This window comes from Pongo abelii, chromosome 2 (assembly GCF_028885655.2).
Source record: "Pongo abelii isolate AG06213 chromosome 2, NHGRI_mPonAbe1-v2.0_pri, whole genome shotgun sequence".
Lineage (NCBI taxonomy): Eukaryota > Metazoa > Chordata > Mammalia > Primates > Hominidae > Pongo > Pongo abelii.
The window spans coordinates 71,957,462-72,101,640 of NC_085928.1; the positions used below are offsets into that span (position 1 = coordinate 71,957,462).

General features: G+C 36.5%; 1 long non-coding RNA gene and 1 pseudogene across 2 annotated transcripts; both read left to right on the plus strand.

Annotated features, from left to right (window-relative positions):
• Window positions 1-32,454: 32,454 nt before the first annotated feature.
• LOC100938262 (uncharacterized) lies at window positions 32,455-119,496 on the plus strand. 2 transcript variants are annotated; one of them, XR_008523704.2, is made up of 4 exons: window positions 32,455-32,563; window positions 46,788-46,876; window positions 66,925-67,000; window positions 118,854-119,496. It is a non-coding gene; the product is annotated as an uncharacterized LOC100938262 (long non-coding RNA). The 2 variants fall into 2 exon arrangements; XR_008523703.2 differs by lacking the exon at window positions 118,854-119,496 and adding an exon at window positions 91,684-91,945.
• Window positions 64,561-64,965, plus strand: LOC100938207 (alpha-ketoglutarate dehydrogenase component 4-like; annotated as a pseudogene).
• Window positions 119,497-144,179: the final 24,683 nt, after the last annotated feature.

Sequence of the window (144,179 nt, forward strand, 5' to 3'; positions counted from 1 at the left end):
CTAAATGAACAAGCCTTGATAAGTCAACCCCAGTTTACTACTCTTATCTCATACTCCCTAATCCTACCATATTTTTTCATAACTTTGTACTCTTCATCAAACCTAGTATAAAAATAGTCAGGTTTAACCATTTTTTCTTTGGGATCTTCATTTCATTATGGAGTATCCCATGTCACATTAGACTTACAGTAAGCAAATGCACCAGGTGTGGTGGTGCATGCCTGTAATTCCAGCACTTCGGGAGACCAAGGTGGGTGGATCACTTGATCCCAGGAGTTCAAGACCAGCCTGGGCAACATGGTGAAACCCCATCTCTACAAAAAATACAAAAATTAGTTGGGTGTGGTGGTGCATATCTGTTGTCTCAGATACTTGGGAGGCTGAGGTAAGAGGATTGCTTGAGCCTGGGAGGCAGAGGTTGCAATAAGCTGAGATTGTACCTCTGCACTCCAGCCTGGGAGACAGAAGGAGACTCCTTTCCAAAACTAAAAAAAAAAGAAAAAAAAATGCTTTTTTTTCTTAGTTAATCTGTCTTTTCTTATAGGCCTCAACTGAGATCTTAGAAGTATACAAAGAAAATACTCGTTTTCCTCCCCTACAAAACTATTGAAATGTTAATACTTCAAATCTGGTTAAACCTATTCAGTGCTAGAAAGAATTCACGCCTCAACTCATACAAAGTTTTTCTTCAAGCTATCAAATTCTTTCTTTCTTTCTTTTCTTTCTTTCTTTCTTTCTTTCTTTCTTTCTTTCTTTCTTTCTTTCTTTCTTTCTTTCTTTCTTTCTTTCTCCTTCTTTCTTTCTTTCTTTCTTTCTTCTTCTTTCTTTCTTTCTTTCTTTCTTTAGTTTGTTTTGAGACAGAGTCTTGCTCTGTCACCTAGGCTGAAGTGCAGTGGTGCAATCTCAGCTCACTGCAACCTCTGCTGCCTCCTATGTTCAAGCAATTCTTGTGCCTCGGCCTCCTGAGTAGCTGGGATTACAGGCATGTGCCACCATACCTGGCTAATTTTTGTATTTTTAGCAGAGATGGGGTTTCACCATGTTGGCCAGGCTAGTCTCAAACTCCTGACATCAAGAGCTCAAGAGATCCACCCACTGAGGCCTCCCAAAGTGCTGGGATTACAGGTGTTAGCCACCGTGCCTGGTCTCCTTCTCTTTTCTTTCCTTTCCTTTCTTCCTGTGTAGTGTCAAATACTTTGGCTTTCTTAAACTTTCAAAACAAAATTTCCCAAGTAACTATTGTAGAATATTAATCCCCAAATATGTTCATTTATTAAAAACTAGATGACAAATACACATTCTTGTAGATATATTCTGTTCTCATTTGCCAAACAAATTTTCTGAGAAGTCTTGCAGTAAAAATAATGTTAAATTGTCTTCCCAAGTTATTTCACCATGGGACTGTGTCCCAACCTTTTTCTGTATATTTTTTGCAAGTAATAGCTATTAACACCTGTGAAGGTAGCAGGAAAAACTGGAAAATATTGGTCTTTGATTTTTATCTTCCTTCCCTTCTCTTTTATTTTTTTCAAAATCTTTTGAATCTGCACTTTGACCCTTCAATATGCTACTCCCTTAGTAGCAAAAGCACTTTTGCAAGAATCTCCAGTGATTCTGAATTTTTTATTTAAATAATGTCTTTTAATTGTCCACTCTAATTGGGTCTCTGTAATGTATATAGAACCACCCATTACTCATTACTTGATTATCTTGTGCCCCCATCATGATTTAAAAAATATATATCTCTTGATTTTCATCCTATATGTCTTGCTATGATTTGAATATCCCCTTCAAAACTCCTGTTGAAACTTAATCCCAATGTGCAAGTTTTGAGAGATGGAAAGTAACTGGATCATGAGGACTCTGCCCTCATGAATTGATTAATCCCTTCATAGAGTAATGGATTAATGCACTGTCATGGGGGGGGAACTAATGGCTTTATAAGAAGAAGAAGAGATCTGAGCTAGTGTGTGAGTCTGCCAAGCCCCCTCACCTGATAGCCTGCATCATCTCAGGACTCCTTAGAGAGTCTACACCAGTAAGAAGGCTCTCACAGATCCAGCCCTCAACTTAGGCTTAGCCTCCATAATTGTAAGAATAAGTCTCTTTTCTTTATAAATTACCTAGTTTTCAGTATTCTTTGATAAATAACAGAAAGTGAGCTCATACATGTCTCCACCAAGAGCATGTTTCCATCAGGACTCTATCCTTAGTGCTATTATTTCTTCTGTTTTATTCCCTTTCCTTGTGTGATTTCATTCACTACACGTTTTTTAGTTATAATGATTGGATGCTAATGACTCTTTTTTTTTTTTTTTTTTTTTTTTTTTTTATTTCTTTTTTTTTTTTTCTTTTTTTTTTTCTTTTATTGTAATTATTATTATTATTATTATTATTATTATACTTTAGGTTTTATGGTACATGTGCCCAATGTGCAGTAAGTTACATATGTATACATGTGCCATGCTGGTGCACTGCACCCACCAACTCGTCATCTAGCATTAGGTATATCTCCCAATGTTATCCCTCCCCCCTCCCCCCAACCCACAACAGTCCCTGAAGTGTGATGTTCCCCTTCCTGTGTCCATGTGTTGTCATTGTTCAATTCCCACCTATGAGTGAGAATATGCGGTGTTTAGTTTTTTGTTCTTGCGATAGTTTACTGAGAATGATGATTTCCAATTTCATCCATGTCCCTACAAAGGACATGAACTCATCATTTCTTATGGCTGCATAGTATTCCATGGTGTAGATGTGCCACATTTTCTTAATCCAGTCTATCATTATCGGACATTTGGGTTGGTTCCAAGTCTTTGCTATTGTGAATAATGCCGCAATAAACATACGTGTGCATGTGTCTTTATAGCAGCATGATTTATAGTCCTTTGGGTATATACCCAGTAATGGGATGGCTGGGTCGAATGGAATTTCTAGTTCTAGATCCCTGAGGAATCGCCACACTGACTTCCACAAGGGTTGAACTAGTTTACAGTCCCACCAACAGTGTAAAAGTGTTCCTATTTCTCCACATCCTCTCCAGCACCTGTTGTTTCCTGACTTTTTAATGATTGCCATTCTAACTGGTGTGAGATGGTATCTCATTGTGGTTTTGATTTGCATTTCTCTGATGGCCAGTGATGGTGAGCATTTTTTCATGTGTCTTTTGGCTGCATAAATGTCTTCTTTTGAGAAGTGTCTGTTCATGTCCTTCGCCCACTTTTTGATGGGGTTGTTTGTTTTTTTCTTGTAAAGTTGTTGGAGTTCATTGTAGATTCTGGATATTAGCCCTTTGTCAGATGAGTAGGTTGCGAAAATTTTCTCCCATTTTGTAGGTTGCCTGTTCACTCTGATGGTAGTTTCCTTTGCTGTGCAGAAGCTCTTTAGTTTAATTAGATCCCATTTGTCAATTTTGGCTTTTGTTGCCATTGCTTTTGGTGTTTTAGACATGAAGTCCTAAAATCAATGTGCAAAAATCACAAGCATTCTTATACATCAATAACAGACAAACAGAGAGCCAAATCATGAGTGAACTCCCATTCACAATTGCTTCAAAGAGAATAAAATACCTAGGAATCCAACTTACAAGGGATGTCAAAGACCTCTTCAAGGAGAACTACAAACCACTGCTCAAGGAAATAAAAGAGGATACAAACAAATGGAAGAACATTCCATGCTCATGGGTAGGAAGAATCAATATCATGAAAATGGCCATCCTTCCCAAGGTAATTTACAGATTCAATGCCATCCCCATCAAGCTACCAATGACTTTCTTCACAGAATTGGAAAAAACTACTTTAAAGTTCATATGGAACCAAAAAAGAGCCCGCATCGCCAAGTCAATCCTAAGCCAAAAGAACAAAGCTGGAGGCATCACGCTACCTGACTTCAAACTATACTACAAGGCTACAGTAACCAAAACAGCATGGTACTGGTACCAAAACAGAGATATAGATCAATGGAACAGAACAGAGCCGTCAGAAATAATGCCACATATCTACAACCATCTGATCTTTGACAAACCTGAGAAAAACAAGAAATGGGGAAAGGATTCCCTATTTAATAAATGGTGCTGGGAAAACTGGCTAGCCATATGTAGAAAGCTGAAACTGGATCCCTTCCTTACACCTTATACAAAAATCAATTCAAGATGGATTAAAGACTTAAATGTTAGACCTAAAACCATAAAAACCCTAGAAGAAAACCTAGGCAATACCATTCAGGACATAGGCTAATGACTCTTAAACCAGTATTTCCAGCCCGGACTTCAGTCTTGATCTTGAGAATCAAATTTTAGTCGCTCCCGAATACTACTCAAAGTTTCCTGGATAGGAATCTTTCTTTCCCTCACTCCTCCCCCTCCCCTCCTCTCCCCTCTCCCTCCCCCTCATCCTCCCCCTACCCTCCCTCTCCCTCTTCTCCTCATCCTCCTTCTTCTTCTCCTCCTCCTTCTTCTTCTCTTCCTGCTTCTTCTCTCTGTCACCCAGGCTGGAGTGTAGTGCCATAATCACTGCTCACTGCAGCCTCAACCTCCTGGGCTTAAGCAATCCTCCCCTCTCTACCTCCTAAGTAGCTGGGACTACAGGCATGCACCACCATGCCTGGCTACTCTTTTTTGAATTTTTTGTAGAAACAGGGTTTCACCATGTTACCCAGGCTGGTCTCAAACTCCTGGGTTCAAGTAATCTACCTGCCTCGGCCTCCAAAAGTGCTGGGACTATAGGCATGAGCAACTGTGCCTGGCCTCTTTCTTTTTTCTTTCTTTCTTTTTTTTCTTTTGGAGCAGCACTTATGATAGTGCCTTTATAATTGCACAGTTCTAATACATGTTGGTTAAATCAAAATTTAGAACCAAATAAGCTACATGGATTAGTAATTCGTCTAAGAGTTTGAAGTCGGATTAATTTGCCATTGGTCAAATCACTTAATTTATTCAGCTCTCAGTTTCATCTGAAAATTGGAGAAGGTGGACTAGATAATTGCTGTGCTCTCTATTAGCATTACATTTCTTTTTTTTAATTTTTCTATTTTTTTTTTAAATGAAAAAAATGTTAAAAATTATTTAAAACAAGAGAAGCTTTGCCTATGAAGTTATGGTATTTCAGTACAAATATATATATTTAATAAACTTTTCTGAGTGCCAAATTAGGTTCAGGCAATGGGGTAGACATTTTAAGATGAAAAAAATATACTAAAGATAAGTAGAGAAAAAATTCTAAAGAAAGTGATTTACATTTCTATTTAAAGTTTACATTCTCCATATATGAGTTAAAAAGTATGTTCTACCAAGTCTTAATTGAAACTAAAAAGAGCTTAAAAAGTGACTGAAAAACATCATAAATTTATTGTTAAGGGAACCACTGAAGAAATGTATAATACCAAAAGCTTTTGTAATTTTGAAACTTCAAATAAAATTTGTCCTAGTTGCAAAGACTTAAGAATACAGTCTTCTTTAAAAAATATTTGGACCATTTTAACCACTAAATAATTGTTTCATTTTTTGTTTGTCATAAATTTTGAAAAAATTAAGGAAAGTCAGAAAATAATACTGGCCTAATATTGATCAGAAATGCTATAAGGTCAAATAATGTCACCTACCTACTCATTTTCCATGTTAATGGAGAGGTTATGAATAAGGCATGTTGCATACAGTAGTTCATAAGTGAAAACCATCTGCAATAGCATTGGACGCCCTGCTGGTGTAAAGTTATCACAGTATTTCAGAGCCACATATATGAATCAGAAATCTCAGGGGATTGAGAGAGATTTCAACTTAACTCTTCACACTGGAGTGAAGAACAATAAGAAAAAATTGTAACTGATATAGATTGACAATCAGTAATAAGGGCACACATTTTATCCAGCTATTTTTATGTTTTTAAAACTTGGTCTAGATTATGAAGAAAACATTACATAAAATACTGGAAAAAAATATATAAAAGTAAGTGAGATAGGGAACTATTTCTAATAGTTGAAGCCATATATTTTAAATTTTTGTCTTTATGGAATTCTAAGCATAGAAAATATTGATGGTGTTTGTTATCCCTTTTTGGACCTTTTTGTATTCAGGGACCAGACCTTATTCAACATGATATTCTCAATACATAGCAGAGTATGTGCCCACGAGAAGGTGCTCCAAAAGCCGATGAATCTAGTTACACTGAAAGAAAACAGGAAGGAAATATGTGATATATTCATGACAGTAATTATTATGACAAAAATAAGTGTGTAAATACGGTAGAATATCTTTTAACTGGTCCCCACTTAAATAACCCATTGGATTAACTAAGAATTATATTTTTCATTATAAAACATAAAACTATGTTCATCATCTAAGGAATGCCCAAGGCTACTTAATTATATTCTAGTATTCTCACATTTCTGCTACCCCCAGATAAGCTGCATACTTACCAAGAATCGTTTTTCTTCCCAGATCTGTTTTTCTTCTAAGTGTACTTTTTATTACTTCCTTCATTATTTATATAACCTAATGGAATATGAGCATGGAAAGAGAGCAGTTCCTATGAAAACTATGTTTAATGATTTCAAAATACTAATAAAGGTAGGTTACAAAAAATATTCTTGAATTATGTGCAGAAAAAGAAAAATAAAAAAGATTGGGGGTGAGAATATAAGATCTCTGAGGACTGTAATCTTGCCTCGTTTCACAAATATGTCTGAGTTCTCATTTCACTTAAAAAAAAACAACGGGGAAATAAATGACAATACATTATAAGCATAGTTTATATAAGGAAAAGAACATAGCTCTTTAATCAGCAAACTCATTAAAATAAATTTAGTCCTACTTCAAAATATTGGAAAATGAATGACAGCTTAAATAGTGTATCTTTATAAAACATTTCATGATTTATATGACTTAGATGATTTTTCTTATTAATTGATCAATTAGACTAATCATGTTGAATGGAATACTTCCATTCTATCCAATTTAAGCGTGATATATGATACCAAAAATCTATTTTAAAAATACTTCCCCCGGGTACCTCTTCTTCCTGGTAAGTCCATTTCTTTCTTTTTACTCATTCTACCGTGACAACTTGGCCATGAAATTTATCACCCCAAGTAAAAATAGGGTACATTCAGCCCAGAATAATGCAATCACTGTTCAGTTTCAAGTTGACTTCAAAGTGACTTGTTTTTCCCCATGGCAAAAACACTTTTCATATCCTGACTATGTCAACAGCAATATCAGGATCTCAATGTTCCAAAGAATTTTGTACCTAGTAAGATAAATGCCAACGTTGGATCAAAAATATATATCAGGTATGCTTTAGTTAGTGGCCTTTCAATCACTTATAGATAACTTTTTAAAAATTCTGTTATTGCTAAAAAGGTACTTAGAAAGTTTTATTTGTGTTGTTTCTGAGGTCTGCTTTTAAAAATCATGTTGTGATGCCTTTTGTCTGCTAAATACCGTGAAAGTTCTTCCCTCTGAAAACGAATTGCTAACAGGCATTTGCATTTAGGGAGAGAGAGATCAGATTGGTATGCCTGAGAAGAGAGTAGACATGAAACAGCATCAAGCCTACACAGAGTGGGAGAGAGGTCCAGAAGTACTGAGATGCATCCAGAGGAATAGCTGAGGCACTAGGGCCAAACTTGTGGAGAGGCTGGAGCCATTATGGTGAGGGAATAGGTAGAGTTGGTATGGATGCCTTAACATGGATGGTCTATGTTAGGGCCTGAAGGGTGGCATTTCTGAGACTCAGGAGTTCTGAAGTAAAAATGGAGCCAAGTTACTGGGGAAAGAGAACCGCTATACTATGAATATGGTAAGTCCATGAGCCTCAAGATTCAGCAACATATAAGGCAAGATGTGAAACCATAGCTCAGAGTTCAGTTGAGTCGTGAGTCATCCGGAATTTATCTGAACCAAGCAAGAGCAGAGCAGGTAGACTTGGGGACAATTTCCCAAATCAATGGAGATAGATAGGTATCTCTACGCACCTAAAGTAGACCTGCATTGGGAAGGGGAATGATGGAACACCCTTTGAGATGGGTTCCTATAAATCCATTCTCCCCTATAATGAGTTTATAGGAAATTTAAGTTTTTCTGAGATTCGCTTATGGAGAAATAAGGAATCTGTATTCTATTATTTCCAATATGAGTGGGAGTATATACATCATTTTTTTACACATACACATATACACACACTCAAATATGAAACCTAAGAAAAGGAAATGAAGGTATTGGAGAGGAAAACCATGTTGACCTCTTCATAGAGAAAGCAATACGTATTCCATTGATTCTGTAGAAATTGCAGTGAACAAATATGTGTAGTATTTGCCTTGGTTTTACCTATTAAAATGATCTATGGGCAGTTCTGACAAATAGAAACTCTCTAATGTGCACCCTCAAAATGTCTTTATCTTCTGTTTATTTATTTATTTATTTAGAGACAAAAGTCTCATTCTGTTGCCCAGGCTGGAGTGTAGTGGCACGGTCTCAGTTCACTGCAACCTCCGCCTCCCAGGTTCAAGCAATTATCCTGCCTCAGCCTTCCAAGTGGCTGGGACTTTAGACGTCCACCACCACACCTGGCTAATTTTTGTATTTTCAGTAGAGGCTGGGTTTCACCATGTTGGCCAGGCTGATCTTGAACTCTTGACCTCAAGTCATCCGCCTGTCTCGGCCTCCCAAAGTGCTGGGATTACAGGCGTGAGCCACTGCTCCTGGCCTTCATTTTCTCATTTTTCAAAGCTCACGGCTGATACATTGGGCCAGTACATTTAATAAGAACAATGACATCTGATCTAGGGAGATGTTTTATTGACGAGTTCTGTTTTCTTGTGAAATGCGTAACATGTCCCTAATAAACCAGACTCCACCTTTTTGAGAGCACTAAGGCATATTTTAAAGAATCAAATATATAGCAAATCAACAGTTCTATCATCATGGTACCAAACAACCAATTTTACTTTTTTCTCCCCAAATTTATTTTTTCATTATCTGAGAGCAAAGAAAGCAAATTGTTTTCTCATATTCTGGTATTAGAGGAATAGAATCTTTCATGTCCAAGCTCCCAAAATTGCTTTTTTTTTTTCTTAAATTGATCATTGTTTTTTTTTTTTAAATCCTCTTACATAATATTGTCAGAGAAATGTAGCAGTGAATTTAAAACAAACTTAGAATCTGTGAAGATGCACCTTTTTAAGAAGACTACCTTGGCTGTGATCACGTTCTCCTCATAACCTTCATGCTAATCAGACATGGGTGTTTCCTAAAAGATATGCAACCCTGAGTCAGTTATATCCTATTTGACGTAAGTAAGAATTACAGATTAATTCCAGAAAAATCCAAGAGGAGTAAAGTTCTTTCCATAAAGCTAATTTTGCTAAAAGAAATTATTTTTATGTCCTCCACTCTTTTATATTATTATCAGTCTTTTTAACTTTCTTCTATTATACTTTCTAGTTGTTAATAGAACATTCTCTAGTTGCAGTTTGGTTGTTTTGTTTTCCAAATGTGTTTTATTCCCTGACCTAATGGGAAAATAAAGGTTTGCTTTTTCGCTAGCACTACACCTCCCAGGTAGCCATGGTCTCCTATGAGGTCACTAGAATAGCACAGAGATGTAGCATGTTGTATTAACTTGGTTCTCATTATAGCTGTTCAATTCAATGATTGTGGTTTTTTTTCCCCAAAAATCATTAGTAGTATTCAATTTCTACTATATACTGATAATTCAACCTTGAACAAATGGTTATAATTCTGCTTCTCATGGCAACTACATTCTAATGAAAGAAAGAGATGAAAAATACAAAATAAATATATGCAAATATAACCTCTCATTTAAATAGGACTTAGGAAAAAATGGGACATTGAGGCAGATAATACCAGAGGGTATGGTGGGGAAACCTATTTTCAATGAGGAAGACAGGGAGGTGACATGATGGGTGGGACCTGGAGGTGAGAAAGTACTAATTGTAAGAGGGAAAGAAAGAGAGCAAAAAAGAAAGCAGGAAAAAAAGAAAAGGAGAGAAAGAGAGGAAGAAGGAAGGAAGGAGAAAGGAAAGGAAAGGAATAATTTGGTGTTTTTTTTTCTGAGGAAAAATGTGAGACTAGATTTAGGAAAAGAGGTTGGAGTAAAGAAGAACTAAAACAAGACCAAGGTAGCCACAGTGCTGTAGGAAAGGCAGAAAGTGACCTTGGATGAAGTTGGAGCCTTGATAAATAGCCAGGACATACGAGTCATGAGAAGGCCTTGCTATAATTGCAAAAATGTTAGAGCTTTTCCTTTTTGAAATATGAAATGTTCAAATAGGACAAAAAGTAATGGGTTCTTTGTTACATTTGTAGAATTCTGTAATGATAATTGCCTTCCAAACTCATAAAATCCTGCCTATCACAAACCCATCCCCACTTGATGTCTCACTTGAAGCCATCCCTATCATCAGCTTCATAAAAATGCGAAGATGCCCATTGTACACGTTGTAAGATGTACAGTGCATTTTTTTCTAACCAGTGCTGTTCTCTTCAGCAGGAACAAGATCTTTCTGAGGTGCAAGACTGTGAGCACACACAGTTCAACAGAATTACTTCAGGGCAGTGAACCCAGTCTACCTCTCAGATCTATGCTGCTATCCTCCTAATTGTGGTTCATCATAGCCACAGGCCATGGGTTCTAGAAACTGTTTTCTCACTGTAGTTTTAATTATAATTTCCATATTTATCTCATTTGTTATAACTTTCAAATCGATGATCCACTCTCCCATTCTCTTACGGATAAATTAGCCAACCTGTTTTACACTCTGTTAATTTTACTCTGTTGTTGTTGTTTTTTTTTTTTTTTTTTTAGATGGAGTCTTGCTCTGTCACCAGCCTGGAGTGCAGAGTGCAGTGGCACGATCTCAGCTCACTGTGACCTCCACCTCCCGGGTTGAAGTGACCCTCCTGCCTCAGCCTCCCAAGTAGCTGGGATTACAGGCACGTGCCACCACACCCAGCTAATTTTTTTGTATTTTAGTAGAGATGGGGTTTCACCATGTTGGCCAAGATGGTCTCGATCTCTTCACCTTGTGATCTGCCCGCCTTGGCCTCTGAAAGTGCTGGGATTACAGGTGTGAGCCACCGCACCCGGCCTGTTTTCATTTTTCTAAATCTCACTTTTGTAAAGCCCAGTTTATTAAATTATTTCCCAGAACAGTCAGAAATAATTGTGTTTATAACCAGAAAGTTTTAAGTGAAATTCATTTCTGAGGAATACATAAATTTCTCGTGGGGGAACTATGATGGGTTCATTGACCTTTTTGCAAAATTTGGCATTTAAGGAAATAAATTAGAGATTTCAACGTTTTATTAGGAAAACAGCAACAGCAACAGAACAACTCCAAGCACTATGAAATATTACAATTAATAAAATTTCAAACATCCAAGAATTACGTCATCTTTATTTTGTTACTGTTATAAACAATTATAAAACATAATGTGTTTTAAAATTCTTTTGCATGCTTTAATTGTGTTTATACTTAATAACCACTGGAGCTTGGTAACCTCTCACTAGACTATTTATTTTTTTCATTTTGTAAGGTCAGATTATAGCATACTAAAAGATGAATGAGCCATCTCTAACTTCTACTAACGAAGACATTTAATTTTTAGAGATATTCTCCCTCCCCCTTTTCCTTCAAGTGTGCTTTGCTTAAACTATTTTTCAACATAAGATAAACTTTTCCAAAATTTTAGTTAGAGCAAATCCAGCCAAGTTAATTTTATTTCAGACATGCAATTAATAGTATATTTTTCAAAATTCCTAGTAGCAATAAATTAAAAAGAAACAGTGAAAACAGCATACTGCGGCCCAGTGGTGTGCCTGTCATTTGCATGTATTGTTCTTGTCTACCCAGCAGTCTATAGGTATCTCTGTAGATGGCTCCTAATAAATTAGGTCATAGATTCTTATTCCAAAGACATAAGGAGTGAAAAATTTTCACAGTCAAATGAAAATAAAAATCAAAGCTACATCAGAACCCCAAGATTGGGAAGATCAGAATTGTTAACTCACTTTCTGAGTATGGTTTCTAGCAGGAAGCCAGTGTGTACTTCATGCCTAAGCATGAGTATGAGCAATTATCTCTTGGCTTGAGTTTGATGGGCAGAAATCCAAGTGTCATCACTGTATGACACTGAGAATATAGTGACATTTGGTGGCTGAATCAAGCACTACACTGATCTTTGATTCATGGATTTATCTTGTATCCTGGGATGAGCTAAGAAATTAGTGTGTTCCCTTTCATTTGTTGAAATAAGCAGCCAATTCTCTGTGGATGGTTTCCCATTAGGAAGTGGAAAACTCACTGTTCACCAGAAATGGGAAGCTATCCTAATTTTTTATAGGATAAATTAACTTGGACAATATCATTGGGGTGATACTTCTGCATGGGGTGAGCCAAAGGCAATGACGATGTTGGATCAAAAAATATAGATCCAAGTGCATTTGAGTTAATGACCTCACAATCACTTATGGATAACCTTCAAAAATAGTCTCTTCCTGCAGAAAAGGTGCCTAGAAGATTTTGTTTGTATTTCTTTTCAAGTCACCTTTCTGAATAAGGTTGTCATGTCTCTTCACCTGCTAAATACACTGAAAGTTCTTCCCTACAAAGAAGATTTGCTAGAAGTCATTTACATCTATAGTGAATGAAAGTCACTGAGTTTCCCTAGTAAATACATGCTTGTAGCAAGAATGAAGGACAATTTTTTTTTTTTTTTTGCATATGTGGAGGGCACAGAGCATTGAAAAGAGGGAATACAATGTAAAAAGTAAACAGTGACTAATAATACTGTGTTGTTTACTTAAGTTTGGGAAGAGAATAAATCTTAAATGACCTCACTACACACACAAACACACACACACATGCACAGACATACACACAGTGACTGTGTGGTGATGGAAGTGCTAATCAATTTGATTGTGATAATCATTTTACAATGTATACATATATCAAATAATCACAATGTATATCACATAATTATTCTGTACATCTTGAATGTATATAATTTTTATTTGTCAACTATACTTCAATAAAGCTGGGAAAATAAATAAATAAATGAAAAATTTAAAAAGAAGGGATGGGGTTGAGAGTGGAATTAAAAGGGCATTCAGGGAAAGAGAAATAAACATTATTTTTTGAACACAAAGTAAGAGACAAATGTGGTACTAATAACTTTCACATTCCTAATGCCATTTCATTCCCCAACCACAGTTAGTATCTCAGATGAATTCTGAGCAACGAACTGAGATTTTTCTTATCCTAAATTTTCTTGTTGCCCTGAGATCCTTCACCATTTGCATCGGTGACAGGTACAGGATTAGAGGCCCTATGGAGAATGTCAAGCTAGCAAACATGTCAATTTGTATCTTCTGAGCTTCCCAGCTCATCTTTGGGATTCTGTTGCACAGGGAGTAACTTTGAGAGAAAAGATCTTTTGCGAATCAAGACTCAAGTTCATGGTATAAACAATACACTTAGAGGAATATTTACCTAATCAGGTTTTATCCCTAGGACAGTACAAAGGAAAATCATTTTTAGTTCCAGAGAACATTAGAATTAGTTGCTGGGTTGGATCTCATTCTGAAAATGAAGCCATAATCCCACAACCCTGTGCCAGGCTCACGCAGGAAGAGGGTAGCATAATGTGCAAATAGATTCATCATTTAACTGGCACAGGCTATCGTTAATTACAATAACATTAGGTTGTCCCTCATTTCACTCTGCATAAAAACCTCAGTGTTGTTAACAGATGACTAGTTAATTTTTTCTATTATGAACTTAGTAATTATGGATATAAATATAAGAGAAACATAGAATATTTATGACATTTGTCATTTGAGAATTCTGAACCCCTTTATAAATTACCATTTTCAGATGTAAAATAATACACCTTAAAAAGATTAAAAGTAACTCACCAAGACATATTCTCTTTTTAGAAACACCTAACTTTAAAAAAATAAAAGCAAAACACTTTCTAAATAATTGTATTTACCCTCATATCACTCCCGGGAAGTCTTTATCTTCTCTTTTACAGCAAAGAAAAATGTTCTCACCTCTATTGTTCTTAGGGTTTACAAATTTTACTTACTTCTATTATCTAATTTTGTCTTCACAACACGTGTGTGTTAAGCTAAACAGGTGTTAATATTTCCGTTTTATAAATGATGCAAACATGGCTAAATTTGTTCACATGCTCTTCTCAAAGGCTCACAGCTAGCAATTGTCAGATTTAAATTCAGACTGAGTCTCCATCTCTAAGACCAACTTATTTTATTCATCAAATCATAGGACACAGAAAGTTTGTGTGGCTTGTCCAAGACACTTGGCAGAGCAGGAATAAGAAGAAAATATCTTTAGATTTCATACTTAAGTGTACCTAACAATCATTGTTTTTTTATGAAAAATGCAAATTGCCGAGACTTATCCCCAGTAATTCCTACTTGGTAGGTCTGGCCGAAGCCAAGGAACCTGCTTATTTAGAAGATCCAGTTGTTTCTCATGGTGATAGACTACAGATCGCACTCTGAAAGACAAAAGGCCCTAGCACCAAAGTCATATTTTATGAAGCAGAGATGCAAATTTATCATGGACCCTAAGTGACATGAGTGCCCTAAATAGTTTATTTCATAGGAATTTTCTTTTTGTAAGAGGGATATATCTTTAAGTATAATAATGTATGAACTATATATAATATAGGTAATTATATATTTATATTATATATATTTGTTGAAAGCAGATACTATTTTTCATTTTAGAAATATTAGTTAACCTGGCCAGGTGTGGTGGCTCATGCCTGAAATCTCAACATTTTGGGAAGCCGAGGCCGGCAGATTACTTGAGCTTAGGAGTTCGAGTCTAACCTGGCCAACATGGTGAAACTCTGTCTCTACTAAAAATACAAAAAATTAGCTGGGCGTGATGGCTTGCACCTGTAATCCCAGCTACTCGGCAGGCTGAAGCAGGAGAACAGCTTGAGCCCGGGAGGTGGACATTGCAGTGAGCTGAGATGGCACTGCCGCACTCCAGCCTGGGCAACAGAGCGAGACTCTGTCTCAAAAAAAAAAACAGAAAAAAGTTATCCACCACATTAAAAGCAAGGTGATAGAAAAGGGCAAACTAAGCAGTCTTTTCTTTTTTTTTTTTTGAATTTGCAAACAATCTCCCATGGCTTGTACATAGGCTTTCCATTTTTTACTACAAAAACTTGTAATCTATCTATCATCTATCTATCTATCTATCTATCTATCTATCTATCTATCTATCTATCTATCATCTATCATCTATCTATCTATCCATCTATCTACCTATCTGTCTAACTAATCTATCGATCTATGCCTTTGTATTTATTTTGCGGAGACAATACTGTATAAGACCACAAAAAAAGCTATAGGTTTTAGATATAAAGCTCAACTTCTAAGGGGAATGATCTAGCTGTATCTATTCACTTGAGGAAGGTGAACCAATATCTGCTAAGACATGAAACAGGATCCTCAGTAGAAAATGTCATTCACATGAGAGACCCTTCTGTGTACAGCCCAAATATGGGCCAATGACATTTCCTTCTCTGAAGCTTGAGGCAGTTTGAGAAGGTACCATTCTCAACTGGAATACTTATCAAAATGACCAAATGCACAAAGAGCCCAGAAATCATACTCCCTCTTCTCTTTCCCTTCTAATTAGCCATTGATTACTTTGAATAGTCTCATTTTACCCATACACGGAATTCCTTTCTTCTGCACCTAAAGGTCATTCGTATGGACGTGATGCTCTTCATCTAAAATTTAAAATAGTGTTCATATTAATTTTCTGAGGCCACATCTGCACCAGGGAAAGGGAAGTTCAGGGTTGGCATTTATCAGATGGTTCCAGCCAATATAGATTATTTAGATAATTCGGGCTAAGGAAACCCATCCTTTACCTCAATTGTTTAAGTAATTCAGACCAAAGCGGCTTTCAAGTCTGATTATCAGATAATTAAAAATGAGGAAACCCAATTCAAAAGAGAAGTTAGAGGGCCTAGTTAACCTGAAAATATCCTGGATTCTGCTGATAGCCATTTTTTGCACTTAATGGTAGCTATGGGAGCCGTTTGGTTGTACTATTTTAAGTTTCACATAAGAAAATGTCTTTTTGTATATCAATTATTGAATGAGGGACAGAATTACTCTATCTTGGTTCATTAATTCTACTTTTTTATATATCCCCACCACAGTCATTTGCAGTTGCAGCTGCATGTTATTAGATGAATTCTTTAACTGTGTATTCAAACGTCATGTCCAACCCAGCAAGCCCTGACTCACCAAGCCCTCACCACCAAAACCAACTCTTACACCAACAAAGAGAAGCCATGATTGCATGACCTACCAAGATTTGGAAAATTGTCTTTACTCTGTGTGCTCTTTAGTTTTATCATACATGAAATGAGAATTTTAAACCTTATAACTTCTAGATCCATTCCTACTCTCACTTCCTATTAACTTCTCTTTCGTGTGATGTTTTAGTTTATTTACTGTTCAGACACCTTTGAATCTGTGATATATTACTCTCAGGCCGGGAATAAGTATATAAGTGTCCAGTTACAAGGGTAGACCTTTAAGCTTTATTTTTATGATGCTAGTATTTCTTCTATTAATTGCAGAGGTCCAAGAGAGCTAGCTGTCTTTTCTTAATGTCATAAACATTGCCTCTTCCTCCCAATACTACCTGTGATAATGCTTTGTGGCCATCACCATGCAAGAAATCTTTACTGATAATGACATGAATGCTTTTGGTCAAACAAATCATGAATTGGTGAATCATTATTAAATATTGGGCTCATCTTTTGCAAAATGTCAGGCACATTGTAGTCATTCAATAAATATTCGTTGACTGAATGAATGAATATGTTAATTCAAGCATGGGACAAAATTTGACACAGGACAGGGTACCAGTTCCTATATGAGTAACAAGAAAAATACCATGCTGTGCTATAGACAATCACTCTTGCACTCTAAAAGGACTTACTATTTTACATTTCTGAATAGATGAGAATCCTTACTGAAGAAAGCAAGAAAGACACTTTTAAAAAATAAGTACAGACAACGTGTGTGTGTGTGTGTGTGCTTTTATGTGTATGTGTGTGTCTCTGTGCTTGTGTGTGGGTGTCTTGGAGGAGGAGAGAGATGGGAGGGTAAGATAACAGAAATCAGCTTGACTGACTGCAAAGTCCACTGAGAAAGAGAATAAGGACTGTTTATGGAGATGGGAGGTAAAATAGAGAAAACAGAACATTTACATGCTTTCATGAAGTTTGGCCATGTAGTGTCTAATATAGATTGTCTTTCAGGGATTGTCATGTAATAGTAAAAATATTCATTTGTCTTTAATATAATGTAGAGATAGCTGTTCCTAGGATATATCGGAATGCTGAGGTCTGCTTCTCTGAAGGAAGTGGATGAGGAACTTGTCACATTTCGGTTATCGATGCTAACAAGTGCTGTTTGCTCCAGGCAGTCCCATGGAAGCCAAACTCATTGTGCCTTTTAAAATCAGCTCTTTTGATTTTTAACTTTCTTCAACTGGGAAATAAAAAGTACGAAATAATCTGTTCCTCCCCCCAGCCCCACCACATACACACAAATCTCAGTATGTTATAACATTAAACCAACACATCCCTAGAGGGATGAGTCTGGTCAGGGAACACAGTCAGAGGTTTTCCATTAAACTTCTGTATGTCAAAGGAACACTAAGGAAAATGAGGTGGGGGCTAGAGGAGACTCATCTGAAGGGAGTGTTTGCCTTGGGGTTTGCACTTATACTATATTTTAATCTTTTGTATATTGGTCAATACAACACCTGAGATCTTTGACTTGGAGGCTGAATGTTTTGCTGAAAAAGAAATGAGCAGTTTATGCACTTTGAAAGTAAGACATGCTGATAAAACAATCATGATAAATATTTAAATATACCACATTTAAGCACATACAAATCAACAGCTTAAAGATAATGTCAATAAGATAATTACAATAAATTCAAATCAAGTCCACCTGCATACTTGCTAGCTCATGGTCAACCTGGCTAAGTGTTCCAAATTGTTTAAACACATCTAAAATGGGATTGATGGCAGGTCTTTTAAAACTTTGCTAATGATAATAAGAAAAAAAACAGATTTATTGAATGATCTATGAGAATTTCACTTCATTTCACAAATGAGCAGCTTAATTTCTACATGTAAGGTATACATTTCAAGGAGAATCTTTTGACTGACATTGCTAGCTTTCTTATCATTTATATAAACTTACACAAAATCAGATTTCTTTGAAAAATGTATTATAGTTCAGCCTTCTAGTAATTCAGTTTTCCCTTGTAGACTTCATAATTAGTTTTTTAAACTTTGCTAATGACAATAAGGAAAAAAAACAGATTTAGTGAATGATCTGTGAGAATTTCACTTCATTTCACAAATGTACAGGTAAATTTCTACAAGTGAGGTAAACATTTCAAGAAGGAGAATCTTTTGACTGACATTGCTAGCTTTCTTATCGTTTATATGAACTTAAACAAAATCAGATTTCTTTGAAAAATGTATTACAGTTCAACCTGTCTAGTAATTCAGATTTCCCTTGTAGACTTCATAATTAGTTAGAACTAATGATAGCTTACTATTCCTTTTATTTATGCACTCATCCCAAAAATTAACTAAGTGCTATCACCTAAGCATTTTGCTAAACACTGATTCTGCATAAACGAATAAAACAGAACTCTCTTGAACTCACTAGCAAAAGTGGATAAATGAATATGCAAAGAAGAAATGAAGAAACCTAACAAATATTAATTCAACACTTTCTATGTGCCAGATATTAGTTTTGGTACTGGGAATATAATTGTTAGTGAAATTCAAGTGTCCCAAACCTATGAACTTATATCAAAGAGGGTTTGTAAGTGTTAAGAATATAGACATATCCAGCACATTATCAAAAACAAAAGTTGTAAGTATTGTGCTTTGCATGTAGAAAGTTATTGAAATTCCAATTGAAGTTCTTCAAAAACTGCAGTTATTGCTATAGTATCCCAAAGGACACTCTATCATGTAACAGAAAAGATGCTGATTCAGAATCAGTGCTCACCTTTGACATTAACTCAGTTTGTGCAATTAGGAATAATTTAACATAGCCAGGTCACATTTCTCTCATCTATTTTATGTGTAAAGTGAGAGGAGGGATCAAATACTCTCTAAGATCCCTCTAGCAGTCGAACTCAGCATTTCTGAAACTACAGCCTTCATCCAATCCAGAGATGTTTGTTGGAATAATTTTAAGCAGTGAGAGAGAAAGAGGGGTGGGGGATGTATAAGAGCAAAGCACGCATTTTTAGAGGAACAGTGTTCATCAGGGTGATCTGATTTGGAGGTTTGCCCCCTCCAAATCTCATGTTGAAATGTCATCCTCAGTGTTGAAGGTAGAGTCTGGTGGGAGGTGTTGGGGTCACGGGGGCAGAACCTCCGCAAATGGGTTTGTGCCCTCCCTATGGTCATGAGTTCACACAGGATGTGGTTGTTAAAAAAGAGTCTGGGAACTCCTTCCTCTTTCTTGCTTCCTTTCTCACCATGTGACACACTTGCTCCCCTCATCGACTTCCATCATGAGTAAAAGATTCCTGAACCCTCACCAGAAGCTGAACAGATGCTGCTGCCATACTTGTACAACCTGCAGAACTATGAGCCAAATAAACCTCTTTTCTTTATAAGTTACCCAGTCTCAGGTGTTCTTTTACAGCAGTGCAAAATACAATAACACATAAGAAAAGATGGCTCTTAGGATGTGGCAGTTATTGTGGCTATTTATCAAGTATTTCTGGTTTTCCTCATTCTGATCCTATGGTAGGATTGCACTTGAAGTTGGGCCTGCAGGTGACTTGCTTAGACCTATAACATGTGAGATGTGGTCTTTATGAGCTGAGGCACAATTCATCACATTTTCTTACATCTGCCAAAGTTACAGAGATATTCCACATAGTGGAAAGTCCATCAACTCATGTCACTGACTGAAGACAATGGAAAGAAGAGACTCCTGCAGACCCAAGATAGACATATGGCATAAGAAAGTCTATTGTCAGCCGGCCGCAGTGGCTCACATCTATAATCCCTGCACTTTGGGAGGCCGAGTGGGTGGATCAGGCCAGGAGCTCAAGACCAGCCTGGCCAACATGGCTAACATGGCTAAACCCTGTCTCTAATAAAAATACAAAAATTAGCCAGGTGTGGTGGTGCAGGTCTGTAGTCCCAGCTACTTGGGAGGCTGAGTCAGGAGAATTGCTTAAACCTGGGATGTGGAGGTTGCAGTGAGCTGAGGTCGTGCCACTGCACTTCAGCCTGTGTGACAGAGTGAGACTCGATCTCAAGGAAACAAACAAACAAACAAAAAAAAAATGAGACAGAGAAAGTCCATTGTTGCTTTGAACCACTGAAATATGGGGAATATTTTTTCTTTTTGAGACAGGGTCTTGCTCTGTCACCCAGGCTGGAGTGCAGTGGTGCGATCACAACTTACTGAGCCTCAGTCTTGGTCTAATGCAGCCTCAATCTACTGGGGTCAAGCAATCCTCTCATTTCAGCTGGGGGCAGCTGGAACTACAGGGACTTGAGTGCCTGGGACTACAGATGTGTGCCACCATGCCCAGGTGATTTTTTTTTTTTTTTTTTTTTAGTAGAGATGAGGTCTCGCTCTACTGCCCAGGCTGGTCTCGAACCCCTGAGCTCAAGCAATCTGCCTGCCACAACCTCCTGAAGTGCTGGGATTGCAGGTGTGAGCCACCATGATCAGCCACCGGGATATTTTTTTAACATAGCAGAACCATACTCATCTTGACTGAACTATATTAGCAAATAGACTATGTTACCATTAGGTCTGTTCTTGTCTTCACTCTTCTTTGCAAAGCTCAAAAGGTTGACTCCCACTAGTTTATGGCTAACACTAGAAAGGGAAAGAGACATTTGATGTTCTTCTATGCAAAATCTGTTAGAGGTTTATTAAACTTTTCAAACTTAAAATTGTATGTTCTTTTATCATTCATCCACAAACTCAATTTGGTTAACTTAGGTAGATTTTATGGGCAGAATTATTTAAACATATGAACTCAAAAAGTTTATTGTGGATTGAAAAAGCTCAGCAGAGATTTATTGTGGATACTGGACTTGACATTCCTACTTTGTTCCCCCTTTCCTGCCACAAAAACTGCACCATTTTTTATAATATTCTTTCTCTCTATTACAGATCCTTTAAGATTTAATAATTTCAAGGTCCTTGAGACTCAGAGTTAAGTCATTATTATCCTCCAGAAGTTTCCTCAACCATGTAAAAATGCTAACTGTGTATCAGGCTGACTCATGTAGAACCTGTCTGTGCATACACCACCCACCCCTAACATGTGAAGCTCCAGCCCCAAGCTGATGCTCCCACACATCAAATCCCAGTTTACAAAATCCAACCCACAATATAACACCTGCCAGCGATAATATTATGACTGTAACTCACATTGTTCAAGTGCAGACCACAGCACTATGAAAAGCTTATATTTTGTGATATTTTTATGACTGATCCTGAAGCAAAGGAATTGGGGAGAAAGAACTATGGATGGTCACGAATTGCTGGTAACTGGCTTTTGCTGATCTGCTGCAAGTATTCAGACCTAAAACACAATTCGCAAACTTGTGTGGAGAGGAATAACAATCCCATTCATCAGCTTTTACTAATAATTCATAAAGTCTGAACTATGTACTGATCATGTGTCTTTTTATGCCAGCTTTATATCTGCTGGTAAATAACAATCCATTTAATTACAGAAATAAATCTGCTCTGCCATCATCATGAACTTGAAAGTGATAAAAAGTTTAATAAAATAAGCCCTAAAAATAGAGAACTCAGATGCCATACTTTGGCCTGAATATCTTTTTATTTTAGTTCTTAAAAGACCTTCTGACCTCCCCTAAACATGGCTGCTCAGTGGAGATAATTGCTAGTCCTTCTTATTAGCAGTTTCCATTTCTGAGTTTGCTTTGTTATAACTACTTAGTTTCTTATTATTCTCAAGCTCTTTATCAGACAGCCTGAACTCTTGCCTATATTGTATATTCTTTTCTCTTTCTCTCACCATTTTTTGTCTCCTTTTTTTTTTTTGCTATGATCTTCTCGTCCTAGAAAAGGTAATTTCACACATACTGAATTACTTCAATTTAGGTCAGAGAGACCAGGCACCATGAAAATAAGTTCTTTATTTAGAAAAGAAAAGTTTCTGATCTATTTCTCCTGTTAAGCTTGTGAGAGTCTCACCTTCCTCATGTTATGGATATTGCAAAGAAGATATTTTTAAAGCACCCTTTAAAAAAGTACCAAATATGCTAATATCTTTCCACAACGTTGTTTCAGAAAAGTTGGAACAGGTTAGAGGAAGCAAAAACCTCTTATTTTCATCCTTCTCTTAACGTCATTGGTAAACCTTCTGTGACTTGATACAAACCAAATCTGATCTTCTGCCTTTTTATGCTAAAATCATGGGGGAGTTTGTATACTTTGATTATATTGGTTTTATGAGAGTTTAGGATATTACTGTGGAGGGTTAAGTTTTACTTTGCATTTGTTAATAAATATTCATTTATTGTTTGTAGCAGAGTGTGCTTACATGCTTACACCCTCCATGGGTATTATGCCAAAACTTTTGCAAAAATTATATCATTTTATTAAATATGATACCATTTAACTAAAATTTTGAGAGTAAAAGCAACTGAATTAAGATCACACAGCTCAAAAGTGCCAGTGCCCACACTAAATTCTCAAATTTGGACAGTGCAATGGTGCAACTCCATTACTTCTTTTTTTTTTTTTTCTTCCACTTCTACCACATTTGCCTCCAAATAGCTAAATAGAGTGATTCAGTTGAAGTCAACAGATATTGCTGAGGGTCTTCTGTGGGCAAAGTGTCGTGCCAGATGGTGTGGGGCATGCACAGGGGAGCAAATAGGAACTCACAACCAAGAAATGGTGCAGCTAGTCTTGTCTCAGTCAGAAGCCTCCAAAGAGAAAACAACAAAGCCTCTGAACAGATAAAGCCATTTTCTTTCTTTTGGAAGGACAACGTGGTCTAGTCAACATTTACTCTTTACCCTGGAGGGAGATGCCACTAACTGAAAGACGAGGTGGTTCGCTACATCTTATTTATTATTTTTTGCTAGATTTCACTCATATGTTTCCGCCACATGACTTGACTCTCTTGAGGGCTTTATAGCATGGATGCCACTTTGAGATATTAAGGATGCCTAAAGGAGCATGGGAAAAAGAAAAGACATTCTGAATTCAACTCCTGTGACTCTGTTGCCAGGGAGAAGACAATGCTGGTGATCTGAGCATCCCCTGAAGACCCGGATTCTATGCTTGGGAACTGCCATGGTTTGGGTATCTGACACTTCCAGATCTCCTGGCAAAATTTGATCCTAATGTTGGAGTTGGGGCTTAATGGAAGGTGTTTGGGGCAGGGGGGTGGGAGGACCCCCCCATGAATAGATTAATGCCCTCCTTGTGGCGAAGGGGCAGTGAGTGAGTTCTCATTCTATTAATTCCTGTGAGAACTGGTTGTTAAAAAAGAGCCTGGCACCTCCCACCTCTCATGAATGAGGATGGAGCCTGGCACCTCCTCATGAATGAGGATGGAGCCTGGCACCTCCCACCTCTCATTTATGAGCCTGGCACCTCCCACCTCATTCATGAGGGAGCCACATGGCTCCCTCTCGGACCATGTGATCTCTGCACACACCAGCTCCCCTTCACCTTCCACAATGGGTGGAAGCAGCCTGAGGCCCTCACAAGATGCAGAAGCTGGTGCCATGCTTCTTGTATGGCCTGCAGAGCTGTGAACCAAATACACCTCTTTTATTTCTTAATTACCCAGCCTCAGGTATTCTTTTATAGCAGTAAGACAGGAGTGATCCCAGCATTCCTGTCATTGGATTTAAATGAGAAATCTTTTTCCCAACATGGCAGTTTTAACCCTTCAATAAAAACTAGCAAAGCGCCTTTCTATATGCAAAACCCTGTAGTAGCTCCTGGTGATTCGGAGAGAACACAAACTACTCATGGGCTTTCTATCAGGGACCTCTCATACTTAAGAATATGAACACACAGGCTGGGCATGGTGGCTCATGACTGTAATCCCAGCACTTTGGGAGGCCGAGGCAGGCCGAGGTCAAAATTTCAAGACCAGCCTGGCCAACATGGTGAAACCCCATCTCTACTAAAGATACAAAAAATTGGCCAAGTGTGGTCTCATATGCCTGTAATCTCAACTACTTGGGAGGCTGAGGCAGGAGAATCGCTTGGACCCGGGAGGCAGAGGTTGCAGTGAGCTGAGATCGCGCCATTGCACTCCAGTCTGGGTGACAGGGCAAGAATCTGTCCCGAAAAAAGAAAAAAGAGTATTAATACACATATAAATATCTAATTATAGGGGCTGATTAGGACTATGACAAGGTGGTAGGGGAGAGTGATGACCTAGTGGGAATAAAGAAAAATGACTTTAGGTTTTTGGGTCAGTGTCTCACTGTGTAACCGCAGCAGCATCTGAATTTTATCTCCCGCTTATGTGGCCACCCCCACAAACCAACAACATACTTATTGGTCATTCCCAGAATCATGGCAGTCATTTTGAAGAGGTAGTTGGTATATCTTTATGCAGTGCTTTTGGTCTGTTACAATAGTTTGCCATATCTGGAATCACCACCACTAGGTCAATTGTATCAGTATTGAATGGCTCATGCCCAGCTTGCTTCTGATACCTCAATCTAAAGGTTGAGTTATACCAATGAAAGTATATATTTACTTTTTAATTCCAACTTATAAACAATAAAACATAAATTAACTTTCTACTTAGAAAACAACAGCTCAAGAAGCATGGTTTAAAGTAGACAATGTCTTTGACTATTTAGCCTCTTAATATATGCATATAATATTTTAAAGCCCTCATGGTAAATCTGAAGCTAAGCCAAGAATTTTCTATGTAGTCTTGTGTGGTGGGTTACGCCTATAATCCCAGCACTTTGCAAGGCCAAGCTCATGAGTTTAGGACAAGCCTGGGCAACATGGTGAAACTTTGTCTCTACAAAAAAACACAAAAATTAGCTGAGTGTGGTTGTGCACACCTGTAGTCTCAGCTACTGGGGAGGCTGAGGTGGGAGGATGGCTTGAGTCCGAAAGGCAGAGATTGCAGTGAGCCAAGATCATGCCACTGCACTCCAACCTGAGTGATGGAGCCAGAAGTAATTTTTAAATCCAGGGATAAAACTGTGATGTCTGTACAAACCCTATACCGTTAATATATAAGTAAACATCAATTTCATCACATACTAATAGCATGTTTTTCCTCAAACCCATTCAGGTACATCATGTTTTTATTGTAGTATTGTGACAGCAAGCAGAATGGTTTAATCAGAAGATATGGGAATGATACTGCTCTCATGTTAATTTGGGGCACTCAGAAGCATGATAGCTAAATCCTGGTATATGTGATTACTCTTTCTCCTACAACAAAAATTTATAGAAGGGTGATAAGAAGTGATTTAAAAAAGCATATTTCTTTTTTTCTTGACTTCAACCAAAATTAGCAAAATGTAAGCTATTCTGGAAAAGTCCAAGAAATGCTTGCTATTAGTGAAATAGTCAGGAATGGTGTGAACAGCTGCAGTCTATTTTGTTGCTCTTCTGAAGTTTGAGGAGTTTCTACTTACTAACAAGATTGGACAAACTGTTTTCTTTGCTTCCATTAAAAAGAAATAGAATTATGGATGACATAGGGGAAAAATTTACAATCTGTAATTTATCCTAAATTACAAGTTCAAGTTGCAATTTTTGAGTCTGAATATGTTTGACAACAAGGACACAGCTAAAATCTCGATGGGCAATAATACATCAGATTGCAGTGGACAAAGGATAAGACACTTCTTCCATGACATTTGAAAGTGGCCATTATATTGGTGGTCTCCCACATACTCCAAGATTAATCAGAAATTATCGTTTGATGTTTGCTATAGCTTTCGATGGGTACACTAAATCTTTTAAATTCACGATTTGATGTTCAACATTCTCGTTGATTATTTTAATCACATCACACACAGAAGTACTTCAGTCATCCAATACCTCCCAGGAGGCATAGCCTCAATTGCTATCTCTAATCTTTTTAGAGCACCCTCTTCTGCTACTGTTCATTAATTAAACATAGCTCTGCTGATGCTTCTTTTGGCTGCTGCTCCCCCAGAAGCTGCCAGATTGCTTGTCGTCATCTTATTCCCTTCAACCCAACCAAGTTCATTATCAATTATTTTCCTCTTTCAGAACTATCTTTCTCTCTTACAATATTCTTTGATGCCTTGATAAGTCTTTACAGTCAAATCCCACCTCCATTTATTCATATTACTTCTCTCAAAGGCACTACCAATCTTTCTTTGTAATCTTTTCTTTGGTCGCCAAAGAAGTTTAAGACTACAGTATCAACTGTGGACATACAAAAGTAAATCCTCAGATGAAGGGTAAAATTTAAAACCAGGGGTCAAGGTTGATACCAAAACTCAGTGTCAATCCAAAAAAATAGAAACTACGGCAATAATACTGTAACACTGATTTATTTATTTATTTATTTTCATATTCTGTATGTATTTAATGAGCAAATATTTATTAAGGAGCAATATTGTGTCAGACACTGTGCTGGACAGGCAGGCAGGATAAAAATGGCATTTTGGGGAGGATATATTTTTCAAAAACCACTCACGTATTTTTCTCATAATGTGACTTAGACACTTTTCCTATAGAGAGATGAGGGTCTGTGTTCTTTTCCCCTCAATCTTACAACTATGGCTTACCACTATGACAATGCCAATGCTATTCAATTCCTAAAACTAGGTCTAAAAGGCCACAGAGTTTTTTGCTTGGTTCTTTTGGGACACTCAGTTAGGAGCTCTATGCTACTGTGTAAGTTGTCTGACTGTCGTAAGGTAGCCATGCTATAAGGAAGCCCAAATAAAGAGCTGGCAGGAAATGAGGCCTCATATCCTTAACTTGTTTACTACCAACAGCCATCTTCAACTTGCCAGCTCCAGCCATGTAACTGAGCCATCTTGAAAGTGGCTCCCCAGCTCCTAGTCAAGCTGCCCTAGCTAATGTTGCACGGAGCAGAGACAAGTTGTCACTACTGAGCCCTGCCCAAATTGCTGACTCAATGATAATTGTCTTTTCAGGCACCAGGTTTTGGAGTGGCTACTCAGTAATAGATAATTGATGCAGTCCAAAATGTGCAGCATGTACAATCTATAGTGGAAGACATCATGTTTTCATGTAGTTCATCATGTGTGAATTAGTTGGAATAAATACCTCAAGAAGCCAGACAGTCCACTGAAACAAGACCTTTGTGTACATTAGCTCCTTCCTTATGAACTTCCGGCCATTTGCTGGAACACATGAGATAAAAATCTAGGACTACACATGAGATCAAATCTTATGACCATGAGAAGCAGCCTCTAGAGTTGTGTGCACAGTGCAATTATGACCCAAGATAAAAACTGGGCATTCAAAAAGCCACAAAAAGTCAGAAACACAGTCCAGAAAACCAGGTCCAGAACATCAGAAAATAACCTAACTCCTTTTGCCAGAATGTACTTCTTGAACTTTAACATATTCATGGCCTATTCATTCCAATGCTGGGAAGCTTTTTGTTTGACTTCCAAATCTTGATTTTAGTAATAATAATAATAATAATACTGCTACTACTACTGCATTTATTAATCAGTTACAAATTCCTACATACTTTACTAGGTATATATTTTCTCATCAAAGAACCTTATGGAATAGATGCTAATGTTCTCAACATTTTATGAAAAGGAAAATGGAGCACAGTGAAGTGAAATCAATTGCCCAAGGTCATATAACATGCAAACAGTGTTGCTGTGTTTTAACTCAGAGTACCTCAATCCACAGCCTACATTGTTTACCACTGTGCACACTGTCCTCTTTTGTGCTCCCGCAATGCCTAGTAGTGCCATTCTCAGTTTACTCATCCTAACTGTCAAATTGATGACAAGTTCCTAAGGGCAAGAGTTAAGCCTTAGGCACTATTTTATCTGTACTTGCTAATGAAATGCACAGCATGGCAATATATTGTTGATGCTCAATAAATGCTTGTTACATAAATGCATGAAGGAATAAATTGTATAAGTCACCTCTCCTCTCTGGATCATGATATTCTCATCAGGAACATGAGGATGTTGCAGTAGATATATAAGAATATGTCTTTTGGCTGTGAAATTCTGTGATTCCCTAACTTGAACTACCTCTAAGTGAAGCAGGAACTGAGAATTTTCATTCAATGTTGCCTTGATCCCTAGACTAGAAAATAATAAAAGTTTTATACGGTTGCACTGAGACTGGCTTTTCTTTTTTTAGCGTTGGGGATTTCCTGTGCTACTTTAGTTAAATAGATCATACGCTCTGGATTCTTGAGAGGAACCCAGTTGAAAGAGTCACACTTTTGTTCTTCGAGATGAATGGGAAAATGGAGCATCCTCAAGGCCCACAGGACTTGCCAACTCTTAGGGCAGATGTGGGTCAGGGTTGGGTTGTCAGTATCACTCTTTTGGGTCTCTTTGTTCCTCAGGGATAACCCATCTGGGTCGTTCTCATTATGTGAACCACAAGGCAAGAGAAATGGGAAGCTGAAGCTCCTTTTGCAAGGTAGCAAAATAGACTCCATTTTTCATATCATAGGGCTTGCAATTTTATATATGAATGTTTGGAATGTTAAGTTGGCATTAGAAGGGAGATAATCTACCTCTGTTACCTCAACTAATTTTGCAATTTTTTTAATTGGGGGAAGAAAAGGAAGGTATTAAGTTCATTGCCAAGCAAAATTACTCAGCACAACTCTCACTCTCTGAGCTCTCACAAATGAGAGGCGGCTCTCTGTCCTAGATTCTATGCTCCATTTAGGTGTCATAGTCATCACATCAAAGTCACTTTATTGTTGTTTTTTTGCTCAGAAATGCTCATATTTTCCCCCTCTGCAATCTATTGACTACTCTCCCATATAATTTTCCTGGACTTCCTGGGTTGTTCTATTTTACTATTTCCTCAGCAATGACTTAGAAAAGGAATTTGATATTTATAGGACACAGTTCATACCATCCTTTCCTAACTTTATATTCTTGTCAAGTTGTCTGTAAAATGAGTCACTTTCTGTTCCAGCTAACACAGTAAACTTAAAGTTACCATCTTTGGAGGGAGAAGGAAACAACCTAAATGAGTAGAACCCATTATCAATTCAAGGGTTAATACATGTCAATTTGACACTGTAGATATTTAAATATTTTCACTGTCCATAACCACAAGTATTATATTACATTCCTATTGAATCTACCTACAGGAGTCCTTGCCTCTCTTCTCTTCATGTGTCAAAAATATATTTATTTTATTGCTAATGCTTTGGTCAACTCCTGAAATTTGTACCTAGTTTATGATTCTTATCGCTCTGGGATTTTCTGGGGACCACTCCTAGACGTATCTTACTACACATTCTTACAGACCCTTATAAATATCAACCCTTTTTGTCTTATTACAATAGTGATAGACATAAGCTATTTTGAAGAGCCTGCCAAGATGACAAGTTCTCCCAGGGTTATCCAGTCACTTTGCTCACATTAAAACTTTGGACATCATCCAATTTCCTTCAAATGAATGTGAGAGAATACTGAACCATTGCTTACTGAGTTTCTTCTTTTTTTGTCCCTTCGTTGTTCTTTGACAACAATGTTTAATAACCACACTCTCCCACTTCTGTTTCCATGGCTAGTAACCTCGAGGTTGCTTTTGACTCAGATTCTTTCTTTGAGATTCACATTAGTCATACAGTTAGCAATTCATATATATATACAGCTTGGCACGAAGATATAAAGAAAATTGGAATGATGGTCACACGTTCTCCCTGGTCCTTGGTTTCCCTTGTTGCCTTCAGTCTACAACGCTGTGTGGAAACACTGGGCCCCCTGCCTGTTTCTAACCTTTAATGGTTTGGTACATTTTGAATTGCTTGCAGTCACCTTATGAGAGTTGAGTGCACAGATCTTCTTTCATTTACACCTGTCGTACAGAATTACAAAATTTTTGTATCAAGTGGATAGCGTCTTTACTCCTTGGCCTACGTGAATATCCCTTCTGTTCTTCCTTCCTCCCTCTTTCCATTCTCACCTTCCTCCCTCTCTCCTTCCTTCCTACCTTTGTTTCTTCCATTTTCATTAGTCATTTATTGAACACCTATTATGAACCATGTATTGTTCTAGACACTGGAGAGAGCTTGCTCAAGAAAAAAAGAGATGAGATTCCTGGTGCTTATATTTCTGGAAGGCAAGAAAAGGAGGTCCCAGGAAACATTTAAAAGGAATAAAACATAAACAGGATAGCTACATGTAGTGATAAATTCTTTAATAGCAAATATAAAGGGCAATGTAATAAAGAGTGACTTGGGGCAGGTAAGATACTCAAGGGAGACTTCTGAGTTAAGTTAAAACTATCATAACAAGGAATTAGCTAATCATGCAAAGCTTTAAAATAAGAACATTTCAGGCAAAGGGAACAGCTTATGCTATGATGTGGAAAAAACTTGGCTTGACCAAAAAGTCAGAAAAAAATTCATTAAAAATAGTAAAATCAAACTTGAGAGCAAGAATACACTCATCTTACCCATGTTAAAAATGGTTAAACAAATAAAAAAAATGAGTAATGGCATTCCAAAGAGGATACTGATCATTTGTTTTCTCCAGTCATTTGTTTCAATGATACAGGATGGAACTCAGCTTCACCCATTAAATATTGAACTAAACGTCTGTGGCACTGTAACCAGACGGCCAGTGTAGTATATCTGGCTCTATTACGTTATCCCAGCCCTCCATTCCCAACTTTTTAAAACAAGAAAATAACTCTGGAGAACGGTACAGAGGCATGGGTGCCTGCTATAACATAATACCAAAGTCTGAAAATTAGGAACTGGAAGTACAGGCATGCACCTGTGTGTCAAGAAGCAGGTGCAAGATTATGCAGAATCCTGCTATTCGTAACAAACAACTAAATATCATTCATACTAAACTAAATATATTGTGTAATGTCCATACAATGGAATGCATTGTGATATGTTTATACAACAGAATGGGAAAGACCCAAGGAATGCTACAATCGAGAGCATGAATGAAAACCTCAAATGTAGAGTTGAGTGAAGGAAGACAGACATACAAGAATATATACTGTTAAGATTCAATGTATTTAAACTTCAAAAAATAGTAAAGCCGGGTATTTTTGGATACATGGTAATGCAGTAAAACTATAAAGAGAGATACTAACCATGACCATAAAAGGAAGGGTAGCAGGTGGGGAGAAAGGTAGCTGGAGTTGGGCCAGGCTGTTTAGTGATTCTCAGGAGCAGGCAATTATCAGTTTTTTGATTTAGGTAGCATTACATGAGTGTTCTTTTTTTCGGGGGACAAATCACTGACCTATATATTTTTATGGTGTACTAATCTATATGTCTATTAAATTTTACAATAAAAAATAGTAACTAGCATAGTTTCTGGCCCACACTAAATGTTCCATATATTAAAATGGAAGGTATTATAAGCTCTGAAAATACATTTCTCCTCCTCATCTAGGAAAGGAAGGATTAAGTGAAATGTTTCCTAAGTGCTTTCCTTTTTTCTTTTTTTTTTTTTTTGAGATGGAGTCTCACTGTGTTGCCCAGACTGGAGTGCAGTGGCACAATCTTGGCTCACTGCAACCTCCACCTCCTGGGTTCAAGTGACTCTCCTGCCTCAGCCTCCTGAGTAGCTGAGATTACAGGTGTGCACCACCATGCCCAGCTAAGTTTTGTATTTTTTAGTAGAGATGAGGTTTCACCATGTTGGCCAGGCTAGTCCCGAACTCCTAACCTCAAATAATCCACCTGCCTTGGCCCCCCGAAGTGCTGGGATTACAGACGTGAGCCACTGCACCCAGCCTCCTTTTCTCAAAGGAAAAAAAAATTTATTTAAGAAATGGTTTATAGCTGCATCCTGATTCCTGGGCATTGGAGGAGGAGAGGAAGAAACAATTTAACCTACTGATTCTACTAGTCTACTCTGGACTCAGCTCTCTATGTATAACATGAAATCCAGATTTATTTTCATCTGAACTAACATTTGGAAATAATAATAATAAGTATTAATGAATGAAAATATTTGTCAAACCCCAGAGTAGTTTAAATCTTACTGTATTATATGCTCTATAGGTACTAAATTTCTATTTTGCATTTCATTACATGTATATAATTAGTAGATTGATTGCAATAGTTTGAAGTGTGTCTTTTTTTCCTACTACTTTAAGAAGCCATTCTTGTCTGGTTACCATGGAATCCTTGGAATCCACATTGTAAGGCACATAGTAAGCAGTCAAGAATATTTGTGGTTCTACCGACTGAAGTGATCCTATCTTGTGACTCATTCATGGCACGTCTATAAGTCAAGGTAAAACGAGCTGTTGAAACAGATATACCCAAATTCTCAGTGATAAACAATAGTTTTATTGTCAGGGATCTAGACAGGTGATACTCCATGCAGTCACTGGTGATGGAGGCTTTGACAAAACATCTCACTTTTCCCCAGGTTGAGAGGTTAGTGATATCCAATGCTCAGGGGGGGAAGAAAGAAACATATGGGAGTACACTGCTTGAGTGACAGGTGCGCTAAAATCTCAGAAATCACCACTAAAGAACTTTTCCATGTAGCCAAAACTGTACTCCAAAAACTATTGATATAAAAGAATGTAACATTAAAAAAAAAGAGAGAGGCAGGCACATGGGAGATCATACAGAAGATCTTGTAGGCCAGGCCTGGAAATGGCATACCTTCCTTCTGCTCATATTTTACTGAAGCAAATCCAGTAAGTGGCATCTCTAGGTGCAAGGTCATCTGGGAGATGCAGTTGCTGCCTAATCTGGGCCACTCCTCCTTGGCAGTAGGGTCTCCTAGAAGGTTTTTCTACCATGCAACTCTAGTGGACAGCTGGCTCTCTATGCCACAAGACCATTCAATTAGTTTATTTCTACAGCTTTATACACCACACACACCTGTCTCAGCTATATTATAAGCAGGTGAAAGGAAAGAGATTAGATTTAAGTTTGAGTTTTGAAAGGATTTTACTTTGTTTTCTCAAAGCCACCATTTTAGTGTGGCCAATGTAGATTACTGCTTTGTGTTTTAAGAAACTACAGAGCGAACTAATATTTAATTTATATTTTTGCTCAATTTTGAGGACCTTAATATATTATACACTTAGAGACTTACCAGATCCCTTTATAAATATCACAGAGAGAGAAAGAGAGAGTGCTTGCTCAGAGTTTTCTAGAGAATATCTCAAACCATTCAACACTCAAAACAGAGAACAGTTCTTTTTTGCTGGAAGATTAATCTTCATTCTCACACTGTCCTTGGTAAAATTTGAAATTACAACCTCAATTCCTTGATTCATACCAACAAAGGAATATTTTCAAGGGCTTGCTTCTCTTTCACACCAAAATTTCAGTTTGTTAAAGCAAACAATATCCTCCCTTTTACCCTGCATTTCAGGCTATTCCTGAACCGTATGTTTCTGATCTTTCTTACTAAAAGTCAGCTGTTAGACATTTCGGCCATTCAAAAAAAGGAGATTTTGAAAATTCTGATTTCCTAAAAGACTATCTCAAGGTGCTGAATGATAACCAGGAACTGGGAATTGTGGAAATTCTTGCTTCCAAGATTTCAAATTAGAGCTCACAGTATCTTTGGCGTAAGCTACATAAAGAAGAGCATCATGGCACTGAGTGATTTAAACATGAAAAACAGGTACAGGTAATGTGGTTCTAACCAAATCACTGATGTACTGCAGATTAGACAGAATTAATACATTTTTATGCTGCAGTCTCTATAAATGAGCCAACAAATATGCAGCAAAATTCTGAACTGCAGCCTTGAAATAAAGAGCTTAATGTAATTCAGTGCTTATTGGTTGCCTAGAAACTAACTTGGAAGGGGGTTGGGGAGGGAGAACTAGAAAACATGAAGGGTTCATAGGTTTAATAAGGAAATTATTAACTCTGAACTGCTTGGGGATGTGATAGATATATTCCACAATGTGCTCCTCTCCCAAGAGCTCTGTAATATGTCCGAGGGCAACGTTAGGGGGCACGCAGAAGAGGCTGCTATAGAATGACAGGGCAGTAGTGAAGGCTTTGGGCAAACATCAGCATATACAAACCTCCACAGTTGCTGCTACCTGAGATCATCTCAACTTGTTGACAACCTGCAGCTATGGGTAAAGCTTGCTTATTTTCTTTTCCTAAATTATTTTTTCTAGAAACATATAGCTTAGGACTTGGTTATTACATGAGACATTTTCCCAATTCATTATATCACTAAGGATATTTTAAAAGCTTATTTGGGGAAGGTAGGGGATGGGGAGACAGAAGATAGCTTAATCAATTTTATATTAAGAAAAGTGGGCCAGGTGCGGTGGCTCATGCCTGTAATCTCAGCACTTTGGGAGGCCAAAGCAGGCAGATCACCTGAGGTCAAGATTTCGAGACCAGCCTGACTGACATGGTGAAACCCCGTCTTTACTAAAAATACAAAAAAAAAAAAAAAAAAAAAAAAAATTAGCTGGGCGTGGTGGCAGGCACCTGTAGTCCCAGCTACTCAGGAGGCTGAGACAGAAGAATTGCTTGAACCGGGGAGGTGGAGGTTGCAGTGAGCTGAGATCACACCACTGCATTCCAGCCTAGGGAACAAGAGCAAGACTCTGTCTCAAAAAAAAAAAAAAAAAAAAAAAAAAGTGAATGGGCTGAGAAATGGGCACACATATTCAGCAGGAAGCCTTTTGGAAGAGGAGAAATTAACCAGTTTTGATGTTTCAATTGTAAATCACGTGGTGTGAAGGGCTCATTGAGAACACTCATGTTACAGTCCCATTGTTAGTTCAACTTCTTTATTTGAATATAGAAACCGAGGGGGAGGAGATGATGCCTAGGTGGCAATTCACAAGGTAGCATTTTAGCATTTCTTCTAAAACTGTTAAATAAATGGCCCTCTCAATTTTAGAGCAGTACATACACAGGAGGTACTGTGCTTTAGCTTCTCAGCTTCAAAGAGTTTCTCAGGGAAGAAATATTTTATCCTAATTATTTTTGACAGGAATTAGGTCAGATTAATTAGTTTAAAATTCAGCTGAACAACAACGTCTTTGCTAATTACTTCAGGGTGCATACATAATTCATTTACAATAGCAAAAAAAAAAAAAAGGAAAATACTGGGAAAGAATGCTACCTAACACTGACCTCTTTGATGGACCATTCATAAAAAGAGGACCCTATGTGACCAAAAGGTGTGATGAAGAGCAGAGAGTTCCTTGAGCATTTTATTAAGTATGAAGATGAATATTTATTTATATAAATATGCATTTTTATGTAGCTTTATGTTTTTAATTACTTATATTTAAAATAAACATTTATTTATTTATTTATTTATTTGTAAACAGTGTCTCCTTCTGTCACCCAGGCTGAAGAGCAGTGTTGTGATCGCAGCTCATGTATCCTCTGCCTCCTGGGTTCAAGTGATTCTCCTGCCTCAGCCTCCTGAGTAGATTACAGGCATGCACCACCACGCCTGGCCAATTTTTGCATTTCTAGTAGAGATGGGGTTTCGCCATGTTGGCCAGGCTGGTCTCGAAATCCTGGCCTCAAGTGATCCGCCTACCTCGGCCTCCTAAAGTGCTGGAATAACATGCGTGTTGCAGACCTAAATATATTTTAAAAAATACTTTAGAATGTAACGTCAAGGTAAGACAGAGTAAGAGAGTGAGTGGTGAGGAAGTGAGTTTTAGAGAGAAGATAGTCCTAGCTCAGTCCCTTACCTTACCTTAGGCAATGCACATACCTGCTCTGAGGTTTAGAGTTTTTTTGTTATTGCTGTTAAACTAGTAATAGCATTTAGCACCTACTTTATGGCCTGTTGTGAGAATTACACGAGATAATGTATATAAACCTCAGCACCTGACATAGAATAAGTATTTAATGTTTGTTAGTTATTATCGTTTCTATAGTAGTATGGGAAATTAAATAAATGTTTGCCCTACTGCCTACATACTTCTAAGCTTGCCCCCAAATTACTTTAAAGTGAATTATACCTTTTGGCTCAGATTGCATTAGAAAGGCCGCTTTAAATTTAGACTCAATTTTCTACAGGGGAAAAAAATAGACGGACTAAAATATTTCAGTAGATTAAATATTGAGTAATATTAAGCAAAAATCAAAGGTGTTTGGGAGGTCTTGGACAAATATCAAATAGTAGAGTGTAAGTATGCATTATCTGTCCGGTGTCCTACTCAGGGATAAGAAAGCATTTTAAAATCTTTTATTCATGAAGAGAAGCCCAAATAAAGATTGTGGAATCTCTTGATATTTAAAGGCTTGCTCACAGATTTTTTTTTTTAGACTGCATGAGACAAACAAATGTATCTACACTTGGGTTCTGTTAGTCTAAAATTCTGGGCTAAATTATGACTGGATTTGGGGACATATAATCAAGCATCTAAATACATGTAAAATAAAGACGAATTTTGCTGGCAAACAAACTAGTTCCAGCTTCTGGCATTAGAACTACTTAGATTTTCTTTTCAAATACTAGACTATATTTACAGCTTAAAAATTGGGTGGAATAGGAGCCATTAAAAACTGATGACATTGAAGGAAATAATAACAATATTTTCCATATGTAAACCCAAGTTGAAAATACAATTGGTAACTCTGTCTGCTCAGTGCAAAGTATTTTGATGCTTAACACACATGTTATCATGATTGCCGCTACTTTAATTCCCACATCTCACCGGCAAAATAATTGAATAGTGAAGAGAATAAATGTCTCTCACAGCATGTGAGGCAAAAACCAGGATGGTTCAGATCACATTTGGCCAAAGAAATGCTTTCTTATTTCTCTTCTAGAACTGTGTGTCTGAACACTATCATGGGCTGTCCAAAGTGTTTTATTAGATTGTTCTTCCCCCTAAATACCTGATTTCTGTATTGGAGGCATGCTCTCTTCCCTGGAAACAATTTTCCTTTTAAAGTTGTAAAACACCCATTAAAATGAATAACTTAACAACTGCCGTCAGAGAATAAATTCTTAACAAATATAGTCTGCAGCATTGTTAAGAAAACAACAAAGGAAGGCCTATGTACTTACTTTACATGGATAAAATTTCCAATGAATCTTTCGCTATTTCGGGGAGAAAACTTTAGCTATTAATGGGGAAAAGGAAGCAGGTGTTAGGGTGGATTGGGAAGGAGAGTGCAACTATCTTGAATTGCTGAATTGCAAACTGCAGTAATCATCAAACTCAGGTCATTTCTGGTCTTACTTTTTCTCTTTGACAAAAGAGCAACAAAAGATCATGAGAATCCAGATCTGAGCCACATCACACGCACTTTTCTAGTCTCTATACTTCTCAATTATCAACCAGCTGTAATTGATATTGTCATTTCCATTGGCAGTGGCAGCACAACAGGTAGTGAAAATGGGTGCAGCGAGAAAGATGTGGCTGAAATATTTTCTCCAACACAGACTGAGATCTTAACCTACCTTATAAAAATGTTTTCTGCATTAAATTTTACATACAGGAAGATTTTAGCAAATGTCTTGATATATTGTTACTATAAAATAATGAAGGATAGTATTGTTACTTTTGTGATTCTTATCAATATCAAATAAATTTTCTACAGTACACTGTAGACTGTCAAATAAATACAGTCAACTGTAGTTCTAAATTCAAAGACATTTTAATTTTAAATAGAGAGCATAAACATAGGATATAAGTAAATGAGAACAGATAAAAAATAATTTTATGAATAGAATGTCATTGTAGCATTTGACTACACTCGTGACCACTTTTATTATCATAAAATATGAATACTTACTTTTTCTTGAATGCCACCTCTAGGTTTAACTATGTTATGTGCTTTACATATGAAATTTCATTGAATCATTGCAGTATAACTAAGCCTGGTGTTATCATAATCCTCATTGTAGAGATAAAGAAACAATTGAGCTTACATGAAGTTCAGTAACTCTGCTCAAGTCCCCCAGCAGCTGATCCTTAAACACATGAGAGTAGTTGTCCATATCTCTGGTAGACATGACTAGTAGACGGGTTGATACTTGTGAACCACTGCACCTCACTATACACTTTCTAAATTTGTTTGAGCATACTTAAACTCGTTGTCCACTGTTTAGTCTTTGCCAGAAAAGATGGAGGTAGAGTGACAAGAGTGTGTGAAGGAAAGAGTAGATCGCTTAGAAGTTTGGCCCCATGGATTTAGGTTGACTGCACAGCAGTCTGGACCACCACTAGGGGGCAGGCTGATGCTAATTCATATTTCTATCATTTTTGGCCTAACCATAATGCACAGAACCCAAAGCAGCACCTTAGTTTGCTCCCCACTATCCAAGAGAGCACAGTTCTTTTTTTTTTTTTTTCAATGAATGCAGGTATAAAAGTAAGTGAATATGTGCTTATTAGGGCAGGGATGAAAGAGTGTGAATGTAAAATATTGCAGCCACGTTAGAAAGACGTTGGACTATTTCTTAGAAAGTTCAACCCAAACTTAACATACAACCCAGCAATCAGACTCCTAGATAACTATCCTGGAGCAATGAAAACCTATGCTTACATAAAGATTTTCATGTGAATATTCATAGCACTATCATTCACGAATAATGGTCAAAAAGGGGACGTTATCCAGATGTCCATCAGCTGATGAATGGATACACAAAATATGCTCTATCCATAAAATGGAATACAATGCAGCAATAAAAAAGGAATAAACCACTGATACATGTTACAACAGGAGGGAACCTCTCCAACAATATACTAAGCAAAAGAACTCTGACACAAAAGAACCCAGACACAAAAGAACCCACATGTTGTATGGCTTCTATGAAGTGTCTAGAATAGGTAAATCTGTAGAGACCCACAATGCATGTGTATTTACCTGGGGCAGAGTGTAAGAATGTGGATTAACAGTAAACGGGTATATGGAATATGGAGCAATGAAATGTTTTAATACTAGATTGTGGTGATGCTTGTAAACTCTGTAATTTTATTAAAAACCATTGAATTGCCGGGCACAGCACTGTAATCCCAGCACTTTGGGAGGTTGAGGTGGGTGGATCACAAGGTCAGGAGTTTGAGACCAGCCTGGCCAATATGGTGAAACTCCGTCTGTACTAAAAATACAAGTAGCCTGTAATCCCAGCTACTTGGGAGGCTGAGGCAGGAGAATTGCTTGAACTCAGGAGGCGGAGGTTGGAGTGAGCCGAGATCGCACCACTGCACTCCAGCCTGGGTGACACAGTGAGACTCCATCTCAAAAAAAAAAAAAAAAAAAAAAAAATTGAACTGTATACTCTAAAAAGATGAATTTTATAATATGTAGATTATACTTCAATGAATCTGTTTAAAAAAACTTTAAAATGAAATTAGGGATGCAGCACATCAGGTATGAGATACCACATTCACTCAAGTTGTTTCCCTCCTAAAAACATCTCACCCTTCAGTCCACATTCTGCTGCAGCAACTTCCTGCCCTTCTAGTCCGAACTTCTTTTATAACATTTTGCCTCTGCTTCTTGTCTCTTTATCCTCATCTCATATTCAACCCTCAGCCCACTGCAATCTGGCTTCAGCCCACATAATTCTACCAAAATTGTTCCTGCCAACTTTGTGATGACCTCCTTTTTGTTACATCCAGTGGGTGTTTTTAGCTTTTATCTTTACTTTATCTCCCAACACTTTGACCCTGTTCACCACTCTTGTACCCACTATTTTCTTATAGAATTTGCAATGTTTTATTCTCCTGGTTTTCCTTCAATACCTCCAGTTGCTTATTTACAGTCTTCTTTCTGGGTTCTTCTTTCTTTGTCCATTGCTTATGTTCTGATACTACTCAGGACACTAAACAAGATCCTCTTCTCATTATACTTCAGAGTGGGGTCAGAATGTCATCTCCATCAGAACCATTGGGTGGGGCCCCACTTTTCAACAAGACAGGTTTGGGAACTACATTCTACACCAACTCAATGAGACATGCTGGAGTTGGTGCCCAGGATTTTGAATTTCATTAGGTTTCCTGGTAATTAATCTGACCCCAAAGTTTGAGAATCGTTTCTTTATATATCATCCCCGAGTAATATTGTCTACTCCCATATGTTTAATTACCATCTGCTTGCTGACAATCTCAAAGTTTATATCTCTAGCTCAGATCTTGTTCCTGAAAAGGACTTTGTTCATAATCCGTAGGTACAAATTTCTGCTAGCCATCTCACTTGAAGTCTTACAGAAAGAAAATCTTACTATGCCACCAAACGATTTCATTACTTTCCCTTGCCGATTTCGTTGTTTCCTAGTTCAGTTGAGGAATCAGTCACCACTGTTACAGATCTCACAAATCTAGTTAGCTTCCTTAGCCCTTGATTCTAACTCTCCTTTACAACCAATCTGAAGCCCTCTCAATTTAATCTTCTAAAAGTATGATGATTCCAGCTACTTGTCTCCATTCCCACTTAGAGGTATTCTAGTTGAGGCCAATAGCATCTCTCACCTGGAACCACTATAGCTGGCTCCAAATGAGTTTCTCAGCCTCTGTCTTTGCAACTCTCATTTGTCTATGATCCTTTATTCGTAATGAAATGATTTTTCTGAAATGTGAACCAGGCTGCTTTCTTATTTAAAACATTTCTGTAGAATTCCAGTCGTCTTAGGAGAAAGGTCAAATTCTTTAACTTGATAGAAAGGAACTTCCATGATGCAACCCCAGCTTACCACTCCAGACTTATTATTCCCAATCTCCATTTCATCTTTTCAGGAATTCTAACTTCTAGTTTCATTGAACTCTTACTGCTTTAAAGAATGCCAACTCTTTTATTGCCTCTATACATTTGTATATAATGCTCACTGAGATGAAGCATTCTGTTCCATGTCTTTGGCTGATTTTTACTGATTTGTCAGATATTACCTTCCATGTTACCTTCCCTGGAAACTCTCTGAACCTGTAAGTTCAAATAAAAGGATTCTGCAATATGCAATTGTAATACGCTATGTTGACCCAGCATAGAACTATTATACTGCATGTTAAGTTTTCAGTTTTAAGAATTTACTGAACTCTTTTTCCATTGGACTACAGGCTTAATGGGGGCTGGACCCAAGTGACCAGAACATGGATTTTGCCAATATAAACCTATTGAATTATTCAACAACAGAATGATTTTTTTTTTTTGTAAACCACAATCTAAAAAAAGTGTTACAGTCACATATGTTTAACTTCCACATAATTGAAATTATAATGAAGACTAAAAAATTATGTTGTAGGTTTTTGGATGACACTGTGGATATCGTTTTAAAATACTATTTGAATGTTTAATATAGAATAAATACAAACATATCAACATTTGGGGGAAAAGTATTAGAGAGTGTTAGCATCCTCAGAGCTAACTCAGTATAAACCATACTAAATAATATTAAAAAAATTTTCACTTATTTGGAAACAGAAAATAATGCTATAAATTTTAAACTATTTTATTAGCACCACAAATTCAATAGCATTCTTATTTAAATAGACATGAAAAAGAGTCTTGCTTAAGGTCTATTTTCATGTTGATTTACCTTCTGAATGAATGACATTTTAGAAGTTATATGGCGATTTCCTTATTTAAAACACATTTACCTCCTCAGAAGCCTGTATTTGACTCTGTATATTTTGAGGTGACCTCTTCACTTATAGTTTCAAGGTGTCTCTACTAAAAATACAAAAATTAGCTGAGCACCGTGGCATGCACCTATAATCCCAGCTACTTGCAAGGCTGAGGCAAGAGAATCACTTCAACCTGGGAGATGGAGGTTGCGGTGAGCTGAGATTGCACCACTGCACTCCAGCATTGGTGACAGAGTGAGACTCCATCTCAAAAAAAAAAAAGAAAGAAAGTTCATGAAGATCAGTAAAACAGCCAAAGAAAATATAGGAATGAGAAATTCAAGGCAAAATTTGGCCCACTGGCCCAGAAGATATGGGAATAAACTACTTGTGATGTTTAATGGGAAGCTATAGAGAAGTTAATAGGTTTGTGAACAAATATCCCAAGCTCTCAGCTCGAGGTATGATTTCCCAATTTAAGAAAATTTCTACCCTGAGGGCAATAATTTTTACTCAGATTTTGTCCAAAGAAACTGCCACTATTTCCTATTTTTCTTCCTTTTCCTATTTTCCTAATAAAAGTGTTCAGTATTCTTTGGTGGAATTCTGCCCTATTGTTTGATGTCATGACACTTTCTTGTCATTTGGGGCCACTGGTGCTAACCAGAGCAGTGTAGGATAGATACTAGAAGATGCATTAGTACATTAGGTTATATATCATATTCTTATGTAATTCACACATTCAGTTACTTAACAGAACTCAACTTCAAAGTTGTGTGATTTTATTTGTAGTATTTTTAAGTAATATTTTATTTTTAAATTTGATATATGCTCATTAAGAACGCGTACTAACAATTAGTCACACATCGCTGTAACTGAAAACAAAAATTATTTGGAATAACTTCAGACAGGCCTGATAACCAGAAATATTAATAATGTGTGGAGTCCTTCTCAGCTACTTAACAACTGGGTGATAATTTTGGGACTCTTCACTCTGGTCCACTCCTTTCCCAAACATTCAAATATTCACTTGATCATCTTTGTTTGCCCTAAAACTCTCTGATACAAGAATGCAATATTGTTTTGCAAGCAGAAATACAATTTGGAAAATGAAAACGAGAAAGGAACATTCTTGGTTGTAATTTTCCTAGAGCAGAATGACATTTCAGCTTTAAGAAGAAGCATCATTTTCTTAGAAACGACACAGGTCCAGAGAAATACTGTGACTTGCCTAAGGTTGCACAGACCTAGAATCCATGATCCCGGCCAGTTATCTTCAACTTCAGTCTTATTTCCACTGTATTGATTCTTTGATTCTATTTTCTAGTTCATTAGTTTGTCCAGTGTGATTCACTAATAACTACAGCAGGGTTAATCATAATAAAGTTAGTGAATTATTCTAGACACTCATGAAGCATCTGCAATGTGAAGCCTCTGTAAAGAACTTTTAAAAAAGTAATCCTACTTTATTCTCACAACAACAAAGAAGGGAATCATAGGTATTACCCACATTTGAAAGGACACAAGATATTTTTATTCATATGGATGCATTATTTAAGTTTCTGTAGTTAGAAAATGAAGGACCTCAGATAGGAATCTCCCATGTATGCTTCAAGAACTTGAAAACCTTAGTCTTTTTTTGATACTCACTCATGATTTAGTAAACCTTTTTTTCTGTCTTGAATTTACAATTTGAGTTTCTATATTTAGTCTGTTTTCTCAGAATTTAGCTTTTTACTAGAGGAGCAGGCTACAAAAATGACCCCTATTCTTTACCCCTTCCTTTGCCCTCTGCAATGTAACATTGCAGTTTCTTCCATCAAGAGGTGAGATCCGTTTGTTGACTGTCTTTTGTTTTGTTTTTGAGACAGAGTCTCACTCTTTTTGCTGGAGTGCAGTGGTGTGATCTCGGCTCACTACATCCTCCGCCTCCCGGGTTCAAGCGATTCTCCTGCCTCAGCCTCCAGAGAAGCCGGGATTATAGGCACCCACCCCCATGCCTGGCTAATTTTTTTGTATTTTTAGTAGAGGCGAGGTTTCACCATGTTGGCCAGGCTGGTCTCCAACTCCTGACCTCAGGTGATCCACCTGCCTTGGCCTCCCAAAGTGCTGGGATAACAGGCATGAGCCACTGTGACTGTTGTATTTAGACGAGTTTTGTGACTTGCTTGGCCAATATAATGCAACAAAAGCTAGTCAGCACATAGCAAAGCAAGGAGACAACCTACAGAGTGGGAGAAAATATTTGCAAACTATTCAACTGACAAGGGGTTAATAGCCAGAATATATAAGAAATTCAAACAACTCAGTAGAAAAAAAAAGTCAACGAAAAAATCTGATTTAAAAATGGGCTAAAGATCTCCATAGACATTTCTCAAAGGAAGACATACAAATTGCCATCATCAATAATCATCTAAAAACTGCAATTCAAAACCACAATGAGATATCATCTCACTCCAGTCAAAACGTCTTTTATCAAAAAGACAAAAAATAATGGATTCCAGTAAGGATGCAGAGAAAGGAGAATGCTTGTACACTGTTGGTGGGAATGTAACTTAGTACAGCCACTATGGAAAATAGTATAGAGGTTTCTCAAAAAACTAAAAATAAAATTATCATATGTCCCAAATAAAGGAGATATATACCAAAAAGAAAGAAAAATCAGTATATCCAAGAAATATCAGCACTCCCATGTTCATTGCAGCACTAGTCACAATAGTGAAGATATGGAATCAACCTGAGTGTTCATCAGTGGATGAATGGATAAAGAAAATGTGGCCTATTGGAATATTATTCAGCTGTAAAGAATAAAATCCTGTCATTTACAGTAACATGGGTAGAACTGGAGGACATTATGTTAAGTGAAATAAGAAAGGAAAAGAGAGACAAATATTTCATGTTCTCATTTATATGTGCAAGCTAAATAATTTATCTCATAGACACAGAGGGTAGAATGATGGTTCTCTCATAAAATTGGAATTACTCCATAATCTCCCTGTTAACCTACTTTTTCAATTTACCAACATATTTAGACTTAAAAAATCAATAGGTGTAGACTCTCTTTGTGGTATTAATAGTTAAGAAGTACTCATTTAAATAGTTATGAAGTACCACAACACATTTAACTAATTAGTTTTCCTTGATGCTTATGTGGTTACCAACTGCTCACTACTTTAAGCATCATGACAATAAACATCTTTGTACAGTTATCTCTTTCTCAGATCATTTCCTTAAGAAAGATGTTGAATGGTTAGTCAAGGAGTATATTGAAATCAGTGATACATATTGCATGATTATCATCTGAAAATGAAATATCAATTAACATCTGTATCAAGATTGCTCTCTTGAAAAGTTTGTGAGGGCAGAAGACTGAAAGTATGTATGAGGCCTTCCTTGCATTTCTCTAAAGAAACTATGAGACACTGGGTAAATTATAAGTAAAGAAGCTTAATTGGCTCGCAGTTTTGCAGGATGTATAGGAAGCATAGCAGCATCTGCTTCTGGGGAGACCTCAGGAGGCTTCTAATCATGGCAGAATGCAAATGGGGAGCAGGCTCATCACATGATGAGAATGGGAGCCAGAGTGAGAGAGAGTGGTGGGGGCAGTGCCACACACTTTTAAACACACAGATCTTATGAGAACTAATCATCATGAGAACATCACCAAGTGGATGGTGCTAAACTCTTCATGAGAAATCCGCCCCTATGATCCAACCACCTCCCACCAAGCTCCACCTCCAAAATTGGGAATTACAATTCTACATGAGTTTTGAACAGGGACAAAAATATGAACTATATCAACCGTATAGACTAGGTCTCTCTTCCTGTATACACTGATTATAGTATAATGATAATTTCCCATTCATCCATATTGGAAATTGTCAAATGACCATCTTTTATCTTCGCATATTTCTACTGAATTATCTTAAATATTCGTCATCATTTGTAAGAGTGCTTTATATAGTAAAGATATCCCGCATTGTCATATATATTGTCAGACAAGTTACAACCCATATAAGTTTTTAACAATACCTCAAAGCAAATTTTAATTGTATATGTATTCTATCTTCTCGTATCCTCTGTATTTATCACAGCTATTACTGTATATTTTAAATTGTTTGAGTTTTATCATTTTTGACCAAATACTTGAATTGTCTAGAGCATAATAGTACTGAGGCCAAAGTAGTGGAAGTTGGCTATGATTTTCAAAGGTTTTAGAGTAAATTCCTTAGCCAAACATGCCAAGACGATCTTGTGTCCCTGGGAAAAACAATTATGGCTAAGAACAATTAAGTCCACTGGTAGAAAGATACCTTACTGCATAAGTCTTTATCCTCCAAATGGGTCAGTGTTATCCTGGCATACAAATGATGTCACGTTATTAATGAAAACCAATAGAGAAAATATTTTTAAGGCTATCAAATTGCCGAAAGTCAGAGGTCAAACTAAAATGTATTAGAAGCTGTCAAAAACATGTTACTTCCACGATCATAGACGTCTTTCAATCACATTGAAAAATTATCAGAACAAATTGCAAAGTTTTTAACCTAAAAGGACTCTGGAACTTTTAAAAAAAAAAAAACCTTCTTTAAAAAGAAACCTGCATATTGAATTCTGTCACTCTTCTTATTTAAGAAGTATTAAGCCTTTTAAAAAACCATGGTAATGAGAAGTAGTTCTGTCATCTGTGGCAAGTTTATGTATAAATTTTGTATACCAGCAAATCTGAATACATCTGCTATTAAAAGCACAAGTGTGCCCCCTTCTGAATAAATGAAATATTGAGTCCTATATTTGCACTTAAAATAACCAACTCCCTTCTTTCTGGACAGAATTGAATAAACAAATTTGGGCAAATACTAATGGAGAGTTTTAAGAGCACTCTTTTCTCGAAACATTTATGATTGGCAAAATTCTAAAAGAATATTCAGATGAAATCTGCTACATCTTTTCATATGTGTTTGTTTGTTTCCACAGCTGGAATCCTCTAAAATAAGTCACCCGGGAAAAAATTCTGATCTTATTCTAGACGAAGAATGAAAAGCCAGGAAGCTACATAACCCAAGGTAGGGTGGAAAGAGTTGGTTAGAGAGTTGGCAACTGTTTTGGTAACCGAAATAGTGTTAAAGATGTCAGAAAAATGTGAAGTGACATTCCACTAAGACTGTTCAAAGATATTTTGAAAGACAGTAGCTACATAAGCTAAGTACCTCACTTTGACTTAAGTTTGACTTTGTTCTCTTAGTGCTATAGCTGAGACAAGTCCCAGAAGGATTAAGTAGGTTTTGGGAAATTAATTAATGACTAAGTCATACTTTTATACCTTCATTCAAGTGCTCTATCTGCCAGAAAACGTAGTGATCCAAATGACTATTCTGGTATATTAATGCGTGTTTAATAGATTACATCTATAAAATGATTTATTTCAATCCAGATTCTTCTCTTATTTCTCCTTCTGTAAATTCAGACCTCAAAACAATTTTTGACCAAAATATGCACCGTGTTTGATATACTTCTCTTGGGCAGTGTAACACTTGACTACTTTAAAGTATCATGGAAATAAAATGTGGATGATGATGAAGATGATTATGACAATAGCAATTGTTATCAAAGTGAAAATGCACTTTGTCATAACATTATTAAAGGTTGACAGTTAAATGATAACTTAAATCATAGTTAAATGATATCCTAAGTCAACTGATAAGCAGGGATGAACTTCTAACCAAGTTCTCCAATTTATAATCAGAGAATGTTGTACTTTGTCTTATATTTGCTGTTATGGTGGCAAAAATAATTTGTCTCATTTTAAACACAAAGGCCGACTGATTAAACCTATAGCTACTATTGCTAGTTTTAGTGGGATTGATAGCTACATCAGTTACTTTCTAAAATTCTATAAATGTAATACATTAGAAAAATTTCTATATATAATAATGTATAGAAATTAGAAAACAAAGGCAGAGATTGATGAAATTTGTATAAATATTTAGGATTTTCCTCTCTTTAGCAAACCCATTCACTTTGTGGCCATTTGATTTAGGTCAGGTCTATTTTTTCACATGGTATTTAAAATTCATATCCTCTAAGAATGAAGTAAATTTTTCTCATTTTATTGTATTTATTTCCAGTGCATTTCCAGAAATCACTAACTTCTGACATTATCAGAACTTTGGATAAAATAAACACAGGTTTTTGAATGAAGTAAATATAGTCTATCACCAGTTTAAATTCTTTTCCAATACTATTCTTTCATGATTCTATAAAGATTCTACACAGAATCTTTCCAACACTATTACTCAATAAATTCTCCAGAATACTGTGTTAATATACTTACAAAGTGTTGAATCTTTAAATTGCTGTTCTCAATGGATAAAACTGACTGATAAAAGCACATTTATAAATGTCAGTTGCCATATGGTTTACACTTTTGCTAATGATCAATCACAAGATTAAATCAATCATTGGACAAATACCATTATAAAACTGTGAAATGTTTACGCCAACTCTCTTCTTCTCTCCCCAAGTAACATCACTAATTTGTGCCAATATTTACGAACATTTAACCCATATCTTCTTTCCTCCTGTAAGATTCAAATTCACCAATTGCGTTTAGAGTGGCTACCTATTACTTGGCCAACATATTCTTTTCAAAAGAACATTTATTGAATCAACATATATAAAATATCTCTTTGATTTAATTAATAGGCATTGTGTATTTATTGCCAAAAATATGTTCTCAACTAAAACATACCCTATGATCATCAACTCACAGAGTTTTGCTGATTATTCATAATTGTGCAATGAACTATCTTGTAGAATAAACAACCTCCACAGTTCTTATTTTGAAAAACTTCAAAACGTTCAGACTAGTAATTACATTGAATAATAGCTTAATTTAAATTGTAAAAGACCTCTAGTGGATTGTTTATTTCATTTACACTGTGTGATATGTTTTATACAGAAAGAAGTTATACATACTCATGAATCAATATGTACAATGAAGAATTAATATTGAAAACAAATGTATTTTATTCTACTTTTTAAAAAATTGTTGAAATTGAACCCAGCCTTCCCACTGCCACTTGTTACAACTTCCACACTTCATATGTACACCACCTCTTTCCTTGACCCTTGAAAGACATCATGTGTTTTTCACCTGAGAATGATATAAATATGAACACTCTAATGTTACATTTTGTCAGAAGGTTTTGTTTATGTATCTATTTTGAGAATTGCTGATGTATTATCAGTATGGCATCCACTTGTCTTTCTTAACTGTGAATCACTTTTCAGTTGTGAATTTGTTATCTGTAAATCACAAACTATCCTTGTTGCCTGGGCTTAAATAAAAAGCCCAAGATGCATACCTGACTGATCGCTATATTCCATCCCCTAGACTACAGAGCGTGATTCAAGAATGGACACCAACTGAAACTAGTCCAGTCTCATTAGGGTATTGCAAATGAAAACAACAATGAGATACCACTACATACTTATTAGAACGGTACAATCCCAAACACTGAAAAGGACAAATGCTGGCCAGGATGTGGAGTAACAGCAACTCATTCATTTAGATAGAAATGAAAAAAGGTATGGCCATTTTTGGAGACAGTCTTGCAGATCCTTAAGAAGCTAAACATAGTATTACCATATGATCCAGCAATTACTCTTGTTGGTACTTCTCCAAATGATTTGAAAACTTATGTCCACACAAACCTGCACACAAGCATTTCCAGTGACTTATTCATAATTGCCCAAACTCGGAAGCATTCAGGATATCCTTCGATAGGTGAATGAAAAAACAAACTGTGGTATATCCATGCAACAGAATAATACCCGGTGATAAAAACAAGTGAGCAAGCCCTCAAGCCACACGGAAAGGAACTTTAAGTACATATTGCTAGGTGAAAGAAGCCAATCTGTGAAGATGACACATTGTATGATTCCAACTATATGACATTCAGGAAAAAGGAAAACTCAAGAGACAGTAAAAATATCACTAGTGGCCAGGAGTTTGGCAGGAGGGAGGAAATGCTGAATAGGTGGAGAACAGAAATTTTAGAACAGTATTCTGTACGATACTGTAATGGTGAATAAATGACATTACATATTTGTCAAAACACTTACAAACTCTACAACACAGAAGGTGAACTCTAATATAAACTATGGACTTTAGTTTATAATACTGTATCAATACTGGTTCATCAGTTGTAATAAATGTACCACATCAATGCAAGATGTTAATAGGGAAAACTGTGTATGGAGGGGTTGAGAATCTTTGGGAACTGTCAGTATTCACTGCTCAATTTTTTGATAAACCTAAAAGGGCTCTAAAAAATAAAGTCTATTAATTAAAAAACAACTGGTCAAATGAATCACAGTTCCAAAAATTCTGTAGGTGTTACTTGGAAAGAAAATCACAGGAAAGACTTCTTAGGGACTATCATGTGAAGAAAGCCTGCCCATAAATAAAGCCAATATCAGATAAATTGAGGTGAATAACAGGAAAAGAATGAGAAAGAGAGATAGAAATTTTGCATATTCTCTTCCCTCTGAAGGCAAGCTGTGCTTGAATCCAGGGCTACCTCTAAGCCTTTCAATATACAGCTACCTCTAAGCCAATAGAGCCCCTTTAGGTCAGAATGAGTTGGGTTTTTTGCAACCAAAGGATCCTGAATAATACAGTTCTGCAGGTACAGATAAATATTGCAGTGCTAATTTTATTTTTTTAATAATTTATTTAATTTATAAGTTGATGGAATGCTAGTTTTAAATTATCAGTTAGAAACACAGCTCATTTCTAGAGTGGAGAAGGGAACATTTCCAAATAATGTTGATAACAGACCCCAAGAAATTCAGTTAAAGACAATGAAACAGATTTTATTTAAGTAGTGTTATTAGCACTGGCTATGGAAGAGTTCTAGACAGTTAATGGAATTCCCGCAGTGGCTGCTGTGGAACAAGTGAAGTCAACAGGTGGGTATTGACAATGAGGAGGAAAGGCTCCCAAAGTCAGCATTCATAGCTTCTCTATTTCATTTACTGGGCATCTCTGTAAGTATTTCTTTGACCAAAGGAATGTTCAGTCAAGACAAAGTTTGAAAGACACTATCTTTGGAACATGGGTAACTACCAAGTTCAGGTCTTGCTCAGTCCTAGACCTCCAAGAGAACCATGGAGCAGAAACTGAAACCCATAAATAATAACCTGGCAATTGAATTTAGCGGGCATTTATTATTACAACAGATCAATTGGCTGCATCAGGATAACCAGCCAACTTTCTCAGAAGAAACAATAAGCCTCTGCAGGGGTGGAGAGAGATTAGCACCTTGGAAGATCACATTCTGATGTCTTAACACAATAGAAAACGGGAGAAGACATCTACACAGAAGTGGGATGAGAGCATGGACAGAGTGACGCTGATCTCAATATGTACCTTATAGACCAGGGTTCTGTTTTTATAAAGAATCTCTCAAGATGGTCTTTCCAAATTGCTGCTTCTGTGTAATACCTTGTATTCCATAACACTTCCTGGAATAAAGGAATGGATGAATGGTGCCCCCTGGAGTTGTTCAATCCAGTGACCCTGCTGCTGTCACACTAACATGAATACTTCAGTCCCCATATTACCAGCTATTTCAGGTGGGCATTTATGTCTCAGTGCCATAATGTTAAAATGACTTCCTGCCAAAGTCATGCTCCCAATCATCTTGGGTCCCCTCGGAATCCAAGATTATCTTCCAGTCTAGTTTCAAGTCCTTATTTCCCACCCCAGGTTTTCTCAAGGCAATTTCTAAAAAGTTTAATTTAATTTAGTTTTTATATTAAGTTTCATTCCTGATCACCAAAACCCTTGCTTTCGGACAAACATTTATGTGTCTATTGAAAGACTTGCATACAGCTATAGTAATGTAATAATGGTGATGACAAACATTATAAAAATCATCATTTATTATTGTACCACACTGTACTTCTTAAAGATTTTGAAATACATCATCCCATTCTAGGAGCTTCTAATTTCTAAATGAAACGTTGACTGACTTTTCTAAGGTGTCCAGAGGATTCCTCCTCCAAATAACTGTCTATTTATCAGGTACAATTGGCAATTCTGCCAACTGGGATTCCTGCTGCTAATGTGGTTTCCCATATTGCTGTGTAGGAAGTAATCGTGACATCAGCTTCTGAACCAGCCATGGAAATAGCAGATCTCACACACACCCACTCTCTGCAAATCATCATGGACAGTTTTCCTCTTTCATGTTTGTAAAAGGGGGAGCAGATGATTTGTGTTACTTGAGGGGGTGGAGATAAAAATTCTCCGGCTATTTCTTGCACATCACAGCCACGGAAAAGATTTCAAGAAAGATTTGAAGCAGAAATGAATAATTTTGGACTCAGCTCCTGCCTCTACTGCTCCCTCAGGAAGGGTGCATAATAATGTTTTTTTCTTTTCATCTCAGAATGCTGGCAAATGTGTCAGGGAATGAGGATTAATTCATTTCAGAAAAAATCTTTTTAGTTATAAGAAACATGGAAAGCAATTTTTATGAGCATTCTGGATGATTTTTTCGATGTCAGTAGTATTGAAGATTTAAAAAATTGCAAATTGAAGCTCTACTTCCTTTCTAATTAGTGATGTTTAAAGGCCAATGTAGTTTCTAGAGCAGCATCTGTACTTTGATAAATGACATCCTTCAAAGAATAGTTTCTGATAGATTGAACTATATAATAATTTTGTTACAGAATTTTTTTTCTTACCAACACTTTTATGTGATCATGAACATGCTTCTTCACCATGATGTCTAAAAAATAATCCACATCATAGCTCATTTTTCATCTGTAAGATTTTTGGCTTTTGAGGTACTTATTTGAAAGCTAAATGAGGTCTTACTGAAGACTCAAAAGAAACAGTTCTGCCTGTTAATATCTACACACATAAACTTCATGACATCATATATAAGTTCAAATACATTTTTCTTTACAGACTCTAATATTTTTACTGTTACATGGAAACAATGTCATGTTATATTTAGAGGAGAATGCCTAGACATGGTCAGAGGCTCCTGTTGTGATTAAATGAGACATAAGACTGTTACTTTATGAAAGGGGGATGTGGTCGGGACAATGTCAAACAAATCAGAACCAATCATGGGGCAGCAAGATGGGTATTTTTTAAGACTTTATTTTTTAGAGCAATTTTAGGTTCAGAGTAAAATTGAGATAAAGGTATAGAGATTTCCCATATATCCTCTGCCACTATACTTGCATACTCTCCCCCACTATCAACACCCCCCTGCCCATAGTGGTGCCTTTGTTATAATTAATAAACCTACGTTGATAACATCATTATCACCAGAGTCCATAGTTTATATTAGGGTTCACCCTTGGCATTGTACATTCTATGAGTTTGGACAAATGTATAATGACATAAATTCACTGCTGTAGTATTATACAGAGTAGTTTCATTACCCTAAAAATCCTCATTGCTCCACCTATTTATCCCTCCTCCCCAAAACCCTCCCCAAAACTACTGATCTTTTTGCCAACTCCATAATTTTGTTGGTTATTTCTTTTGACCAGCTAAAGTGGGTTCACCATGTGAAGGGAAAAGCCAGCTAGCTTCCAGTGGACTTGACTCACCAGTTTTCAAATTACAAAATTCTAACTATATTTTTGCTTGAGAGTTTTTTTTATTCAAATGTTATATATAAAGTGAGAGTATTTTGATATATTTAAGTCGCTCTCTATTTTAAATTCGCGTGGTTCCATTTATAAAAATGTGGCTCCACTGGTGCCCAACACATGGAAGATTTTCTCACAGGATAAATCTGACCTTTTGCTGTAGCTGTCCCCATTCATGTTCTGTGACACTCATCTCTTTGCCCACTTCATGAAAGAGAAGTAAAGACTGTTTTACTACAACAAATTATCTATATTGTCCTTGCCCCCTACTAAGTAATATTTAATTTATCCTTCTGGCATTTGGTCTACCATGTGAGATCCAAACAGAAGAGATTCCAAATTTTTATTCCTGTGCTTCTAAACAGAGAACACAGAAGCACATTCCATCTATAAGAGCAATTCTTTATAGTTCCTATTTCACACTGCTGTATCAAAGAATGACTTTAGTTCTATGCATTCAGAATGCATCTTAAACAGGCATATAGAATAATGTAATTGTACGTTTAAAAATAACTACAAGAGTATGACTGGATTGTTTGTAACACAAAGGATAAATGCTTGAGGTGATGGATACTCCATTTACCCTGATGTGATTATTACACGTTGTATGCCTTTATTGAAATATCCCATATACCCCATAAACATAAACACTTACTATGTACCCACAAAAAATAAAAATTAAAAATAAATAAAGCAGGTGTAAAGAATGATTGAACACTAAGACATTTTGCCGTAGCGTGTTTTGTTCGTTTGTTTGTTTTTTGCTTTTTTCCAGAGACAGGGCCTTGCTCTGATGCCTAGACTGGAGTGCAGTGGCGCAATCATAGCTCACTGAAGCCTTGAACCCTGGGCTCAGGCAATCCTTCTGCCTCAGCCTCCTGAGTCCTTTAAAATACTTCTGAGCTAGCAAGAAAGAATTTTGGAGTTTACATAATCTGGGACTACATGCACAAGCCACCATGCCCAGCTAACGTTTTTAGAGACACGGTTTCCAACTCCTGGCCTCAAGTAATCCTCCTACCTTGGCCTCCAGAGTCCTTTGGAGTATTTTTGAGCTAGTGACAAAGTACTTTAGAGATTACATAATCTAGTCCATTCTGTTTTATAATGGAAGATCCTTAGTCTCAAGGGAGTAAACTTAATTGTCCCCCCAAATTTCTAATCATATAAGCGACAGTCCAGTCTACCGAATCCTTAATTCCACATAGTTCACAACATAAGTATAATTTTGCCTACTTGTTTATTAACTTATCATCCCCATATGATATTCAATAAGAGTTGCAGTAGACAAAGGACAGACTTATTTCCAATTCTTTTGGTCCAGATCTTCTTATCTGGAATAAGAGCACCTGGGTTTGTCACCTAGCTCTGCCACTTACTAGCTGAAGAGGTTACTTAACCTTATCATGAATCTTTTTCTGTATCTTTAAAATGGAAAATTTAGTACCAGCCTCTTAGGGGTGTACGTTGAAATGCGTAGCAGAGAGAGTGTTTAATAAATTTTAGCCACGGTGATTAGTATTAGCATTATCCAGCCAATCTGTTTCTAAATAAATAGTCCATAATAGAATTTTCATCAGATCTTTTCTGTCTTGTATGCAACCTGCTGGTCTTCATTTCTTCCCTTTACTTCTCTGGAACAAAAAATGTAATCTGAAAAAAATTATAACAAACATCTAAATTTCATGGTCCTAAGCAATATATCTTCTAGGGATGTGTATGGGAATCCTATTGTGTACTATCCAAAAAAATTCATGCAAGAGAATTAAGTATCTAATACAATAAAGAAACATACCTAAAAAGAAATGACCGGAATATTTCTCTCTTGACTTGATACTGATGTTTGTCAAAAGGTTTATGAGTTATCTAGGAAACTTCTTGCAAATTTTTGTATTGATGACTATGACATTCACTCTCCAGTGGAAATACTGTATAAACACTACTACAAGAAATGACAAAGCCATTGTTTATTGTTCTAAAAAGTATCGTTTTAGAACCCTCTAGGGAAACTATTTTCTGTAGAAAGTGATGTTCATGAAAACTTTAAGCATCGATTCAATCAATAAAATTCATCTATCTGCAAAAGCAATAGACTAAACGTGAACTTGTTGTTAACCAATTGATATCTGCAAATGGAAATGAGAATAATTGTCTATCTGTATTCCCCATGTGGTACAAAATCTCTTTGGGTCACAACAAAGTAAATTGTGTTGGCACAATGTTAGTTTTCCCATACTTTGCACCATGTCTCAAATCATAGCATATTATTATTTATATGTAATATATATACACACAATACAACACACATACCTGCCAAAAGAAGTAAAAGTGCTGGGAGCTTTCTGTTTGTTCGTGTTCATTCAACTCTCATTCACATTCAAAAGCTTCCTAGGATTGTGTACCAAATTATTAGTATCAACTCTCTTAAAATTTGAATAATGTTTTTACTAAACAATTCACTTATTTCCATTGCTCGCAGGCATTCTAGAATAGAGCTTTAGAGCACAGGGTTCTGGGTTCTGGCTCTAGGTTCTACTGGAATTCAACTACTTTCTAGATCTAAGCCTCAGTTTTCTGACATTTAAAGTGAGGGCAGAAATAACATATATGTGGCAAAACTGCTCAGCATAGATGCCTGGAATATAACTAAGCACACACAATATATGCGTGTACATGTGCACGTGTGTCTGTGTATATTGCATACATGCATGCCTTTTATTTCTGTTTTCAATTTTTTAGGTAATACTGAAGTTGTATTTGTTCAGAAAAAGTCAGTTTTTTGTAACATTAGCCCAAACCAGCTCTTTTTCCTGATTTCCGTTCTCCTTGGCCTTTCATATTTTTTTTTTTTCACAGTAGGCATTTAATAAGTATGTATTGCAATGATTTTGACTCCTTTCTTATTTAGGGATATCTGAATCTTCCCTTCCTCTCCCTTGGAGACCATATTTATTTATTTTTACTTTTATACCTGACGGTCCAGATTCTTCTGTTACTCATTTATATCTGGGAATCTGCCTCCTTTTCTAGCTCAGTGAAATTCTACTGCTGTAATGCAGTGTTTCCTGGCCTCTGCACTACTGATATTTGATGCTGGATACTCCCTGGTTGTTGGGGCTTTGTTGTGCATTGCAGGATGTTTAGCAGCATCCTGGGCCTCTACCCAGTAGATGCCAGTAGCACGCTCCATCCCCTTACAACATTCAGCATTGTCTCCAGACATTATTAAGTAAATAGCCTCTGAAAAAATCGCCTCCAGTTGAGAACCACTACTGCAACGTATTGGTTGACACATACACTTTAGAGTTAGAAAGCCACATGTTTAAGTCTTGATTCAGTCCTATCACCTGATTTTGAAAATAGTAGGCATTTAATAATAACTTGTTAAATAAAGGCTGAAAATTATGATAACCACTTAACCTTTCCAATCCTTAGTTTCCTGATCTGTGATGTAGGAATAACAAAACACCTATTTTTAGAGAGATGCTTTAATGGCCTTAAGTGGGATTTAGTGAGACCTTGTAGTTCAGCTGCTGTGTTTCATTTGGGTATCTGAAGTGGCTATGAAAATGGGATTAAACTTGTAAGAGTGTACCTAGGGGAAATGTCCCTGTGAAGGACAATGGAAGGGACTTAGGGAAGTCTAGAAGAGCAGAGCCATCAGGAAGCAAGTCTGACTCCAAGGAAAGCGAGGAGGAAAGGAAGATTGGGTGTAAGTGTCCTGAACTGCCATGCAATATAAAGGAGTTTCAGCAAGGCTGAATGGGAGTCCTGGATCAATAATCAACCATCAGAGGAGTCCTTCTTGCCTTGGAATCCCTGCCACGCTCTCACCTCTACTGGGAGTTGTCCATGGGAGACCAGGCCCTAGTGCAAAGAGGGTAATAGATTGCAGAGCGAGGCAGCTGAGGCCCTTCCTCAGTTATGCTCCTTGTGGTGGAGGTCTGCTGGGTGCTTGCTGGTGTCTGACAGCTACCTCACACAGTGCTTAAAATAAATTGGGACATTATTATGATAATTAATTATTATTATCATCTTTGTTATGATTACTAGTATTATTCATATGAAAACCTCACCCTATACCAGTGCCTCAACCCATGGCCATCTTCTGAAATTCTTTATTACTTGTTATTTACACCACATTTTGGACATTCGTTAGACATCTCTATTTGGAAGCCTATTAGGAATCCTGAAATTAACATGTCCAAAACAACATAAGTTCATTTCCCCCTACCCTGGCCCAACTTTTTCCTTCCCATTCATCACCAGTTCAGTAATGGGCACCATCATCCACTTAGTTGCTCAGATAAAAACTCCTGGAGTCATTTTTGACTTCTCTTTTTCACACACTGTGTCTGATCCCTAAGCAAATCTTGTCACTTGGCCTTTAAAATACATCCTGAATCCAACTGTATGTCTCTTCTTCATGTTTTGTCCTTCATTCCGACTGGCGATGATCACTTCTCTCTCTTTCTTCTCCAGAATAAAAATTTGCATGGAGGAATAATAAATGATTAAACAGCAGGGGCCAAAGGCCTAACATCATTGCCAAGGCCTAACATCATTGCCAAGGCCAGAGGTTGACAGACTTTTTCTTTAAAAGTTAGATAGGTAAACAGTTTAAGCTTTGCCAGCCAAGAGGCTACATCAAAAATATTATGTAGGTACTTCTATAACCATTTATAGGGGAACCATTAAAAAATGTTAAAAATCATTCTAAGCTCCCAGGCAATGAGTGAGATTTGGGTCATGGGCCATAGTTTGCCAAACACTGACCTAAACCATCATCTCTCAACAAACAGGTTACCTTTCTTACATCTTATTCTCCAACAATATTCTTTGCAGGAGAGCCAGAATAATGATTCTTTTATAATAAGATTTCATTTCATCCTGTTTCCCTAAACCTTCCTATAAATTCTAGTAATAATTGTTATAAGATTCAAAATTCTTCCTTTGGCCCATAAGGCCTTATATGATTTGTCTCCCACTTCACTTCATGTCTCTGACATCATTTCCCACCACATCACGTCTTGATTTGTGTCTGTCCTGCAGCCACACGGGTTCTTGAGGTACTTTGAATGCCACTCATGTGTTCTGCCTCAGGGCCTTTGCACTGGTGTCTTCCTCTGCTCTTCCCTAACAGCGCCACCTGGCTGTTCTCTCACGTCACATACCCCTCTGCAAAAATCTCACCTACTTGGAGAATCCTCCCACGAATGCTCTAACTCATATATCACTTCTCTGTCACCCTTTCTCCTCTTACTCTTCATCATGTTCCTCCATTATACTTATCATTGCTGGATAACTTGCTCATTTGTTGGCAGTTTTTGTCTTCCACTAGAATGTTAGCTGCAAAATATGCTGGGCTTTGATGGGGTCCACAAGATGTCTCCATGCCAAGAAGAGTTCCTGATACTGAATATAAAAAACTCTGATTTTTTAAAATAAACAAACAGGTAGGGTTTAATGTCATTTTGAATGATTTATTGCATTTTCTAGATTAATCCCAAGCACCTTAAGTTTTGAATCCTATCTTTCATTTTCTTCTATTCTGTTACTCTTATGTCTTACACATGATCTGTGCTAAATGTTTACAACCATTAAATACATACGACATATTATATATGTTACATGGATTTACTTTCATTAAAACAGACATTTTCTTTTTGTTTCAATAGAAAAAAAGTCTTTTTTCTTTTCTTCTGATAATAAAACTAGTGTACACTGACAAGTAGAGAAAAAGTATAGCAATAAGGTATATGAAAATTGAAAATTCTCTAAAATCTCACTTCTAAGAGATAATCAGTGAATGAATTGATTTTTTTTTTTTTTTTTTTTTTAAGGCAGAGTCTTGCTGTCATCCAGGTGAGAGTGTAGTGGCATTATCTTGGCTCATTGCAACCTCTGCCTCCCAGGGTTCAAGTGATTCTCCTGTCTCAGCCTCCTGAGTAGCTAGGACAACAGGTGTGTGCCACTATGACTGGCTAATTTTTATATTTTTAGTAGAGACGGGGTTTCCCCATGATGGCCAGGCTGGTCTTGAACTCCTGACCTCAGGTGATCCGCCTGCCTCTGCCTCCCAAAGTGCTGGGAATCCAGGTTTGAGCCACCGCGCCTGGCGGATATATTTCTTTAGTGTTGTTTCTATGCATGTATTCCTTTCTTTTCTTTTCATAAAAATAAGATAACACGTTCCATAATTCTTTAATGGCTTATGGACTTTTTAAATTCAGTTAACGTTAGGTTTTTAATATCTTTTCATGCCAGGAACTTATAATTTGAGACTTGGCTTCTGAAAAATATGTGAGAAAATATAGAAAGTCCATTAATTAGGCTACTTTGGGATTAAATTATTGTAGAAGTGACAAGTATAGGATTTTTAGTGAGCAAGAGATGGCATTTGGGGACCTAAATGCATAGGCATTGAATTATAGATGGAGTTGAGAGAAAAATGTCATCTGTAGGTTAACAGGCTACCTAAAAGATACAGATTAACAATCTGAATTCCACAAGAACAAGAATGAGATCAAGCAGTATAATAAAGGAAGAAGTAGCAAAATTACAACAGAGCAGTGAAATGGATACGCTTTCTGGCAATAATTGTGAAAGGTCTGGTAATGAGAAAGTAGGAACAGCTAGTGGCTGCCACATAAAGAGAAAATAAACGAGATTAAATAGCTCAAGTTATAGCATGATGACTTCTTTAACAATTTGGAAAAGGTTTTGAGGAACATTTAACCATAGACAGATATTTTATGTGCAAAATTAAGGTTAGAAAACTTATTTTCTTTTTAGTGTGAAGATATACATTTCAAATGCAATGTTACTGCCTTTTATAACCTAAATTATTATTACTAGTATTATCTTCTTCCAGAACTCTTGAGTTTAGTTAGAGCTGCCAAACATTTTCACATGATAGAAGTGATGCATTAAAAAGTAAAGTAATAGAAAAAGAGTTTTGCTCTTTTTTATAAAGGGGCTATTCAAATGGAATAGTTTCTTGCTTATATGGGATTATAAGAGTTCGCAGTGACCAGTCTTCATGGTGTGCTTTTTCTTTAAACTTCCAGTTGCTTTATGCTCAGGTATTGAGTTTCTACCTTGATTTCCTCCCTGTATAGCTGAGATGCTGAGAGATTCTAGTGTAATCCTTTGAGCCAAATGCTATTATTGCTAAGGCGGGATTGAAGACATACATATAACTCCTATTTGGGATGTGACTGTTTATTTTATTTATTTTCCGCTGGCTGGTGGAGGGAGCCCTCTGGGGACATTCCGAGTCTGTTTAAATGAAGGTATGCTTAGCATGCGTGGAATCATGCGTCATCCTTTTCAGCCAGACTTATCAAACATAACTTTATACTTTATTACATGAAGGGTCTCATTTTAAGAATCAAGATACGTATTTTCTCACTTTTTACACATCCGAAGTGGTCTCTCATCACTTTTCTTCCCAATATTTACATAGATATGGTCAAAAAGGCAGGATCTGTACAAGTTCATCTACCTCCTAAAAAAGCTTAGTGGTCCTGATAATCAGCAATGATAGGAATAGATGCCTTCCCAGTGTCCTTGAAAAAAACTCGCTTAGAGACCATAGATTTCATTTCATATTTTCACTTAGACTCTCATTAGTATGTCCTTTTATCCATCAACTTCCTTGATATGCCATGACAACAGAAAAATTTACGGCAACCCTTTAGTTAATCACAATATATTTAAATTCACAGGAGGCATTTCATCTAGAGCTCATGACAAAATGCCCGGGAAACAAAACTGTCTCTACCTGACCCCCAAATTTTGCAAATCCCATTACCTTACTAATGGCATTTTATATCCGTAAATCTTTTTAACCTTTTCAAAGCACTTTCAGATTTATTGATTTTTTGTTCAACTCAATGAGATCATATGACATGCTAAGCACAGAGTTGGGGGCAGAAGAAATAGTAAAGTACGGTCCAGCCTAACAGGCATCTAACCAGCTAAAGCTGGGGCAGAATTGATGAACTGTGGTACTGACCAGATTCTCCAAGTGTGCTCCCAGATCAGCAGCACCACATTTTAAGAAATATGTTTCATGAACATAAAGATGGTAACAATAGACACCGGGGACTACTACAGGGGGTAGAGGGGGAGCAGGGCAAGGGCTGAAAAACTACCTATTGGGTGCTATGCTCACTACCTAGGTGATGGGATCATTTGTATCCCAAACCACAGCATCTTGCATATATCTCCATGTAACAAACCTGTACGTATACCCCCTGAATCTAAAACAAAAGTTGAAATTATAAAAGTTAAAAATAAAAACATAAACTTATAAAAACTACAGAAAAAACACAGAAGCATATAAAATAATTTTGGAAAGTTTCATGGGCATCTCACATGCCTGGATGAGAATATTCAGCATTGGTAATATTAAATCAAGCTAAATTTCTGTATATATGCAAGTTGTTTCCTATCAGAAAAAAAATGTTGATGAAGATAGACGAGAGGAAACTTGCACTTGCAGATATTCCATCTTGATTATGTACTAATCAAGAGAACGGTCAAGAACTGGTGGGGGAAATAGAAAAGTCACTGATGGGCCGGGTGCGGTGGCTCACGCCTGTAATCCCAGCACTTTGGGAGGCCGAGGCGGGTCTGTCACGAGGCCAGGAAATCGAGACCATCCTGACTAACACAGTGAAACCCCATCTCTACTAAAAATACAAAAAATTAGCCAGGCGTGGTGGGGGCGCCTGTGGTCTCAGCTACTCGGGAGGCTGAGGCAGGAGAATGGCGTGAACCCGGGAGGCGGAGCTTGCAGTGAGCCGAAATCGCGCCACTGCACTCCAGCCTGGGAAAGAGAGTGAGACTCCGTCTCAAAAAAAAAAAAAAAAAAAAAGTCACTGATGAATCCACATAGATGGCAGTGCCGCATTATATCATTTATATAATGATATATCTAAATAGATAAGTGAATACATGTAGTAGTTATACCAGATAAATATTTGTTACTTATATGATGCAAACATTTGTTATATTCAATGATAGCATTTTACTTTGTGAGATTATGACATTTATTAAACAAAGTTTGTGAAGCTAGGAAAAAGAAAACAAAAACAAACAAAAAAAGAAAAAAAATGTATTAGAAAGGCACTCTTACACCCCCACCCAGAGTAGAGGAATCAGAGACTTGGGGAAAAGTGGCTTGGGGGCCAGCTATCTATGTGTCAATAAGCTCCCAGGTTTCTCTAAAGCTCGTAAAAGTTTGAGAAACACTAGGTTATATATTAATAGTAAGAATATTTTTCAAAGTGAACACTGGAACAATTTGCTCAGGTATGGGGCTCCCCTTAAAAACCGGGTCATGTAGTTACAATGGCTAAAAAACCAAAAGCTTTCAACTGAGGTGATTTTGCCCTGGAGGGGACTTTTGGCAATGTCTGGAGACATTTTTGATTGTCATGACTCAGGGAGTAAATCATACATTCAAAAAGCAGAGGCCAGAGATGCTGCCAAACATCCTACAATGTACAAGACAGCTCCCAAACACAAATGAATTATCTGGACCAAAATGTCAAGAATACCAAATTTAAGAAACCCCGAAATAGAAGTAAACGAGGTTGTGAGAGCAGAAAAGAAGAAATGATTCATTTCTAAGGGAGTAAGGCAAAAACCTAAAAAGAAATCACAAGGAGGTGGTGATTTGGCTGAACATTAAAGGACTAGAAGATTTCTGACCAGGTTAGAGAAGGTGGTAGAAGGTGGGTGTAGGGAGAGTGGAAGAACGGGAGTTGAGATTACCACCTGCTGTAAATAAAGCAAGGGAAGTAATAACAGATGTGATTCCAACTCTGTTAGCCAATCACACCTCCCCACTCTACCTCCTTCAAATATATCACTGGATCACTTCTTCCCCTCCTTCCATGGGGACAATGTCTTTCGTGAATTTCTTCGGATTTCTCTATGTCAATTTTTTCTTGCTTAATTGAAGATTCAGTCTATGCATCCATTTCTACACCATCATTGCCTTATAGTTCTGAGTCACTTTGCTATGTCTCAAAATACTTGCATATTTTATCTCATTTGAGGGCAAATAGTATGAGACAATCGTTTAGGAGTGTGAGACCTGGATTCAAAATCAGATTTAGCCTGGATATGAATCATGGCCCTATTGAACTCGAGGATATGGTTTGTGGTGAGGATCAAATAAATTGATACTTATAAAGGAACTAACATAGTGCCTGGAACATAGGAAAAGCTTCATACATGTGAACTGCTATTAATAAAATACTCATATTATTATATTTTGCACCAGTGCTATGAGGCAAATAACAGATGTTCCTATTATTGACCCATGAAGGCACTGAAGCTCTGAGAGTATCAACAGCTGATCCTGGATGACCAAACACATTTTTGTGAGACTAGAATCTGGGTCTCTTGCTGGTTTGAGGTTTTGACTTTTACTCCATGGAGCCAGGCACAAGCACATATTCATTATACAAATTTAAACAAATATTTGAATCTTAGGCAGCTTAAAATCTACCCTTCAATTAAGGAATGGAATTTGTACAATCAACCTACGATGTATATATGTCACTACTTGGTAATGACAAAATGATAGCAGGGAATGGGGAAGTTTTATCCTGGGGGAAGTTACTTAGATATGGTCATTTCATTAACACTGCTTGAGCTTCTGCTTGTGTCCAGAGGTGGGGAGGTATAGTAGATACAGAGGCATCCTCAAGGAATTTATAGTCTAGTTCAACACAATATGTCATATTTAGACACAGGATAGATACTATGGGAACCCAGGAAATGATCATCAAACCTGCCTAAACATGTTGGTCTGGTCAGAATAGGTGTTCCAACTTAAGTTCCTGAACTTAAGAAAGAGCTAACTGCATGAAGAAGCGGTGTGTGGGCTGGGATCCCATTCAGCCCTACTCATCTTCAGTCCTTCTCTGTGTACTTCTCAAAGATGTACAGATGCAAGATGTGGGCCTAAAACGCCCACAGTATGGAAATGCTCCTTCAAGTCCATACTTGTCACAAATTTCATAAATTAAAAGGCAAGACTGGAAACTGCCCTTTCTCAGGGGTTATGATTGGCAGCAAGATGGCGTCTGCCAGTAGGGTCGTTCAGGTAGTCAAACCACACACTCCATTAATAAGGTTTCCTGACAGAAGAGACACTCCTAAACCCAATGTATCAGAAGCTTTGAGATCAGCAGGGCTACCATCTCACTCTTCTGTAATTTCACAACATTCTAAGGGATACATCACCAGATTTGCTGCTGTATCAGGGTCCACCAGACACTGCAGAAATAATAAAAACATTACCTCGGAAATACAGAAGGAAACTTGTGTCTCAAGAAGAAATTGAATTTATCCAACGTGGAGGTCCTGAATAACCATGGTGGTTGCTGTTTGTCATCAGACGATAGAATTGTCTTTACAATAAAGGACTCCCAAAATGGCAGATGAGAAACTATATATTAAACACCTTTAATAAATATTATGAAAAAATGAAATATAGAAAATTTAGATGGACACCTGTATTTCCTAATTTATGTATCTTGGTCAGCTTCTCCACAAGCTTACCTAATTGTTTATACACTTTATACTTATTAAAGTATACATTTCTAAATGTTAGCATATTAATTTACTCTTGATTATCAAACATTACCAGTGCTGAACTATTAAAAGCACACAATGTATAGTAAACTATCATAGGATTCCCATAATTTCACTTTTCTTTCTGTTTAGACATGGAAAAATTTATCAGTCAGAATTGCTGTTTTAGGGATATGGTTTTCCCGAAATTGAGTGAGGATCAGTGAAATAATTCTCTGTTCTCTAAAGTTTTTTCATTCACAAGTTCACCAGAGTATAACTGGCTTAGTAAGTATATCCTACTCCAAATGATAAAAATATAGTCAAGCTAAAATAGGTGACTACGCTATTAAGATAGAGGAGATCATACAAGAGATTCCAGAGAAAGTCAGAGTATAAAATGGAAAATAATTAAGAGACCAAAATGAATATAGCATGAGAATAAAGATTACACTAGAAATTGCAATTTATTATGTTTTGGAGGTTGTAAGGAAGTCTCGTTCTTTGGTTTATTTTACTGTTTTGTGATCTTGTATGCAAATCCTGATAACCATTAACTTTCTCAAACTTAATGTCTGAAAGCCTTATAAAATCAACATAAATATTTACTTATAAAAAAAAAAGGCAAGACTGGTGACCCTAGTGTATAAATTCATTTGAATGTGTAAGTCAGTACAAGCAGCTTTCAATATATATTCTGATTTTGCATTCATTTGTGTAAAGGTTTATAAAGTGAAAAAGAATAAACTTTCACCTTAGTAAATAGGTATTCATAGTGAAAATATTCTGCTCACAACTAAGTAACATATACGATCTGAGGTTTACTATCACATTAAATATTTGTTTTACATATAAGAGTAACAAAATGTCCACAGGACAAGGAAAGAGGGAAACTGGATTCTAGTCTGATGCCTCCAAAGAACTGGGTGACCTTGAGCCAGTCACTTCCTTTTCTGGCTCCCATTATTCCCTTTTATAAAAGAAGGAATTAATAACTTCTTAATATTCTCACATATGTTTTATTATACAAGACAGTTCCAATTATATAGAATTAGACATAACATTTAAAGATCCCAGAAACATACAAAGAGTTAATTCTTGTTCTCTCTCTCTCTCTTCCTCTCTCTGTCCCCATTCCTTTTTATCCAAATCAAATCCTCATCCAAGCACATACTTTTTTTATAATGTATTAGGAAAAATATTGGATATCTGAATATTGTGACTACTTAGAATTTCTCTATATTAATTTTATAACGTGTCCATTGTAAGCTACTTATTTCTCAATCTAACCTTTTCTTTTTCAAAACAGAGGCTCACCGGAGGTATTGTAATAGAATAGCAAATGGAGGTTATCTTATTGTAACGCATATGCACATGCACACATCGACACTCTTTCACATGCACACACACCACAGCTGGCTGCTAAACATGGACAAAAGGCAATAGGCACATTTTTCATGTGCGTAATTGTCACCATAATAGCGATTGTATTTAAAAGACAATGTAAAATGTCATGTCTGAGTGGTGACTCAGCTCCTGTTGATCTGGATTTATTTTTATAGAAAAAGCAAATGGAAATCAAGATGAAATGTTTGAGCAAAACTTATTGCTCTCTAGAAATCACTCAAACAGTGGTTTAATCTTATTGTCTATTTCAACTACTCCAAAATTATTTTATGTCTCCATTCTCAGCTTGTCTAGTAGACTGAATGCTGAAGCGAAGAGTCTCCAGAAAGGAGGGATAACTAATTTCTGACTTCTAAATATTGAACGCTGACAAATTTTCAAACTATATCCCACATCTTCTTAAATTTTCACCTTTATATCTTCCCAGAAGTACGGCCTTTGAAGAGAATGACAGTCAGAAAAGGGATTAAGTGGCACATTTCTTTCAGACGACTGATGCTCCTGTGAGTAAGAGACTATACAGTGCAATATAAATCAGCTGTTGGTTTGAGTTATGGGAAGGAGTTGGTCTTGTTTATGGATCTTAGGTATCAATAAAGTGGTCAAAAGGAGGCAACCAAAGTCAGTATTAGAGTAATAATCTACTTGCACAGTCTCGTCTCCAGCCTCATGCTATGTGCTTGCCTTTTCACAAAAACAAATAGGAAAACAAACCACAAATAAAAGCTCTGAAATTAAAGTCTCCCACATTTCTTCCCTTCTCAGCCATCAATCCTTTCCCCAGCCCTCACAGTAGGAGCCCTGGGAAGACATCCAGGGACCTAACAAAGGAACCAGGAGGAGTTTTACATTTAAGGCAGACAACCATAAAATCACTGAAAAGGTTGAAACAGAACCATTCAAGAGAGGGCCAGACTCAACCACAGAGAAATCCTCATTTTAGTTTTCACAGAAACTTGCATTGAGGTAAGAAAGAATGAAAGATAGAGAGAGAGAAAAGGCATGCGTATTTCTTTGATACCCTAGACTTACTCCTCGAGGCTAGATAACGAGGGTAGAAATTGTGGCTGAGAACTGTAACCCATTAAACTGTATAGCAATAAAAACTGGAAAACTGCCCAGAACAATGTGTCCCAATCTTTGGGTTTACCAGTAACACTTTCTTTATTTTGCCTTTTTAATGTATTATCTACATAATCACTTTTTTTAAATTGAGCTCATCTTTCTTACTGAATTGATTTAAATAAATATATTTAAAGAAAGACACTGTATCATTACTACAAAAGCAAAACCAATACAGCTGGCATAAATTAAAGATAACTTCCAAAGTGATGTCAATGGAAGGAAAATGGTACTAGGAGAGTCTACCTCACACAAAAGGCTGGAAACTGCAGGTTTGTTATTAAAAAAGAGGTGAGCATGGATTACAGAAGTGCTGAAGACCTGAATGGTAGGACAGACCGACACTATCCCCTCCCAACAATGATGTGCTTGTCCACATTTAACAGCTATGTGAGACAAAGAGGCTGACTTGTAGAAATTTCTGATTTCTGTCTGCAGATCTTTCCACCATGGATAATTTCAGGCTATCGAGGTAGCATCACTGGAAATGGTTGGGAGGAGATGCAAACAGCCTCCTCTTGTAAGCATCTAAGAGGCAACCCAGCACACAACTGCTTTTTTTTTTTTTGACTTTTATTTTAAGTTCAGGGGTACATGGGCAAGTTTGTTACACAGGCAAACTTGTGTCATAGGGTTTCTTGTACAGATTATTTCATGACCCAGGTATTAAGCCTAGTACCCATTAGTTATTTTTCCTGATTCTCTCCCTCCTCTTTTAAGTAATTAGAAGTACTGAAATAATTGAAACAAGGAAACTTTTCTTATTACGTGTTTCTAGGTAATTAATTCCACCTTAGTGTTATACTCAAAACCATATTCATTTATCAGCAGTACTACATGTCCCCCTTTTTGGAAAACATAAGTCTTAGGTAACCTCCTATGCTATCTTTTTTTTTTTTTTTTTTTTTCACACGAAAGCACTTTAGTAGATAAAATCATGTTATGAGGATGGTAATATTTTTCTATTTTGAAGCATGATTTCTCTGGTACAGTTGTATGTACATGATGCCTGCCCCACGTTCTATGAGATACTAAATTTGATCTATCTGTAGAGAGTACATAAAGAATAACACAGGAATAGTGTAAGAATAAGCATCCATTTCATCTTTATGAAATACAAAGTGAACTCAAACTGGAAGAGAAAATGATGCTAATATCCTTAATCTAAACTCTTTTTCTGTGGGAAGGGAAAACGGGGTTGCTCTCTGAATTGTTTAGAAATTTTTAAAATGGCGGCATGAAACGAAGTTTACAGAAGAATAACGTGTATCAAAATCCCTGCATGTATTTTGCATCCTATTTAGATTTCCTTGTACCCTTCCGGCTACTCTTCCTATAGTTTACAGACAGAAAGTAAATTTTAAGAGAGTTTTGTTTATTTTTTGATGAATCCTGATGGCATTTTTAGGCAGCAGAGATACAGGCACCAAATGACACAGCTGAGAATAATGAAGCTTTTACATTAAATCAAAAGGCTCATGATTTCATCTCAACAATGCAGATTCAGCAACTGAAACCTTGAAAGCATCTATATGGAATACAAATGCGTAAAAGCAGAGATGGAAAATGTCCTGAATCTCTTTAGAATGCCACAGCAAATCAAATAAGAAAAAAAATTACGGGATTTTTAAGAATGTGCTGTTCTTTTAATGGATAAAGATTCAGTGGCATCCAGAAATGAGATGTGAACATTCAGAATATAGTGGTGTGAAACTTTGTCCTGTCAGTTCTATTCTATGAATTTATGTAGAGATTAAATTATTATAGCCTGCTTCAACTCCCAACCAGTTCCTCGGGAATAGAGGAGAAATTCAAGGGTGATTTAAGGGAGCATTTACATCGAGGGAGAGAAGGCATAATTCGTCAGTGGAGACTCATGCTTCCTTATTCTCCAGACTGCTCAACTGAGCTGATATTTTAGCAAGTTGAAAGGCTTAGCTGTTTAAGGAGAAGTTCTGGATATGAAAAACTGGGGAAAGGGGCTGTGAATAATGGCACTGAGCTGTTGCATGCTCATCTTCTTTTCTCCCTGGTATCCCTGTTCTCTCCTTTGGGGATAACAGTAAAAATCGCCTGTAAAGCTGGACTCCATGTGATCCATGGCTTCCCCCATCTTTCCACAAAATACAACAAATCATCCACTTTGACTTGATAATATTTCCCCACTAGATATTCCTTAAATTGCTTGCTTCCACTCTGTTCTCTAGCATTGTTCTTCCAGTTCAGAATTCATCATTTCTCGCTAAACTGATCTATCACTTTGTGACTCCAGTCTTATCCACTGCAAACATCCTGAGTGACAGCTCAGCCAGCCAAGTCTGAGCACATCCTTCCCCTGCAGAGAATATCCCCAAGTCATGATGACCGTCAAGTGCCTAAGGAGGGCATTGGCAGCCACTGTGCTGTAGTCCCTGCCAACTTCTTCACATTCATCTCTTGCCATTCTCTGGCTTGAACTGCACCCTGTGCAAGGCTGTTTCTTCTGCTTCTGTGTCCTTCCTGTCACTCTCTTCTTTGTAAGGCTCTACCTCCCTTCTCCCACTCTACCATACTTGATAATAAAAACAATAGCATGTCTTCCATCAATGACAGACTGGATAAAGAAAATGTGGCACATGTACACCATGGAATAGTATGCAGTGATATAAAGGAATGAAATCATGTCCTTTGCATGGACATGGATGGAGCTGGAAGCCATTATCCTCAGCAAACTAACACAGGAACAGAAAACCAAACACTGCATGTTCTCACTTACAAGTGGGAGTTGAACAATGAGAACACATAGACAATTGAGGGGAGCAACACACATTGGGGCCTGTCAGGGGGTGGGTGTCAGGAGGGAGGGCATTAGGAAAACTAGCTAATGCACGCTGGGCTTTATACCTAGGTGATGGGTTGATAGGTGCAGCAAACCACCATGGCACAGGTTTACCCATGTAACAAACCTGCGCATCCTGCACATGTACCCTGGAACTTAACAAACAAACAAACAAAAACCCAATAGCAGCTTGTTTTTATAAGCTGCTTACTAAACTCCAGGTACTGTTCTAATCATTTCATGTAATCCCCAATCAATCTTGACAGGCATGGACCATTATTATCACCATTTTAAACAGAGAAATAAAGTAACTTGCCCATGGACATGGAGTTAGTAAGTTTTAGATTCTTGGACTCTGAACTAGCACTCCATCACCATGCCATACTCACTGTGTTTGCCCTAGTTAAATTCAACCATCTCTTCAGACACAGAGTCGCTGTCTCCAGCACGCTCTCCCCACTCTCCTGACTGAGTTGGGTTGTGTTCTTCCTTTGCTCATGTGAGTCTTTCTATAAATTTATTTGTCATATCAAATTGTAATGAACCATTCATATATCTCTCTCTCCACCCTGCTGGATTGTCAGCAGCCATGGCTGATTTGGTTTTATATCCCAATATCTGTTATCCAATAAATGTAAGTTGAATGTGAATGTAAATAAACGTCTTACATTATAGCAAAATATCAGAGGCTTATGAGGCACTACAGAACATGATATTTATATGTAATTCTCACTATCTTTTCTACAAATATCCCCATCATCACATAAACCCAGAGAGCTTAGGTCAATATTTGTTGAGTGAATGAAAATGTCCATGATGAAATGTTAAGGGAAACTACAATCTTTGTAGTAAATATTCAGACTGTTCTCAAAAGAGAGTATCAAATTAAATCAAAATAGACCAATGCTTCTGGGTTAGTTATATCATGGATACAAATTAAATATCTGGAAGGTTTATTAACTGACCTATGCAAATGGACAGAGTTAAACAGTTGTGCTTCAAATATAAATAGGTAAGTCAATGGGAAATGAGATTTGATGACTGCAGTTTAGGAAAAAAATTCATCTTGATCCAATATCTTAGCATAAACAGAGCAGCAAGTGAATGATAGAAGAACTGATTACTTTCGGATTTAATCTAAGTATTGTGGAAGCTTGTATGCAGTCAAACAATTCAATATATGTATCAGCCTCTAAAAAATTAAACTATTCTAATATACAAAATTATGAAAAGGACAGTTTTGAGCCAATATTTCACACTAATTTTGTCAGAACAAACTGCATTTAGGAAGTACTTACTACAATCATTTCACTTCCATTATTATTTTGTCTTTTTTTTTAAATGGATAATATGTGTACATGATATGCCATCAAAAATTATGAATGCACACATAGGGAAAGTAAGACTTTCCACTTGTTTGTTTTCCTGTTTCCTTCCCTATAGGCTAGCACTATTACTCATTTTGTGTGAATTTTTCCAGATATAGTCCTAACCAATACCAATGCACAAATAGTTACATAATCAAGCTGTATTATAATATTGAATTCAGTTTTCTATTATTGAACATGTGAACTGTTTTAAGTATTGCAAACAATTTTTCAATGACTGTTCTTGTATATATGTCTTTGTTTATACCTATTAAATACTAGAGTACCTGAAGAAAAAAATACCTAGCAGTAAATTTGCCAAATTAAAACATACCTACATTTTAAATTGTGGTGTGTGTTATCAAATTTGTAATCAGGCTGACCTTTGCAAAAGTTGTGCAATTTAAACTGTCACAACAATAAAAGAGGGGTTTTTTTTTCCTCTATGTCTTCATTGATAAATGAAAAGTGATGTCTCAATGTAGTTTATATGTGTGTGTGTGTGTGTCAGTGAGTGTGTCTGTGTATCTATATATAAGTGAGAGCTTAGCACCTTTTGAAATATTTAAAAGACAAATTTTAGTTTCTTATTTGTCTGTAAGCTTTGTTTATTCTACGCCTATTTTTTCCTGTTGGTTTGTTTTCTGATACATAAAAATTCTTTATATAGTAAAAATGAATAGCAGTCACACTTAAAGTACTTGTTGGAAGTATCTTTTTCTAATTTGTTGTGTTGCCTTTTGACATTGTTTGGTTTTTTTCTTATTCAAAATGCTTATGAACTTATAAATTCTTAGCATGGTTTCTATGATTTGACCAACACTAAGAAAGGTCTGTATCTTCAAAAAAATGCTTCCATGCTTTCCCCAGGAACATTCGTGTTTTCATTATTTCCATTTATATCTTTTCATGTTTTATCCAGTTTTCTCCATGAGATTTATCAAATAACCTATCCTTTCTTCCTTGATATAAGTTCCATTTTTGATATATAATGAATTCCCTGTGTAATTTGGGTCTATTTCTGGACTCTATTGTGTTCCAACACTGTATTTGCCATTTAATTAGTTTGATAATATCTGTAGTATGATTTGGAGAGTATATTCTCACCTCTTCCTACTCCTCTTTTGGAGATACTGGCCATAACTAGTTTTCCATATGATCTTTAGAATCTAAATCCCTAATTCCAGAGAGAAAATTATCCTTTCAACTGTTTTATCGGAATTGAATTAAATTCGTAGAGTAATTTAGGATGAGTTGAAATCTTCATGGTATAGAGTCTACCTATCCCAGATCAATATGATTTTCCTTCTATTCAAGCACTTTTTAGGTGTCTTAATAACCTTCTACACTTTCTTCAATAAATATGTCTTCAAATATTTTTAGTTTATTCATAGGTATTCTATGTTTCTATTTCTATTTAAAATGGAGTCTCTTCTGTCACTTGAAAATTTAGTTTTTTGTCTATAGCAAGGCCGTTAATTTTTGTTGTTGATTAATTTTGTTCCCAATCATGTCACTGTATTCTCCTGTTATAAGACGTCAAGATGATTTTCTTGCATTTTTCAAGTGTGTCATATCTTTTTCAAATAATGATAGCATTATTCCCCTCTTTCCCATTTTTATGCCATACTTATATTTGTGATAATGAACATCCTTGTTTCCTTCCTAACCTCAGTGAAAAGTTATAATAGTGTATTTCTATTCATTCTGTCATATTTTATGCTGTTTTCTCTTTTATTGCTCTATTTTTTCTGTTTTGTGTATATTTCTTTGCTTTATGGTGTGTGGGTTGGGTATCTTACTACCATTCTGGAAACTTTTGTTTCTGTTTGGGTCATTTTAGTATTTGATTCTATATCTATAACATGATTTAGTGTACTTATCTCCTATTTTGTAGACACTAGAACAATGATGTATTGATACATCTCCAATTCATTCATTTTCTCCAACATGGTTTAGTAGATACTACTATTAGTTCTACTTGTACTTGTTTCACACCTTAAAATATATCCAAACCTCAGTTGTTTGAACTATCAGCTATAAGTGAGGCTTTTAGACTTCTGATTATAAAAGATGAAATAATCAATATTCTTACACAACTGCCTAATTTCTTGCCAACTTTTATTAGTTATATTGTTTCTCTGTTGTCATTCCATTCACATTGTACTAATGAAGCTGTGATTCCAAGAGTTCTTTTTTCCTTACTTTTAAAGTCAAATGGAGTTTAGGTTCACCATTGTCCTTGTGCTACAGTGTTTCTATTCAACAGGTGTTCAACTGAGATTTATTTTTTTAAACAATTTCTTCAAGTTGGCTTTAGAGGAAATATATTCTCCTAGTGCTTGCATGATCAAAAATGCCCGCTGTTGCCTTTCTATTTCAGCAGTTCGTCTAGGTGTGTATAACATTTTTGCTCACACTTTATTTCCTGGAGGACTGTGCATTTATCTCTCCACTGATTTCTGATGATGTACATTGTTGTGAATGCTAAGGCCAGCCTGATATATTTCTCGTACAGTTTTTTGATCTTTCTGTCTGGATGTTCAAAGAATTATATTTTTAAAAATCGTAACTTTACTGGGTTGTATTTCAGTAATTTTTAAATTGTGTTTTTATTGACATAATAATTGTACATATGTATGAGGTACAGTGGGATGTATATATTATGGAAAAATCAAATCAAGGTATTTAGCATACCCATCACCTCATACCTTTGTCATTTTTTTGTGATGAGAGGATTCAAAATCCTCTCTTCTACCTATTTTGAAATATAGAGATACAGAGTACTATATATATACACACACACACACATATATATATATATATATTTTTTTTTTTTTTTTGAGACAAAGTCTCACTCTGTTGCCCAGCTGGAGTGCAGTGGTGCAATCTCAGCTACTGCAACTTCCGCCTTCCAGGTTCAAGCAAGTCTCCTGCCTCAGCCTCCCAAGTAGCTGGGATTACAGGCGCCTGTCACCACGCCCAGCTAATTTTTTGTATTTTTAGTAGAGGCAGGGTTTTGCCATGTTTGCCAGGCTGGTCTCAAACTCCTGACCTCAGGTAATCCACCCACCTCAGCCTCCCAAAGTGCTGGGATTACAGGCATGAGCCACCACACCCAGCCACAATATTGTTAATCATAGTCATCCTACTGTGCAATAGAACACCAGAACATGGTCCATCTATCTACCCATAAATTTGTACCCATTGACCAATCTCTCCCTATTCCCCCTTCTCTCTCCCTTCCCCAGCCCTTGGTAACTAGTATTCTAGTCTTTACTACTATGAGACTTACGTCTTTAGATTCTGCACATAGGTGAGATCATGCGGTATTTGTCTTTCTGTATCTGGCTTATTTCACTTAGCATAACGTTGTCCGGTTTCATTCATGTTACTGCAAATGAAAGAATTTCATTATTTTTATTGACCAAATATTATAGTAGCCCATTGTGTATATATACCACATTTACTTTATTCATTCACCCTTTAATGAACACTTAGATTGATACCATATATTGGCCATTGTGAATACTGCTGCAATAAACATGGGAAAACAAATATGTCTTTGAGATGCTGATTCTATTCTCTTTGGCTATATACCTAGTAACAGGATTACTGGATCACATGATAGTTCTATTTTGAATTTTTTTGAGGACTCTCCTTATTATTTTCCTTAGTGGCTGTACTAATTTACATTCCCACTAACAGCATATAAGAGTTTCACTTTTTCCACATCTTCACCAGCATTTGTTATTGTTTGTCTTTTTGGTGATAGCCATTCTAACAAGTGTGAGGTGGTATCTCATTGTGGTTTTGATTTTGCTAATGATTTGTGATATTGAACATTTTTTCATATACTTATTGGCCATTTGTATGTCTTCTTTTGAGAAATGTCTATTCAGGTTTTTTTTTGTTTTGTTTTGGTTTTTTTGTTTGCCTTTTTTGACAGAGTCTTGCTCTGTCACCCAGGCTGGAGTTCAGTGGCACAATCTGGGCTCACTGCAACCTTCACCTCCTGGGTTTAAACGATTCTCCTGCCTCAGCCTTCCAAGTAGCTGGGATTACAAGCATGTACCACCATGCTCAGCTAATTTGTATTTTTAGAAGATAGGTTTCACCATGTTGGCCAGGCTGGTCCCAAACTCCTGACCTCAAGCGATCTCAGCCTCTTAAAGTACTGGGATTGCAGGAGTGAGCCACCAAGCCAGGCTATTGAAGTCTTTTGCCCATTTTTAAATATAATTATTTTTCTTTTGCTATTGGGTTGTTTCAGTTCCCTATCCATTCTGGTTATTAACTTCTTGATGCATAGTTTGCAAATATTTTCTTCCATTTTGTGGTCGTCATTTCACTCTGTTGCCTGTTTGCTTTGCTGTGCAGAAGTTGTTTGATGTAATCTCATCTGTCTATTTTTGCTTTTGTTGTTTATACTTTCAAGGTCTTTTCCAAATTGCCCAGGCCAACATGAAGCATTTACCCTAGGTTTACTTCAAGTAGTTTCATTGTTTTGAACCTTACATTTCTGTCTGGAATCCATTTAGAGCTGAGTTTTGTGTGAGTTTGTTGAGAGATAGGAATCTAGCTTTGTTCTTCTACATGAAGATATCCACTTTTCTAGGCACTGTTTATTGAAGAGACTGTACTTTCTACCACGTATTCTTGGCAACTTCGTCAAAAATCAATTGGCTTCTAGATTTGTTTCTGTGCTCTCTATTCTGTTCCTTTGGTCTATTTGTCTATCTTTTATGCCAGTACCATGCTGTTTTGTTTACTATAGCTTTAATGTATATTTTGAATTCAGGTAATGTGATGCTTCTAGCTTTGTTCTTTTTGTTCAAGATTTCTTTGGCTATTTGGGATCTTTTATAACTCCATGTCAATTTTAGGATTTGTTTTACTATATCTGTGAAGAATGTCATTGGTATTTTGATAAGGATTGCATTGAATCTGTAGATAGCTTTTGGTAGTATGGACATTTAAACAATGTTATTTTACCCCATGAGCATAGAATATCTTTCCATTTACTTGTGTCTTCTTTAGTTTCTTTTATCAATGTTTTACAGATGTCAGTGTAGACTTCTTTCACCTCCATGGTTAAATTTACTCCTAAGTATTTAAATTTTGTGGCTATTGTAAATGAGATTGTTTCATCGATTTCTTTTTTACATAGTTTGCTATTAGTGTATAAAAATGCCAATAGAAATTTGTATCCTGCAACTTTACACAACTTTATACAAAATAGCATTTTGTATCCTGCAACTTTATTGAATTTGTTTATTCCAACAGTTTTTTGGCATTTCAGTTTTAACCATACCTTACTGACTTTTTGTGAGACACACTGTGATTTTGAAACTTATTTTTAGAATGCATTTTTGAATTTTTTTTATTAATATGTTTTTAGTCTTTGCCTTCATAGGAATTTTTTTTAATTCAAGGATGGTAAATGCATATTGAAACCTCTTTGCCTATTTTCAGTATCTATCCATTTTTTTCTCTAACTCTACTTAATTCATTATTAATTTCTAGTGCATGTGTTAATTTTATTCAATCTGTCCTGTTCTCCATATTTTTATTGTGTTTTAAACAGTCCCTGAAGTTACTTGTTTTTACTTTTTTCTAATATAGTCTTCACTTATACCATGGTTTTATTTTTGTCTTTCACTGCTTTACTGGGCTCTCTCTGCCAATTTAATTTTCATCTGTTTCCATTGAAACATATTTCTAATGTCTTACCTGGCCCATATCTCTGTGAACTCTTATTTCTTTAAATTTAGGAACTCTTTTTAAAAAATTTAAGATTGTTTTTTAAAATTACTTAAATCCATGAAAATGCATTTGGACACAATATTCTCTGGTCCTTGGTAATATTTTTCTGATGTGTAGTCTCTGACTTTTGTTTTTCTGGTTCTAGTCCTCCTCTTTTCTTGTAATATATTTACACAGATGCAGTCATGTATCACTTAATGATGGGGATACATTCTGAGAAATGCATTGTTAGGTGATTTTGTCATTGTGCAAACATCATAGAGTGTGCTTATAGAGACCTAGATGGTATAGCTTATTATACACCTAGGCTGTATGGGATAGGCTATTGCTCCCACGTTGCAAACTTGTATAGCATGCTACTGTAAAAAATACTGTAGTTAATTGTAACACAATGGTAAGGATTTGTGTATCTAAGCACAAATAAATATAGAAAAGGTACGATAAAAATACAGTATAATACAGTATTATAATCTTATGGGACCACTGTTGTATATGTGGCCCATAGTTGACAAAAACATGATTATGCTGTGCATGTCCATATTGTGCATCCTTTTCAAATATTGTTCACTTTGAATTAGGTGAGCCCTTCCTGGACCAGCTATTTTCTGGGCTTTATGATGGAGAGAGGACAGAGCTGTAAAATGTCTCTCTGCTTCAGAGCAGAGTTCTTCACGACACAGGGGGGTGTATGTGTGTGGGAGGGATTGATTTAGCCTTCTGTTTATCCCTAACTTTTAGAGACTTATGGCTGCAGATCATCTAACAACTCTGAATCTTTCTTCTAGACCTTGACTCACAGACGACTTACTCCTGGCAAAAATGTCTTGTGTCACCTAATTCAATTCCCTGCACCCCTCCAGTCCCTAGAGTTCTGTGGTACCAAACCAGGAAGCTCTGTACTAGCTGTGTGTACTGATCTTTTGTAACAGACAAGGTGTGGCCCCTTGGCATGCTCCTGAGCTTTGGGGCTTCGTCCTCACCAGGTTCTGCTTCCCTTGTCTGCTGCAGTGTTTCTCTTTGGTACCTTCCTGCACACCAGGCAGATCCTTTCTTCACATAGCACCCCTTCTTCACCATTTGTGATTTTTGTGATTAAGGATTGTATGTATCTGTTAGTTTGTTTTTTAGTCTCTGTTTTCTGATCAGTTGTAGATAGATAAGGACGGTGGTATCTGTAGTCTGCCACTGCATACGTGATGGTATTTATGCTTCTATCCAATATCCAGCACATTTAGTGCAAGCATACTCTAAGCCTTCTACTGCTTTAGCTGCTGGTAGTACAGCAGCATCAAGAAACAAAAACAACAATAAAAACAGCAACAAGCAAAACAGACCCACATGTTTGTCCTCATTAAATAAGAATCAATAATTAACATAAATAAGGTAGTAATTTAATTACATCTTGCCCTCTGCCCTTCAAGTGTTTGACTTGGCCTGCATAAAATATAATTTCAGTTAAAAAAATATTGCAAACTAAGGTTAGGCCCCCAAATCTACTGTAATTACCTCTGAGTTAAAAAGCCAGCCAGAATTCAGATTGTCTGTTGAACTCCTTGGCTGGAAATTCTGTTTACCCGCTTCACTAAGTATTGCTATTTTCCTTATCCAGGGGTTATGTGTGACACAGGCACTGGGAATGAGCGTAAATGGCCCTGGTAATTCAACTTTAATAATCTATTGGTGCCTTTCTCCCTTTACAAAACACTCGCAGTGATTTTTGTTTGCTTGTTTGCTTTTGTTTATGAGAGCAGTACTGCAGTGATGACTCTTAAAATTCAATCCCTTTCTACTGAAATTTGAAGAAAAAGTGGAAATATTTTATGACAGAGAATTATGCCATTTGGAAGTATACCCTGGAGAGTAGAAGATGATAGGAAATTTTCCTCCAATCAATGGCATGAAACTCAAAATGGTACATAAATCGACTTGGCGTAATTAAAACCTTTTTCCTATAAATTTTTATCATCATCATGAAAGGTTAATAATAATGATGGTGACATTTACTATTTTTAAATTTGTTTTATCTATTTTTTATTTTTAAATAATGTGTTATTATGCTTGAGTGCTCACGCTGTGCCTGGACATCATACTACATGCTGTATAAGCTGTATAAACAGTGCTTCATCTACCCTTGCAATTAAAATAGTTAGCCTCACTTTATTTATTTTTTTCCCCTTTTTTAGTAGACACCCAGTTGCACATATTTATGGGGTACACAGTGATATTTTGATACATATATACAATGTATCATGATCAAATCAATTTAGCCTCATTTTAGAGATAAGAAAGTCAAGGCTTAGAGGAAATAAAAAGATCCTTGAAAATTATCCAGTTACTAATGGCAGAACTGGAGTTCAAATCCAGGTCTGTTAAATACCCAGTCCAACACCCCCACCCATCATATTGTACCATCTTGGTTCTAGTCTCAGAGGTTCTTCAGAACCTTGGAAGAAATGAAAATACTTTGACCCCACTTTAGGATTTCTGACTCAGTAGGCTGGGATGGAGCCTAGGAATTTGGTGTGCTCTAGATAATTCTTTTCTGTACCAAGTCTCAGAACCATTATTTTAGAAAAAAAAAATCTTTATTATAATGAAAATTATAACTTAAAAAGTTTTGTTTTGTTTCCACTTTTAAGTTTACATATTATTAAAATGTGAAACAATAGAAAATCAGAAAAAAATTAAAAAATGAATTCCTTTAATCCTACCATCCAAAAATAACTATTTTTATATTTCCATGTTTTTCTTCTTTTTTATGTATTATGTATATAATTTCTTTTTGGTTTGTTTTCTCTTTCAGGTCATCTGCAATAGTGTTCCACATAAAATGTTGTATCATGATTTTTATACTTAGTGTTCTATAATAAAAAATTTTAATATTATTATATAGGTTTTTATAAAGCTCACATTTGTCAAGACACCATAGTTGCAAAAAAACATGAGTCCAACTTATACTGGCTTTTGCAAAATGAGAATGTATTGGTTAATACAATACACCAGAGAAAGAACACAGTAGAGCTGGATTCAGAGACCAAACACCATCCAGCCTGTTTCCGTTTCTGTCTCTGTCTTGTTGTTTCTGTTTTATCACTGTTTTCTTTTTTTCCCTGTTTCTGGCTGTCTTTTGGATTTAGCCTCTCAGGCTGTTAGTTCTCATGATTCCCATGTGGCTATAACCGTAGGTTCCCATCTAAAGGACAAGGCAGAAATTGCACAGGGCAGAAAGAAATTTACTGTGCTTATTTCAGAATGAAAAGCCCTTTGGATCTTTGTCGTGGGTTGTGTGGTCAGCCCCTGGACCAACTGGCATAGTCAACGAAGGTGAAGTTTCATGACTGGTATAATACGGGCCCACTCTTGAAGCCAGGAGATAATATGCTGCAGTTGTCACCTCCCATAACCACCAGCCTTGAGGAGAATCTACTGTTTAATTTTTTTTACATGAAAAAAATGTAATTATATGTATTTTTCCAGAAGTAAAATCACTAAGCCAAAGTGTTGACAAGGTTTAAGGATCTGTTATGTCTTTCCTAATTGTTTGTAAAAAATATTTTGCCAGTGTACACTGCTACAAACACTGTTTGAAGGCACTGATTTTCCCATACACCTGTCATCATTAACTTCTTTTATGATCGCTTAAAGTAAATCAAATGGGTATATATACTGTAAAGGTAAATCTTAGTAATTTCAGCAGAGACAATGTTTAGGAGACTATGTGGTTTAGCTATTAGACCACTCCCATGTGTATTCTATCTGAGGATGTTTACATACATGAATTTTTTTTCCTGAAATGTATGGTACAGTAGTTATTTATTAGTTACACTGTGACATCTGGCTTAAGTAAAATTCAGTTGCATTACAGAAAATTATTGTTTCTAAATTTGAAGTAAAATTGTCGCACATCTCCTAGTGTGTATTATGGTACACCATGATTTTATGTGGAATAATATATGTGACAGTGTATAGCCTAGGTGAATAGATTATACATAGCAAAAACGAGGAAGTGCGATTGTTCAGAAAAAGAGAGAAGAAAAGGACAAAAGGATAATAAATTCAAATAAATTAAAAATATCAGCAGGTACTCATGCTGTCAAAAGCAAATAAGAAACTATAATTTTCCTATTGTGTTATTGAATTGGTTAGAAGCTTGTGTGTTACCTAGCTCTAAATCATTGCTTATAGGAAATAATACAATGGAAATAACCCATACTTAAATCAAAATCCCTATAGTAATAAGCAATAAAAAGAAGCAGGGCTGTAAGAAATTTTGAGACTGCAAGAAATTCAAGGTGGACCCTGTAAAATTTGTGGTCATCAAATAAGCGACTTCAAAAATATAGCGAAATAGTAGTAATGTGATGAAAGTGTCAATTTCAAAAAGGCTTTCACTCTCCAAATATTAGCAATGCCAAAAATAAATGAAATAAGTCAAAGCTATAAAAGCTTCCATGATAGTAAACAAAAGGGGAAAACAGTATTAATTGGAACTCATATATAATTTTTTTTTTTTTTTTAAGATGGAGTTTTGCTCTTGTTGCCCAGGCTGGAGTGCGGTGGGGTGATCTCGGCTCACTGCAACCTCTGCCTCCCAGGTTCAAGCAATTGTCCTGCCTCAGCCTCCCGAATAGCTGGGATACAGGCTCCCACCACCATGCCCGGCTAATTTTTTGTATTTTTAGTAGAGGCGGGGGTTTCTCCATGTTGGTCAGGCTGGTCTCAAACTCCTAACCTCAGGTGATCCGCCTGCCTCGGCCACCAAAAGTGCTGGGATTACAGGCGTGAGCCACCGCGCTTGGCCTCATACATAAGGTGTTAATAATATTCACACACACATAAATTGCAATAAAATTAAATGAGTTTTACACCCAAAATTTCTGGCCAAAATTTAAGTTGGCAATCACAGATAGTAAAAAGAAATTATAAGTGATGTAATAAAGGTGTTGTTAAACTATAACCCTTGATAGTTCAAATAAAAATGTATTTCTGTTTGTAATACATTCACAAATGAGGCCATCTAAAACTAAGAAAAAAACACGGATAACTATCAATGAGTAGGAAATGAAATGTCAAAATTAGTAGGGACATTGTGAGCGCATACTGTATTACTTATTCAGAGGAGCTTTAAACAACTTCTACGAGCGCTTTCTTTTAAAACTACTAACAGCCAAAACAAAACCATTAATTGAATGTTTTTATATTTTATTTTATTTTATTTTATTATTTTATTTTATATTTATTTTACTTATTTTATTTTATTTTTGAAATGGAGTCTCGCTCTGTCGCCCAGGCTGGAGTGCAGTGGCGCCATCTTGGCTCACTACAAGCTCTGCCCCCAGGGTTCACGCCATTCTACTGCCTCAGACTCCGGAGTAGCTGGGACTACAGGCGCCCGCCACCACGTCCAGCTAATTTTTTTTATTTTTAGTAGAGACAGGGTTTCACCGTGTTAGCCAGGATGGTCTCTATCTCCTGACCTCGTGATCCGCCCGACTTGGCCTCCCAAAGTGCTGGGATTACAGGCATGAGCCACCGCGCCTGACCGAATGTTAGCATGTTTAAACATATAGCGAAGATACAATTATCCCAGATATATTAATAAAGAAATTAATGTTCAATGACTTGTCCAGGGCCTCATGAGTGCATAGCTAATAAGAATTACGATGTGAATTTAATTCTGAGACTTATTCTAGGTATCACAATATGTGATCTTTTATGCTTTAGGTCCATTATTAAAAGAAGCAATTTGATACTGCTGGAAAAATCAAATCATAAATGGATTTGAAAATCTAAAAAAAATTAATAGGGAAATAAGCTTTCAATATGAATACACACACACCCAGGTTGCTTCAGGATATTGCTTCAGTGCTGCTAATTTCTAAAACATTTGGAATAGTTATGTAGAATTCGGATAAAGGTCATACTAGACCACATTATTCAGTGAAAGCAGTAAACATGGATAATGACTGCAGGAGTCCCATATCATGCTCTGGCTACAGCCTCTGCTACTCAAGCTGCAAAGGCTAGCTGATGTTCTGAGCCTGGCTGCCTCCACTAAAAAAAGGAGAAGGAGAAGGGGGAGAAAAAGAAAAGAAGGAAGACGAAGAGAAAGAAGAAGATGAAGAAAGAAAAAGAAAAACAAAGCTCATACAAAACACTTGAAGTAGTACATTTTATACTAATGCTAAATAAAATATTAAAAGTATATCCACAAAATTTAGGAGAAAGTAAAAAGGTTAAAACAATACCAAGTCTAAAAACAGTATATGAAAATATTTCTTGATCAGAAAAATATTCTATAAGAGATTCTTGTAGAATCTCTTAATCTGTATAAAATAAAATTAAAACATCTTATTTGCAATATATAAATTTTATAAAATAGAATATTACTATAATTTAAAATTAAACATTCCAAAATTAAAAAATAGATTGCACAAATTATTAATAATGTTGAGACTTAGAAATCTCTGCTTATAAATTGTCAATGTGATAGGACACTTTAAATTCTGGTAATCTTTACTTTGTATACTATGGTCCTCTTCGAATTGTTACCATGAAACTCAAGGTATCGAACAAATGAGTACCAGCTACTCATTTTTATTTTGCTTTTATTAGGTCAAATAAAATATACATTTTGAAGTATCTTGACTTTCTTGTCCCAGTGATGGGAAAAGAAAAGAAGAGCATTGTTCTAATAGACCACTGGACAAACTTCTATTCAAGACTGAAGTTTCTGCATCATACTTTTTCCTGTTCTCTTAAAACACTGTTAATCCTTAACCATGTCAAAGTGGTTTCAGTAGAGTGGGGAAGGCCAAAATTGTCTGGAGGGGATTGAGAAGCAAAGGAGGGGTGAGGTGAGGAAATAGAGAAAGCAGGTACAGACATTTTCAAAAACTTAATTGTAAACAAAAGAATGAAATAAGATATTGGTTGAAAGGGGTTGTGGGGCCTAGCATGGAATTTAATTTTAAATACGTGAACTGTTTTTCATGTTCATTAGATTAAAAGGCATAATTGGTTGTACAAGAATGAGACACCAGGAAAGCCCATGAATGAGCAAAACTGTATTTAATGTTGCCCTTACCTAGTTGCAAGGAGAAATCCATCATCATTATAGGAGGGTGGGCAGGTGCCCTGGCACATCTGGTGAAGGGACAGTGACGCAGAAGTGGAGGAAGTGACGCAGAAGATGAAGTAAGATAAGATGACTATTTCTCTACTGAAGTGAGTCAAAGAAGGACAAGAGAGAAGATATAAATCTGTTATCTCTGAAAGCAGGAAGCAATCAGAAAAATGTAAGAAGCCAGCTAACAACCCAGTTCAGGTCTGAGGGTGTAGATTTAAATGGCATCTGCCAGCTACATTGGCTCCTCAACTGTAGATGCAGAGTAGGTAGACGTGTAGATGTAGTGAGGATTGATATCTTGCTGGCCAAACTCAACAGAGGCGGGGCAAAGGAATGGCGGGTATATGCAAACAAATGCTTGTTCTGATGAGCCTTGAAATCTGTGCCGGATCGGAAGGGAAGAACATGTGAGGGCTGACTGTGGAAGCCTCTGATAACATGCTGTCAAGGGGAGATTTCTGTCACCAGGAACGGGAGAAGGTGTGGAATTACACTCCCTTAACCAAAAACAGGGAGGAACAGGAATCATGGTTTTGCTGCAGTAAGAAGGAAGAAGGAAACCCATTTACTTCTAGGTCTTATGCTGTGAAAGAAGAAGAAGGAAAAATAGCCACCACTGAAAAGGGCTACAGAGGAGGTGGCTGGACCCAGTGGATGGCAGGCTTCAGGCAGAGTACGAGAGGTTAACGAAAGAGGAGAGTTTGCCAGTGATGGACTGTGAGTCCTTGCAGGTACAGTGGAGCCACTGGAGAGTCCCCATGGGGTGGGAGATTGGATCTAAGAAGTAATATTAACAGCTTACAACATATAACGTTGCTGAGGGAAGTTACATGAACAATGAGGGAAGTTACATGAACAATTGTGCATACTTTTCTTCATGTCAATTTCACTTGATGGGATACATGCAATTAAGAATAATGCTTTCAAGATTTCTCTGAAAACTCTAGGTTCACAGATGATACCACTTTACTATTAGTAATGTGGCTAAGGTACAAAGAAGGACCTGCCTTAAATGGACTAAGAATTTCGTGTTGCTACTACCCATCTGTAGCCTACACAATGACTGTTTAAAATTCCCAAATTCCTCTCCTCTCTGACACACATGATTGGTCAACACAACATGATTATCTCTAGGGAAACGGAGGTCCAGATCTGATTGGATGTGTGAGAAAAAATAAAATAAAATAAACTCAGAGATCTCACAGGGAGAGGAAAGCAATATTATTTTAAACAGAAAGCAAATGTACAACATAGTGAAACTTTAGTGGTCACAACCTTTTGTTTTCTGCATTTTATCTTTGTTGTTAACCAAGAATTAAGTCTATTCTAGTGAAAAGAGTCACCCTTAATTTTGGTAAAATCTCTTCTCATTAAAAAAAGATGAAGAAAAAAATTATTTTAACCAAAATGTTATAAAAAAAGTATATAAAATTTTCCCATAATTCCACCAACTATTGTACACCCTTACTGTCATTATGGGATTTTTTTTTCCTCTTTTTTTCTCTGCATTAAAACACATGAAACCACCTTTGCAAAAATTATGTAAGTAAAAACATTATGGCAGTTAGGGAGATCTGATCTAGCCAATTCCCTCCTTGCCTTTAGCTTTCAAACTGCCTTAATTATTCTTGGACTTAGGTCAAGCTAACTTTGGAAGACATTTACGTTATAGGCTAAATGATAATAGCCCTTCTCCCCAAATCAACCATCTTTGTAAAGCTAATGAGAGACCACCAGGGTAGCGGGAGGAGAGGAGCCTTAATTTGGTCACAAGATATGCACCTTCCTCAATTACTCCTGCAGATAACATCACTAATGTAGATTGGCCTTTTGAGATATCTTTTCAGGGTTTTCGTATGTCTCACACCGATGGATCCACCTAGACCCACCAACTGATGGTTTCACTGCTCCTATAACTTCACCCAGAAGCAACTCAGCACAAAAGGACAGCTTAGACCCCTTATCATTTCATTTCCACTCCAACCAGTCAGCAGAAAGCACCCATTTCCTAGCCACCCCACTATTACCCCCAAACTGCCTTTGAAAAACCTCTACCCTACAAGCCTTCAATGAGATTGATTTGAGTAGTAACTGTCTCCCGCATGGCATGGCTAGCCTCATATCAACTAAACTCCTTCTTTACTGCAATGCTGTGGTTTTTATTTGTGCAGTGGGCAGGAATAATCTGTCAGGAGGTTACATACATGTAATATATTTTAAATTGGTATCATAAATATAGTTAAACAAAATATTTTTTTTTTGAGACTGTGTCTTGTTCTGTCACCCAGGCTGAAGTGCAGTGGTGCAGTCTGGGTTCACAGCAACCTCTGTGTCCCAGGTTCAAGTGATCTTCCTGCCTCAGCCTCCTGAGTAGCTGGGACTACAGGCACATGCCGCCACACCCGGCTAATTTTTGTATTTTTAGAGACAAGATTTCACCATTTTTGCCAGGCTGGTCTTGAACTCCTGACCTCAAGTGATCCACCGGCCTTAGCCTCCCAAAGTGCTGGGATTACAGGCATGAGCCATCACTTTCAGCCTAGAAATTTTTAATAGTTTTACTTTTTTTTTAAGTTGTATATTTTTACTTGAATTTTGTGTACCTTTTTCCAGATTATTACCTATTATCAAATTCATAATTTTTAAAGACTGCAGAGCTTACTATGGGAAATCCATATTTTATCAGTTTGCTGTCATTAGATATTTTCATTGTTTCTAATATATTTGCTATATAAGTAAGACCCCAATAATCCTACTTTTTAATACATCTTTCGGTGTTTCTCTAATTATTCCTAGAAATAGAGTTTTGAGGTCAAAAAGGAAAAGGCCTATTGTGAATATGATGGTTTTTTCCTCGAGGTTTATCTCCTTTCAAAGTTCACCACTGTTTTAAAGCCGGTGACTCTTATGTCTCCTTACATTAGTTAAAAACAGCATCTTCACTGGCAATTATTTCCACAAGGGCCTTAAAAACATACGTAAAAATATATCTAACAAATCGATAAATAGTCTCATTTTATCAGTTCCTCACTTCAGGGGAACCACTCTTCTGACCCAGAGGAATTTAGAGATCAATAAGGAAGCTAGTCCTATAGAAAACTGGAAAGAATTAATTCGAACAAAAGTTGAGTTTCTATTGTGTTTGAGGAACAGGACCCCAGTTGACATCAAAACATTATTTCCTTTGGCATCTGATATTTATTTTTCCCTTTGACAACAAAGATTTTGCTTTTAGGACACAAATAAGATATTCCAATTTTCTGTTCAAATAACCATTTACTTGGTATTAGATAAGCTGGGCTCAGTTTCAAAAGCAAATTAATGACAAACCTCAATTTGAAGCAGGTCAAAGCTACAAATGCATTATGGAGTTCATTTCAAAAAATGACACAAAATTAAAATGAAATAGGCTCTAAAATTTGAGAACCCTTACGCACAGTAAATCTTAGTTATAGCAGAAAATGAAACATTCTATGACAAGATTGGGTCTGATAAGATGGAATAAAAACATGAGACATGATACATAAGGGCAGGAGGATTGATATAAAATGTGAAATGATCACAAAAATAGCATAGTCCTAGTCCCCCAAAGTATTTGGTAGTGACAGGAGAATTAAATAGCAAGTAAAGCTGAATAGTAAATGAGGGTGAATGTGCAATACATCATCCCTAAATCTATCTAGGTATTCCTAAAATGCATGTCACATTTTTCCTGGAAATAACTAATGTCTGACCAAGGTTACATTTTTCAAAAATGAGAGCATAAACATCGTGGAATTTCAACAATGGTATCATGTACATATGATGAGAAGGAGATGAGGAGAAGGTATGGTTATTTGGCAGCAGTAAATATGGTTAAGAAACCAGCAGAAATGTACTCTTGTAAAACACAGTGTGACTTACTTTTATGCCTAACCTTGAAATTATGATGGCAAAGCCCACAGGTGCTGAAATGGCCAAAAGCTTAATGGCATTGCACCATAGAGCAGCGTGACATTCATCCCATAGGCATCTCTCATTAATTCATGTAACCCTTTAACAAGTAAAGGGCCACCTTTTATAATTTTTGAAATGCATTGTTTTGGTAGTACAAAGTTCCTTAGAATGAGGAATAATAGCTTTGCACTTCCTCATGGTGGGATTTCAAGTCTGTCTTTGATACTTACTAGTGTACGATCTGGAACAATTTCCAAACTCTTCTGAGCCTCAGTTTCTTCATCTGTGAAACAGAGATTAATCTTAACGAATGTTAACCAAGCTAAAATATGGAAAGTTATAAGCACAATGTCTGTTATTCAGTAACTTTCAAAGAACTTCACTTCCTTTTCTGCCACTCCTTAACCTCTCCTGGCTGCAGAAATGTGAATTGGTCTTAATTAGTCAGATACTGTCTTTATTTGTGGTTAACATCAGTAGCTATGAGAAAGGATGCAAAAAGGGGAGAAGGAGACTAAAGATAAAAGGATAAGGCATAAAAGTAGCTTAATGTTTCCTCTTAGACATTTTACAGCACCTGGCTTTCATCTTATTCCTCATCTTTTCTCTCTTTTTTTTTTTTTGGCCAGAAAGAAGACACTGTGATATTGACATTCAGAATTCAGTAGGATAATAGTCTTGAAAACCAGGCTGTTGTCCTTCTAAGAGACTGGCTAAATTATTATTTATTTTCTTTTAACTGACGCAGTTGGACTCATTGTTAAATCTCCTCATTGTATTGAGGAGATCAAGGCTTCTAAGTTGCACAGATACAGGAGGCATCATCTACATTGTACGCAATGTTTTTCTCCGGGGGTTGCCATCCATGTAATATACAATTTAAATAATATTCAGGGAGATATTTCTGTTCCCCATTAAAGATGGGTGAAATCAAGTAGAAGGAGCATAAGATGGGAAGGAAGTCAAAAGAAAACAAATAATTTTATCTGCCCACTAGGGTGGTACAAAGAAGAGAAGACCAGGGAAGAGAAGCTCATGAAGGAAACAAACATGGCTGTCTGGTTTGGAAAAGCACATTTGATAGTTTATGAAATCACAGAAGAGAGTGACTCTTGCCTTGCCACCCATTTATTCATCTGGAAGGAGGCTTCCGTGTAGATTGCACTCACACTCACAGAGAGGGCAGTCACATGAAAGCAGAGGTCAGGCAGAGGTTTAGTTTCCTGGGTTGCTCTTGGGTCTGATGAGGCAAAGGCGTATCCAAAGCAGCTAAACACTTGGCTGGCACATTGGGCAGAGGGGCTTCCCTTAGGGGTTCTGCTCCAAGGGCTACGAGCTAAATGAGATTCCCAGTCAAACAATCAGGGTGGATAGCACCAGCAAGAGCTCAAATAAAGCTAGGAAAGTCAAAACGTATTACATGGCCTTGACTACACCCAGACAAAAGATGCTGACCATCGCTGGGCATAGTGGCTCAAACCTGTAATCCCAGCACTTTGGGAGGCCAAAGCAGGAGGATTGCTTGAGCTCAGGAGTTCAAGACCAGACTGGGGAAACATAGTGAGAACTTGCCTGAGAAAAAAAAAAAAAAAAAGATGCTGACCACAGTCCTAAATGCCAGCAGGGCTAACCACCCCAAGGTGGTCAAAGGACATTGCTTTGGATGTCAGTGTAAGGGACGAATCACAAGAAGTATAAACACCTACTCTCCTTCTACCCAGATGCCATCTTTAGCAGATAAGCAGAGATGTTTGAGGTAGAGCAATCTCTGAGAGAGAGCAGGAAATTATATTTAAAAAATCTAAACCATTCTTAAAAGTCCTTGACTAGTTATTAGTTTAAGTTTTATTTTTTTGACCACCTATCCCCAAGTTATGTGAATAACCTGAAAATGGGGTTGTAGGAGGCAGATAGTTACAGGCCATATTTAAAAGCTACATTTTTCCCTCCTGTACCGAAGATGAATGAGAATTATAGGAGAGACCCTGCTACCTACAAGGCATGCACAATTTACATTTGTATGACTACTAGAGTTTACAAAACATATCCAAATGTATTTTTGCTTTTAGAAGGAAATTATCAAGGTAGAAAATATAGATGTTATCAAGAGATCTTCATAAAGCAATCTTGCATGAAGTTAGTTTAACATTCCTGAAATAGCAGAATAATGACTGAGATCTTGCTCTACTACATGTGGAAATGTGCCATGCCGCTACAGCAATTATATCAGTGTAGTTCTGAAGTGAAAATGATTGATCAGTGAAACAGTAGAGCCCCAAAATGCACATACATAAATAGATGGATATAAATAGTTAGGTATCCATATAGTCATCACATCTATCTATCTATCTATTCATCTATTTATATTCATATGTGAATATCCTTATGTGAAAAAGTTACATTTCAAAATCAACATGTAGTGGATGGACCATTCAGTGGAGTGGATAGCTACCATAGGTTATCAATTTGTGGTGAAAAACTATGTTTGATTCCTACCTGGCATATCTTCCCTAACATATATGTATTCATTTGATACACATTTATTCCAAATAAATACATGACCAGAAGGGAGAAAAAACATCTTAAAATATTAGATGAAAATAAATATTAATGTGGAGAATGGGTACCTCTCCAGGAATAAAATAAAAATCAGAAGTAATAAAGAGATTAAATACTGGAATTGTTTAATGAAAAAAAGTTAAATTTGTCTATGACAAGTAACACAATAAACAACTTAAAATTAAAGACAGACTGGAGAATTATTTATAAATATAAAAGCTCATATACCTGGTCATATAGAATGTTGGCTGGACTATATATTAGTACAACTTGTACTAATATGGGGTAATTTGGTAGTAACTACTAACATTTTGATAGAGGATGGATAAACTGCACATACTTATTTATACCAAGACATTCTGAGAGAGAAGCAGGGATATTGGGGAGGGGGTATTTGTGAGAAACTAAGGATTTACATTCAGGAGAGGCTAATATTTTCTAAATGTGCTCAGTTATGTATTGATTTAAACATTTCTTGCTAATTATTAGGTGCCTTTCTAGGATTTTAGCACACAGAAGAAATGTCCCTACCCATGCATACAGAAATGCATAAGAACAGGAAGTGAAGTATTGTTTATCAGGAAAAACAGCATTTACGTATTATTTACAAAAATTGAGGCCGATCTCCAAGCTCTACTGTGGAAAGAGTTCATCAAGTTCCTAGACTGAAGAAAGCTAATTGCAAGAAATACATATGTAGTATGAACAAGTTTCATTATAAATAAGAGTAAAAGCGTGCATTGTATATGTACATCCTTGTGTCTGTGTGTATGTGTGTGTAAAAGTGTTTTTGTGTGTGTATAAAATCTAGAACAATGAACAATCTTCACCAATCTTGTAAAGTGTTTATGTTTGGGAAATGAAAATGGAGAGGAGAAATTTCTGCTCTAACCCTGACTTCGTTTCTTTCATTGTTTTTGTTCTTTTAAAAGTAATTTACAATGTGAAAGGGTTTGACATTTATTTTAAAAAATATTAAATAACTAAACCACCTGTACACAACAAAGCAGAATGTAATTCTGTATGTTAATTAGAATCATAATTTTAATTAGAAAAAATTAGCATATATACTCAAAGGTGTAGTTTTGATTGGAGGTGAGGGTAGGGGTAGTTTTTGGAAAAATTTACCAAGGTATAAATAGAAACTATAGATAATGTAATTTACCTCATTTTTGTGCATTTTCTAAACTCAACAATTAATATAAGCTACTTTTATTATCCAGAAAAAGTCATTAAAATGACAAAAATCTAGGACACCTGTGCATTTTGAAATATCTCATTTTGTATCAAATACTTTGGCAGTTCTGGATTGATAACGAAGTTTATATTTCAGCAAACAGGTAAGAAGGTGTCTGTCTTAGGTTGATTCCCTAGAAGCAGACTGAGATTGGGATTTATTACAGAAACTGTTTATTCCAGAAGTGCCCCCAAAGGGAACCAGTAAGACACAGGGAAGCAGAAAAGAGAAAAGTGGAAGAAACTCAATAAGGGTGTAGTTTCAGGCGATGTCTTCCCAGAGTTTTCCTGTCTATTCCTGCAGGGGACCTCAAGAGCATAACTTAATATCAGAGTTGTTCACCTCCATGCAAGGAAGTTGAGCTTTCAAGTATTCTTTGACTAAGAGCCTCTGCTGGAGAAAAGGGCCAAGCTGGGCAGGAAGGAAACCCCTAAGAACTCTGCAGCAGGTGGTAAAGGGATTCCAGCAGTTGAGGCAGGCTTCCTAAGAGAAATGCAGGTGCAACAGAAAAACAAAAGCAAACACAAGCCAGGAGAAGGATGCAGCCAAGGAGAAAAGGGGATTGGAGGAGATTTAACAGAGTATCAACAGGATCCACTCCAGAAGAGGTTTTATTTTATTTCCAAATATACCTTCATTTGTTTAAAATGTTGAATTGAACAAATATCTTTTCCAGTTCTAACATGATAGAAAAACAAATACAAAATTTCAAATGAACAAAATTTCAGAGGCAGCCATTGTAATACAGGGAAGTTTTTAGGAATTCCCAGAAAAGCATAACAATTTAACAGCTTAAATTTAGTGAGATCAAAGTTCAAAGTACTCAATATTTTACAGACTTAGATGGTCCTGTTCTGAAATCAAAACAGTGATTCAGCTCCTGTGTCTATTTTTCTTCAGGATTTATTTTCTTTTCCAGTGTTCAATGTTCTTTTGTACACTCTGGGAAACTCAGTAGAGAAAAAGTATATTTTTGTTTTAGAAAGATAATTTCAGTTATTTACTCCTAAATTATCCTAAAGCATCCCTGGACACAAGGAGAATAAGTGCTTTCAAGATGATCTAACACACAACTTAAAGTATAGTGCAAAGGAAACAAGATAAACAAGTTGTATTCAAAGATACAGATTAAGTACTCAGAGACCCTACTGGTTGGGATGTCATACAAACATGACTCCATTTTCCCCTATAGCATTCTTGTATTCTTATATAATTGTTTTTTGTAAACTTGCACAAGTTACTTAAGCTCTCTTAATTTCAGTTCCTCCATTGGTTTCCTGGTCAAGTTTTAACACACAGTAGGTTCTCGGGAAATACTTGTTCAAAAGCCGGGTGTGGTGGCTCATGCTTGTAATCCCAGCACTTTGGGAGGCTGAGGTAGGTGAATCACTTGAAGTCAGGAGTTCAAGACCAGCCTGGCAAAACTCTGTCTCTACCAAAAATACAAAAATCAGCCAGGCATGGTGCCTGTAGTGACAGCTACTTGGGAGCCTAAGACAGGAGAAAGGCTTGAACCCAGGAGGCGGAGTTTGCAGTGAACCGAAATTGCACCACTGCACTCCAGCCTGGGAGACAGAGCAAGACTTCATCTCAAAAATAAATAAATAAATAAGTAAATACTTGTTCAATATACAGATCAATATACAATATGGAGTATTAAAGATAAGTATATTCTGAATACTCTAGATGTATGGAACCACATGAGCTTAAGTGCAGAGGTCCAAGTAAGAATGTCAGTCTTATTCTCTGTACTTTAGCTCATGTGGTACGATACATCTAGAGTATCCAGAATATACTCATATTTTTCTCTAGCCATGTATATTATTTTTCTATTGATACATAATAAATCACCACACATGTAGTGGCTTATGGCAACACACATGTATCATCTCACAGTTTTCATGGGTCAGAAGTCCAGACATGGCTTAGCTGGGTCCTTTGATCAAAGTCTCACAAGGCTACAATCACGGTGTCAGCTAGGCGGCGTTTCTTTTTGGAGCTCAGGGTCCTATTCCAAACTTGCACGATGGTTGGCAGAATTCAGTTACTTGCAGCTGCAGAGCTGAGGTTCTGCTTTCTTCCTGGTCGATAGCTGGGAGCCACTCTTAGCTCCTGCAGGTTCCCACAGTCCCCTATCATGTGGCCCCTTTGTAGCCCACCTCACAGCATAACAGCTCACTTCTTCAGGGCCAGCAAGGCAGGGTCTCTCATCTCATCCTTGTCTGCCCACAGTCATATATCTATATCTATGTCTATATTTATATCTGTATCTATATGTACATCTATATCATCTCTATATTTATATCTACTATATCTATATATAACTTATACCTCAAGGGAGTGACATTCCATAGTTTTTGCCATATTCTATGGGTTAGAAGCAAGTCTCAAGTTCTGTTCATGCTCAAGGAATAGGGATCACCAACAAGTATGACTCAAATGGGACTCCCCTTATGGTATATTTGCCACACTGTACAAGTCCTACTGACTTCAAAGTCAAGCTCAAGTTACAGTCTTCTCCTTTGATCTCCTAGCACCAGACTCTAAACAGAGCAGTACTAAGAATTTATCCAGGGTGGTATTTTTTTTTAATCATTTGTCATGTCCTGTAACACACACACATTGGTGCAGGACTAAATGCTTAATCCCTATGGCTTGAGATCCCCTGAGGCTGGGATCTTGCAGCTATCTGCAATCTTTAACTGTCTTTTGGCACACTCTCCAAATCCTCAACAAATTATGCTAAATTTTCTGCACAGACACTTAGAATCTTCACTTCTTCCCCATTTATGGGTCTTCACTCTATTTCAAACTTCAAATATATCTTGTGTCTGAAAAAAAACTTTTGGCTGTGCTTCATGCTTCTCGTCTTTGCTAACTCCACAAACCCCTACACATGCTACTCTCTGAAACTGTCACCACAGTGATTATGCGATCCCCACGACACAGGCCAGATGTCTTCCTTACTTGAAGCACTTACCAGCACTTATATATCTCATCTTTCAACGAGTACATATATAAAGACTAAGAATAATTTGTGTATTATTTTTTGTTTAGTTAACAAACTAAAAAATTAAAATAACATATCCCAGAATGGAAATCAAACAGATAGAATGCCGAGTACATATTAAATAAGGCAAGCTATTTATGATGAGGTAAGGAGAGTACATAAAACTTTATTTTTAAGATGTAAAAACAATACTAGTTTGAAACTACTTTGTTTTATTTTTAGTTTTTCTGAAATTAATATATGTAAGAAAATTCATAATTTTGTAGATAAGAGTGTGGAGCACAAAACTATGCAACAAATGGGTGTTACCTGCTCTCAACTGTGATGGTTTCCAAGGCTGCCTGTGTAGTTTGATACAACGGTGAAAGAAAAATAAATCTTGGGGCCCCCAAATCCCTCAGCTAAAGGGAAAAGTCAAGCTGGGAACTGCTTAGGGAAAACCAGCCTCCCATTTTGTTCAGAGTCTCCCCTCTGCTCACTCTAATTGCCTCCTTTGGAAAGGCTAATCAGAAACTCGAAAGAATGCAACAATTTGTCTCTTATCTACCTATGACCTGGAAGCCTCCTCCTCATTTGAAGTTGTCCCACCTTTCCAGATGGAACCAATGTTCATCTTACATATGTCGGTTAATGTCTCATGTCTCTCTAAAATGTATAAAGCAAAGCTGTGCTCTGACCACCTTGAGCACATGTCATCAGGACCTCCTGAGGCCGTGTCACAAGCACACATCCTCAACCTTGGCAAAATAAACTTTCTAAAATAATTGAGACCTGTCTCAGATATTCAGAGTTTACACAACTCAAATCAGTCCTTGACACTAGAGAAGTTCATCTCAAATATTGATGTTCTGAAGTACCATAATTAGAATAATTGAAAATTAAATTATATCCAAGGGCAAAAAAAATTCATCACAACAGGACCAGTGATGGCCAAGACCTATACAATTTGACACAGTTAATGGAAGCCTATTATTTTCTTCCATCTCCTTCAGAGGCATTAAGATTTAGTTGCAGTTTTTGAAATATGCAAAAAATCTACGTGTTGTTAACTTCACAGATTTGAAAAATATGGAGGTATTTATTCATTTATTAATCTCACAGCAAGAGACTATCTTGGTGCATTCAAGAATGTTGGGAAGTCAAACAGGGAAGTTTCATATTCTGGTGATTCTCATTCTCTCTTGGGGACTGGAGTTTATTTAAAGATAAGAAAGATGAAGAGGTGAATTATTAACAAATTAGTATGCCTTGCCCAAAGAACCAAACAGGAATGAAATAATTGATTCTCAGCCTTTCCTTGGTTTAAGCAATATTTCTTTGTTATCATCCATTGTTAAGTATTAAAAACTACTAATTTTTTTCATAGTGTCATAGTGTTTTAGCATATGGTTATAGCAGCATTTCCTTTTTCTTTTTTCTTTCCTTCTTTCTTTCTTTTTTTTTTTTTGACAGAGTCTTGCTCTGTTGCCCAGACTGGAGTGCAATGGCATAATTTCCATTCACCGCAACCTCCACCTCCCAGATTCAAGCGATTCTCACTCCTTAGCTTCCCTAGGAGCTGGGACTACAGGCAGGCGTCACCACACCCAGCTAATTTTTGTATTTTTAGTAGAGACAGGGTTTCGCCATGTTGGCCAGGCTGGTCTCGAACTCCTGACCTCAGGTGATCCACCCATCTTGGCCTCCCAAAGTGCTGGGATTACAGGCATGAGCCACCGTGCCCGGCCTATAGCAGCTTTTCTTTTCAATGGTCAAAGAGAAATCATTTTGTAAACATGCTACAAAACTGCAGCTAACTCTTTTCGTACAGTTGAAAACATTCTTTGATCTGGAAATATATATATGCACTTCAAAACTGTGGCAACTGATTGTATATTCTAATATTTGTTTGTGTATTTAATCTGTTTTGTTTTGTTCAACACAGCACAAACAGAATTGATACTATACTGCTGTGTCTTAAAAGGTACATTCTTGGACCAATATTGTCCTTTAATTAAATTTTACAGTGTTTTAAATGACGTGGCCTAAATAGACACTTCCTTTGACTGGACCATTTACACAGTGCCCGATTCAATTTATTTTCTAAGTTCCAATATTCAAGCCTCAAAAATAATAAGCAATCATTCTATCCAACAGAACTGATTCCATAAATTAAATTGTGAAACTTCAAACAAACGAGAGTCACGGCATCCTTGCACATTACCTTTTACCTACAAATATCATCATGCTTGCCCCAGCCAAGCAGATTTTAGAGGAAACTGCTCTGCTCATCTTCCTCATGTCGGGAGCTGGGGGTTGGGTGGGCATGTTTTGTACCTTGTAATGCAGCCATTTCCTGGTCTCGGCTACAGAGCTGTGGTGAACATATAACAAAAGATGAGCTATCTACAGAGTAGCAGTGTCTAAAAATATGAAGTTGGCTGATCCGATCTTCTTAAGAATTTGAACTCAAAAACACGAAGAAATTACAACAATTAATAGTAAGAAAAGAGCACAAGGGAAGAAAAGGGAACAGAAAATACCCCTGGCCAGAAAACGAAATTAAAAAACAATGAAAAAATATGGGGCAGCCTGATAAGTAGGTAGTGTCAAAGAGATACGGGTACTCCCTTGACAGAATCCATGTGTATCTGGAGGGATAAAAGCTGGTTCTTAGAATTGTTGCAGCTTCTGAAGTTTCCCATAGATGGGAATAATGTTTTACTTTCTTGAAAATTTGTTGAATATCTGTTTCTAACTATATGACAACAAAAGCAACAAACGGGTACTTTGATATTAATACCCTGGTATGATATTCAAATTATGAAATAATCAGTACAACATAGGCAGTGATCAACCTGAATAGATGCTGAATATAAATATCCACTACTTGCACACCCAGTGGCCTAGCTAAAACATTCACTGTACTAGCACCATGCAATATATGCAACACTAATTCAGAGGTGGTAACATTACGCAAAGTCATTCTGCACTGACCTTTGCCTTTGCTTATCAGGTCAAATACAGATGCTCATGAAGTTTGAAAGTAGCAACAGGATTCTAATCTGGATCTCTCTGACTTTATTATTTATTAATTAATTAATTTTTAGAGACAGGGTCTTGCTCTGTCACCCAGGCTAGAGTGCAGTGGTGCCATCATAACCCATTGCAGCCTTGACCTTCTTGGCTCAAGCAATGCTCCCACCTCAGCCTTCTGTGGTGGCTGAGTATATGCTACAGCATATACTACATATACTACATATACTACATATGTATACTACATATACTACATATACTACATATACTACATATACTACATATACTACATATATGTATATACTACATATACTACATATACTACATATATGTATACTACATATACTACATATACTACATATACAGCATATACTACATATACTACAGTATATGCTACCATGGTCAGCTACTTTTAAAAATTTTTGTAGAGGTGAGGTCTCACTTTGTTGCCCAGGCTGGTCTTAAACTCCTTGTCTCAAACGATCCTCCCGTTTTGGCTTCCCAAAGGGATTGCAGATGTGAGCCACGGCACCTGGCCCTCTTTGACTTTAAAGCCATATTAATTCTAATTGAAGATTAGATTATACAAACAGAAGTGACTGACATTTAGTTAATGCTTAATATATACAAGACACTTGATTTAGTCTTCACCAGAACTCTATTTGCTTAGTATTATTATGGTGCCCATTATCGAGAAAAATAAATGAAAGTTTGAACAATTTGCTCAAGATCACACAACTGATATAATTTGGAGTCAAGTTGTAACAACAATCTAACTCTTGAGCCACTGTATTTACTGTACTGCCCCTCACTCTAAGATCATACTTGCTATGTGGTCTTCAAAAATCTGACAGAAAGTAGGCAATGGTGATAATTCAATAATCATAGCAGTAGACATGAAGGGCTTCCAGGAAAGGCTTTGTCTGTATCATTTGAAAGCTCTTCTGAGATCAAATCAATATTAACAGCCAAGTGAATAGTGAACCCAGCATGCCATTGTTACTTGTTGTAGGCTGGGGCTTCAGGTTTGTAGGACATAATGTTAAGACATAATGTGACACAATGATGGCTCAGATAGCTGCCCCAAGCAGTCTCAGAGACTGAGAGTCACTAGTGACTTTAAATCGCCTAGAACATTTGAATCATTATCCTAGAGAGAGCAATGAGGAGTCAGAGCACAGAGCAAAGAGATTGTTAGAGGGGTTAGCCAACAATCAACAAAAGGGCTTCTTTGGCTTTCCCATAATAAAAAACTACATTTTTCCAGTAAGTCGTTTATATGCTTTTATGAATTAATGCAGAGAGTCTCTAAGAGTCAAGACAAAGATTATTAGAAGATAAATATCTGTGATAAACCAGATAATGTCTTCAGTATTGATGTAGTATATAGGGACTTACTCAGATAAATTAAATGTGTAACAACGCTCCTGTGTGTAATATTATTTTTGAAATTTTTAAGGAAAAGACCAGAACTGCATAGTCCTTTCATTTTAACATTCCATGATCACTGAGCATATTTACCTGACAAGTATCAGATGAGCTCCTATCATCTACGCAAGAATGTGCTGAGTTCCCGGGACAATACAGAAGTAGTAATCTATACCATGCCTGCATCAAGAAGCCTAAATTTGATCCACTGTTACTATTCAGAGCTGTTTTATTAAAGCTCATGAACAGAATTCATTCATTCATTTATTCTTTCAACAGTTTGTGAGTCTCTCCTTTGTTCCATAGCCGTGCTAGATACTAAAATGTAAAGAAAAAAGAACTGATTGGTATAATATATAGAAGTGCCAATGAAAAATTCAAAAGGTCTACAATGAGATCCCCACTTTCCTAGGCTGACAAAGATGAGAATTTAGCCAAATTAAGGCTATTTTACCTATTTCTGAAGGCCTTTTGGAAATAAGGATATTCTCCCTCTTGTGGCAAGTATAATGGTCCACCTGGGTAATGCAATGGCTAGACTGCAGACACTATATGCCCATTACCTTTAGAGCCATAACTCTCCTATGGGGTTAGTATACCTAGACTGATTAGGTTTGATGAGGGCAGTACAAACAATGCCACCATTTATCAGAGTTAGTGGCTGAACTATCAGTGATTGTTGTTTAACACACCCCAAGCTTGGGGTGTGTTAAAAGCTGTGAGAAAGGATTAGTCTGTCAATGACTGCATTAATTTGGTTTACAGTATTTGTTTGGTCAGGTTAAGTTTGTTTATTGAATACAGGTTAGGTTTGTTTATAGACTAATGTTCTAATCTCCATGCTGGCATAGAAATAGTCTCATAATCTTGTTTGTTATTGCTAATTTGACTTCATTTCTCCTTACGCTATTTTAATCAAGCAGATATCCCTACTGTCTCATTGAATATTCAGCAGTGACAGATGAAATTTTGCATGCACTTTTCCCTTCACTTGGAATGGCAATCTATTTCTCATTCCTTCATCATAATTCCTCCCTATTCTTGAAGCTCAATTCTATATTTTTCTAGCAGGACTGTAGGTGTTATCAATCACATGTTGTTTGAAATTTTATTGCATTTTTGTTTGTATAAAGCATTTTAGACTGTCCATATAGAAATATGCATGTTGTATTACAACTTTTTTCCATATACACATGCTATAATACAACTTTTTCCCTGTGTTTATATCTTTATTTCATAGCTAACTCACTTGCAAGTTACCAGAGAGCATGGAGTAAATCCTTTATTTCTCATGTCCTCATTGTGCCTAAGACTGTGTTTCTGTACACACATAAAAAAATAGGAAATCAATGGTTTCCAATGCTGATGTGTGAACTCTTCAGGATCTGGAGGAACATTATTAAATTGCTCCATTAGCTTTCTCTTCTTTGGGTTGAAAATAAAAACTGTGATGCCATTTCTACCTAGTTCATTCTTCCAAAGACTAAACTAAGTCACGGTTTTCTTACTAATTAGGCAATAATGAGTATCTTAAAAATATTGTAAGAGAAAAATGTCTTAACAATGGAATATGCAATCAGAATAACAATAATGATAGTGCCTGAGGAAGAAAGGGAAGAAATTTTAAGGTGGGTAATTTTTGTAAATCCGTACCTGTTTTTACTTTGGCCTAGAGGCAAATATTCTCTACTAATTTAACTTTTGAAAAAACTCATTAGATTATGTAGACAAAAGACCAGATGAGGAGAAATAAGTAAATGTTAGAGGAAATTCTGCCATGTAATATTTATAGGACTTCAGCAGAGCCGTTTTTAACATTTACAAAATGACAGAATTGTACTATATAATCTTTATGTTTATTTTCTGTTCTGAAATTTTATGCTGAAGTAGGTCCAACTTTTAACTCTTGTACGGTTGTCTCTTTGTATCCATGGGGAATTGGTTCCAGGATCTCCAAAGTTATCAAAATCCAAGGATGCTCAAGTCCCTGATATAAAATGGGTATAAACCTATATCCAAAGGTTATATGCAAATACTATGCAAAGGTTAAATGATCTTTCCTATACACTTTATCTCTAGATTGCTTATAACACCTAACATGGTTTGGATTTGTCCTGTCACTCAAATCTTATACTGAAATTTAATCCCCAAAGCTGGAGGCAGGACCTGGTGGGAGGTGATTAGATCATGGGGGCAGATTACCCTCAGTTACTGTTCTCATGATAGTGAGTGAATTTTCATGAGATCTGGTTGTTTGAAAGTGTGTGGCCCCTCCCCTCTCTCTTCCTCCTGTTCCACCCATGTAAGGCATGCTTGCTTCCCATTCACCTTCCACCATGATTTTAAGTTTCCTGAGGCCTCCCCAGCCATGTTTCCTGTACAGCCTGCATAATGGTGAGGAAATTAAACCTCTTTTCTTCATAAGCTACCCAGTCTCAGGCATTTCTTTATAGCAGTGTGAGAACAGATTAATACAATACCTAATACAATATAAATGCTATGTAAATAGCTATACTGTATTTTATGTGTATTATTTTTCATTGTTGTAATGTTATTTTTATTGTTTTATTTTTCCTAATATTTTTTGATCCCCAATTGGCTGAATCCACAAAGGCAGAACCAATGGATGAAGAGGGCTGGCTATAAATCTATGTCAATGTGGGAAAAATCAGCTGAAAATCATATGTGTTTACATTGATCATCTTTTGCATTTTTTAATTTTTATTTTTTGGTAAGTGCACTTAACAGGAAATCCATCCCCTTAACAATTTTTTTAAGTTCACAATACAGCATTGTCAACTATAGGCACAATGTTGTGCAGCAGATTGCTAGAATTTATTCATCCTGCATAACTGAAACTACACACCCATCGAACTGCAACCTCCCATTTCCCCCGTCCCCAGGCCCTGGTAATCCTCCTTCTATTGTCTGTTTCTATGAGTTTGACTATTTTAGATATCTCATATAATTGAAATCATGCAATATTTATCTTTGTGTGCCTGGCTTATTTTCTTAGCAAAATGTCCTTCAGGTTCATGCATGTTGCTTCATATGACAGGATTTCCTTATTTTTAAGGTTGAATAATATTCCATTGTATGTACATACAACATTCCCTTTGTTCATTCATCTGTCAATGGTCATTTAGGTTGTTTTTACATTTTGGCTATTGTGAATAATGCTTCAATAAATATGGGGATTATAGATACCTCTTCGAGATCCTGATTTCACTCTCTTTGGTTATGTATCCAAAAGTTGGATTGTTAGATCTTATGGTAATTCTATTGTTCAGTTTTTTTAGGAACCTCCATAGCGTTTTCCACAGTGGCGATAACATTTTACATTCCCAACAACTGTTTAAAAGAATTCTGATTTTTTCATATTCTTGCCAACACTTTTTATCTTTTGTTTTATAACAATTTTTGATTAGCAAAATCCTTACCTAGTATTTAAAATCTTGAAGAAAAGAACCACCATTTGACTTCTTGTGGGTCACCTTTCCTTATTAGTACAGTGTTTAATAAATAAAGATAGTTTAATTTGACTTGGTTTTCTCAAAATACTTCTTAAAGTAGCAATCGCCATAATTTCTTCCACACTCTGGAGTCTGGAGCTATGGCTGTTACGCCCATTCTAAGTTCTTGGACTAGCCTGATACTCTGGAAAAAGAAATGGACTACTGAACTAAAATCTTATCATTCAGTATTATTTTGGTTTCATAGCTGATACTGATGGACTCTTCTTCCAGTGGTCAGGATCTAGCCTTCTAACACAGAATCTAAATTCTGAACAACCCCTATTCCCTAGAAATGGAGTTGTAGCTGTTGGCTATTGACATGTAATAAACATTCTCCACATTTAGTGGCCCAAATCAGTATCATTTATTAAGTATACAATTCTATCAGTCGGCAAATTGGAATAAGAAGTCCTGTTGGTCTTGGTTAGATTTAGTCATGAATATGTGATCAGCTAAGGATGGGCTGGACAGCTTCAGAAAGTATGACTGCCCTGGCTCTCCAGCAAACTTCCCTGAGTTTGTTCACCTGGCAGCAGGAAGAGCTTGAAGACAGCAGGAGGAAGCAGGCAAGCTCTTTTGATGTTTAGGCTTGGAACCAGCCCAATATCACTTCTGTGATACTCTGTTGGCTGAAGCAAGCCACAAGCTGAGGCCAGCCCAGATTTAATAGACGGAAAAAATGCTCCACTTCTCAATGAGAGTAGTGAAGACTCACACTGAACACAGCATGGATACAGGAAGGCAGAAATAATGGTGTCTATTTTTAGAATCAGCCTTCTACGTGACATTTTTTCTTATTTTGTTTCATGCCTAAAATCCTATCTTGACACTGTGCTCTGAGAGTCCAGGTTATCCTGCAATGTTTTCATGGCTCAATCTAAATACAAATCCATTCTCCAAAGCCAGCCTCCATGGTTTGCTTTCCTACCACCTGTACTGGTAGTTTGCTATGTCGGTTTTGTGTTTCCTTTTATTTACAGTTGACATGTAATAATTATACATATTTAGGGGATATGGAGTAATATTTGGATACATGTAAACAAGGAATAATGATCAAATCAGGGTAATTAGAATATTTATCACCTCAACCATTTACCATTTATTCATGTTGTGAACATTCAAAATCCCCTTTTCTAGCTTTTTGAAAATATACAATAAATTACAGTTAACCATATTTTCCCTATAGTACTGAAGAACACCAGAACTCATTCCTCCAACCAAGCAGTAACTTTCTATCTGTGAACCAATCTCTCTGTGTCCTCCCTTCTCCATGCCTTTCCCAGCCTCTAATACCCACAATTGTCTCTACTTCCATGAGCTCAACATTTCTTTCTTAACTTTCATATATAAGTGAGAACGTGTAATATTTATCTTTCTGTGTCTGACTTAACTTTGTTTAACATAATGTCCTCCAGGCTCATCCATGTTGAATGAGAATGGCTATTGTCAAAAAGACAAAAAATAACAAATGCTGGTGAGGATGCAGAGGAAAATGGTTCCTTATAACTGTTGATGGGGATGTAAATTAGTACAGCCATGATGAAAAACAATATGGAGTTTTCTTTAAAAACTGAAAATAGAACTATCATACTATCCAGTAATCCCTTTACTGGGTATTTATCCAAAGAAAAGGAAATTAGTATGTCAAAGGGATACTTGCACCCCATGTATATTGCATCCCTATTCACAACAGCTAAGATACGGAAATAACCTGGATGCCCATCAGCAGATAAACGAGTAAAGAAAATGTACATATACACAACGGAATACTACTCAGCCACAAAAATGAACGTGATGTCAGTATTTCATTGGATTATTTCACATTGTGACCTCCTCTGTGTTCCTCTTACCTACCTGCTCACCAGTGCTCAAGGAACACAGTTCATTTATATTGTGCAACAGTGATGTCATTTATTTTGTGGATTTTAGCCATGTCTTTTGTCTTTCTTATCATTGGATGAGTCTCTATCATCCAACTAGTAGAGGCATACATACAATAAATGGTTGTAAAATGGTCTTGTCTTGAAGAAAACAGGGAAGTGGCAGGCAGAGAATTTAGAGGGAAAACACAAGCAATGACTAAATAGTGACAATAGAATAAAATGCAGCAGGATCTTTATTACTAAGGTTTTATTGCATTACTGCTTTCCATAGGAGGCAAATAAATCATGAGTTAGCTGGACTGATATCAGTACTGTCAACCACTATTTCTACAATAACCTATGAGAGGAATAAGAGCCTTGTAGTTTGATTCCTTTAGTAATTCCCAAGTCAAGGTTGAGATGAGATGATGCAGAGTGACCTGGAAATAAGAATCAAACTAGCCTATGTAAGTGTCAAACCAAAAATGCTGGTTAATGAGTCTTTTTTTTTTTTTCTCAAAGCCCCCCAAAATAAATGTTATCAAATATAGGTTATTTCATTTGCAGATTGTATAGCAGCTGTCAATTTCAATATGGAAAGGTAGAGGACAGGGAGCTGTGAAAAGCAGCTATTTTATATTTATGGATAGTTTGGGAGTTGGAACAATTCAGCTCTAATTACATTTTCATCATGGACTCACTTTATCAGAACCTTGTGACCTGAAATATGCCTGCTTAATGGATTTATTGTGGTGAACCAGACAGTCATTTTCAGCTGGGCCAGAGAATCATTGATATAAGCTTCAGGGATACAAGTGATTTTAAACCATTTATTATCCAATGAAGCAAATAGATTTACAGACAATTTAAAGAAGAAATCTGCTAGAGGGAGGGGTTGCAGCTTTTCTCTCTGAACAGTGATTTCTTGTTGATTTGATACCAATTCAGGGTCAAAAACAGAAAGGTAAAACTACTAAATAAAGCCCCATCAGGAATTAAGATGGTCAAGATCATGCAGCAACGCCAAAGTCAGAAAAATTAAAGCCAACGGGGAGAAATGGGAAGGGAAGAAAGTAACAGGGAAGGGTAGGAACAAAACTCAGACATGTTTCCCAGACCCGTAACACAAAAGCAAGCATTTCTCAGGCCCAAACCCTTCATGATCACTATAGGGCTCGTGGAACTCTCATGGTAGGAACGTTAGCAATTTGTCCAACTACAGATCATATTGATTTGTATTAGCCACTCAAATAGTACAACCATATGGCTATACCAAAAGCAAATGAAAATCCAAATATAGATGAAATGATTTGTAAAATTTTTATAGTTTTCTTTTTAGACATGGATTATTATAATATGATGGACCCTTTTCTTAAGAACTCCCTAAATTATTGATGGTTTTAATGTAGTTATTTTGTCTCTTTTTCATTTGATAATGAACAATTAGGAAAACATCAGCATTCAAAGAGAAATGAATCTTCCCCCATCCCTAAACAAAAACAGTAGTATGCTCCATTGTCTTTCCATTATATACACATATGAGAATTTCTAGTTCAGGATTTTGTCAGTCTAAAACATCCAGTATTTCAGAAATAACATTATTGAACATAATTACTCAAGCCAAACCTATTGCCAACTCAGTGAAAATAAACTGTTATTATAAATAAGTAAGATATAATAAAATAAAACTATGAAAACAACCAAAAACTTGTTAGCAGACCATAGGAAAATCCCTTAAAATTTAAAAAAGAAATTATTGATATAATTTAAACTTCTAGTGTTCCAATGCATGTGTGTATATGTGCTAATTGATTATTATCATTTTTCAGAATCTTAATTTATTTTCCTGTTTGTTTACTGTGTGATGCAAATAAACTTCAAGGAAAAAACGATTTTGTGGTCTTTTATTCAGTAATAGTATCAGTTTCTGATTAAAATATGCTTAAGTAGAATGGTTGAGAAGTAAAGAGTCTGAAGAGGATTTCATTTGAAATACTTATTATCACCATCAGTAAAATATGTCTTTCTTACTTCTTCCTCTTTGTTCACTGTCTGAAACTAATAAATCTACTGGAAATGAGACTTCTTTTGTTTCCTTGTTGGCTAAGTATTGAGTTCATGTTTGAGAGGAATTCTTTACTTTCAGATGTATTATGTCCAGGTTAAAGGGTTTCAGACCCATAGTGGGAAAAGCATAATGTCCTTAGCCTTTTAAAAATTGTGTTCTTTGATCAGAATGATATGAGTTTGTTTGCTTATGCATAAGAATTAGAAGGGAAAGCACAAAACTGGAAATAATCTATGTGTTAAAATGGTGAGATTAGTGGCAAGCCTTTCTTCTCTTTTGTCAAGTCATTTTAAAAGCTGTTGGGATATTGACTTGTTAAGAAAAATAAACTCTTTGCAATATTCTTTAGACATATAAAAATGATAATTCTTTTATTTCAGTTGTCTTAAAGCTATAATTAAGTAATTATTATATCTTAAAAGAAAATGAAAACCTTCGTATTGCCAAAACAAAATGTATAGGCTATACATAATGATAAATAATATAGTTGTATGTGTATACTTTTACCACATTTAACAATAAACCAGATTTCCAAAAACTGCTATAATAACAAATTCCCAAACTCTAAGTATAAAAATAGACTCAGATCCAAAAGACTTACCCTTAAGTCCTATGTTACAGCCACAGGCTTAACTCTTTTACTTAGGGTCGATTAACTCCTCCAAAGTTTCTTATACTCTGTAAACTGTTTTTTCTAGTTTTCCAATCCATGACAGATTATAAGCAGAGACTGAAAGGATTTGGGGAAGGAAGGTGAGTCAGGGGATAATGAAAAATGCAAGAAAAGAAATTGCTGACACTTTGGCCAGGATAAGAGAGGGCTGTATACTAAATCATCACCATAAAAACAGCAACACCAAAAATATCTAATATTTACCAAGTGTTTCTTTTATACTCAATACCAGGACCTAAGAGATTTGCATGGGCAATTTTATTCTAATCCTTGCAACAAATTAATGGGATATATACTATAATTATTTTCATTTTATATATGAGGACTCCAAGGCTCAGAGATGTTAAACAGCTTGCCCAAGGTCACAGAGTTAGCAGGTTCCAGAGCTGGAATTTGAACCCAGACACTGTGAAGGCTCAAAAAAACAAATGGCTAATCATACTAATGATGTAATTGTACAGGAAAGTATGTATATGTACTTAAAAATTATTCATCTTTACAAAAAAGTAATGTATAAATGTGTAAGTTTCAGTTAGTAGAAAATCCATGTATGTGGGTACTCAGTTCCTAATCAGTGAAGCCTTGCTGTTTGTCTCCACTCTCTCACTAATTTTTACTTCTAAGCTAAAATTCAACTCCTGTTGAGTAAAATTAAATGTTATTTTTAACAAAATGTACTTACAGTGCCCAGTATTTTTCTTTGTAGACATTTTAAATTCTTTCAAAAATTTCCAGAAACATGATTACAGTTCTCTCAAGGGTTTTTAATAATGTCTAAGTAGATGTTCTAGTATTAGCTTGTAAAATGCTGAGTCAAAAACTAAAGGTAATTTAGTCTCGAGAACTTTTGAAAGAGTTATATAGTTAAGTCACCTCAGGGCCATAACTATCTGCTAGTTCTATCTTGTTATAGGTTTAAAAAAAATACAGTGGTGTTTTCTCTCCTCAGCCATATAAAGAAACTGGCAATAATAAAAAGCATGGTCGTGTTTGTGTAGTTGAGGGTTTTTCAAGCACTAAAGCTTTTCAAAGCATACCTACCTCACAGGCAAAGCCCTTTGCGCATTGGTAGGTTTGTTAAAAGTTATTGCCAAGGGTACCCTTGAGTATAAGGAGTTGACTCATCTCATTGGGGTTGATTTGCTTCAAGCTTTATTGTGTTGAATAGGTAATCTTTCTAACATGCCATTTGCCCAGTTTTCTGCAATATATTCTGACAATATTGCTACTCCAAAGAGAAAGCCAATTGGTTTAGACCTGGTCTGAGTATCTTTAAAAAAAGAGTGTGGGCAAAAAGACTTTCCCTAGTAGAGAAGAACATAACTCACACCCTGATAGAGAAGAACATAACACACATTTGGCAAAACATTCCAATTTCTAAGCACTGTTGGGAAAACAGAGCACATTTTACTGCTGGAATCAGCATAGTCAGATATGGAAGACTGACATGTAGGTCTGTATTATTTCAATTGGGTTCAACATCTAATTGAAACAGCCATCCAAAGCAATGAAAAATAATAAAACTTGTTCTTTAAAACAAATTCCAAGGTACATGATCTGATATTTGTGGTGGAAGGGAGAAGGACATAAATAATAAAATTTATTGATAGTATTTGAATGGTTTTCAGCTCATAAACTGAGCTCACCTGTTTATTAGAAAGAGAAAGATACAAGACCTTTAAAAGTTTAAATTTGCTACCATCATTGATACTCATGTTGAGATCAAAGTGAGATATCATTACTTGTATACAGTACACAGAACTGGGCATCAGAATGACACACACTTCACCTTTTGGAGCCTCAGGAATCTCCTCTGTAAATTGAGGAAACTGAACTAGTTTGGTGGATTAAACACTTTTCTTAGCATTAGAAATCTTTGTTTACATGTAATCTTATGTTGAAACACACATGCACTCATGCATTGATATGGTTTGACTGTGTCCCCACCAAAATCTCACCTTGAGTTGTAATGATCCCCATGTGTAAACGGTGGGGCCAGGTGGAGATAACTGAATCATGGGGGTGGTTTCCCCCATACTGTTCTCCTGCTAGTGAATAAGTCTCATGAGATCTGATGGCTTTATAAATCAGAGTTTCCCTACACAAGCCCTCTTGCCTGCCGCCATGTAAAATGTGACTTTATTCTTGCTTTGCCTTCCGTGATGCCTGTGAGGCTTCACAAGTCACGTAGATTGAGTCAATTTAAACCACTTTTTCTTTATAAATTGCCCAGTCTCTGGTATGTCTTTATTAGCAGCATGAGAACAGACTAATACATGCATACACACATACACAAACACACACACACACAAACAATTGGTTAAATTGGATCTGTGATTGAAGCAGAGTGGATTCACAGAACTCATCCCACTCTACCTTCCCCTAAACATCAAGGAAGCCTCCCAAGAAATATGTGGCACAGAGGAAAACCACTAGACTGGATAATCTCAAAGGTTTATGTTTCTGTCATTTTTGTTGCTGCCTGTAATATGGATCTGCTGTGAAATGAGAACCCCATATCTCCATAGAAAAAACAGCTGGCCACAAGTAACTTGTATTAAAAAACAGGCAGTCATTTTTATTTCAGTTGCCACTTTTGAAGCACCATAATTTTGGGGATTGAATTATCCTTCTGAATCATAGTTTCAGCTAATAACTTCTAAGTCTTTTTGTTTGTTTTTCAAATTTAAGGAACCGTCACTTGTTACCACAGCATAACTCAGATTCTCTCAGGAAGGCAGAAAACCCCTGAAACTAAATTATGCTTGTAGCTATGCTTGCTTACAGAAACAACAGTCAGATGCCAATAACCAGGAACCACCCGCAGGACAAGCTAAGCCCAGAAACGCTGCCTTCACCTGAACTTCTGCCTCAATGAGAGACCTGACCTGATTTCTTGCCTCATTCTCATACCAACATTTCCATCCAGTGGGGAGAAATGTACCTTGCTGGGTGCAAAAAGTGCCAATGCAAAAGAAAATGCAAGACTGCACATACTTAACCCTCCCGGAAGAACAAACTTCTTTCAAGGAATCCCCACCCCTGTCTCCACCTACCTGCCCAAAGGCCCTTAAAAATTTCCCTTCACTCTACTTCCAGGGAGAAGGTGCTTTGAGCATGAGCTCCCCTTCTCCATTACTTGATCAATGAATGGAATTTCTGCACTGTTTTGCCAAACCTGGTCTCCTTATATTAGTGTGAAAGGCACCAGGCGGGGGGGAAAAAAACCATCAGGGTCAAGCGAGGCCCTTTGAGGGTCAGTTGATAAGGGGACTACATGAATTTTGTTTGTTTGTTTTTGAGACTGAGTCTAGTTCTGTCGCCCAGGCTGGAGTGCAGTGACGCGATCTCGGCTCACTGCAAGCTCCGCCTCCCAGGTTAGGCGCCCGCGACCAAGCCCGGCTAATTTTTTGTGTTTTTAGTAGAGACGGGGTTTCACCGTGTTAGCCAGGATGATCTCGATCTCCTACCTCATGATCCGCCCGCCTCGGCCTCCCAAAGTGCTGGGATTACAAGCGTGAGCCACCGCGCCTGGCAAGATTTTTTGTCGTTTTTAATTCACATCAAGACATTCTATTAAATTTAGTAATGTTTTCCAAGAGTTTTCTCAATGCTCTTATGCTCAGCTTCTCCAGAACTTTCATACAAAATGAAAATAGTTTTGCTGATTATTGGTTGCAATAAGCTATAGGGAAGAGTACAGATCTCTGGGCTGAAAAGGGATATCTTAGGGCCTGAAGTTGTACCACGGGATTAGCAAACTGGATGGATATCATTTCTTATTAGATATTTATTAAAAATGCCTGGGGCTCTTTTAAAAGCTACCAAGCACTCAAGCTCTGCTCACCCCAGACAAATTAAATCTGAGTCTCTGAAGGTGTTCTGGTAGATAGGTGTTCTGTTTTATTTTCTTTGCTTGTTTTTCATATAAGTTCTAATTTTAGAATAATGTACCTTCACAAAAAGTTTCAAAGTTCGGAAAATTCTTATATACCCTATACCCAATTTCACCTATTATTACCATCTCATATTAATACTTTTTTTTTACAGTTAATGATTCAAAAGTCATATATTATTATTAGTTAAAGCCCATACTTGATTCAGATGTTTTTAGTTTTTATCCAATGTCCTTTTTCTGTTCTAGGATCTCATCCCACATACCACATTACCTTTAATTATTATGTTTCCTTAAGTTCCTCTTGGCTGTGACAGTTTTTCATACTTCTTTGTTTTTGATGACCTTGACAGTTTTGAGGAGTGCTGCTCAGGTACTATGTAAAATCTCCCTCAATTAGGATTTGCCTGATGTCTTTTCTCATGATTAGATTGAGGTTGCAGGTTTTTAGGAGGAAGACTGCAGAGAAAAAGTGCCATTCTTGCCACCTCACATCCACAATAAATGACATTTACATGACATTATTGTTGATGTTGACCTTGATCACCTACTTAGCTGAGGTGGTGTTTGTCAGATTTCTTCACTGTAAGGTACCCTTTCTTCTTTTTTATACTGCACTTTCTAGAAGAAAGTTATTATATGCAACTCACAATTAAGGGAAGGGGAGTGATATTCCAACTCCTTGAGGGGGAAATATTTACGTAAATTATTTGGAATTACTCTAATTGGGAGACTTGTCTATTCTCCCCACTTATTTATGTACATATTCAATCATTGGTTTATATCCACATGGGCTCAAAATATTTACCTTATACCTTGGATTATACTCCAATATTAAGCTATTTATTTTTCTGCTCAAATTGTTTCAGCTTTGACCATTGAGAGCTGTTTTAGTTGGCTTCTGTGTCCCCTTTATATGCTTTCGTCATTTTGTTTTTTAAACACCAGCCAGGCACATCTTGTGTATTCCCTGCCCCAGCCTTAGAAGCAGCCATTTCTCCAAGAAGCCCAGGTTCCTTTTATTGGAGAATGGAACTGGAAACCAGTATCTGGGTACTTAATGTGCTCCTGCTTCTGGGGTGTTAGTGGTGCTTCTAAGACTTGTCAGTAGACAGAACTAGAAAATATATTTGTATGTTTATTGCAGCACTATTTACGATAGAAAAGATTTGGAACCAACCCAAATGCCCATCAATGACAGACTAGATAAAAAAAAAAAAAAAGTGGCACATACACACCATGGAATACTATGCAGCCATAATAAAGAATGAGTACATGTCCTTTGCAGGGACATGGATGAAGCTGGAAGCTGCCATTCTCAGCAAACTAACACAGGAACAGACAGACAAACACTGCATATTCTCATTCATAAGTGGGAGTTGAACAATGAGAACACATGGACACAGGGAGGGGCACACCACACACTGGGGCCTATCAAGGGGGCGGGGGGCAAGGGGAAGGAGAGCATTAGGACAAATACCTAATGCATACGGGGCTTAAAACCTAGATGATGGGTTAATGGGTGCAGCAAACCACCATGACACGTGTATACCTATGTAACAAACCTGCACATTCTGCACATGTATCCCAGAACTTAAAGTAAAATTAAAAAAATTAAAAATAAAAAAGTTTTAAAAAAGAAAATATACATTGGCACTATTAACCTGTGAATACATACATATCTACATTAAAATTAACCTGAATTCATACTGATGTTTCCTACTTGAATCCATTACTACATGGACCATTGTACTTTTTTCCCCTTGCCCATCTATAACCTCCCACTTCAACAGTGAGAAATCTGGCACTGTTCAGCATCTATTTAAATACTTGTTCAACCCTATATACATGTAGAGTGGTTTCAGAATTATTAGATTGTGCTTTTGTAGGAAGTAACTTTACCAATTATAGTGCAGTGCTTATGCACACTTCCTATTGCCTTCAGTCTCAGCCTACTCAATTCCAAAAAAACTTAGATCAGCACCTTGTTTCTCTGCCTCCTTCAGTGGGGTTATGCATACTTTTGTAATACAGTTAAGATTCCTTAGTCACAGTCTACATTCCATCTCGGAACCCTCTGACCTCCTGAATTGATTTTTTAAATTCACATACATTAAAGTTCAGCATTTGAGCTGTAAACTTAAGTGGGCTTTGACAAGTGTTTAGTTTCAAGTATACACCACTAAAATATAGCAGGAGGGCTTTCTGGAAGCTTACCACGAGATTCTAGTGTTCATCTAGCATTAGGAACCACTAGACTTTTCTGCCAAGTTCAGGTTCGGATGTGTCCAACTTTAGTTTTTGTGTGAGCAGGATCAAGAAGACTGGTGTGTCTCTTACTGAGTAAACTGGCTAAGTTAGTTAACCTTTTTGTCCGGGTAATGTGTCCTCACATGGAGCCTCACAATACCTGCCTCAAGAGTTGTTAGAGGAATTAAATTGATTAGTAAAGATAAAGCACAGTTTAAGTGTTGAAAAGCAGTCGGTATTTAGTTAATGTTAACCATTATTTTATTTGATGTCCTCATAGTTTCTTAACATGACTCACAAAGAAAAAATTCGAAAAGCAAGGGCGTGAAAGCAGAGGGAAACACAGAGAGAGAGAGAGAGATCTTTTCCTTTTGCTTTCTAACTTTCATGCATTCTAGATTAGACATTTACTAGGTTGCTTCCCCATAGAATCATCTGTGGTTATATAACAGTCCTAATGTCCAGTCTGCCCTCAGAATCACTAAATTAGAATTTCTGATGGTGGTGGTGGGGTAGGGAAAATAGCTTCAGTAGTTTTTTAAAAGATCCCCAGGTGATTTCAATGATGTCTTAGTTTGGGCTGCTAAAACAAATATATCACAAACTGGGTGGCTTTAACATTTATTTCTCACCATTATGGAGGCTGGGAAGTCTAAGATCAAGTTGCTGGCAGAGCTGGTGGCTGGTGAGGGGAAATTCTTGGTTTGTTTTTTTGTTCTATCTTCACCTGGCTGAGAGGAGAGAAAGAGGAAGTGAGCTCTCTCATATCTCTTTTTATGAGGGCACTAATCCCATTCATGAGGGCTTTGCTCATGACCCAATCTCATCCCAAAGGACCCACATTCAAATACCATCATAGTGGGGATTAGACATCAACATATGAGTTTGAGGAGGACATAATCTTCCATTCTATAGCAAATGTGCAGCCAAGTTTGAGAACCACTAAACAGAGTAGATGAATTTCACCTTTACTACAATTTCTCCAGATTTTCTGACTCACGGCTTTGAAAAAGACTCCAGAATATGATGAGAAAGAGCAGCTTGGCTGAATGTGCACATGAAGGTTAGAAAAAGAGTATCATAGCTGTGATGAGTAATTTTCGTTGTGTTTCCAAATCCAATTCTCAGTGCTGTATTTCATTTGATTAGCTCAACACAGTCAAGGTGAGGGCAACTTAAGTGTGTTTGTCTCCCTCGGGTCTTCCTGATCAAATTTCTGGCTCTCTCTCTCTTTCTTCATTGTTTCCTGTTCCAGATAGTGGCTTTCCCCACTCTTGATGACATGTGTTTATGCCTTAATGATTAGAGATATAGCATTTCATTTGCACCTGGTCATTTCACCTTGTTTCATGGTGAGCAGGTATATAAAAACCTACCCCCGAAAGCTGAGAGGGAGCCGAGAGACCAAAGAAAGAAGCTGACAAATCCAGTTTCTGAGAAAGAAAATATTCAAGAGGGGCTTACAAACCAAAGGAATGTCTTGGGTGGACTGGAGATGGTAGATCTCAGCTCCAGCCCTCCAGAAAATTTTCATTTCTGTAGAAGTTTTTAGGGTAAAGCATATAAAGCTGGTCACATCTCAGGCTTTCTTGTTACTGAGGAAGTTAGATAAGCATCTTTCTGAGGGGTGATTTATGCTGTAGGCACTGTTTTAAGACCTTGCTGCAGAACAGCTTGATATGCAGGATTCAAATGTCTGTCGTCATCATGGTTTCTTTTCAAAACAGCGTCACTCTTGTCATGCCACAGGCTGCTTTCCTGCACACCTGCCTGGGGATGATATGAATATATATTTTCCCTCTGCCTTTCTTTCCCTCCCTTTCTTCCTCTCTTCTCCTCAGCATTTCCCAAACTATGTTCAAATAATTTAGTTTAATGTGAGATGTTAAAAGACATATTGAAAAAGAGGGCTGCCATAATCAAATACCTTTTAGAAAATACCATATCCTCTGTCCAACATCCGCAGCACATATTAGCATGTTAAAGACAAGGTGATGTTTGTCAATGACTTAAGTTGATTTACATTAAATTGTCCATACACATTTTTTGAGGAATATTTTTGGAGGTGGTGAGAGAAAGATGAACACTTCTTATAAAAAGTTTTAGTCCATGCTGCTACAGAGTAGGAAATACTTATTTACTTACAATTATATAAAATACATAAATTTACTCCTTTCTTCTACCTGATGCAGTTTGATGTCATTTAAAATGTGAAGCTCCTTACACTCAAAATCCTATTCCAAACTGCTTCATAGACTTAGAATCACATTAAAATTTGACAAGCATAGTTTTAAATACTCATTTATTCATATTCAGGCCTACCATGGTGGCTCATGCCTGTAATCCTGGCAATTCGGGAGGCCAAGGTGCACAGATCACTTGACTTCAGGAGTTTGAGACCAGCCTGGGCAACCTGGTGAGACCTCATCTCTACTAAAATTCAAAAGAATTAGCTGGGTGTGATGGCTCATGCCTGTAGTCCCAGTCCCAGGGGACTGAGGCAGGAGAATCGCTTGAGCCTGGGAGGTCAAGGCTGCAGTGAGCCATAATCATGCCATTGCACTCTGGCCTACGCGATAGAGTGAGACCCTATCTCAAAAAAAAAAAAATATATATATATATATATATATATATAAAATATTCAAAATTCAGTGACTACCTACCACTTTTCAGGCACTTGTATGTATTGATTCATCTTATTGATTCTTTACATCAACCATGTAAGATATTATTCTCTTATAAGGAGAGGACAAAAAAGACAAAGAGATGGAAGTATTTGTCTAAAGCAGGATTCTTTGCCTTGACGCTGTTGATATTTTGGGGCAGATGAGTCTTTGTTGTTGAGGAGTCATCATGTGTGCTGTAGGACGTTTAGCTGTATCCCTGGCCTCTATCATCACATGATAGTAGTGACTGCCCCTTCCCCCTCAAGCTGTGACAATGAAAAGACCTGTATACATTGTTAAATGTTCTCTGTGGAGCAAAAGTACCCCATCAGTTGAGAACCATTGGTCTAAACCCATGCAATGAATAAAACGCCAAAGTCAGTGCTTTTAGTTTCCTTTCTAGACATTTATCTACTTCTCAAAGATAATGCCCTTATGGTTCAAGACCCATCACGCATAATCACTTGCCATTCCCCTTCTAAAATGCCATTATCTTTATTACATGATGCAATATCTCTTACTGGTTAACCCAGCCAGTGCAAATGACCTGAGACTGAGTTCCATTCTCATGTAAAAACTTGGTGTCGGCTAGAGGAACAAATGAGAGCCAGAGGCTCTTGTCTTGAAAATGTGTGGTAAGGGTGTAAACTGGAATGTCCAAATGAATCCTTGTGGCTGCTAAAACAGATGGTAGGTCTGTAATTTTGTCTCTGGATATAGAGCAGGACACTATTATTGGAGCTCCACAGTGTGGTAACCTCCTAGAGTATGTGACATTTTGCAATCTGGCATCTAGTTTCTTTATCATTATTAAATCCTTTGCACACAATGACGATTGTTAGATTTTTCTTTGTCTCTTTGGCATTCGGTTTTTCTCTTCTAAATGTTAGCCAGATTTCAGTTTCAGAAATTCTTTTCTTTTCCTATCAGTTATGGGATTTCTCCTAGACCTATAATCTCATTTCATGTCAATCTCCCTAATTTCCTCATCACCTACGTTGTCTTCATTTACCTTTTTAAAGTCTTATATCTTTTTAGCCCCTTGGGAACTTAATACTTGTCTCTGGTGTTTCTTCCCATTCTCCTTTATACACAGAGGATCGGTAGATCATTTTTTGTTTTCTAGACATAGGTGCTTCTTCTGTCAATAAATTACCTCCTTCCTGCTTTTGAGGAATCTGAATGCCCAACTACTATCTCCCCTCATCAGATAAAACCCATCTTTAACATTTGTATCTATAGGCAGAGAGAGTGAGGAGAAAGAGAGAGAGAGAGAGAGAATTTTTTCTTAAAATAAAAAATAAATTTTTGGCTGACATTTCCTTCCAGGTAGTTTTCCTAGATAAAGGTAGAACAGTCCTGTTCAATCTCTTCTGACACTGAATTTCAGAAGACACCAAAGGTAGGGCCAAAATCTCTTGAGTTGACTATGATGTGTTTTGCCCCAAGGCTGAGTTGTGCCAAGTCTAGGAAATGAAAAGTAAAGACGTGCCTTTCAGTTCTCTTGCTCTCAGTAGCTTTCCAGAAGGGCCAGAAGTGTTCTGCAGCCCCGGGAGCCAAATTGCCTATGGATGAAAGATTCCCACGTGGCATAACAGGGAGCCTTGCTCCTTTTCAACCTCTTTGCACAAGTTCACGGGGACTGGAGATTCTTTCCTTTTAATCTAGAGGAAAAAATCCTCAAAATAGAAAAAGGCATCAATAGTTAACTCCCAGCTACACAGAAGAAGGTGATCTTTTATCAAATATTATTTGAGAGGTTTAGAGTGTTTCTCCATACTCCATAATCATTTTTAAAATCTCCCTCATCTACCTCTACTTATCTTCTTAAAGATTGATTTCTTCTTTTAAACATGGATTTGGTCTAAAAAGTTCACTGCCGGAGTGAAAATATATCTTACTGGTACCATCTTTGAACAGCCATAATATTTCAGAGTAGTGTTTTCTAAAACTTTATTATAAAATGTAGTTATTTTAGTAAAAAGGAAGAAGGTCATTCTTAAACTGCTAAAAATGCACCTTCACACTTCTGTCTTCCAGACCTGCTCCATAAGAATTACCACGTGAGCCTCTCCATCCCTACGGATCTACGTATTTTTAAAAATCCTCTGAGGCCTTGCAATATATCACCAGATTTAAGATTCACTATTTGGAAGATTCTATGCCTGGAAACAAAACTCTGGCATAGAGAATGGAGCTCCAGTACTATAGGGCCAGAGGAGAGGATCTGGCAATTCACTGATTTCAGCATTTGCCTTGCACTGTGCCTGATACATTATTAGACAGCTAATTAATAATATCTGCTGGATGAAGAAATAATAGCACTAACACAATATGACCAACGGTAACGGGAGTAACTCTTACTTATTTCGGTTAAGGAATAGGAGAAGACCTTTATATATTATATTATTGTATGTCATTCCTACAATGCTTTTTTTCCCAGGAAAACAATATTACTGACATTCATTTTATAGTGTATAAATTAAGGCTCAAAAAGGTATTACTTGACTATGAGTCAACTTGACCCAAGCCTGTCTTATCTCCAAAATGTGTGCTCTTGCCTAGTATACTATACTGCTTCTCTGTCACTTCCTTCCTGTCTCCCTTCCACAAATATTTATTGACTGCCTAGTATGTGTTAAGAATTCTTCTAGGTGCTGGGGATATACAATTAAAAGAGGGCAAATAGCCTGTCTTATAAAACTTAAATTCTTATATGAACAGACAGAAAATACCAATTAAACATTACATATGTATATGTAAAATATCCATTATATATCATATTTGTACATGTATTATATTATTAAGGTGTAATAAAATACCTGTTATACTATATATATAATATAATGTATAATGGGTATTTTCTGTCTATATATAATTAATATATATTTATTACACCATATATAATGTATAATGGGTATTTTATTACATATTTTATTATATTATATATAGTATAATCCTATATGATTATATAGTATAATTATTATATTATGCTATATAATCATATAGGATTATACTATATAATCATATAGGATTATACTATATATAATTATACTATATATATTTATTATATATATTATATATACTATATACTATATATAATAATATATAATTATATTATATATAATCAATCATATAATAATTAATAATTATGTATCCATATAATATATCTACCTATATAATATATTACATAATATATAATTTTATATATTATAATCCTCATTATATTATATTATATATAATAAATTATAAATATAATTATATATTATATATAATATAATGAGATTACATAGAATTATAATTATCTGTAATTAATTATATATTATATATTATATATATAATGTATAGATAGATAGATTAGATAAGGTGCAAAGAAGTAATAATCACTGTGGAAACTACGGAATAAAAGTGGAGCTGGGAAGTGGAATGAAGAGTGAGTGAGCAGATGTCAGGTTTACAAATGAACTGGTCAACATAGGTCTCATACAGATGGTGGTACCCAAACAAGAACTTGAAGAGGGAGAGGGAGAAAGTCATTCAGGAGTGTTCAAGAAGCCAGGTTACCTAGAGACAGTCCTGTGTTTAACGTCTCATTTTATTGGCCTAAATTTCCATTACAAGTAAGACCATGTCCTAGAATTACATAATTATACAACTGAATCAGACATTTATCTGAAAATTTATCTCATTGAGGCTCTTAGCTAAGGCAAACACCCATCCCATACCATGTTCCTCATCTCCTTCTGCTTTATTTGTCCCCATGGTACCCATACTATTTGATGTATATTTTACGTATTTATTTTCTTTCTGTATCATTAGAAATTCTTTAGAATTTCATTAGAAATTCTAAATTTCTGTATCATTAGAAATTCTGTATCATCAGAAATTCTTTCTGTATCATTAGAATGCACATACAATGAGAGCAAGACTTTCTGTCCATCTTGTTCACACATACAAAGTACTCGGAAGATAGCCTGACATAGAGTGGACCTCAATAAATATTGTGTAAATGAATCTTATACAAAGCAGCCAACAGCTTCATATATTTCCTTGAGCATTTCCCATGAGGGTGTGTTCCCTGTCTCAAAAGGCGTGCCATTCCACTGATGCCCTAGTTTAAAAAAGAAAAAAGAAAAAAGCGTTTCTTATATGACTTCAAGGAGTAAGAAGTGATGTGGCCAAGCCAGTAAGAAACGCAACTGTAACTCTACATGTGCATGTGCTATCTAGTTTTCAATGAAGGGTTTCTTTCATCTTGGTACACATTGCCCATTGTCCCCGTTTTGCTAAGTAGAAACCTCAAGCAATCACTCAGAAGACTAAACATTAAAGAGATTAAGAGTTAAAGCATGAGTTCTCTGAGAGAAAGATCTGGGATGTGTATTCTAGGTCAATGACTGAAACTCAAACTGAAGACTGAAAAGATGACTGAGAAAACTTTCCATTTCCCCAATGTTAGAAATAAAGCTTGACATCTCACTGGCTTAATAAAATTAACATTTCCTTCTGGTCACATAAATGTAGTTTTAGAACAGATAGTCTCCTTCCATCTTGTATCTCTGAAACATCTCTTTCTCATCTGTAAAATAATGGGGTTGATGATATGGGTATCTTTTGGCTTCTTCCCCAGCATCCATTTTCCCCACTTCTTTTAGCATTGTGAATTTCCATTTGCAGAGAAACCATATGGTCTCGGTAGTATTGGCTGTACTGCCCAAGAAAAGAATGGACTCCGTGTGGCTAAAGTTAATCAGTGCATGCCATCTTTTCATGATGAGAGTCATAAAGACTCCAAAAATGAGGCATATACTATAAACAAAAGAGTAAACTAAGGGAAAGTGATGCTGGCCTTCATGAGCTTTTTGAACCACTAGATCAAGCCTCATCTGAGGCATGACATATATTTGAACTATTACTTTACAGAGATAATCAATTTCTTTTTTGCTTAAGCAAGTTTGAGCAGTGTTTTCTGTTGCTTATAGCAGAAAGAATTCTGATACAGATGATAGAACTGATATAACCTCTGAAGTTCCTTTCAGCCCTAAAACATTGAGCCTCCATTTTTGTCTTCTGATTGAGGATTATTTGGAATTAAACACAAAATAAATTCAGAAGGGCTGCCAGAGACAGATCAAGAGTACTCCAGAGAGATATGGCCAAGGTGAAGAAACCTTGGCAGAAAGCCTCTCTTAAGGCATATTCATCTGAGGAGAACTGATTTATGTTAGGCTCATGTCTGCAGTATTTTACAACTGTAATGGCCAGTAAATAAAAAGAAATTGTTTCTGTCAGCTTACCACCTCTCTCATCATGAGTGGAAGAAGTTGAAGTGCTCCATCTTCTAAAAATTATATAAAGGTCAACTAGGACTCCCATTCTATCTTCCCACTGGAGGAAAATGATTTTGCATTTTCAAAGTGTAATGTGGCATCATGTTACGATCTCTAGATTCAGTAATGCCTTTGTTTTTAATAAATTCAAAAATACACTTAGGCTGTACTTCACGATGATGTTTGCATTTCAAATGCGAAGATTAAAATGTACTATACATTTGATTGAGTTGTATTATACAACTGGTGGATAGTAGGCACCTGTCTTTCTGTGTTCTTGGTTATTAATAACACTAGAGCACAAAACTTCAGAAAACACTGTGAAAAATATACGTGTGTGTGTGTGTATACATACATATATATATATGGGATATTTCTTTTTCTCATTTTAGATGCAGACTTTTAACTTTTTTAGTTAAAAAGAAGATCATAGCTAGCTAACGATCAGCTTTCTTCAAAGCTGATCGTTAGCTAGGTGCCTGCATTTAATTTATATTTTTTGAATTGAATAAAATTGAATTCTGGTTACTAAGTTATTTCTTTTAGTTCACAAAGAATTATCTGAAAACCTTGAAAAGATAACACATGGGATAGTGCAATGTATTACTGTTGCGTGTGGTGCTTAAGAATAATTCTGAAGCCTGTTTTCAATTTCTCATTCTTTCCCTTACTAGCTGTATGACTGAAGACAAGCCATTTCTTTACTCTGTGTCACATTTACTCTATTTCTAAAGTAGGGGTGATAATAATAATAGTAGAAAGAGTTGTTTTAAGGACAAAATTTGTGTTAATATATATAAATACTTAGATCAGAAACTGGTACAAGTATTGCTATTTTGGTTCCTGATACCACGTTTCCATTTGTGGTAGGTTTTTATGAATTCACTTCAGTTAGATAAAATACAATTGTGAAAAAAAAAAAAAAAAAAAAACTAAGTGAAGACTCATATAGTAGTATGTAGAAATGAAAAAAAAAAATTCATGTGCTGTATTGTCCCAAAAGGAAATAACAGAAACAATGAAGAGGAAGCAGAATTTGAAGAGCAAATATTAAATACGGCCATTTGTGTATCTTCTTTAGATAAATATCTTCTGGCCAGGCATGGTGGCTCATGCCTGTAATCCCAGCACTCTGGGAGGCCAAGTCGAGTGGATCACTTGAGGTCAGGAATTCAAGATAAGTATCTGTTCATATTGTTTGCCCACTTTTTAATTGGATTATTTGTTTTTCTTTTTTTTCTTTCTGATTTGTTTGAGCTCCTTGTAGATCCTAGATAGTAGTCTTTTGTCAGAAGTACAGTTTGCAAATATTTTCTCCCATCCTGTAGGTTACCTGTTTGTTGATTATTTCTTTTGCTGTACAGAAGCTTTTTAGCTTAAACAGGTCTCATTCGTTTGTTTTTGTTTATGTTCCATTTGCTTTTGGGGTCTTATTCATAAATTCTTTGCCTAGGCCAATATCCAGAAGAGTTTTCCTAAGTTTTCTTCTAGAATTTCTATGGTTTGGGGCCTTGGACTTAAATCTTAATCCATCTTGACTTAATTTTTGTATATAGTGAGAGATGAGATACTACTTTACCCAACCCAGAATGGCCATTATTAAAAAGTCGAAACACAATAGATGTTACTCCAGATGTGAAAAGGGAGTGCTTATATGCTGCTAGTAGGCATGTAAATTAGTACAACCTCTTTGGAAAACAGTATGGAGATTTCTCAAGAACTAAAAGTAGATCTATTATTCAATTCAGCAATAGCACTAATGGGTATTTACCCAAAGGAAAAGAACTCATTATATCAAAAAGACATCGGCATGCATATGTTTATCACAGCATAATTCACAATCGCGAAGATATAGAATCAAACTAAGTGCCCATTAACTGATAAGTAGATAAAGAAAATATGGTATATACCTATACCATGAAATACTACCCAGCCATATAAAAAGAATGAAATAATGTCTTTTGCAGCAACTTGAATGGAACTGGAAGCCATTACTCTGAGTGAGGTAACTCAGGAACAAAAACCCAAATACCAGGTGTTCTCACTTATAAGTGGGAGCTAATCTGTGGGTACACAGAGGCATACGGAGTGGTAATAATGGACAATGGAAACTCAGAAATTGAGAGGGAAAAGAGGGAGGAAGAATAAAAAGTTATCTGTTGGTTACAACATACGCTATTTTGGTGTCAGGTACACTAAAAGCCCAGACTTCACCACCATACAATTCATCCGTGAACTTCTTCACCACCGTACAATTCATCCGTGAATTTCACCACCATATAATTCGCCCATATAACCCTAAATCACTTGTACTCCTAAAGCTATTGAAATAAAAATAAATAAGTAAATAAATAATAATTGGGAAGAAAATAATAATATGAATTTGAGGAAAGATATGTATTCTATGAATGATTCAGGATGTACAACAAATTACAAGCACACACACACAAAAATCAAAAGTAATTCGAATCTAGGCACATTACAGAGAAACTTCAGAATACCTATAGTGGATCTTAAAAGGAATCAGAAAAATTAGAGATGAATTTCAAAAGCCAGAAAATTAAACACTTCTCAGTCTGCATCACACTTCTACCCCACATACTTTCTAAATCTGCAAACCCATTTGATGTGCCAGCCATTTTCTTCAATGAAAAGAGACGGATTAAGAAGACAGTTCAGACATAAAATATCAGGATTTGGTGGCTCATTACCCAAAGAGAGAAAGAAGAGAACAAAGATGACTGGAAGCTTTTGAACCAAGGCACTCAGGAGGCTATACTCTAAGACAAGAGAAGACAGCATGGGGTTGGCAAGGTTATGAGGTTTTACATGAACTAATGAGTTTGAGGAAATCTATGAGAATCCAGAGTAAAAGTGTCTTACAAAGAAGAAGCTTGAGCCTGAAGCTAAGTAGAGAAGTCAAAACTTTAGAAAAGATTTTGTAGTTATGAAGACAGAGTTGGTAAGTCAAGCTGTAAGGTGAGTGGAAGCGCTAAGACAGCCGGCAGATTACAAGAGGACCAAGAAGAAAACCTTAAGAAAAGTCTGAGATACACAGAAACAAACCATTAGACACACAGAAGGAAACTGCAACTAAATAATTATAAGAACAGCAAGCCCGATGTCATATAAGCCTAAAGAATAAAGAGATTTTTAAAATACCTTTATTGTGTGGTTAGATTCAGTTAGGCTGTAAGAAAGAGAAAATTCAAATTTAAATAAATTAAATCATAAGGCATTTTTTAGAAACTTCAGAGAGTTCAGCTGTGTAAATGACTATTTAGATAGCTTGAAATTGGCAAAGATTCAAAGTTCTGCAACATTTCTGCTGTGCCACCCTCAGTATGTGAGATTGTGGCTTTCAGATGCCTCAGTTCCAAGTGTAACACACAAACATGGCAATGCTCAGTGAAAAATAAAATGTTTTACTTTTGTGGCTCTTTTTCTTTGCAGAAAACCTTTCCCAGACACAATGCCCTCACTGCCGATGTTCAATCTGTTTCACAGCTCATTGTCCAAGGCATAGTCAGATATTTATTCTCAAACCAATCAATGATAAGCAAAACGGATTTTATCTATGATTCATTTAAATTAATGAAGATCCATCATCTTTCCTGGGCATGTGCTGTAGTAGAACTGACTAAATTGGGACCATGATTGAAAGTTACCTGGCAGCAAAGGAAGGTTTTAGGTAGAAAACAAGAACATCTGATAGAACGGTCAGTAGGATTAAATGACAAACAGCCATCAAATATGTTGGAAAATAGCAAGAAGCTGTTGGACTTGCTCTTAGACAGATGTAATTTAGGTTCCTTTCCTATTCCAGGCACTGCTGCATGTCTGGAATATAAAGAAGAGCAAGGCACATCTCCTGCCATTGAGTTGTAGTGGTTTAGAGAGTATATTGCACTAAAATCTTAGTGCTGAAGACCAAATAGAAGTACAAACTGCTTATTTTATCAAGAAGATTCCACCACAACAAATTTCCAAAGGAAAAAGTGTCCTCAAAGATAGTACAAAACTCTATTTAAGAACATTATCTTGCCCAATTAACCAATCTTTTGTGAATCTTCCTTCTAAAATATTTAGAGAATTTATCTAGATATCTTTGACCTGGAAGAAAGTAAAATCACAAGAAAATTTATCATTGATCATATTCCTTTCTATGTATAGTACGTGCACACAGTGACATTCTACTTGAGGAAATTGAAATAAAGTTTATTTCAATTCAACAACTTGTCTTAATGATATTGGGTCTAATACATGGTAAGTTGGGGAGAGTAATACATTTTTTGCAAGTAAATTTATAAGAAAGAAAAAGAATATAATTTAAACAACTATGCAATCCATAAAGTTTCTCAAGCACTTTTAGATGTATATCTGAATCCATAAATATAGACTATTCTAACACTAAAATTAGAAAAAATAAAAATTCAACACTAGAGATATGTTGTGTTGTTTATATTTATTTAGCCTTATACAATTCTCATTGTTTGGTCATTAGACTAACAAACACTTTGTTGACAAAGTTAATTTTTAATATATTTTTATTAATTTTATATTATTATTTTATTTCCTTTTTCTGATGATTTTATTTTATTTCTCTTTCAACTTTTGTTTTACTTTCACAGGGTACATGCGCAGGTTTGTTACATGGGTAGATTGTGTGTCACTGGGGTTTGGTGTCTGAATTATTTCATCACCCAGGTAGTGAGCATAGTGCTTCATAGGTAGTTTTTTGACACTCACCCTCTTCTCACCTTCCCCCCTCAAGTAGGCCATGGCGTCTAATTCCTCATCTTTGTGTTCATGTGTACTCAATCTTTAGCTCCCAGTTATAAGTGAGAACATGTAGTATTTGGTTTTCTATTCCTGCATTGATTTGCTTAGGATAATGGCCTCCAGCTACATTCATGTTGTTGCAAAGCGCATTATTTTATTTTGTTATGGCTGTGTAGCATTCCTTGATGTATATACGCTACATTTTCTTTAACCAGTCCACCGTTGATGATTATCTAGGTAGATTCACTGTCTTTGCTGTTGTGAATAGTGCTGTGATGAGCGTACGCATGTATGTGTCTTTTTGGTAAAATGATTTATATTCCTTTGGGTATGTACCCAATAATTAGTCAAATAATAGTTCTGTTTTAAGTTCTTTGAGAAATCTCCACACTACTTTCCACAGTGGCTGAATTAATGTACATTCCCACCAGCAGTGTATAAGCATTTCCTTTTTTCTACAACCTTGCCAACATGTTTAGTTTTCGTTGTTTTGACTTCTTAGTAATAGCCGTTCTGAATGGTATGAGATGGTATCTCACTGTGGTTTTGATTTGCATTTCTCCAATGATTAGTGATGCTCAGCATTTTTCATATGCTTGTTGGCCACATGCATGACTTCATGTCTTCTTTTTTTTTTTTTTTTGGAGACGGAGTCTTTCTCTGTTGCACATGCTGGAGTGCAATGGCACAATCTCACCTCACTGCAACCTCCGCCTCCTGGGATCAAGTGATTCTCCTGCCTCAGCCTCCTGAGTAGCTGGGGTTATAGGCATGCACCACCATGCTCAGCTAATTTTTGTATTTTTAGTAGAGATGGGGTTTCACGATGTTCGCCAGGCTGGTCTTGAACTCCTGACTTCATGATCCACCCCGTCAGCCTCCCAAAGTGCTGGGATTACAGGCATGAGCCACGGCACCCGACGTGTCTTCTTTTGAAAAGTGTCTGTTCCTGTACTTAGTCGGTTGTTTGTTTTTTTGCTTGTTAAGTTCCTTATAGATTCTGGATATTACACCTTGGTCAGATACAGTTTGTAAATATTTTCTTCCATTCTGCAGATGATCTGTTTACACCATTGATAGTTTCTATTGTTGTGCAGGAGTTCTTTAGTTTAATTAAGTCTCACTTGTCTATTTCGTTTTTGTTGCACTTGCTCTTTGAGCCTTCATCATGTAATCTTTGTCAAGGCCTATATCCAGAATGGTATTTTCTAGTTTTCTTTTGGGATTTTTATAGTTCTAAGTCTTTCATTTAAGTCTTTAATCAATCTTGAGGTGATTTTTGTATATGATGAAAGAAAGGGGTTCTGTTTCATTCTTCTGCATGGCTAGCCAGTTATCCTAGCATCATTTATTGAATAGGGAATCCTTTTCCCATTGCCTATTATTGTTGACTTTGTTGAAGATTGGATGGTTGTAGGTGTGCAGCTTTATTTTTGGGTTCTCTAACCTGTTCCATTGGTCTGTGTTTCTGTTTTTGTAATAGTATCATGTAGTTTTGGTTACGATAGCCTTGTAGTATACTTTAAAGTTGGGCAATTGATGTCTCTGGCTTTGTTCTTTTTGCTTAGGATTACTTTGGCTATTCAGGCTGTTTATTGGTCTATTAACTTTAGAATAGTTTACTCTAATTATGTGGAAAATAATTTTGGTAGATTGATAGAAATAGCATTGAATCTGTAAATTGCTTTGAGCAGTATGACCATTTTAACAATATTGAGTCTTCCTACATGAGCCTGGAGTGTTTTTCCATTTGTTTGTGTAGTCTCCGATTTCTATCAGCAGTTTTGTAATTCTCATTGTAGAGATCTTTCACCTCCCTGGTAAGCTGTATTCCTAGGTATTTTATTCTTTTTGTGGCTATTGTGAATGGTATTGTGTTCTTGATTTGGCTCTCAGCTTGGACATTACTGCTGATAGAAATGCTGCAAATTTTTTAATGTTAATTTTGTATCCTAAAACTTCACTGAAGTTGTTTATCAATTCTAGCAGCCTTTGGGCAGAGACTGTGGGGATTTCTGGGCATGAATTATATTGTCTATAAAGAGAGATAGTTTGACTTTCTCTCTTCCTATTTGGATGCCTTTTCTTTCTTTCTCTTGCCTGATTGCTTTAGCTAGGAATTCCAGTACCAGGTTGAACAGGAATGGTGAGCGTGAGCATCGTTGTTGTGTTCCGGTTCTCAAGAGGAATGCTTCTAGCTTTTGCTTATTCAGTCTGATGTTGGCTGTGGGTTTCTCACAGATGGCTCCTGTTATTTTGAGGTATGTTCCTCCTATGCCTAGTTTTTGAGGGTTTTTAACATAAAGGGATGTTGAATTTTATCAAAAGTCTTTCTGCATCTATTGAGATGATCATTTGGTTTCAGTTTTCAGTTTTCCTTACGCGATGAATCACATTTATTGATTTGCATATGTTGAACCAACCTTGGATCCCAGGAATAAAGCCTACTTGATTGTGGTGGTTTAGCTTTTTGATGTGTTGCTGGATTTGGTTTGCTATTATTTTGTTGAGAATTTTTGCATCTATGTTCATCAAGGATATTGGCCTGAAGTTTTCTTTTTTTTTGTTTGTTTGTTTGTTTGTTTTGAGATGGAGTCTCACTCTGTCGCCCAGGCTGGAGTGCAGTGTCGTGATCTCGGCTCACTGATCTTGGCTCACTGCAAGCTCTGTCTCCTGGGTTCATGTCATTCTCCTGCCTCAGCCTCCCGAGTAGATGGGACTACAGGAGCCCGCCACCGTGCCCGGCTAATTTTTTTGGTATTTTTAGGAGAGATGGGGTTTCACTGTGTTAGCCAGGATGGTCCCAATCTCCTGACCTTGTGATCCGCCCACCTCGGCCTCACAAAGTGCTGGGATTACAGGCGTGAGCCACCGCGCCCAGCCAGTTTCCTTTATTGTTATGTATCTGCCTGGTTTTGGTATCAGGATGATGCTGGCCTCATAGAGTGAGTTAGGGAAAAGTCTCTTCTTGATTTTTTGAAACAATTTAAGTAGGATTGGTACCAGCTCTTTTTTGTATGTCTGGTAGAATTTTGTTGTGTATCCATCTGGTACAGGGCTTTTTCTGGTTGGCAGGTTTTTTCTTTACTACTGATTCAATTTGGAAACTTGTTATTAGTCAGTTCAATATTTCAATTTCTTCCTTATTTAATCTTGGGAGATTGTATTTTTCCAAGAATTTATCCAGTTCTTCTAGATTTTCTAGTTTGTGTGCTGGAGGTGTTTGTAATAGTGTGGAGGTTTTTGTTGTTGTTGTTGTTTTGGTATTTCTGTTGGGTTGATGGTAATGTCATCTTTGTCATTTCTGATTGCATCTATTTGGATCTTCTCTCTTTTTTTTTAATTAACCTAGCTACTGGTCTATCAATCTTCTTTGTTGTTTCAAAGAAAAAACTTTCGTTTTTATTCATCCTTTTTATGGATATTGCATCTCAATTTAATTCAGTTCAGCTCAGATTTTTGTTATTTATTTTCTTCTGCTACCTTTGGGGTTGGTTTACTCTTATCTTTCTAGTTCCTCTAGGTGTGATGTTAGGTTCTTAATTTGAGATCTTTCTTCTTGATATAGATGTTTAGTGCAATAAACTTTCCTCTTAACACTGCTTTAGCTGTGTCCCAGAGGTTCTGGTATGTTGTATCTTTGTTTTCATTAGTTTCAAAGAATTTGATTTTTGCCTTAATTTTAGTTTTTACCTAAAAGTCATTCAGGAGCAGAAGCAAGAAAATTGTTTAATTTTCTTGTAATTGTATGGTTTTGAGAGGTCTTCTTCATACTGATTTCAATGTTTATTGCACTGTGGTCTGACAGTGTGATTTATGATTTCAATTGTTTTGAATTTGTTGAGAATTGCTTTATAGTTGAGCATGTGCTCAATCTTAGAGTATGTGCTGTGTGTGGATGAAAATAATGTATATTTTGTTGTTCTTGGGTGGAGTATCCTGTAGATGTCTGTTAGATCCCTTTGGCCAAGTATTGAGTTTTTGTCCCAAATATCTTTGTTAGTTTTCTGCCTTGATTATCTCTCTAGCACTGTCAGTGGGGTGTTGATGTCTCCCACTATTATTGTATGGTTATGTATGTTTCTTCCTAGGTCTCTAAGAACTTGTTTTGTGAATTTGTTTGCTCCAATGTTAGGTGCATATATATTTATGATAGTTCACTCTTTTTGTATAATTGAACCCTTTATCATTATGTTATGCCCTTCTTTGTTCTTTTTGATCACTACTGGTTGAAAGCATTTTTTTAAATCTAAAGTAAGAACATCAACCCCTGCTCTTTTTTGTTTTCTGTTTGCTTGATAGATCTTTCTCCATCCCTTTACTTTGAGCCTATGGGTGTGGTTGCATGTGAGATGGGTCTCTTGAAGACAGCATACAGTTGTGTCTTGCTTCTTTATCCAACCTGTTGCTCTTTGCTTTCTGAGGGGCATTTAGCTCATTTACATTTAAGATCAATATTGATATGTGAGGATTTGATTGCCATTGTGTTGTTAGCAGGTTGTTATGTAGACTTGACTGTATAGTTGCTTTATTGTGTCAGTGGACTATGTATTTACATGTGGTTTTGTGGTGGCAGGTATCAATCTTTCATTTTCACATTTAGTACTCCATTAAGTACCTCTTGTAAGGCAGGTCTGGTCATAACAAATTCCTTTAGCATTTGCTTGTCTGAAAAGGATTTTATTTCTCCTTAACTTATGAAGCTTAGTCTGACCAGATATGAAATTCTTGGTTAGAATTTCTGTTCCTTAAAGATGCTTGCTATAGGGCCCCAATCTCTTCTGTCTTATAAGGTTTCTGCTAAAAGGTCTGCTCTTAGCCTGATGGGTTTCCCTTTGTAAGTGACCTGTCCCTTTGCTCTAGCTGCCTTTAAGAGTTTTTCTTTTGCCTTGACCTTGGATAATCTGATGACTATGTGTCTTAGTAATGGTCATGTTGTATAATATCTCACAGGGGTTCTCTGAATTTTCTGGATTTATTGTCAACCTCTCTAGCAAGGTTGAGGAAATTTTCATGGACAATATCCTCAAACATATTTTCCAAGTTTCTTGCTATCTGTCTTTCTCAAGAATGCCAATGAATCATAGGCTTGTTCTCTTCATATAATCCCACATTTCTTGGAGGTTTTATTCATATTTTAATTCTTTGTTTTTTGGATTTGTTTGCCTGCATTGATTCAAAGGAGTGGTCTTTGAGCTCTGAGAGTCTTTCCTCAGCTTGGTCTATTCTGTTATTAATGCTTCCAATTGTGTTATAAAATTCATGTAGTAAGTTTTTCATTTACAGAATTTCAATTTAGTTCTTTCTTAAAATTGTTACGTTATCTTTCAACTCATGGATCATTTTACTGTTTTCCTAGAATTAGGTTTTAACCTTCTTCTGGATCTCATTGAGTTTCCCTGCTATCCTGATTCTGAATTATTTGTCTGTCATTTCAGCCATTTCAGTCTGGTTAAGAATCATTGCTGGGGAGCTAGTGTGATCATTTGGAGGTAAGAAGACACTTTTACTTTTACAGTTGTCAGAATTCTTTTGCTGGGTTTTTTCTCATCTGTGTTAGCTGATGTTCCTTTAATTTTTGAAGGTGTTGTCCTTTGGATGGTGCTTTTTGCCTTTACATTTTTTGAAACCTTTGAGACTTTGACTGTGGTAAAACTTGTGTTTGGTTGATTTAGTTCATTTCTGGGTGCTTTCATGGACCAGGGCTCAGCTCAGCATCCCTGGACTGCATAGTCTAAACTTGGAGGGTTGGGACCAGGTTCACAGATTTGTTCTCTGGCCCCTTTAGGTCAAGTTCCTGCTGTGCTGGGGTGACTGAGGTGTCCTCAGTCCACCACTAACAACATTTTGGTGGGGGTTGCCAGTCAAAGTGCTCCAGTGTGGTGATGGGGAGCCACAGGAGAGTGCTCTGTAGTGTGGAGGCCATGGGTGAGCATGCACTGGCAGGGCAGTGGGCAGAGGTCATGGGCAAGTACACGGTGGTGGAATGGCTATGGGAGTGTGTGTCCTGATGAGAGTAGAATTTCAAGGAAACTGCAGAAGTTTTAATGTAATGCCATTTCCTGGCTTCTAGGTCATGCCAGCATCCTTTCTACAGATCTCCTAGTACTTGCAGGTTACAGGGTGACAGAGGTGGTGATGGAGCCACATTGGGACTTCTGGAGCTAAAGAGACAGAGCAGTAGAGATGGGACCCTGATTTTGGTGGACTGAGAAAAAGGCTTAATTTAAAAAATTATCCCAGTTACATCAAATCATTCAGTACAGAGAATGGTCTATTTTTTCCTTAAAACTTAGTGCTCTATCTATTTCCTTGTTAATTTTAAGTTTTCCAACACATTAGCATTGTCACCCAAATTTGACAACATTTATAAGTGTGCCAAAGATAAAATATTAGGCAAGTGAAAGATAATATGATGTTCTACTAAAAAATATAATAAGGAAGATCCTGACCTGAATATCCGTAAATATTTCTTTTTCCTCTTTTGCTTGATGAGTATATAAAAGGCCAGTGAAAAATCTCATAAGTGGAGATTTTACCAAGATACTTCTTTACTGGTCCATTTAAGTAATTATAAATTACTGTGGACTTAGAATCATAACCAACTTATCAAGGCATAAGGGAGCTAAAGGTAAGGTGTATGCAAATAGAAAAGTCATTTTGACCTTGGTTCGTGAGACTGGATAGTGTTGATGAGAAGAAAGTTTGAGTATTGTTATATACCAGTTCCTTTGAGTAGGTTCTAGAATGGCAGCTGTCTTATTATTCTCCCATTACCAAAATTCATGGATATACAGTAACTGGCTTAAAGTGTATATAATAGATGAACATTAGTCATAACTAAATAAAAAATTTTTAAAAAAGAAATCCAGAAGCCCAGTGCCAAGAATCCATTAATTCAGGCTAAATATCTTCACGGGACTTGTTACATTTTAATTGTGGTGAAACCTATACAATGATTACTTGTAGTAAAGTGAGGTAGAAGAACAATACTCTGCATAGAATTCAGGCTTCTGTATAATTGGCTTTATAGAAAGACCAGTCATATAAGGTTACATGTAATTGGCAATTTGCAGAGGGAATAAAGTTAGTTGGCTTGCATATTTTTCCAGTGTTGAGAACTTACCAAGTGAAAGGCACCATACAAATAAAATAGTCAATGCAAATGGGTACTAACATAGCAGAGAAAAATAGGTATATAGGTAATTACCACATAGGTAAACAACGATATTTCTTAAGAGAGGCAAGTGGTAGATTGTGTTGTTGGCTCCTAAAATTCAACTGCTCCTGAATCCATGGACTTTCTTCATCTTAGGGCCATGTGGCTTTGGGCTCTTGACTTTGTACCTTATGACCTGCTTTGGCCAGAGGCAGAAACGACAGTACGGCAGTTCTGAGAATAGGCTTTAGAAGGTCTCTTATGTTTCTGCTTCCTCTTTTGTGCCTCACTCATCATTATAAGAAGTACATACCATTAATAGATTAGTCCTCAAGGTGTGGGGGTAGAGTAGCAAAGCAGTATCAGCAGACCTATAGACCTGCAGTAGGAAGATGAGTGCTATTTAGACCAGCGGACGCCCTGACAACCTGGAGGTACATAAACAGTAATAAATTATTGTATCAAATTATTATTGGAAAGGTTTGTTGTGCAGCATTATTTTAACAAAAACTAACCAATAGAAGGCACAAAAAATACACAGGAATTTAAAAAACTGTTACTTAAATCTAAGGAATTTGTTATAGGTGGCTTTGCTTTTAATGATAGGCAGATAGAACCTAGCCAGTTAAAAACATGGGGAAGATAGGTATGTTCGCAGAGAAGGGTGTGAGAAGAATAAATAGAAATCAAAGATTTATACTTTTGTAAATACAGGAAGTAATCTGGAAATAACATTCTTGCATAATTCTCTGGCCCACAGATGTTGTGGCAACTTCCTTGTTCAAGTTCATAAAATAGGCACAATGAAGGAGAGAACTGAAAGGGAAATTAGGTAACTTTTCTCTCTCCTTTTTCCCTCCATGATGACTAGGATGGTGATTTTACCATTCAGTATCATTTCAAAGGTATCTGTATTTTATCCTGGCTCTCTGGAATGGAAGAAATGGATGGTTCTAAGATTAAATTGTAGATTTGTAATAGTGAGAGACAGTTTCTCATAAATTATATCTTAATACTATGTTACAGTATTAATGGTAATTATAGTCTATTAATATGGTAATTTGGTGCTAAGATAGTGACAAAAGTCAATTTATAAAATAGTGTATAGACCAGGAAGTTGAGTATGATTCACCAATCAATTGGTTTGAAGATAAATATCTTTTACTGCCTCATAATACACATTTTTAAGAGCTCACAGGATTCTCCAAACAATTTATGTATAATTATGTCATTAAGGTAAATATGATGAAAATGGTAACACTACATTAGGGAAAACTAACACAAACTGTTTTTAAAAATAATTTTCAATTAAATTACATTGTACCTGGTTTCATTTTCATTAGTCCAATTTCACTGACAAAATGCCTACACAAATGTAACTGGCTTTAAGTTGCAGGGAATCTCATATCATTAATACGCCATTTTTATTTGTGTGACATAACACCTTTTATGGAAATGCTTCTTCAGACAAGGCCTTGGGCCCTACTATGTAGAGACAATGCACTGAAAGTAAATTAGTAAACTCACAAAATGTTCTCTAACCTTTTAGGTTGCTAACAGAGTTGAGAGAGAACAGTCTTATTTATTTGTGACGAGTTATAAATAGAATTGGTAGATAATTTCAATGTCATTTTGGCCAGTTTTGTCTATTTTCTATTCATTTTTCTATGCTTACTGTAAATAGGCAGTGAATAGTTGATACAACTGTGTGAATATTTCAGACTCTTGTGAACCCAGACATCAAGTCTGGAAAAAAATGTGTTTTAACTTACATTCTCCAGAGTCACTCTTCAGATTGCTCTCAACCTTGATCCACTTGGCCAATGGCACGTGGGTAGAAACTGTCTGGTGGGCAAAGTTTAAGCTTCCACTATAGGAGGTCCTTCACATTACTAAACCCAGTTAGCAATTGTTTCATACTGTTTGTGCGCGTAGCCTTTAGATGGTCTTATAATTGCTAAGAAACAAGTTGTCTCCCCTTAGGCACTCTTCTTTCAGCCTCAAATTTTAATTATGGCATCTAGTGACATAAGGCCGTAAGTATTACACCAAACATGGGAGATGTGAGAGGCTGGGGACTTGCTTGGGTTTTAGAGAAACTCGGCGAATAGATGAGGGAAGAAGATCAACCAATGGCCCTCTTGGATTTCTTGCATATTTCTTGTCATTGGCATAGAGAAACATTTAGATGACAACTCAAATTATGATTAGCATTTAAGCCTGATTCAAAATCTCCATCTCTGTATTTGCAATCTGGGTTTTTTGCTGAAGTAGTAGACATTATTATTTTCAAAGGAGACCAGACGGAGTGGTAACAGTGCTACAGAAACAACAGAGAACAGGGATTCTTTTAAGAATATTATTACTTTTAAAAAATTCAGGAAGAAAGTAGATACCAATGTGAACTCTACTGAACAGAGCGAACCCTTGTAGCTCTCACACTTATTTCTTTGAGGTTTCTGGGAAAGAAAGAATGATCTATGAGCCTTCAGAATCACAGTAATTTAGACATTTAAAAACGATACTTTATTTTGTACCTCAAGATGGTAAAGGGTATTACACCTATAGCAACTGTCAATGGGTATTTCAGTGGCACATAATGTTACATGGGAAAGGAAATAGAAGAATGCACATTTTTACCTCACTGAGAAAATACATAACATCAGTGTGCCTTTTACATTGTAGCTATCATGCTTGCTTTAGGAACTTCCCATACCCACACCCCAATATAGACACCACTAAACTAACACACAAGCACACTCACATCTTCAATCAGAGGGACTCCTGGTTGTTATAATGTTCGGAGCTATACAAAAAAAACTAATGGGCCGGGCGTGGTGGCTCATGCCTGTAATCCCAGGACTTTGGGAGGCCGGAGCAGGTAGATCACGAGGTCAGGAGACCGAGACCATCCTGGCTAACACGGCGAAACCCCGTCTCTACTAAAAATACAAAAAATTAGCCGGACGTGCGTGGTGGCATGTGCCTATAGTCCCGTCTCAAAAAAAAGAAAGAAAGAAAGAAAGAAAACTAATATATCCTCTTGAAAAATAATGTGTTTTCAGAAGTAAAGAGCAAAAAGCAAAATAAAAACTAAACCAAACCAAACCAAACCAAATAAAGGATGGAAGCCGAAGAAGAAACCCTGCTTAGGAGGCCTGTCCCAGGTAGATCTGCTAATACAGAGCACTTTCCCCATCTACTCTCCTAATTCTTCCCAGTCATCTACTTTGCTAAAAATATTTCATTTTCTTTTGACAATCTGAATGAAATTCCATCAAAGTGAGATTAATCTCATTAAAGAAAACACTTCTGGCCAGTTTTTCAGGTATTTACTCACATATTCATGCCAGTCATGATAAATTCTTATTTAGATTCTTGATGCTTCCAACTTCCGGAGAAGATGAGAGGTGATTTATTCAAAAAGCTTTTCTTCTTCCTACTGTTTTAAGAAAATAACTAGTTTTGCCATGGGTTGCTTCTTTAATGACTTCCTGAATAATATAAAGATAGAGATTGTATTAGATATCTATTGCTGCATAACAAATCATCCCAAAAAGTGGTGACTTGAACCCACAACATTTATTATCTCATGACTTGTGTAGGTCAAGTGTATGGATGTGGTTCAGCAGGATCTTTTGACTTAGGATCTGTCAGAGGGCTGCAGTCATGGAGTTGGCTGGAGCTATGGTCTCATCTCAAGGCTCCAGTGCGGAAGGGTCTGTATCCAAGCTCCTTTACATAATTTTATGGCAGGATTCAGTCCTATGCCTTCTGCCCTCTCCATGAAGCAACTCATACCATATCAACTTGATTTATCAGAGCAAGCAAATGAGAAGAGCCAAAGAGAGGACCCTCAAGATTGGTTGATTAAGTTTTAAAGGTTTATTTTATTTTATTGTTGCTTATTATTGAATGATTCTGAAAGTTTATGTGTCAGGATAACATTTTATTGTATTTTACAGTGCTTTTTTTCTTTTTTTCTTTGTATACATTTAAGGGGGAATATATTTTCTATATAGATAATCATGATATCTACAAACAGAGACATTTTTATTTCTCCCTTTCTAATCTGTATGCCTCAACTCCAATAGCTAAAACCTCCAGTACTATGTGGAATAAGAGCAGAGAAAGTGAACATCATTGCCTTGCTCCCAATCTTAGCAGAAAAGCATTAAGTCATTTACCATTAAGTACAATTTTAGCTATAGATGTTTTATTGTTGTTCATTATTAAATTGAAGTAGTTCCCCTCTATTCCTAATAGGTTGAGTGTCTTTAATATAAATGAGTGTTGAATTTGGTTAAATGCTTTTTCTGCATCAACTAATAGAATTACATGGTTTTTAATCTTAATTTGTTATATGGTGTACTTATATTGACTGATCTTTCTTTTATTATAAAAACAATTTTATATAATATAATTTTTATATAAACATTTTTATAATATATTATAAAATATATTATTAAAAAATTTTAGTATAAAAAATTTTCTTAGGAAAGAAAGCTGTCAACTTAAATACTGCAAAAGAAGAGTGAATAAGGAAACTTCCTGTTGTCACAAATATAGATGACCTTCATAATATGCTATATAGTAGGCATTTTTAATATGTGACCCTTAATTTAGAAATATTAAATACTTTTTCATTCAACCTAATTCACCTGTTTACCTATTAAAAAAGAAATGCATTAAAAGCATGAAAATGTTGTTTATTGGAAGAAAACTCCAGAAAAAGAATAGGAAGGGAATGTAGAAATTAAAAAGTTATGTAAGAACACTCAATTGTAATTAAGTATGTTTTCATATCTTCTTAGTAATACAATAAACTGCTACTTGCAGAATGGATTCAGATTGTTTAAATACTACATACATTTTAGACTTCTATATAAGCATTTGGAAATTACTTCTATTTATATGAAATGAAGATTTGAATGCTTCTTTGCACACCAGGCAAACCAAAACAAACACAAATCAAGCAACGAAGTTTTCCCAGAACTGCAGTGTGAAAAGACTATAAACAATTGATTCCATATGGAATGGGTTTTATTGTTGTTGTTACAGGAAATCCAAGTTGCATAAGAAATGGAGAGTGTAAAAGGGTTGTGTTAGGAGGACAAGGATGACACCTGTATGCATTTAGTTTTCTGCCCTTATGCCACATCATGTTCCTCTCTGCACTGTCTGATGTCCATAAGATTAGGTTGTCTCTAAGCAACTTCATGATAAGGATGCTGTCTTTGTATAAATCTTTATTCAGTGTAGGGCTGGGTGCAGTGGCTCATGCCTGTAATCCCAGCACTTTGGGAGGTCGAGGTGGGTGGATCACCTGAGGTCGGGAGTTCGAGACCAGCCTGACCAACATGGAGAAACCCCATCTCTACTAAAAAAAAAAAATTAGCCAGGTATTGTGGCACATGCCTGTAATCCCAGCTACTTGGGAGGCCGAGGCAGGAGAATCGCTTGAACCCAGGAGATGGAGGTTGTGGTGACCCGAGATTGCGCCATTGCACTCCAGCCTGGGAAACAATAGTGAAATTCTGTCTCAAAAAACAAAATAAAACAAAAAAAAACAACAAAAAAGTCTTTATTCAGTGTGTCAAATTCTGTGATTGGCTTATCAAAAGTTATGTTAACTAAGGTGCAGGAAAGCTCTGGGTTATTAAGGATCTAATAGTAAAATATAGAAATGTTAAAAGCCAGCCCCAGGCAGATTAAGTGTAACAGTTTCATCCCTTTCTTACTTATATCAAAAGCCTCTTGGTAAAATCTTTGGATATTATCTGTCATTTGTTTTGAATGTTGCCACATGCAACTTCAACAAGATATTAGAAGTAATCTCCATTTTGATATAGATGACTTAACTGTCTGGAGTTGCATTGACTATTAAATACTTATCCACCAAGTTGAATTACAATATTTAATGTTTATAAAGTATATATTACTTCCCTCCTGGAGTTTCAGTCAGGTACAATAGTTCTTTGCCATATGCCAGTAGCCCTCTACATATTGATTGATTTTTGAATGGTGAGCCAGTATTCCGTAACTGAAACAGATCTCATTTGATCATGGCATAGAATTCCTTTTATACATCATCAGATTCAGGTTGCTAATATTTTGGTATGGATGTTCACATATAAATTTATAAGAGGTATTGGTCTGTAGTTTTTTGTTCTATTTTGATTGTGCTATCTTTGGAATTGCTATCAGGAAAAACTAGCCTCATAAAATAAGCTGAGCGTGTGCCCTCCTCTTCTATTTTCTGGAGTATTATGTAGACTGGCTATTAGTTATCCTTTAAACCCTTGGCAGAATTCTCTAGTCTAAGCATCTAGACCCAGAGATTACTTTTTCAGTAGTATTCTGGTTGCACTTAAATTTCTTTAATTGTCATATGACTATTTAAATTATCTATTTTATCTTCGTTGAGTTTGGGCAGTTTGTGGTTTTTCAGCAATTGGTCCATTTCTTCTAAGTTATTAAATGTTGGGGCATAAAGTTGTTGGTATTATTCCTTTATCATTTTAATTGCTGTAGGATCTGTAGTAATAACCTCTTTTTCGTTCCTGATACTGGCAATTCAATTTTTCTCTCTTTTTATTTTTGTCAGTCTTGCTATAGGTTTAGCAATTCTATTATTTTTTCTGGAACTAGTTTTTTGTTTCATTGATTTTTTTTGATTTTTTTTTTAAGTTTCTAAGCAACCTGTTCTTATATTTATTTTCTATCTTCTTACATGGGATTTATTTTGCTTTCCATTTACAATTTTCTTGAAGTAGCAGCTTAGATTATTGATTTGAGATCTTTCCTAATTTCTAACATAGCATTCAGTTCTCAGATTTTTCTCTCAACAGTTTTAGTTGCATCTCACATATTTTGAAATGCTGTATTTTCATTTTCATTTAACTCCATCTATCTTTTTAAATTTTTATTTAAACTTCTCTTTGACTATGAATTATTTAAAAGTATGTTTTAAAATTTCTATTTGATTAGATTAGATATTTTTCTGTTCTCTTTTTTGTTGTTGATTTCTAGTTAGATTTCATTATGATCAGAAAAGACATTCTGTATGATTTTATTTTTTAAAAAATTGTTGAGGTTTGTTTTATGGCTCCAAATACAGTCTACCTTGGTGAAAGTTTCATAGCCCTTTGGAATAATAAAATAAGCATTTTACTGTTGTTTGAAATGGACTGACTTTATATAGAGAGAGAGGAAGAAGGAATATGCATATTTGTGCATGTGTGTTCATATATGCATATTTATTCATATATATGTGTGCATATATAGTAATTTCTGTTGATTGAGTATGTTGTTGAGATTGAATCCTTGTTCAGTTTTATATCTAGTGATTCTATCTGTGTTTTAGTTCTGGGAAGGAGATGATAAAGTCCACATGTATAATTATGGATTTCTCCATTGTTCCTTTCAGCTGTGTCTGATTTATTTATGTATTTTGAGGCTCTGTTGTTTGGTATATACACATTTATAATTGTTATATCTTCTGCCAAATTGAACCTTTTGTTATTATGTAGTGTAATGTTCCTCTTTGTCTGTAAATTTTTTTGCTCTGAAGTATGCTTAACCAGATATTAATATAGCTACTCCTGACTTTCTTATTAATGTTTGCATCAACATGTGGTGAAACTCTTTTTTGGGAAAAAATGAGAAACAAAGGCATTCTCAGACAAAAGAAAACAAAGAAAGTATTGCCAGTAGACTTGCTTTAAAGGTTAGATTAAAAAAATAAATAAATAAATAAAAATAATAATTATTTAAACATAAATGATAAAACAAAGAATTTTGAAGCTTCAGGAAGGAAAAAGGAAAAATGGAAAGAACATAAATGTAGGCAGATACAATAGACTATATCTTACTTATGAGTTTTAGTAATTATATTGGATAATTAAAGCAAAAATTATAATACCATCTTATACTAGATCATTTTATTTAAAAGTAGGGAGGATAAAGGGACCTAATTCATGGTTGAGAGTTCTTTTCATTTTGTATTTGAAAAATGTACCACTTCCTTCTTCTCTCCATGATTTCAGATGAAAAACTCTTTGACATTAGAATTGGTATTGTCCTGTAGATAATATTTCATTTCTCTCTTGCTGCTTTCAAAATGTTTTCCTTGTGTGTGATTTTTAGAAGTTTGTTCATGTTGTGTTTGGCATTAATTTCTCTGCATTTAACCACTTTGGGTTATTTCTTTCATGAAGGTTTGTGTTTTTTTGCCAAAGTCGAGAAGTTTTCAGCTATTATTGCTTTGAATGCTCTTTCAGACCCATTGTCATTTTTCTGTTTTTGGGGGGCTGTGGTAATATGAATGCTGAACCTTTAGTTATGTTCCCTCAAGTCCTTGAGGATCTGTTCTCTTCCTCTTCTTTTTCTTCTTTTTCTTCTTCCTCTTACGTTTCAGCTGCTCTTTTTGCCTATTTTCTCTCCACTTTTCAAATTGGGTGAATTATATTGATTTGTCCTGTGTTCCTTTATTCCATCCTCTGTCATCTCAACAACACTATTAAGCCTACACAGAGTTTTTTTTTTTTTTGTAATTTCAGATATTGTATTTTTCCCTTTTATATATTTATTTGGTTCCTTTTTTTATAACTTCTGTGTTTTTGGTGAGATTTTCTACTTTTTAAATTTGTTTCAAAAGAATTTGTAATTGATTGTTTCGAGATAGTTGTTTCAAAATCCTCATCTATTCAAGTATAATTTCAACAACTGATTCATTTAAGTGATGATGGCTGTCACTTGATTGTCCATTCTCATTCAAATTGTAATTTTCTTGGTTCCTGGTATGATGGGTGATTTTTCAGTTGTATCTTAGACATGGTTTAGTCTACTTTGTGATCTGCAGTTCCTTGATGGTTTAATTTTTACATCCTTTGTGCTATTATTTTGGCTTGTTTGTTTGGTCTGATGCTTGTTGAGCTCTCACTGGTTCTTGCTGATGCTGCCTCAATAGGAAACTAAAAGGTTACTCAGGTGGGGCTACTGGGTGTCTCCAGGTGGAGGAAAGGACTCCCAGCTTCCCTCTCTGGATGCTCATTTATTGCTGGCCCCTAACCCTGGCTGCCCTAGTGTCTCTTCTCTGCATAGAGGAAGGGAGTATCAGGCCGATATGTACACAAAAAGACCTTCTGGGTCAGGATGCCTTCCATGTGTGAGTTCCTCCTTTCAGTTCTGTCTGCCACATGGGGGTCTCCTAGTGTGGGTAGAAACTCTTAAGTCTGCAAGGGGCATCCCTGTCAGGAGCTTGCTATGGCAGGATTTCCCTGCCTAGGGGGACCTGGAGAGCTATCCTGGGAACCGTCACTATGTGGTGGGATCCCTATATCTGTGCCCCTTCCCCTTTTGGTGTCTCTGGGAAGGGAAGTCTCAAGACCATGGTGACAAGCAGGCTTCTCAAACCCATCTGCTTGCTGTGGTCTCTCTTGCAAGTAAGTGCCATTGGCAGCTTCACTATCTCTCTGTGGAGGAGTTGTCTCTGCCCCAGTGGGTAGAAGTGTGTTTCCTTGGTTGTCCATTGTTTGTGGGCTTCCAGACTGAGTTCCTTGCCAGCTCTGCCAGTTTTGTGTTTCCTGTGGGGTTCTGGTTCTATGTGCAGAAGGAACGGGCCTAATTCTGTTACTTTTTATTGTTAGGTCGGTGGTCAGGAAATGCTGGCTCTGAGTCTCCTTTCTCTGTGGGTTGGGGACCATAAGACACCCTTTGGCTGTGCTGTTCCTCCAGTCCTGGGTCCCTGACCAGTACACTGTCTTATCACCTTTCAGAGATTTCCCTGGTTGCTTTGCTGTGGTCTGAATGTTTGTGTAGCCCAAAAATTCATATGCTGAAACCTAATTCCCAAGGTGATGATATTAGGAGGTAGGGCTTTTTAGGTGGCAGAGCTCTCACAGATGGAATTAGTGCTTTTATAGAAGAGGCTCCAGAGAGTTCTCGCACCCCTTCTCCCATGTAAGTTCACGGGGAGAAGACAGCTGTCTATGCACATAGATGTGGGACTCACCCTGCACAAAATCTGCCAGTAGATTGATCTTGGACTTCCTAGCCTCCAGAACTGTGATAAAAGAAAGGTTTATTGTTTAT